This window comes from Drosophila elegans, unplaced genomic scaffold (assembly GCF_018152505.1).
Source record: "Drosophila elegans isolate 14027-0461.03 unplaced genomic scaffold, ASM1815250v1 contig_149, whole genome shotgun sequence".
NCBI classification, from domain to species: Eukaryota; Metazoa; Arthropoda; class Insecta; order Diptera; family Drosophilidae; genus Drosophila; species Drosophila elegans.
The window spans coordinates 20,070,562-20,214,740 of record NW_024545513.1 but is presented as its reverse complement, the minus strand read 5'-3'; the positions used below and the strand labels follow the sequence as shown (position 1 = coordinate 20,214,740).

The following is a 144,179-nucleotide window of genomic DNA, read 5'->3' as shown; positions in this document are numbered from 1 at the left end:
ATTTGGAAATCCTTTATTATAATTGCCAAATAGAAAATAGTTAACTTTTGCATTTGTATTACGGAATTAAGAACTAAGTGCACGATTGCGGTTTAACGATTAAAGTTGACTTATTGTGAATACAAATACAATTTTCCATTTTATATATATTATATAAAATATATTTCTTTTCATAGCCATTTAAAATTTTAAAGTAAACGATACCTTTTGACAAATCGAAGAAACCAAATCTATGAAATGATTTAGGCTGAATGAAATACAGTCTGTCCAAAGAAAAAACCCATTTTCAAATGGAAGCCGCAGGAATGCATCCCTCCCGCAATTTTCCACCCACTACCCACAAAAAAAAAAAAAAAATAACAGACAAAAAATGAAAACCCTTTAAAAAACAATACACGAGCTGTAACAGGGCCATTAATTTCCCAATTTACAGTCTATTCGCAAGCCGTTGCCAAAATTGTTTAAGGTTTTTAGACACACATACACATACACACACACACACACACACACATACTCATACTGATGGATGTGTGGGTGTGCGAAAGGGGTGTGAGTGTGGGCCAGTGGCCATATGTCCATTTTGGAGAGGAATTTCCAACGAGGTGTGCGGTTGTGCGTGTGTGGGTTGTCTTCAAGGACCGCCTGCGAATGGGGTGGTAAATGCTGCCCAAGGGACTTGTAGCTGGATACCAACAAAGTTTTTCAAAAAATAAACGAAACGCAGAAGAGAATGCGAAGGCAAAGCCGCCAGGAGCGCAGCCAGGACATTCGGCCAGGCTGAATCCCAAGGATACTCTTCCTTGACCAAAAGAAATGGAGATTCTTTCACTAAAAACACACTTCAATTTTGTATTTTAAAACAACATTTTCACAATAAATGAAAAGCCCTTCAATCTTGACTATCAAATAGCTTCAACATTTAAGAATAAATATACCTTTTGCTATTCTCCCCAAGAAATGAAATGCAAATGTAATAAAACTAAATTAATATACATTTTGACAGAACTATAGGGCTAAGAACTAATTTAGTTAGATAATTCCAAATCAACATAACAGAACTTTAGCTTTGTTATTTAAAAAGTTATTTTAAAATATCAACTGGAACTTCTTATGAACTTCATAATATATCTTTATAAGACATGTAAATTAAAAGAAAGTTTTAAAATTTTAAATTCCAAGTTATATTTAAGCATAAAAATGATAGAAATATATTTTCCTCTTTTTAAGTGCCAAAGCTAAATTAAATTATATTTATCCTGATATATATATATAAAGAAATGTGTTATGCTACCTAAAAATGACTTTGTAAATATAAATGTATTATTTTAAAAGCAGGGTGCTCAAAATGTCTGCCGGACTGATACGACTGGCCAAAGGCGGCTGAAACGCAAAAGAAACGCCACCACATGGTTTTATTATATTGTGAATGTGATTACCTTAAGGATATGCAATAAGCACACACACACACACACACCAACACATATGAACAAGGATCTGGGAACTGGGAATGATGTGTGGAGATAACCAGCGTCGGCGGAGCAACCCATTTCGAGGCTGGACAGGCGACGACCCATCCACCATCGCCGTTGCCATCTGCAGCCCATCCGGATCCCCATCCATCCCGGGTCCATCCTTCACATCCTTCACGTCCCCCATTTCCCTGGTATCCTTTTTGCCATCCTGGCCCATTGCATGCCCAGCAGTCAGTCGTAAAAGCCAGCCAACAGTGGCGGTGGCGGTGGGTGGGGCTCGTTCTCTGAATGGAAAGCCGGAGCCACAAAGATACGCGCGATACGGATGCAGAAAAAGTATCTCACAGATACAGATACCGCGCTGCGCGCTGCATGAGCATTTTCAATTAGTGCAGACAACGCGGAGGCCGAACGAGGGCCATTTACCAATTTCTGAGAGTAAATGCATTGCATTACGTAAATTGTTCCTTAAATAAATTTTCCTCATCTTCCAGATAATTGTTTCAATATTTTGCTTTAACTTAAGATAACAAAAAATGTAAGTTAAGAACTTTTAAACTATTTCTCTGGCATTGTAGTTATTATTATGATTTTAAAAAGCTAAGTCATTTCAAATCGATTAAAACAGGAACATACAATTAAAACAAAAATCTCCATATTTTCAAATACCTGGATTTTATTACATTATGTGTATAATTAAATTTGCCTAAATTATTTAACTTATGTATGTTTCACAACACAAATAGCAATATCATCTGCAACAAAAAAAGAGTTTTAAATTAAAGCAATTACAAGTTTTACTTTTTTTGGTTCGTTGCAAGCTTATATGTTTGATAATTTTGTTTGCCTCATAATCAAATGTTTAAACAACCATTTTAATTCTATAAACTATTTCTTACTTTTGAAATTCATTTAAAGATATTAATGCCTTTAAGTGTTTAATTTTCGCTTTTCTTTTGTTGCTAAAAAAAAGGTATCAATGAACTGATTCGCAGAGCTTAATTTGGTAATGATTTTATTTACATAATATTCTGAACAATATTTGCATAATTTGCCGAACTATTCAAAATCTTTGAGCTACCCTCGCTGACGTCGAGTCATGTGCATGGAATGAGTTGCAGTTGATGCGGAATATGGAAAGAAAGGAAAAAAGGATGCGGATGTTAGGATGTGAGGATGTGAGGATATAAGGGAGATATATGCAGATGTCATGTGGACCGTGTGCAGCACGTAGCATCTGTGGACCGTGGACCACCTTGGCGAGTCCTGCGAGTCCTGTCAACCGTTTTTGCAGCCTTTCTGCACGTTCATCCTGCCAACTGCAACTGTGCGAATCTTGAAGGGGCAATGGGTATTGGGTAATGGGTAATGGGTAAAAACCGAGGCAAACCGAAAATCGAGGATAAGAACGGATAATCTAATGTCACAAGTATCCTGCCACTCACGGCGAGTCATCGGCATCGACATCGGCATCGTCATTCTCATACCCATACCAATCCCAACACACAGCCTATAAATAACTGCAAATAAATCAAAATCTATCAATGCGAACAATTCGATGTGTTACAATTGACTTCGCCGATCAAAGCCGTCCTGCCTCTGGCTCTACTGCATTTTCGTCCTTCGTCCTGTCGATTTTTTTTATGTGCCATACCTTTTGTGTGGAGTGCGCGACCAGAGAGTATCCTTTGTGTCAATATTATTAGCAGCAGTCGAAGCAAGCAATCGAAAGGATAATGGCCGAAAGGGTGACAGGGCACTGGGTTACGTAGTGCACTGGGAAAAATATATATTAAAAAATACTTATAGCCTTGGAAATGCTTAAGATATAGGGCTTACATTAAAAAAAAATAATTTCAAAATAATATTGCACAAATTGTTTTTAATATTTAATTGTTGCGATCATTTGTTTTATTATGTATTGAAAATATTAATTAAACATATAACTCGAATTCTATGCTTGTAAATAAATGTATTCCCAGAAAATTAATTTATTTTGGATAAATTAAAACAAATGCTACAAATAAGATTAAGTATTGATAAACAATATTGCGTGTACCATAAATAGAAATTCCTAAAATAACTTATTATCTTGAGAGTATTTATACATACAGAAAATTATTTTGGTTTATATTGTTCCCAAAAAAATATTTAGTCAATTATTGAAGTAGTTTATAAATGTCTGTATTAACCAACATTTTTTTTGCTGTGTTAGGCTACATGTCTGTCGGCTTTCCACCACTCCTGCCCCAGTGAGTGTGCGAAATTTTACAGTAATTTAAAAGAGAAAAAAAAGTGTTTCACCAATTTAATCAATATTACACAACCCATTCGAGAGATACACGCACACCAGGCGTATCTGATATCGATGCGCTCCTAATGGACACTGCGCTCTAATTTTATTTATGATCTAATGTGCCGAGGGAAAATCGGGAAATCGGAAAATCCGCGAGCTGAGGTGCAGGGATGCAGGATGGATTTCAGGAGGATGAGTGTGAAAGGGCATGTATCTGCGGACTGATATCCCGTTGTCTGCCGATTGAATTTACGCGCTCTGTTTGCCATTTGGCCTGTGTCCTGTGTCCTTTTCCCTTTTATCCTGTCACTGGGCGGTGGGCAATTTTTTAAAATAATTCTTTGCTTTTTTTGTTGGTTCAACTCACCGCAATACAAACGAAACTGAATCAACAGGGGCGGGGAGAAAGGGGAATGGGTTTAGACAAAAAAAAAGGTGAAGAGAAAGTGACGCTAAAATGTTTTTTTGTCTAATGGGATGATGGGTAAAATACATATAAAAAATAAACAACAGAATAAATAGGCAAACATGAAACACAAATCATAAAACACAATAAAATAAAATAAATATATAAACCTTTACCTTATTTTTATTTTCAACTTTTAAGCTTGTAAGCCTTAACAATATTTTTAAAACTTTTATAAATGGACTGTTGAATTCATAAAATTATTTAAAAAGTTTTAAAGACTGTCATTAATTAAAGGACCTTTAGAAGGTAAAAAGACTAGGAGCTTTATTATCAAAAAAAAAAAAATAAAATATGGAAAATTGAGAACATTAAAACTATCAAAATTTTTAGACCCTATAACAATGAATTCATTTGATATTTTATAAAATTTTAATGTCCAATTAAGCTTTCATAGAAACTTTAAAACTTTAAAATATTATACAGCATTTTAAAAATTTTTATATGTTAAATTTTCTGACTTATAGAGCCAAAAAAGTATTTTATGGTACTTGCAAAACGGAATATGCTTAAAAAAAATTTAAATACAATTATTATAAGTGGCATTCCGAACCATTTTGCGATCCCATCTGCTCAAGACCCAATCCAACTAAAGTGGATAACCCTATCGAATGAATCAGCACATATCCCCCGTTGACCGGCTAGACATTCCGCAAAATCATTTTACCTCCTGTGTCCTTAATCAGGAAACCCACAGGACACGGGGTTAGGCCAAGATCTCTAACTGCCACCCGAAACCTAAGCCAAAAACCGAGAAAACCGATGGCAAGGCGAAAGAAAACCCAAAGGGGCCCCCAAGGGCCGTTTTGCACTAATTAATAACAGTAAATTCCCCCAGCGGCAGGACTCGCTCTATCGCTCTCTCGTCCTCTCGCCCTCTCCCTCTCTCACACTCCATCATTGCCGTGTTTTTCAGGACATTTAAGGACAATCCTTTGGGTTACTGTACTGACAGTTAAAAAATGTTGCATAGTTTTTTACGTCTTAACGAGTGCCAACCACCGGGAGTCAGGAACTCAGGAGCTCAAAAGTCCTGCAAGATGTGTCTGCGCATGTGTGTGTGATGTGTGCTATGTGTGTGTCCACTGGCAGATTCTCCCTTTTAGCTAAATTGGCAAAAAACATCCATGCCAAGCCATGCCACTCTATCACCCACTCTATACTCTACAACAAACTCCATGCTACGCAACTACTACATATATCTGTTTGGCCGCCTTCGCCTGCGAAACGATGCTAATTCATATTCAAATGAAAGCGAAATAAACCCCAATCGCAATTATTATGAGACATGTTAAATGGACCAAAAGTCCTGACAACCAACAACAATGCGAGCCACTCACACTCTAAAGTTTGCCAAACCCACATTTGAACACATATTTCACTACCATATATATATTCGTACGAAACTGAGTGCAAGACGCGCATGTCCTGTCTGAAATCGTCGGACCAACTAGTGGACATGTGGAGGAGTGCAGGAGTGTGAATGTCCTGAAAAACGAAGAATAATGGGGGATAGGGGGTGGAGGTGGAGGTGGAGGTGTTGTGCCGGGTCAACAAAAGAGAAGCCCCTGGAATTGTTCGTATTTCAGCTGTGAACGAGAGGTATTCATTTGCATAGTGCAGATGAACACAGGATCTGCACAGGAGCACGCTTAGAGTCCTTGCTTTTGGTCGGGGAATTATCAAAAGGTGTCAGGAGGCACTTCAATGCCATCACTTGGCTGTCTTTAAGTTAAATTGGCAAGACGAATTACTTCAAGATTTGTAATCTAATCGATTTACCATTATAAAAAATGGAACTAGTCTTTTATTTAAAAATATAAGTTTTATTTATCACCATTCACAACAGCATGTTATTTTCCTTGATATTTTAATTATTATTGCTGTAAGTTTTTGTACACCAAGTAAACAATTAAATTTATCTATTTGTTTTTTATTTATTAACAGAAGTTAGTTCACTTAAATTATGTCAAATATTTATTAAAATATTTTGCAATTTATTTTATTTTTATTTTATTTATTTTGTTAGCAAAGGTATGTGCACCATTATACAGATGCTAATGAAAAAGGCGACAGGATTCCAACCCTAAGAAAATGTAAGTAGAGTTAAATCTAAATGATGTGCTTTATATGTATTCTCTATGCAATTTTTTAGAAATAAACTTTTTAATATATTCATTAAGCCTCTTAGTCGATGCAGGCGATTAGTTCTCAACAATATGATATTTTTTTCAATGGGGATCAGCAGTTCGTATAATGTCCTTTGGACTTTAGTTGGACAATCTGGATATGGGATTTTCTCGGGGTTTGTGAGTGGGTTTTCCTGGGACGCGGCAAACAAATAAACATGCTGTCAACTGCCGTCTGACATCGCACGTCCCTGCCGCCAAAAACCACCCACCACCCACCACCCACCGCCCAGTGCCAACCCCTGACCCCCCGACACCCCCTTCATTCACCACCACTCCTATCGCAGGACACAGCCGCATTTGCATACGTGCGGCCAATGTCCCAGGACAAACACACACATGCGTCACATGTGAAAGGCCCGCTGAAAGTTTTTGGGAAAGAACTTTCATTAAACAATGCGACTCAGCCGCCGAAGGTCCAAAAACTCGGAGTCCACAGGACTCCAGGACTCCAACTCCAGCTCCCATTCATTTTCATCGTTGTTCAGCTCTCCACTGAAATATAAAAATGGTCTATACACAGATTTGCTTATAAAAATGTATGCATCATAATCTAGCACTGCTTTTTGAAGGTAAAAATCCCATTTGATCAATTCACAAAAATTTATCATATCAAATTTGTCATCTCAGCAGAGTTGCATAGATGAATTTTGTAAATTAGAGCAAAGCTTTTTAACATAACATAATGTATCTCAATAATGACAAACACGTTTTAATTCATACCTTCAAAACTCACTAAGTTAAATAAGAACTTTTATAGCTTATTAGATTTTAGATTAATTTTAAAACATCAATATCTATATTTCCGAAATTTCAAAGATTATATATTTTAATAAAGAAAAGAAACTTGAGGATACCAATTTACGATTTCACAAATTTCTTTAAGTGTTTCTAAATTCAGTGGGTGAGTGCGTGATTGTTGATTGTGCGTATATGTGTGTTATGTTTTGGTCTGTTTTGTCAGTTTTTTGGTTGGGACAAGAGGGTGATGGGGGGGGCGGTTGAGTGGGTGGAGCTTTTCCCGCGGTTAGCTTTCAGCGCCATTCAGTCTGCGCTCCCCAAAAAATAGAAAGAATGATTTTAATATTAGCTAATGGATATCGCGCCAACACAAATACAACATACACATGGGCGTTCGTCCTTAGGTCCTGTTCCTGTTAAACCGCTCCCCCTCCCCCTCCCCCCTGCTTTTCTCCTTTCCCGCATGACGGTATGATATTTCAAACGCTTAATAATAGCACTCGAAAATAAGGATATGACACAGCCATTATTTCGTTGTGCTCTTTATTTATTTTTTTTTTTATTTTTCTCCCATCCACATTTACATTCATATTCAAATTCAAATCGCTGACAGCGTCGTGCTTTTTGTGGCCCAATTATTTTGAAATTGTCTGCGAAATGCAAACGTTTAGTTTTCGCAAATGGTTGCACAGAATTTCGGTAGGGGGATTTGCAATTTTACCTCACCAGTAAACCAAATAGTAGAGGAAAAGCTATTTTTCAAATGCAAAATAGAGGAACGGGAGTTAATTTAGAGGATTATAATTAATAGTTATCCAGTATAAGCTATACAAATTGTATTGGCTCGCATAATTACTAAGAAGTTTTTTTCTGGTTGGCAAAAAAAAAGAATAGCCATATCTATAAAAGTGACTGTTTTGTGCAGCTTACGACCTAAACTATCGATTACATTGCTGTTAAATTTATATACAATTAAATATTCAGCAGGAAAGGTTATCATCTAATATTATAATCGAATTTTTGACCATACTGTAACACACACATTACCCCCAAATAAATCACTCCGCATTCTAAATTCAAATAGTGGACGCCAAACACCGAGAACCCCGGCCAAACAATGGAGATACAAATGCGAAATCCAATCGAGCGTATAAATTATGGCTAGTTAACCTCTTTGCAGGACCTGCAGGACCCAAAGTCACACTCAATCATGGTCAAATCTTGACAAAAGTATTTACTCGCATGCCCCGAATTATGTTTATCCAGCATGCATATTTCATGGATCTAATGGGCGTCCAAAAACGGGGTGGGGGGGTATGTGGTATCAGGTGAGTGGAATGCAAACAAACAGATGCCAAAGGATCCGGGGATCCGGGCCCCGAGATCCGGGACAACTTATTCCGAATGCTAAATCGTTCGAATCCTTTTTCCGGCACACTCCAGCGAGCAGGAGCTCAGGCTCAGGCTCATGCTCACGCTCAATAGCACAAGGACAAATGCAACTGGCCCTTGGCCTCCCATTTCGGCCCACCACCCATGTCCTTTTGGCCATCCATCCATTCAGCCATTGGCATTCTGGGCAAGCACCAAGCACCAAGGACCAAGGACCGAGGACCTCCCCGCCCACCGGCACATGTCCCATCCATCATCACACAATCACAAAATGAGTATCATGAGCCCAGTCCAGTCGTAACCCCCTTCCCCTCCACCCTTGGAACGCCCCCCTTCCCCGCCCCACTGAAGTCGCACACGTAGCATTCTAAGGGCATAAAGCGTACTTATCGGCTTTTCCCCGAGCTCGGCCGAAGACCGACTAAACAGGAGCTGAACTGCTCAAAATACCCAAAACCAAAATCTCGAATGTCCATTAGCATACGACGAATCCACCTATACCCAGTTTTCAGGGGCGTATTTGAAATTATTTCAACGGGGGCTTTATTTAAGAAATAAAATATTATTATATTGCATTTTAAACTTTTTGTCCTTATAAATAAACACAAAGTTAAAGCTTTTTTTAATATTACACATTTGTTTTATTGTTAGGGGGCATTATTATGGAAATATACACTTTTAATTTTATAGCGTACTTTTAATTTGCATAACAAAAATTCTTTTTAATTGTTTGAGTTCATTTATCTTTTTGGCATTTTTTTTTAAATATTTGTAAAGCTGTTTTGCAGACAAATAACTACAATGAAAAATCCAAATATAAATATATATTATTATTATTATTATTTGAAAGCTATACAAATTATTATAAGAAACAAACATTTTAAGAATTTTCATTTAAACAAAAAAAATAATTTTATAGCCACATATATCGTTCAAAAAATTATTTAACCCCACATTGCCTACGCTTCAGTCGACTTGCAACTGCCAAACGCCTTAACCCTTCGAGTTATCCTGCCCACGTTTGCAGCCTTTGGCTGGAAGTTTCTCTCGCTCCTTTTTGCCATCGAACCACTCAGCAACTTACCACCCACACAGATGGCTTTCGGTGGGGGAAGGGGAAAGGGGTAAGGGGGTTTTGGCCAGAACACACACACAGACGCACACACACACACACACACGGTCAGAGGAAAATCCACACCATCTGCCACACCTTACACCTAACCCAACAATCCAATTCCGAGGCAACAATATGCTCCGCAGCATCTTCGTATTCCGACCAGAAAGAGAGAGAGAGAGAGTGGGAGAGTGGGAGAGAGGGGGCTTTGGGGTCGAGGGTTGAGGGGTCAGGGGTCATGGGTGACGGCGGGTGGCGTGGAAAACAAGGAAAAAGGGGCTCTGGTAAGCCGAAGGGGCAGCCATATTGCAATGTATGGCCAGGGCGCTTGGAGCACGCAGCCAACGAATGTGGACGTGATGCTCGAACCTGTGGATAAACCCCTCCGCCCACCTAGTAACCACCCCCCCCCCTCCACCCTTTGGAAACCCCTTCGAGAAGCAACCCCTTCATCATTTCAAATTTAAATTTAACCTTTTGTCTTAATACGGCCAGGCGAACAACTAGCACGAGCTCCTGTCTTGGGCATCATAAAAACATCGTCAAGTCGAAGGGATAAAACCGAAGTCCGCACTCCGTGGTCCGTAGTCCGCAGTCCGCAGTCCGCAGTCCGCAGTCCGGACTCTAGAGTACGGACCAAAAAACCGGACCGAATAGAGACGTATGTGAGGTGAAGCGAGCCAGCTTAGACCCGTATTATTGGGGGAGGCAACTAATTTACGGATTTGCCACCCACACCTGACAAGCGACCTAAATGGCGGAGAATAATACGGTTGCATGGGGTCGGAAAGTGACTATTATTATGGACGGCTAAAGCATTGTCCACAAGTTGTTCCATAGTTCAGACATAGACAAACATCTGTTTAATACTTACAATTTATAGATTTTACAATTTCAAAGAACTGAACATTAAATATTCCATATACATAATTCTTCTAATTGCTTATTATATATTTTTATATATTGTTGTCTCGCCAGGAGAAATCTTGTTTACTTTTAAAAATAGGTAGAATACTTAATGGGATACATTTAGGATATACATATTATAAAAAATTAAATTAAATTACCGAAAGAACTTGTGTTCTTAAAAATGTGCAACATTTTTAAATATTCTATACAATATTAAATTAGAATTACCTGGGCAAATACCTTGTTTTATTAAGAATACATTTTATCAAAATCAATTTAATATATATAATATTGAAACATTTTTCCATTATATTATCGTTTTATTTAGAAATATATTGATGTCCAGCCAAATTAAAAATTTGAACGATTTTAAACACTTCGAATGAGATAGTAATAAGATAGTCCGAATGTAATTTAAAAACATTATTCAAAAACTTCATAAAAAGCCTTTATAATTTTTCATTTGAAATATTTCTATAATTTAGCAAAGAAAGATAATAATTATTGTATTTTTGCCCGGTTAGTATACACTTGAAGATGGTCAGTTGAGTGAGAGGGCTTAAAGTCGCCCCCCAAAGTTACCTCAATCAATGAACTGGCAACAAGGAAAAGGAGGTTCCTGTGGCGGGGTAAGATGTGGATAAGTAGGGGATTTTCGGGAGGCGTGGGAGTGCCAAAGGGGGGGAAATGGAAGGAGACGGCAAATGTCCAAAAGCGAACGCTAAGGGAAATGGCCAAAATTCAAAATGGCCACTTGAGGGGTGAGTGGAGAGCCAACGGCGAGTTCTCTTCTGTAGTGGACAACTTGTACAACACATACAAACAAAACAAGGGGTGGGGTGGTGGCAAACGAAGGGGGTGGTGCGGGAAAGGGGAAGGGGGGAGGGGGGAGGGTAAGGGCCAGAAGAGGGCGTTGGGGTGGGGGGTGGTCGAGAGGCCTGCTGCCTCGAAACGAAACGACATCAGAGTTATCAACATAAAAGTCAATCTGCTGAGGGGGTTGAATGCGAACGCAGTCCACAAAAAGGGCTAAACAGCAGGAGCGGGGATGGAGGGGGTGGAAAAGGGGTGGCGGAAGTGGGGGAGGGGGTTTGGAAAAGCTAGTGGGGCAGTCACAGTCGTTAAAGTCCCCTTATTGACCCCTTTGTTGGAGCGCCAAAACGCGAAACCAAAGACACACAGCACGAAAACTTGAAGTTGTATTTTAAATAAAATAAGTTTGACTTTTTGTTTTTTTTTAAATAAATAATTAAGTCTATTTTTTTTACACACATTTAAAACAAGACAGTTGGATTTTCTTGGAATTTAAAAAAAAAAATAACGCCTTTCTCAGAGAAATCAAACAGAAAACTTTATTAATAAAAATAAATATGCTTGTACTTTTTCTTTTATAGCAAATACTAACTTTACCTCGATCTAAGATGGATATAAATTATTATATCTAATTTTTTCTTGCCAAAATTTCTTGTATAATTCTTTACATATAACTGTTAATTATATTTTTCTTGCATAATTCTTTACATATAACTGTAAATTATATTTTTCTAGTGTACAATTACGTGTGTTTAAAAAACCTGACTAATTTATTTTTGTGAGTGAAAAACAAAATATAAATAAAAGAAGCACATCAAAGTTGGTTACATGTTAAGCTAGAACATTTTGTAATAAAAAATAATAAAACCTGAATTATAATTACATTCAAACATATTGCCTTAATCACTATTAAATATCAATAGACAATAAAATAAAATCAAAGTTTGGCAAATTCAGTAATTATCTTTTTCTATTATTTTAATTTAAACAATGTAATCCGAGTTTATTGCTAAAATTATTTGATCAATGCCCATTTTTTCTCTGCTCAAACTGGACTCTCTCTCTCTCTCTCCCCATTTTTGACCCACCACCACCCCCTCGAAGGACAAAGGACGACCAGCCCGTTGGTGTTGGTGATGGACGGCCCACGGAGCTGAAGTGGCTGCCAGTTTTGTTGTTGTTCGTGGATGTGGACTTGGACTTGGATTGAAAACGCACATATTTCACTTCACCTCTAACTGCCGTCTCGCTCTCGCCGCTTGTCCAGCCATATCCTGGACAGGTCCTGAATGTCCTGCGTTGCGTTTCGTTTCGTTAAGTTTTCGAATGAAATCGAAAAGTCCACCCCTAATGGCTAGCCTGCGACCAAAAAAGCTCGACAACTCTGGACCCCGGACATCGAACGGACCTGAAGCGGCCATTTGCCATTCAACCCTATGATGCCGGTGTCCTTGGAAAGGGACAGGCCCACACCCACCAGCCCACCATCCCACTATCCCACCACCACCAGCACCACCATCACTACCACTGCGAATTTATACAATTACATTTATAAATGCCGTGCTGCGATATCAAACACGATACGATATGGAAAAACACTCTGGAATAGGGGGAGCGAAGGCAATCGGGGGTCTCCAAGTTCCTGAAATTAAGATTGGGGGCTGTTCCATGTACCCATTCACTTCACCCCTTTCAGCTAAATGGCTACATTTTTGCCATTGGAAGTCTATAAATTGCCCATTACCAGAAGAACTTAAAGCTGCGAATCCGTCTTGGTCCTTGCCCATTAGCTTCAAGGAAATCGCTCTATATTTAACTATTCGACAACATTAAAGTCAAAAATGATGACCAAGTTTTTTGAACATAATCCATTTTTAACGTATTTCTTAGTTAGGCTCTTTGAAATGTTACCAAATATAAAGTGGCTTCAAATTAAAGTTGCATGATTTGATGAATTATTATATCTATTGAATGAAGTCTCTTCAGATATTCTTTTAAATATAACGAAAATAATTTTTATAGAAACTAAACTTTTATTCCATGAATTGTTAACTATTGGATATGACAAATTTCTCAATAATATGAGTATTTAATTAATACCACAAAAGTATTAATATAAAACTAATGTGGTTCGGTATAGAAATGAAACTAAAAAGTATATGGGTTCCATTATTTAGTTTTAAATTAATACTTTAACTTTAATATTGTCTGTAGTTTATTTTCCAGATACACTTGTTAAAATTACGTTTTAATTTTTTCTTGTGGGTATATGGATTCAATAGTTCATTGAAATGTGAAATTGAAAGATAGATTTGATTGTTTTTTTTTTTTTAATTAAAAAATCACATGAGTTGGGACAGCTACTTTTGGTTATGATGAGCAACAAATCACAATTGAAACCGGTAAGCCGCTCAAGCTCTTGAGACCTCACATTGGCCTTATCTGCCATCTTTGGCGAGGGGATCGCGCCGGTATCAAGGATTGGAATCGGAATCGGGGATCGGGGAACAATGCGAATTGGCTAATTGATGGCACTCCGGCGGACCACTTGACTTGATCGGGTTGTCCGATCGAGGCCTTCGAGGACTTCGAAAAGCGCAAATCCGATCGAGGAGCACCGATAGCGACGAGTGTCTAGCGATAATTGCCGAGTGTTGTGTGTTGAGTGTCGAGCGATAGCGCATACGTCCGATCTGAGCGGTTGTCGATCGAATTGTGAATGTGAATGTTAATGTGAATGTGCATGTGGCTGGATGACTCGCAGATTTGCCTATCCCGTTCATTTTCGAGTATCCGAGGGTTAAATGCGCTCTTGGCGCAATTTGTAGGCACTTCCCTACAACCCTACCCCCTACCCCCCCTCCCCCCACCAAAAAATAAGGGGTTGGGCCAACCCTCCCCTACCGCGAATTAGGTAGGCAAAGGAGTTTGCTTTTTACCTGGCACACAGGACACGTTATTGGGACATCTTCGGATCGCGTAACCCTTTCGGGTAAATCGCGTTAATCCCGGCCAGGTACAGGAAATTATCATTTTTCATTCGGTCCCGTGGCCTGACATCTGGCATCCGTGGGTTAAGATCCGCATCCTGAAGTGCCCACAAAAGGAAGTGCCAAAAGGGGGAGAAATGTCAGCGCAAGGACTCGCCGGAAGAAGTGGAAGTGGAAGTGGAAGTGGAAATGTCACACGGTCAGAGAAACTCTGACTTATTCAACTCTCCTAATTGAAATCACTGGTCCTTTGTTTTTCTCCTCGAACAATGAGTACGACCTGTCACATGTCAACATGGTAAAAAAAATAAATATAAAAGAAGCCAAACAATAAACCACTCAAAGTCTACTCCAAAATCAAATCGGAGCTGGATACCAAAAACACAAAAAATCGAGAAAATATATATATCAAACAGTAGTCCTTGAAATTTACACGGTCAGTCAGTGTGGTTTGTTCGGTGCTTAAAATCATAGCTCAAAAAGCAACGTAGAGGTTCAGTAACAATATTAAAAAAAAAAAAAAAATTTGTAAAAACAAAAAAAAAAACAAAGCAAAATTGTCGTTTCAATAAATTTTTTGGTAAACATTAAAGTAAATATTAATTATGTCGAAGGCAACAAAGCTGCGTTTTGCGCTGATCACCGAGGATGTTTTGGACAAACTAAGGCCCAGATCTCAATCGGAAAACTCTAGATCGAAGAACATGGATGAGATATATGCGGCCATAAGGACGACGGTCATTGAAGTTGTGGATCAGAGGTTTGAGCAACTGAACGCCACTATCAATCAGCTGGTTGAGGATAGAATAGCCAAGATATTGGATCACCAAAATAGAGGTAAGCTAGTCTCGATCTGGAAAAGGGATTCCAAGCAGAAGGTTGACAAATCCTTTAAAGTGGCAGCCCTAGCGGTCGAATCGACCAGTTTCCTGAAGAAACGAAGCCCAAAACGTCATCGTCTGCCCAAAAAGGGCCCTTCATCGCAGGAGGAGCAGTTGCACTCCAGGTCAGAGGATCAGTTACCCAAGAGAGCCCGGACCAAGGCCCAGAAAATCACCGTGATGCCCATCCATCGGGATGCCCACGTGCGCAGTACTGTCCGTACTCCCTTGAACAATCCAACTTTGGCACCACCAACACCCACACCACTCAGCATGGATCGCAATGACCTCGGTGATGATGAGGATGGTGAGGACTTTCTGGATGGCCGGGACCCCTCCATTTTGACCCTCGCCGCTCAATATCTCAAGAAACTCGAGGACGCCCGAGATCGCAAAAACCAGCAGTATCAGCATCAGCAATTACCCTAGAAATGGTTTAAATCCAGCAAACAGAAGCCCACTTTTAATTTAGTCTTTGAATGGACTACAATCCCCCGATTTCCATTTGGGCAGTGCATAAATAGTCGGGCATGGTGCAATTTAAATGAAGTGACTTACCAGGCGGGGCTCATAGACTGATAAACATTGACTCTTGAAGCTTAAGACTTCCAGTTAGTCTTGAAAAATTAGTTGAAAAATGTAAATAAATTCAGTGAATTAATAACTGTTTGCTTGTTTTTGTTTAGGAATCTAATATATCATTAATTTCATTGAAATCAAAGGCTTTAAGATTTGCTTAGGACCTTAATAAACTAAATGTACGTAGGATAAATGAGATATGACATAGTGCTTTAAAGTATCAATTTAAAAAAAATGTCTTCAAAACATTAGTAGGTAATATGGTTTTATAATCACAACAAAATCAAAAACCCTAAACTAATATGGAAAATTGCACATTGCTTAAAATTTAATTCCGCAACATTAAACTAAAGACATTCCCTATCAAAAAGTGCAAGCTTTGTTTTTATATTATGGATATTTGGCTATTAAAAATTTCAAAGCTCTTCCCGTTTAATGGGTGTAAAGTTTTGTGAAGTAAACAAGTTAATTTAGAAATTAATAATTATTCAAATATTTAAAAATGAATTTCCATTTATGTTAGTTTCAATATCCAACGCAACATCATCAGCTACATCCCCTGGCGAAAGACCACCGTTGAAGTCGTCTAATCTATGAAATATGTAAAGTGAAAAATTGAATCGCAAGCAATTGTAAAAATCAGCCTGGTTACATTTCTTTGGGAAGGGGGGGTGGGGGGTTCGGTGGGTGGTGGCTGGTGTTTGGTGTTCGGTGGACAGGGGCTGTGTGGGGTTAAGAGTCGCATAGTCTTTGCCGCTTATCAACGAACAGCAGACAAGGCCAAAGCATCAATCAAGAGTTTCCAATGAATGGCTATCGACTGAATTAGACGACCAGCTCGAGTTTTCCCAGTTCCCCATTTCTTTTTACACGGTAAGAAAATACCTTAATCTGGATATGATTAAGTATCATTTTTTTTAAAACATAAACATATTTTTGTATTCAATATCAGGAATTATTTGGAATATTTTAAAAGTAAAGGTAAAGTTACTGGACTGCTGGTAATCTACCTCATTATTTTAAATCAATACTTTAATTAAATGAACTTATAAATAAATAAATCGTAATACACATAAAATAGTACATACATTAAAAGGCTCAAATATATTTTTGATTATATATTGACTTTTGTTATTTTTTTGTATTTCCAAAACTTTAGTTATGGAATTAAAATATACAAAAAATCTGCATTTTTTAGTTATGGAATTAAAATATACAAAAAATCTGCAAATTTTTTCCCCGGTGTAGTTGCTTGGCCCCCTCTCTTTCCAGAACTTTTTGCGTCTTTTGCAAATTCTGGACCACCACCCAAAAAAAAAAAATGAAAGTGGAAAGGACAGGCAATATTTTTGCGGCTTAATATGTGTTAAAAAAATGGAAATAAATAAATGCGAACCGCTGGCGAAAAAATGTTTTTCTGCCGGATGGCTGGGTGGTGGACTGGAGGGCGGGGGAGGGAGGTGGGTTGAGGACATTGGGGGTGTGGCTGGCTTATCGCTATCCTTGTAGCCAGTGACAGGACATAACATAACCCCTGGTATCTCCAGCGAGCCATGCGTGGGCGTCTTTTTCTCTCGCTCTCTCTCTCTGGATTTTTTTTCCTTAGATGTGTGTGGTCACCCCGGAGAGGTCAAAGGGCAGGGGGTTCCCAGTACCCAGTACACAGTTCCCATCACCCATTTCCCATGTCCCATTTCACTTCTTCCAGCCAGCGAGAAAAAGGGGTAAAATTTGCTGACTAAGTACTTTGGAAAATTGCTTACATGTCTGCTATCTTCTGGCCGCTGCCCGCCTTCGTTTAGCGGTAATACATTGTCATTTATGTGCGATCCTGGGCGATGGGTGCGGGGGTATGGGGGTGTTGGGTTTCCCAATCCATTTGCCAGGCCAGTGGACAAGTGTTGGGTGCCATGTTTATGTTTTCTCGTTGTCTATCATTTGAAGAAACACCAAGCCCCCGCTTCTCCCTTAAAAAATTCCTTTTGAAGCCAAGTTCGCGTTTCAATTTTTTGCTTTTCCTCGGGAATATATAAAATCCACAAGCGCGAGAAGAACTTCACATATGACAACGGGGGACAATCGAAGGAGCAGCTCCAAAAAGGAGGAGGGGGAGGGGGCGGGGGGTTGAGGATGCGCTAAAGGAGGTGGCAAGGCGGCGAAGAAAAAGACGAAGGACGAAGGACGACTTGGCCAGAGACACACGCCGCTGCTCTGGATGTTTGTGATTTCTGAAGCGGAAAATCAAAGTTAAGCCCTGTTTATACAGGAAAACTGTATTCGAATACTATACTATAAACTAGTATGTTTTTTAAAATGAAAAAACATAAATTTAACATTTATCAATATAAAGGTTTCCAAAATTGTTGAAAATATTACAAAACTATTAATATTAGATTATATTATTAGATTATACAATTTGGGTATTTCAGTTCCAGTTATTTACATTATTTACTAAGACACTGAACAAAATACTTTAACAAATTTTGTTTTATTTCTATTAATGGACTATGGCAATTTCTACATTTATTTTATATATAGTACATTATTTGTTAAGGCGCTGTACAAATTACTTTTAAAAATTTGGTTTTATCTTTAATTATATACTCTATACTTATGTTATAAGTATAAATGAGACTGGTTTCTAAACACTGATGTTATATTATAAGAACATATTTTCTATTAATAATATTGATTAAACTCCAACAAACCATTTGAGTTTCAGCTCTTATTTTATAAAGAAATTTTTTTTATAATAAATAAGCAAATACATATCCTTTTTCAGAGTGTTAATGGTAGTGTAAACGGGACTTAAGGACACACACTGCCCCGATTTTTTTCGTTGTATGTGTGCTTCCGCTCCCCTTTTGCTGTGCGTGTGTTTGTGAGCGTTCGTTCGAGTTTCAGAAAATTGCATTTTTTCATATCATTAGGTTTTATTGGTTTCTTCCTGTTAAATATTCCCAGCTCCCCGCTAACCACTTGCCACGCTCCACGCTCCACGCTCCAATGTCCCAGGACCCTGGTCCCTGGTCCCTTGGCCATGGTCCTTGGTGTCCTGGTCCTTTTGTCTCGCCAGTTGTCAAAACAACAACACGGGCCACACGCTCCAAAAAACAACCTGAACATCACACATGAATATATGCATATGGTGTATGTATTTATATAGATATGTATATATACATATACATATGTGTATATACTGATACACATGAGGCACGCATCATATCATTCGGAAACGACGGCACCGCGAGTCCTGCGACAAGCGCCTTGGCAGACCGACAAGTCCTGCTCCTTTTTTCCCAGCTCCAAGCTCCTTTTTCACTGCCCACCCTGAACTTCCTTTTATTTCTGCCCGTGCGAGGCGACAAATGCAAGCTGGCGATTTCCCTCGGAGCCTTTGTTGTTATTGTTCCACCATCCCAATGGGATCCCAATACTGGAGAATCCCGGACAACTTTGCCCACCTGCGTGGAACAATGGCAAATCGATTGGACAAGCCCCGACGCAATTAAAGGCCATACGTGGAGCGCGATTAGGGCGACTTCCATTCAAATAAATACAAAATCATTGCTTTAATATTCAATTTAAGAATCTAAACAAGTTGAAAGCCACACCAAGTATAAATATTTTAGTATATTTTTAAAACGCTATTCCATTTACTTTTATTTCCAATATTATCTGACATGTCCTTTAAATGTTTCATTTCTTGGATAATTTTTTATTAGCATTTTAAAATTAAAATGCTTACCATATTATTCCTCAAAATGCAATACTAATTTTAGAGTAAAAGTCTTGCGTATTTTGATTTGAATATTTTTTTAAAAATTAAACTAAAGTTATATTGTATAGATTTCTTTACTTTTTTTTGAGGATAACCAAACTTCTTATCAGCCTCACAATGAATTCCCATGTGCCGCATCCCAAGCTCCCCTGAAAAATCCACATTTGCAGAAGTGTCCTGTCAGCTCATCGCATTCGAAGTTGCTCAACTCCACTCCATTGACCAACTTAAGCCACAGACTGCGCAAAATATTTGTCCAGGCAAACACATTATGGCTGGCACGCAGAAAAAGTCTGATTTCCATCCACCACGGCCCAGTGCCTATGTAAATAAAGGTGGTTACAAAGTGTACACACGCCACCATATACGTGATACATATGGGTCCCACATCAAATGTCCTGGCCACAAGGAACAACAATGCCCATGGCAGCCCACCTGCGTAAATCAGGATCTACAGTACCTCTGATTGACTGCCTGTCACATGGGTGGTAGTGAAAGAAGGAGTGGGTGGGAGGTGGGGCGGGTCCTCTGGGGGGAGGTCCTCGAAGGGATAACTGGTCAAGAGGCAAGGCGACCGCGCAGGCAAATAGAGAAGCTCCTGTGTCAGCGCAATATGCTACTAAGCCAACGAATCGAGACGGGTCCACCTTCAGTGGGTGGTAAGTGGGTGGTAAGGACATGCACTGCGAAAAATACAGTCAGTCTCAAAATTAAAAAAATATTTTCTCTTTTCAAAAGCATAAGGTTTGCAAAAATTGAAACTGAGAAAAGTTTTATGAGCAGAACTAGCATTGAAATATTAAAATCATACATTTATGGCTAAGAAAACCAAAAAATTATGTAAAGTTGTAAAAGTAAGATTATTCAAATTTAATCATGAAAATTCTTGTAAAAAGGTAGTAATTCTGTTGAAAATAGGGTCACATGTTTTTGCATTCACTTTTGTAACATTAATTTTTTTTATTCGGAGCTTAAAATATTGTTTTGTTATTATTATTTTTAGTTTTACGATACGTAATTTTAAATATATTTTTCCCTGTGTGTGCCCACTCCAGGGATCCGTTTTGGACCACTCACATGTGCGGATGTGTGGGTGCATGGGTGTGCTCCTTGTTGATGATGCGCTTCGGTGGACGCCGCCCAGCGGAAGAGGAAATGAAAAAAATATAGAGAAACAGGACGAACAGTCCGTGAGGCGTTCTATCGTCCTTGCCGATTCCGCCCGGTTGGCTTGCGAAATTTTTGAATTGGATACTCGGGCTACCCGTCCACCAATGCCACTCCCCCTACTTTCCATCCCTTTCAACGGACCTCTGTCGTCTGTCGTCCTGACCAAAAGGCATCAGTCGCCAGTGTGTGTGTGTGTGTGTGTGTGTGTGTTGTATTTGAAATTTTGCATATTAAAATATTGTCGTGCATGCAAAGGTCGCTCCTTCGAAGGGAAAAAGGAATACGGAAAAAGGAAAAAGGTGCCCGGCGCCGTGCGTCTCTGCTTGTTTCTTGTTGTGCGAACTGTGGTTCAAGTTCTGCGATTTTATGGATTTCCTAATAACTATAATTGAAGAAAAAATATATCACACTAAAACATACATACTCAGTTATAAGGTTTGTATTCACACAAAGGCAAAATTTGTTAATTATATCAATAAAACTTAATAAAAATATATCCAGACTTCAATACATTTATTATTGTGTAAGAAAGTAAATAAGATCGATGCTACCTTAGTTAATTTCTAAGCTAATTTTTTAATCTATCTAACCAACATTTACAACTACAATAAATGTTTATATTTCGATAGTTATATAGTTAATTATATAGCTTAATAAAATAATAACTATCATTTAACTTCGTTAAAGCTTTTTACTTTTTATAAAATTATTATTATAATTTATGTTGCTTCTGTGTTAAATTTTCTCTAACTAATAATTTTAGTTTTGAGCCCACTGTAAGTTGTTGTTATTAGAAACTGTGGATGTTGATGTGGATGGTGGGTGGTGTGTGGTGGATGGGGCAACATTGGGACACAGACACATCGCCTGTGGTAACACAATAACGAATTTCCGTAGCAACTTCATCGCCGAGTCCTGCTCCTGTTCGCCCCCCTCCCCCTCCTCCTCCTGCCCGCTCCTTTCCAGATCCTTGGATCCTTGGACCCGATGCCGCTGAAATGTTATCCAGTTTACATGGTCCTGCTTCATTTGGAACTTTTCTCTCTGCTTTTTCGCAATGCTTTTTTCCGCGTTGCGTTTGTACCATTTGCCGGTTAAATTCAGCAAGGACATAGCCAGTGGGTGGGGCAGGACATAAATGAAATTATACACTCTTCCGTGGCTGCACTCAGTCACACAGACAGACAACCCATATGCCAATAATAATAATAATAATAATAACGAGAATAAATACGATAAACAAACAAACTGGAAATAGGAAAAGTTGCCGAACAAACAGGATTCGCGGCGGGATGAGAAATCAAGACGAAAAACATTTTGCAACTTCTGGGATAATTTGATTTGGGATAATTTGATATTTACTCAGCATCAAATTGATAATTGAAAGTTATTGACTTAAATACGGGTTATTGTAATGTAATTCAATGTGTTACAAAATGGAAAGAAACTTATCAAAGGAAGATATATATTAAAAAAAATATTTCTCAGTGAAACAAAAATTCAATCCTATCGAAATTGTCCCTCCGACTCGTTTGGATTTCCCGACTTCGATCATAAATCCAAGTGACAGACCTGGGCAAACACTTTTGCCCATTTGTCGAACGTCAGTCGGTTTGGGTTCCCAATTTTTAGTTTGATTTTTTGCCGAGGGACTGAAAAGCCGTTACATTCCATAACAAAGACTTATTGCACAAGACATTCGCAGTTTTCCTTCGATCCGTTTTAATGGATTTCCATTTGTTAGCATCGTCAGACTCTCCTCTCCACTCCTTTTTTTTCTGGCTATTTTTTATAGATCGTGAGAAAGTTGTTAACCCCTTTGAGGCCACATCTATAATTTATAATGATTAGGTACCGTTCGAGTTAGGGAAAAGGTAACAGTTTCTGCAGCGAAAAGACGGAAGGATCCTTGCGATGGGAGGGGGGTTGATCCTTGAAAGGATAACGGAGGCTGTCGACCGCGACAGAGGCGTCATCCCTCGGCAAGGGGTCTTCAGAAGGGCCAGAAGGGACCAGGCACCCCTGAACCTCGGAGGTCCCTGGCCAGCTGTGATCCTTAATTTCGCACAGGTTCCATGGATCGCAGGATAACCAGAGTCCTGGAGCAGACAACAATGGCCTGCGGCGCATTCCCTAACGAGATGATTGATCCACAATCGGTTCGGTTCGGTTCCGTTCGGTAGGGGGTTGCCTCAAGGAGTTTCTCTTGGGGTGGCAAGTGAAGAGCTTGAGGTGAGGATTATTATAAGGATATCCACAATGTGCTTGTCGAAAATATTTATCTATCTCTGGATATCTTAAAAAAAAAATGGTTAGCTAAAACATTAAGCCATCTACTACCAAAAAAAGGTTTATATATTGTATTTAAAGAAATGATTACTCATCTTGCCTATCAAATATAACAATTAAAAAGGGTTCACCATCATTTGTCATCAATCATAACTGAAAACTTGTAACTTGAAGTACAAGGGCTGTGCCGTTGTGACTACTTTAAACTGCTTAGGGATACACCAAGTATTTGATAAGTAAAACATTTTTTGGACATATTTGTAGTCGGTCGATTTTATTGAAACTTAAACCGCAATTCCAAAAATTCCAGAAACTTCAAGAAAAATTATGTATGTCAATAAGAAATTAAGCAGGTTTCATTTCATTTTCAAAAGTGTATTTCCAATCAATTTATATTCAAGATAATATAAATAAAAAAGTAGCCAAAATCGAGGTCACCAGTTGATTGTTAATAAACCAAAGCCAATTGATTCCAATCGATAAGTGCCCTAAACTCCCCCACCAAGTGATTAACCCAGCAATGACCCTTGGTCCGCGAAGTGACCTCTTCCTCCGAGCAATTCATTAATCAAGCAATTAGTCGGGTTTAAATAGCCGCTGCCAAAACACACACACTCGCAAGGATCGAATGGAGGGGGAGTCCTTATTATACCATAAACGTATAAATATCAATTTGATCTGTCAAATATTGACACATCAAACCCTAAACAAACCAATGACAGGCTACCCCCCTGCGCCATTTAACGTCAATTTATGAGCAACAAAACACCCAAAAAAAAAGGACAAAAAATTGGTGGAAAAATAATAAATGAAAACAGTGAGAGGGGAGAAGGGATTTTTTCAGATCATTTCAAGGGTCCTTGACTTCCTGCCCGGCCACTGAGCCAATGAGGCAATGAGCCAATGAGTGATGCTGTTTCGTCCCATGAGCCGAGCAATTATGTGTATTATATAACATCATGTTTGCAGTTTAATGTCAAAAACTTTGTTTTTTACCCCAAAAAAAAATAAAAGGGAGAGAGCGAGTGAGAGTGAGAGGTTAGGGGATGCTGAACCTGGACCAGAGATCCCGAGGACCTCAATGGGAATCCTGTTTTCCCATTTTTCTGCCGCTTTCCGGGTTCAAAGTGCGTGTGAACTTGAGGCTGTGCGGATGCTGCGGTATTGTTAAAGGTGTGAAGGCACCGATTAGGGCCACAAAAGCCAAAACAGGAGCCCGTGTAATGCGATAAGGCGCCAATCCCATTGTGATCTCTCTGTCTTCCTATATTTTGGGTTGAAATAACCCAAAAAAAAAAAAAAAAAAAGGAACACACACACGAAAAACTAGGGGAAATTCCATTCGAGTTATCCTTCGAGAGCAGCAGCAATTAGTCAAGTGGTTAATGAGTTGAGCGAAATCGCAAAATCGGATCGGATAAGGTCGCACAACTGTACACTTCGTGATGGATTTGGGATTTCCCGAATTTTCCCCCTTTCCCTTTTCCGTTTTTCGTATTCCGTTTTTTTTTTATGCGCGATTTTGTGCATTTTCCGGCACATTGGCGAAACTGCAATTGCAATTGGTCTGGGTCGAGGGTCTGTGTCTCCCAGGATGGGTGGGTAAAAAAGGGTTAAGGGCTTTAGAGGGTTACAAGGGACAATGACAAAAGGCGAAAAATTAAAAAATGGCACAACAGGCAAATTTCGGCGATTTTTTTTGTTGAAGGGTTGCAAAACGACAGAAGCGGAAAGAATGCATTTTGAAAAACAGTTTTCGAATACACAAATTTAACGATGCTAATGCCCACTGCGCTGCACTGAAAGAATTTGTTTGTGAAATTTTAATTTTTATTAATATTTTAAGCATTTAGAAAATAGAGTTTTGATAGTACTCTCATGCTTTTAAAAAATCCAAATAGTTTCAAGATACTTTAGAATATTTAATTACCTCAACAAATTTATATTTACAAAATTTAAATTCAATTTAATAATGTTGAATGTAAATTTAAAATAATAGCAGTTTAAATAGTTTAAATAAAATTACTAAACAGAAAGTGAAATAATTTATTTGGACTAGTATGTTAAATTAGTCAGTAATATTATATTTTTAATAAAATTGTAATATTAATCAAGCATATTAATAGTTTACTTTTTCCACCATATTTGCGCACCAAGTATATCAAATAAGTCCACCTTCTGGCGGATTAATCAATTCAGATCAATCGAATTCCTTGCCGCCAACCCATGGATATATAATTCAAGTTCCCGCATCCTCATCCTCATCCTCATCCGATTGAATTTCGAATTTCGGCTAGCAACTGTCCGCGGATATCGATTGCCGATGTTGGCCAGGTGTTGTGTGTAAAAGCGTGTGTGTTGGGAAAACTGGGATGCGGCTTATAAGGTCCGGATTTCGAGTTCCGAATTCCGGATATTGGCACCGGCACCTACCCCGTTCCTCTTTCCCCCAGGAACCCAACCACCCAACCCTTAATACCCACATTGTATCTACATACGCGCACATTTGCATGGCCTCATTTCTTTTCATCCATAATTTCAAATTGCGAGCGAATTTCCCCCGCTGCCGTGGCATAGTTTTTCAGTTCAGTTCAGTTCGGTTCAGTTCGGTTCAGTTCAGTTTTTCCATTTTCCATTTCATACAGACACAGACTGGGAAAGGGGGAAAAGGATTATTTATTTATTACGAAATTTTCGTCATTCGATGCGCGGCTGTGGCGCGTGGAAAGGTGGAAATCAAAGGTGGAAGGACGCTGAAAGGGACGCCGCAAATGTCGAATTATTCAAATGATGATTCCAACCCCCTGTGATATGCAAAAAAAAAAAGAAAAAAAAATAGGTAGAAATAAAAAAGCAGGAAGAGCGAAATACGCACACAGGACGACAGGACATGCGAGATACTCGTCGCGTTGATTTTGTGTGCACTTTTTTTTTTTCGTACCTTGCGGCAATCTGGCGGCACACACACACACACTCACCAACACACACACACACACAAATGGCCCTCATGTTGCCGCGTTGTTGTTATTGCTCGTCCTTTGTAGTTTGCATGTCCCGTTTCGTCATATGAGATCGCGAACGTTTACAAATTTTTCATTTTATTCAAAAACAAGAAAGGTACGTCATTGCATTTCCAACACAACGGACTGTCAATACTCTAGCACTGAATTTATTTTTTTTTCAAATTTGTATTCCAATTGTAGACAAAATGATTTGAATTGTATTTGTATCATCTTCAAATATATTTTAGAAGTGGTTTTAATTCGAATTTATTAATCAACGTAACTTAAATATTCCTTTTATATTTAGAGCCACATTTTGAATCCAAATTTATATGTTTTATTTAAATTAATCTATGTAAGTATATCAGCTAAGTAAATATATATTATTTAGAAGTGGATTGTACTAAGAAACTTAAATTGGCAGGTTATAATATTGTTAAATTCTTAATGTAAGTTGATTTTGTTTCTATTTAAGTACAATTTCCATTTGCTTTTGTGTACATTTAATAATAAGTTTTAAACACAAGTTTTCAAAATAATATAAATATAATTATTAGGACTCAGAACTTTATTTTGCCTTTAATATGACATTTGTCAAAGATCCAAATAATTCAAATAGTTTTAAGTGTTAAGTTTTTAAAATAATATAAATGTATTTTTTTGGCCTCAGTAATTTTTTATGCCTTTAATATGACATTTGCAAAAGATTCAAATAATTCAAAGTGTTTCATATGATCAACATTTCGGCAGGCTATCTATATATTCTTAATAATAAATAAAATCCCAAGTACGTAGTCATCGTGCAGGCAATATACCCCTCGTCCTTATATATCACCTCCAGCCAAATGGACAGATACGAACAGGACACAGGACACAGGACTCAGGACTCGCTGAAGTGTGTGTGCGTGTGTAATATAAAAAAGTCGCTTTCAAAGACATCTGTCCCATATGGGTGCATCTCCCTTATTCGCCCAACTCCCCTTCGAAAAATAGTGGCGACCGCAGTCGAAATTTGAATTCATTTAATTTGCACCTTGTTGGGCAATTTTTATTTATTATTTGTTTTGTTATCTTCTTTTTGTGTCGGTAACTTTATATATTCTGCTGGCTAGCAACATCTGTTCTTATCGATAAAGGGAAGCGGAAAAAGGACATAGGTAAATATGCTGGTATGATCAGTATATAAATATTAAGGTGCTAAAGACTGATGATCAAATGCTTGCCTGTTAAAAATTTTGAACATGTAGGTAAGGAATATCAATTAATTAATCAAAGAAGATATTAAAAAAGAGCTAATTTCTGCTTCAAACTTATTTAAGCTCTGAGTGCTTAAGTAGCTATATTAACTCAATAACTACACAAAAATCTACACCTATTTAAATGTATGTTAGTATAACTAGTTTTAACTATTAGTTAGCATTGTATAAATAAATAAATAAATAAATATGTTAGTATATACTTTTTGATATTTGCTTGATTACCTTTCTCATACCTTTCGAATATACATACAGTCCAAATCGAATTTAAATCAAATTTGAGTAAAAGCCACCAAATAGACAAACACGCAGACCTTAACCCCCAACCGCCCTCACACACATTCCCAAGCTGGACCCATATCCTTAACCCCCCATTGCCCCACCCATTGCAAAGCCAAATGCGCAAAAAAAATGCGAAAAGTTTGCATAAATGTCCACAAACATGTGGCCCAGTCACAGTTGCCTTCATTTTTGGGGAAATACCCCTTCTGAAAACCCAAAACCTTAACCCCCAATCACCACCCCACCTCCAATCATAAGCAACTCTTTTATTTTCCTTCTTTTCTTCTTTTTCCTGGCTGCTCATTGGCGTCGTCGGCGACTTTATAAAAATGTTTGCCCTTCGGTTTGTTTGTTTGTCTATGCCTCGATTTGTTTGTCTGTCTGTGCACTGAGAAAAATGGTTAAAGTTTAAGCATACTAGTATATGTTCACTCTTGTGTAGATGTCTTAATTTGAGTAAGGATTGCTTTCTGTTTAATTTCTTGATAAATAAAGAACAACAATATTGTTTATCCATATTTTAATATGGCTACATTTTAATTTACCTGCTAGCAAAGTTTTTATAAATAGGACCGCCATATAATTGTCTTAAATTTGTTTTCGCTATGGGTATTCTTTTATTTTGAGCTTAATTTTTATCAAAACATATCTAAACATATCATATCGCTTAAATCGTCGATTGCTAGATCCAGCTAAAATTTTGTTTGTATCTCCATGTACACACATTCGTTACAAATATTGAGAATTTTAGAGGGTGCTTAAATTCTGAAAATAAATAATAATTTTTATTACTATTTTTTCTCGCAGTGCATGGGCGTGCGTGAGTGTGTGCGGGTGTGTGTGGTTGTTTGTTTGTTTGCCCGACTGCGTTTTGTGTCGTAAATTTAATGGCCAGTCGCAGTGGCAGAATCGAAAAGGAATCGAAACGAATTGAATGGCAAAATGGGAGCCATGCATAAAAAATTGCCAAAGCCAACGGGCGCGCATGGGGTTAAGGGGCTGGCAGCCAGGGGTTAACTTCGATTAGCCCGAAATGTTGTCATGGCCTGTGGTCGCACATATGTGCCGTCCTTCGGTTTTTTCGGAGGGGGTGTATGTGGTCATGGGGCCAAGGCACAAATATTAACCACCCACCGCCCCCTGATTTCCTCATCGAATTTCTACAGACGCGGCAAAAATAAATAATAAAAAAAATGGCAGGAACGAGAGAAGATGTTGGGCGCTGCTCAAGAAAGTAAAAACAGGGACGTCGGCAAAATGCTCTGTATATCCTGAAACATGATTTAATATTAATGTCATGTTTGAACTACAAATACAAATATTTCATCTTAAAAATTTTAAAGGAATGGGCATTCAAAAACTTTAACTAAATAAAATACAATACAATTTTTTCTACGCAAAACTATTAGTTTATTATTAGTATTATTATTTATATATTACTATTTATTTTTTTATAATATATAAATATAAAAAATAAAATGAAGATATTGTTATAAAGTGTGTTATTCATTTGTTTTTAATTAATGTATTATATTTTAATTATTGTTAATACTAAAATGCTTAATAATAAAATGTGAAGTGGGACAAACATTATATATAAATATATATATAATGATTTTATATCTAACTTTGAACGTTTTATTTATACTATTTACAGTTAAATGTGATTGCATGTTTTGAAATCTATTATACAGGTAGCAAAATAAATGTTCTTATGGATATGCCTATTTAAATAAACCCTATAAAATAAGTTAAAGGACAAAACGAAGCGAACTCGGTGCCCCAATGCCATAGGTGTATACCTACTTAGGAATATGGGTCCTGTGCTGCTGGTTTCTGTACCCAAGTCCCAGGTCGCAGGTCCCATGTCCTTCGTCCTTTTTTGGGTTGGCGGACAGCGTCCCCCGAAATATAGGGCCATTGATCAAAATTGCCACAATAATGGCGAAAAATCCACCCCATGTGCACGGCCCACCCACAGTTGAGAGGCCAGGGCCAGTCCGGCTTTTTCCATCCACCCCTTGCCACCCCCTGCCACCCACTTTTCCACCTCCTCACATTTCATTCCGTTTCATGGCGGAAAGGAAAGCAAATATCGCCATTGCCGTCCAACATGGCAACGGGAAAACGGACAACAGGACCTGGATGTAGACTTTCAAGGTGGAGGAGGAGGAGGGGCATGTGGAGGGGTAGGCAAGTGGGTGGTTGGGTCGGGTGGTGGCAGGATGGCAGGATGGCAGAATGGCAGGACCTCGTCTACCATTGAAAGCCCGTTTTGATGGCTGCTGTGGATGCTGGTGGAAGGTCCTGGCAAGGTAGCAGGCGGTTGCCAACGCGCCTCTGCACGGAATGTCCAAAAGGACCAAGGGACCCGCTACACTGAAAACAAAGTGCTGGCTCTACTTTGCCACCATCCAGAGCATTTTCAAACACACAAATTTATATTAGATTATACATCCCCATTTATCATTTACACAATCAAATTATTTCAAAATATATGTTACACAATAGTATGCTTATTTAAATAATTATTATTTAAACAAACTTTATTTTTTATTTGTTTATAATACGAATGCATATTGGTAAAAAATAAACGTTTCAATAAAAAAAATCAAATCACAAATTTATTTATTTTTACAATTATTAAGCAATTACAATAGTGTAGCTTTCTTCTGTTTGTAATGGAAATGCAGGTTAAGGAAAATACAAATATAAATATGTGTATAAACAGATCAGTGAAATATAATAATAAATCACAAATAAATTTAATTGTGGAGTATGATAAAAACATAATAAATTCAAATAATTTTTTCACACTACAGTGTTCTTGGTATGTACTTAAAAAAAACTATTTGTAAAGCATATAATCGTCCCTTATAGTATATTATTAATTCAATATCAAAATGAAATATAATGCTACAGATTTGGTTTAATTAAATACAATTTAGTGAGCAAAAGGACCCCCCTATTTTCTCCGTGTGCACATGTGTGTGTGTGATTTCGCGTCACATGCCTTGGCTCCGTAATGGCCACAGTTGTTGTTATGGCCAAAGTTCGTACGTGAGGGTCGAGTTGCAAATAGAGAGGGGTTACGAAAAGGGGGGAGGTGGTGGTGCCTGCTCACAGGACATCAGCCATTCGCATTTGGTCCTTTCTGGTGGCCGTTAGCTGGTCGGGTCGTTTGTACATATTGCATCAAAGAAAACTTTTGCCTGGGTAAAAATAAAGCATACCACACGCAGTCGCAATGGAAATGGGGAAAATGGGCGGCTGGGAAAATGGGCGGCAGGGAAAAAGAAAACGGCTATGGCAACAAACGGACAGAGGACAACGCCAAAGGACATGGCCAAATACGTGTGTGCAAATCCTCATATGTACATTGTACATTGTACATGCTTGTATGTTTATACACATATGTATTCAGTATGTTGTTGGGACTTCCAAGTAAACAAAATAGGCGCTAGCCACGCCCCCATTTCGTTTTTACACTCAACTTTGTTGACGTTTATCAGTCAAGGCGCGGAAATTGACACTGGCCAGGGGGAAACCCAATAAAAAAAAATGTAATAAACTCACAATCACAAACACTTTAAAAGATTTAAGGGAACTTCTTATACTTTTCATGAACGAATTCTTAATTTAAAAATTTAATCTATTGATCAAATGCACTTTCATTTATAGCCAAATAACAATTACTATTTTTTTAAGACTATTGTGTTCTTGCATTTTATTGCTTTTTCTTAATAAATAAATCTATTTAAAAATATTACCCTAAGATTTATTAAATTGATTAGAATAGATTTGTACAAAATAATTTAGGAAATAAAAAAAATTTAATAAGCATGTTTATGGCTATTTATTTGTTATTATTGAATTTAACTTTAACTTCTTTGGATTTGTGAAAACTGTTTTTATTGTATAGCCTCTGGAGACTACAAAATATTTCGGACTTTCCAGCAGGCTTAAGCAATATTAAATAGAATTTATTAAACAATTTATAAGCAAGAATTTATGTTTTTTGGAAACTGAAAGCTGACAGGTTTGAACTATGTCAGGATGATCCAATAAAAAACATATTTTACCATTATTTGGTTACTTATGTTGAATATATTTTATTTGGAACTTAGATTTAAAGTTCACACCCTACAAATTAAAATTTGTGGGGCTTAACTTTATATAAAAAAAAACAAAGTGCAGACTAAAAATAAAGTTAAATTTAAAAAAAAAAATATATATTCCTATATAGTTTGTAGCTTCAAACCACAACTCAGCTCACAGATCGCTAGGAACCAACCAAATAAAGCTCACCCCCTCTCCTCATCGCTCCAATCCCAAACCACAACCCCACCGCACACCACCCCCTTCCAGCCCCCTTTCCAGCCCCCTTTACAACCCCCGCCCCACTAAGCAGGCAATCAGAGTCCAGATTTCCATGGGCAGGCCAGCACATGAGGACCAAAGCTGATCTCTGCGACAAAATATTAGTTCTGTCAAAATAAATTTCTTTGAGTAATGTAATCCCATTTTGTGGTTTTCTGGAAACGGGGGCGGGGCAAGGGCAGGGGCGTGGGAGCGGGGAAGCGGGGGAACGGGGGAGTTGGTCTCATTTTTTTGCGGCCTCCCATTCCGCTTTTCACCCTCTTGGTCACATTTCGCATCAGGCTGAATATGAATGCGATAAATCTGTGCGTGATTGTTTTTTTTTTGGCACACACACACACACACACACACACATGTGGGTTGAGTGGGTGATGCGGAGAGGTGTCCAACAAAAAAATGGCAGTGGAATTCGCTAATCCCGGGAAAAAATAAGGGGCGGAGTTCAGTTTCATTTTCAGCCGAATGTAAATCTGAATCTGAATCTGCGGTTTCGGCGACAGCTTCAGCTGGCCTTTATTACACTATTTCCTAAGCAGTCCGCTAGGCTCAAAAAAGGCACAAGCGTACATACACTACAAAAAATTACATAATTTCGGATTATATTTTGCAGATTTTAATAGAGCTTTACTTTATTTATTTAAATTAAGTTATAAACATGGTAAAGAGGTTTAAAAAATTAGTTCATTTACTTTGCACTTGGATGACTTAATTTAATTGCGATTTTTGGATTTAGTCATTGCCATATACATGCATCTGCTTCAAGATACTGTTTTAAAAAAATTAAACAATTTAGGTACTCAAATACAAATTATAATCAAGACGATCAAGCAAATTTTTTTCTTTACTTGTATAAAAATATAAGCAAATATTAAGACTTAAATACAAATTGTTCTTAAGTCGATTAAATAATTTTTATATCAGATAACTTTAGACAAAATAAGTTATAGTTTGTATTGTACATATAACATTGGGCTAAGAACTTTATAGGCTCTTAAATTTATTTTATTTTATTTTATTTTATTTTATTTTATTTTATTTTATTTTATTTTATTTTATTTCGCAATAAGAATCAATAAAATAATAACAATATAGTTCCAATTTGATTTAAAAAACAATTTTAAATGATCATAGTTACGTAATGGAAATAAATGAAGAGGATCTACTTTAGAATTATACAAAATTGATTTATTGGAAAGCAATTTGTCTTCGAATTTTATTTAATGTCTAATTTAATCATATTTTTTCGAGTGTATCCCGTGCTTACGAGCTCAGTCGATTACGGACACATGTATGGTCGTTTCACGCACATGAGGACGTGACCAGGTGGGTGGATGCCCCTCCCCCTCCTGGGTGGCTGCGTCCTTTTCGAGGGGTGCGGCTCTTGACTTGGTCGCTGGATGATGACAATGTCTTCTGACAGCTTCTGCCGCCGCCTGTGATTGCCAAAAAACGCGACACGATGACGGCAACGAGAGATTGCAAAGCGAAAAGAAAAAAAAAAAAGAAAGCAAAAAATGAACCATAATATATATGTGCATGTATAAAAAATGGAAACCCTGAAATGTAATACACTCACACGCACTCCGATCCCCTGAGCCACAGACATTGATGAGGCCAAATTTCTGTGATTCGTCATCTAAATAGGTTTTCCCAACCCACACACACACTGCGCCGAATTGCCACGCATTACCCACACGCACGCACTCTCCGGGGAAAATTGTCCAATCTATGGGAAAAACGCTTCGCAGCTGGGCAGGTTTTCTTTTTTTTTTTTTTTTTTTTTTGAAAATGATTCGCCAGTCGAAATGCAAAATTTAATTTATTGGATACTTTTACTACTTAGTTAAAAAAGTTTTAAGAAATTTTGAAAAATAATTTTTAAAAAACCTTAAATTTGGGCGCTCTCAGTTTTAAAACTATCTGCATGAAACTTGCTATTGCAGTGAGAATATAAGTCGGAACGAGCCGGATCGGACAACTATATATTTTATAGCTCCCAAAGGAACAATCGGAAAAATAAATGAGAAAAAAATGATTACCTTGCTGTTTTTTATTTTTTTATTTGTTCTTGGAGACTCAAAATTCATTAAAATTGGAAACTAAAGCATAGATTTTAATACGGCTTCCTTTCTTGTTTATCCATATTTTATTAAGGCTACCTTTTCATTTGCCTGCTAGCAAAGTTTTTATAAATAGAACTGCAAAATAATTGTCTTACATTTTTTTTCACTTTGGTTATTCTTTTTATTGTAATAAAACTGTGGAAAATGTAGATTTTGAGCTTAGAACAATATTGTCCTAGTCTTACAATACTATAAAACTGAATAAATTAAATTATTATAATGTTTCTCGGCAACCAGACAGTGAGGGGGAATGCAATTTTCAGTTCAATTTCTCCACGATTGCTTACAGGTTACAGATTATTAGATTATACGAAAAAAATAATTAAAAATAAATTTAAAAAAATCAAACTTGTTTTTTTAATTTGTCTTAATTGCTTAAAATAAACCGGCGAAAAAAAATTAAAAATCGAAAAACGATTTTATATATGAAGTTGCCATTTGAACCATCGGATAATTGAGCTTAAAATCGTCATAGGTTCTAGATTTCAAACACAAACGCATATAAATCGAATTTTAGATGTTTTACAGAACAGTTAATCTTGGCAATAGCTTCAAGGGTATATAAACGTCGACTTGCCGAAGTTTGCGTCCTTTCTTGGTTGATTTAATTTTGGTCACTTTTCGATCCATTTCTTTGTGAAATGTTTCTAAGTTTTCGATGAATTGCAGAAAAGTGACTCAAAATTGCACTTCTAGATCCCACAATTTGTCGTTTTATTCTATATTAATCTGTTTCACAATTTGGAGCCCAAAACTACGGATACTTTAACCCGAATTAAAGGGGATACCTCTTAAAGTTTTCCATTTTACAAAACATTTCTTTCATCATTAGGGTTGGCTTTTATTTAGAATCTATTATAAACATTAGTGTTTAATGCTCCATCATTGGCGGTAGTCAAGGAGGAAAAAAAAGGACATCATGATTGTTAAACCTAAATGCATTGAATTTTATATTGCAATCGGGTCGATCGCGACAGACCAAGGCAATATCGAATACGATGCGAATGTTGCGTAACCACCAATTATTGTGATTGATGCCGATCCATGATCCGCCGATCCATGATCGTGGATGGGAGGGGATGCGAGGGTCTGGGTGGGTACTCGGTGCAGGGATGCGAGACGATGGATGTGGATGCGGATCCGGACGACGAGAAAGGTCTGCAGTCAGCTGGATCAATTTAGCTTGGAGCGCTTCTTGGCGATCGCATCCTCGACAGCGCGCAGTTGCTTCAGCAGTTCCTCGCGACGCGACTTCTTGCCATCCTTATCCTTGCCGCCATCCTTGTCCTTGTCCTTGTCCTTATCCTTGCCCTCCTTGTCTTTATCCTTGCCGTGCTCCTTCTCCTTATCCTTGCCGTTGCCGTGCTCCTTCTCCTTGTCGGAGTCGACTGAGTTGTTGGGTGAGGCCAGCGCCGAAACTCCCACCATGTTCGACGTTTTCTTAATCTCAATGGAAATGGGCGAACGCTTCTTGGTTGCTTGTTCAGCGGCTGAGGAGAAAAACATAGTAATTAATTACTCTAATTGGTTTTTGAAAAGGTATTACAATAATATATAGAAATTTTTAAATCAAATCATATATGCTAGTGGTAGATAGATAAATATTCTTGTCAAGTAAGACCTGGTACACTCTTCATTTAAACGAAATTATGGATATTTGGACTTGTCCAGCAAACTTTTGCTTTTAAATAGGTGAGCCAGCCCTCATTAAATTACTAAACTAACTAAATCTTAATTATGCTTTCAACTGTGTTCCAAATTTGTAGAGCCCCCGAAAAGGCTATAGATAACTTATAACAATAAAACGTTTTAGTCTGAATAAGTTTTCTCGAGCATTCATAATCAAAGAAGCTTAAAATTGTCAAAACTGCAAGGTATATTGTTAATAACAATATCCTAATAAATCCTTTGAACCTTAAAACCCTTAAAGTACGTGTACAGAACTAGTGATCCTTACGCTTCTTGATGAGCTTGCGCTCGTTGAGCGCCTTGTCAGTGGCTCTCACTCGCTTCTGGGGCGTGTCCCTGGATCCCGACGAGCTGTCCGACGACGAGGAGCCCGATTCCGATTCGGAGTACGAGGTATCCGATGAGTCTGCGCACGAATTAAACAGAAATTATTGCAGATCTTGGGCGTTAGCCAATGCAACAGTGCATCTCACCTGAGTCGGAAGTGCTGGAGCTGCGCCGGCGTCTCAGCTTGTCGAACTTTTTGGGTGCCTGCGACGAGAGCTTCTTTCGCTTGGAGGCGGGACTATGACCAACGCCGCGCTTGTCCACAGCGGGTCGCTTGTACGAGGGCGACAGGCTACCTTCTGTAAATACCAAAAAAAAAAAAAAAAAAGCCATTTGATTAGTGGCCGATTATTCGAGTGAATAAGGTAAACACTCACTGGAAGAGTGTCGGGGTCGTCGCGGTATCTGGCTGGGCGAGCGGGCCGCCCGAGCACCATGCCGGCGTGACGAGGCAGAGGCGGAGGCGGCCAGCTTGTGCGAACTGCCGCCGTAGCGCCGCTTGTGCTCCGACGGACTGCTCGATCGCGACGAGTCGGAACTGGAGTCGCTCTGCGAGCTGTTCGAGGTGGAGTACGACGAGTTGCTGCTGTAGCTGCGTCTGTCCCGCCGACGGCGATCGTCGCGATCGTAGGAACCGCCGCGACCCATCGACTTGGACCGCATCCAGGGATCGCTCCACTCGTCGCCCCGCCCGGCGGCCTCCACCCGCTGCACAATCACTTCGCGCGCCGGCCTCAATCGCCGGTCGTCCTCGTAGTGCGGCATCCGATGGGGCGGCAGTTCACGATACCTTGCCATCCGGCCGTAAGCGTCCACATCCTCATACTGCGGCGGCATATATTGGGCGCGACCGTAACGATCCGGCGGGGGACCGTAAACGGAGTACTGCAGGGGCAGGAGGGCTCGGGGATTGGCATGGGCAACGGCATGCGGATGCATGGACAGCGGCATGAGCGGATTGAGTGGCTGCTCGCGCACCGAGCTCGATTGTGGGGGCGGTGAACGGGCGCTGCTGCCGCCGCGGTCCTTGAGGTAGTACGAATCCTTCTCCATTTCATCGGGCGACAGTGTCAGGTTCATCTTCTTGTCCTCAAAGTCCATGTCCTGCTCCTTGCGTTTGTTGGCCTTGCGCATCATCTCCTTGGCGGTGCGCAGGCCGCGTTCCCAGGCATTCTCCACCACCACCGGGCCGTCGGGCAGCAGCGGTCGGCTGTCGTGGACAGCATGGGCACCGTATATGCTGGGCGCATGGAGGAGGGCCGGCCGATGGAGTAGCGGCGGCCGCTCGTTTCGATAGTCATGATAGTCGGCCGCCGCCGAGGCGTGCGCACTATAGGCAGCCGCTCCGGCACGAGCGGCAGCGGCCGGTGATACCGCAGCGGAACTTCCCGCTCCGGACGATCCGCCCTGCATCGGCACCGAACGCACCAGGCTCTCGAACATCGTGTAGTTGCCCTTGTCCGTGACGCCGGGATGCAGGAAGCGACAGCTCATGCCCCAGGTGCACTGGCCGCGCGTGTAGAAGCGGCACACCGGCTTCGGTTCGGTCTCCTCCGGCCGCTTTTCATCCTCGTCGGACACTTCGCCCTCCTCCAGCTCCTCCTCGTCCTTCTTGCGCTTGGCCAATGCCGCCGCCGCCGCCGCCGCCGCCGCCGCCGCCGCCGCTGCTGTCTTGTCCTTGTCCTTGACCTCTTCGCCCTCCTCTAGACTGCCATTGCCGGCGCTATCCTTCCGCTTGGCCTTGTCATCGTTGTCCTCCTCATCGCCGTCCACTTCGCCATCATCGTCGTCGTCGTCGTCGCCGTCCTTCGGCACCTTGACCGCAGTCTTGGCCTTGTTTGTTTCGTTGGCTTTGCTCTCCGACGGTGGCTCCTTCACCGGCTCTGGACACTCGCCCTCCTCCGCCTCAAAGTCCAAGGCGTCGTCGTCGTGCGCCTTCACCAGATCCTCCTCCAAAGCGGTCGCAGGCGCTCGCCCATTGGAGGCTTCGTCGGGCTGAAATAAGGACAATAATTTAATTAATTAAAGGTGTTCTTTGCTTTGATTATTCCAAAGTGTGAAAAATAATATCATTTAAATTTTAGTAAAAAAAAAATATCCATTAATTATAACAATTATCATGATTTTATAGCAGCTACATTTCAAAGGAAGTCTGAACAATATAAAATCATGTAATAATAATTAAGAATCATAACCCACTTTACATAACTTATAGAGATATTCATTTCCCTAGATTTTAAATAGACTGGAGCTCACTTTGGTATCTTTGGCGGATGCCTTCTCCTCATCCCCGCTGGCCGCCTTGCCGTTCTGCTTGGCCAGTTTCTGCTGCCCTGAGGCATCCTCCTCGCCCAGAGCGGGCAGTGAGTCGTTGGAGATGGCGCCATCCTCATCCTCGTCCGCTGGATGCAGCGAATTCTTGGACGGTGCTCGCTTCTCCTCCGCCTCGATGTCGCTGACATCGCTCAGATCCTCGTGACTGATGTTCAGATCCACGGCAGCCTGGTTGTACAGCTGGGGACTGTTGCTCTGACTGCGAACGGAGGAGAGGAACGAGCTGGGCTGCGATTTGGCGCCGGGCGAGCCAGGCTGCAGCACTTCTTCGGCAGTTGCTGCCGCAAAGGATTCGGGCTCTGGTTCAGACTCATTCTGGCGCTGCTGCTGCTGCTGCTGCTGCTGCTGCTCGGGCAATCGTTCCTGCTGCCGTTCCGGTTCCTGGTCGGGTTCGTCCTCGCTGGAAGAGCCGCTGGATGAACTGCTACCACTGCCACTGCCGCTGCTGCTGCTTGAGCTCTTCTTCTGCTTTTTGGACAGCTCACTGCGACTCGAACTAGAACTGGAGTTGGACGATGAGCTGCTGGTGGAGGCGGCTCGAACGGATCGATCCAAAGTGGCACCTCCACCGCCGCCACCGGATTCCTCCGCCTGGTCATCAGCCGGATCGGGAGCAACCTCATCCTCCTTGTCGTTGGTTGGCGAACTCGAACGCGACTCCGAGGAATTGGAGGGGGAACTGGCACGAGAATCGTCCGATTCCATGTCGAGGACCATGGGTTCGCCTTACGCCGGTGCGGGCAACTCCTTCCTATGTGTTTCTGCAGGAGATTCGATGGGATCGGAGATTAGTTGGGTTGTCATGGCTGTACCTACTCAACACCCTGGACAAATCTTAGACTTAGTAGGCCACCACGATTCAGTGGGTGGGGGAAGATAACCGCGGCAAAACTTGTGGAGCAAGTCGATCATTTGTTGAAGGTTTTTTCTAAGCTAATCAGTTAATATAGTATTTTGTTGTATATTAAAATACATATTTCAATGTGTCAAAATCGTATCTGATCAAATGTGCTGGATTTAAAAAGCAGTCAATATGTTTTTTAATCCTATTGGCTCTTTAATTTTAATTTATAATCGTATCATAATTGTATTATAATTGCCACAAGGTTTCTTGTTGATAATGATTTTAAATTAAGAAAATTTAAAAACACTGTAAATTTAAACATTTATAATAAATTGCAGTATACACAAAAGCAGACCTTTCTATTCAGTATATATAATTAGAAGTTATGTTAAAAACTACAGCATGAAATAATAGCGACTATCGATAAATTGTGATACGAGAAGGGGTCACCAAAGGGAAACAACGCCAAGGTCAAAGTCAAAAGCCTCCAACAAATGCCGATAGCTTTTTGATTGCTCCGATAACGCGAAAGGGTAATAATCGATATGGGCATTTTCTTTTTTTTTTTTGCAATGAGGGAGAAGAAAAGTTTTGATTGATACGTTTTTTTTTGTTGCTGTTAACTTTTTGTGGGGTTCTTACCTTCATTTGTTTTATTAGCATTTATCTTTTTAATTTTTGATTATATTGTGTGTGTGCTACTGCCTTTTTTATTGTATTTTATTTTTGATTAATTTTTTTTGACGCGAACGAGAGAGACAACGGAGCGAGAGAGAGAGTGAGCAATTGGGAAAATTCTTAACCACGCTCTCTCCCTCCCACACAAACAGTTAAGGACACGCACACACACAGACGCACACACAGCAGACAGTTAATTATTTGATTTTTGCGGACTTTTGCGCACTTTTCGCGACCGAAATTGGATTTACTTAACAACTTTAACCACTTTTCACTTACTGACTTTCGACTTTAACTTTATTACTTTTACATTTTAAACTTTTACTTTTTCAGTTTTTTTTTTTTTGGAGGGGAAAAATAGAATACTTGAAAATATATCAATTTGTTGGTCTGCTTTTAGCAATATGCTCAATTTGTTTTTGCTGCTTACCTATGCTTTAGTTGTGTGGGTGCGAGCGAGAGCGCCGCTGCGCTGCCTCTGCCGACGTCAGCGTTGCGCTTTCCCCCTCTTTTTTCACTTTGCTGGACTTTTTCCGTAGCCCCGGAATGGAGTACCTGTTGTCCGTTTTCCGGGCCTGCCGCTGAATTACCTGTAAGTGATGGCTAAGTGGACGGCTGGAAAAGTTTGGGCAGCGGAAAATGCGTTCGATTCAATATCTTCAGTTAAAACAAATAACCTCTGTCACGAAAAATAGAAAATATGGCGGCTGCACCGTCCAGTGTGACCGTGGGCGGCGTGTCGAAAAAATCCCGCAATCCTAAAATACCGTAATTTAGTACAGGGCTGGCAGACAGGGCTGTCACTTGGCAGGCAAGGGTGTCGCTAAGGGGTCAGGGGTGCTCAAGAGCCCCTTTTAGTACAAAATATATATAATTGAATAACTCTATTAAATTGGTCTTAAATTCGTATATTGTAATTGAAAACAGTTTTATATATATTATTGGAGACCCATTTATCGCTTGTAAATGAAAATATTACAAATAATAATATAAGAACAGAATCGAATGATTGGTTTCTGCCATATACCGTATCTTTACTTAACAATATTACTTTTGAATTACCGTATCTATACTTAACAATATAATTGTCAATTAAAAATACAAATAACGACTTGAATTTATAGAAAATTGTTAGCTTGTGGTTTAATTGTTTAATTCAAAAGTATTATACGGTTTCTTACCTTTAGTGAACAAGTAATTTTTAGGACCTAACTTTCAATAACATACAAAACAGACAATTAAAATTTTCTAAAAAGTCGTTAATATACATTGGTGCTTGAATTTTCCCAAACTCCCCTTTATTATTGTTTTGGACTACGCCCCTGTTGATTGCCTGGCACATGTACAAAACGCAAAAACTTGACTCCACTCAACAATTGGCACAATGTTTGAAATTAATAACATATGACTGGCAATTTAATTACGCAACTGCAGGAACATAACCCCCTTTCGGTCTCCCCCTCGGCCCACACCGCTGTGCGCTTAGTTTTTCCCGCCGGTGGCGTGTGTACACACTGACCACCAGATGCAGCGCTTGACGAAATCGTTACGTTCACTTACGTACTTTCCCACGGGAAAGGGAGTCCTTCCTCCTGGCACATGTCCTTGTTGGGTCCTGAAGAAGGACTACTCCTCGGAGCCCGTGGAACTGAGCTTCGATTCGTACACGGGCGAGGGAACCGACGAAACGAGGCCACCTCTGATGACCTACCATGGACTCTTCGGTTCCAAGCAGAACTGGCGGGGAATTAGCAAGGCTCTGGTGCGGAAAGTCCCCAGAAAGGTGGGTCGTTGAGTTTCTCTAGGCGATTGCCCCATATAATGAGGAGTTTTCCAACCTCCCCAGGTGTATGCCATAGATGTCCGCAATCATGGCGAGAGTCCCCATTCGAGTGTCCACAATTCCGCAGCGATGAGCGAGGATTTGCGTCTGTTTCTGGAGCAGCACAATCATCCAAGAGCCGCCTGCATGGGTCACAGCATGGGCGGTCGCTCCATGATGTACTTCGCCCGCAAATACGTGAGTGGTTCAAGGGTTTTCACTGTAGTTGAACTAGGAATGCTCCTTAACGCATACTACATGTATACAGCTAGTTTTGGTTTCCATGGGCAGAAGTAAAGGATACAACAACTAATATTTTTTGGGATCAGGACAAGATAGGTTCCCAGAAATAGAACTATGTTTTATAATAATAAGCTCCTTTAAAATGAAACCCGGAAAACCTAATGTGGCGGATCATTACTGTATATGTTTTAAAACTTATAATTAGTTTTAGTTTATTTCAAATGAAATATGCAGTTAATGTTCCAAAACTAGATAAGGCTATAACAGTTGTATCATATTGTAAATACCATATGTATATGTATATAATATGTATGTAATATGTTTGATTTATGTTCGAGTTATAGAACATGTTTAAAACACAATAGGAATCAGAGAAGATAGCAGCATATTATCCTACAATTATCAAGATAGGTTTAAAATATAAATCGGTATTGTAGTTTAGATGTTATACACAAGCACTATGAGCATTGGTGGATTGTAATTCCTTTCTGATTGATCTTATTTGTTGACTAATCATTACTATATGCACCATATTTGAATATGATTTATACATTTTTAGCCCGAAATGGTGGAGCGATTGATAGTGGTGGACATATCGCCCATTAGCGTGCCGCGTTCCACTGGCGAGATGACGCAAATCTTCGACGCGATGGTCTCTCTGGATCTCTCACCGACCTTGTCCATGGGCGAGGGCAGGAAAATCGCCAGGGAAAAACTACTGAAAGCCACCGAAGACGAGACCGTGGACTTTATCATGCTGAACCTGCGTAAAGATCCGGATTCGGGGGCGTAAGTTTGGCATTTTGGGGTCTAGTTTCGGGATGATTTAAAGGTTTAATACAATTCAGATTCTCGTGGGCCTGCAACGCCCAGGTTCTTCGAGATTTCCTTACCCGCTTCGATAACTACCAGAGCAATCTGGAGGAACTGCCTCCGTATACGGGACCCACCACTTTTATCTGCGGATCGCGATCACCCTACATGAGGTTAATTTTATTTTGTTATATGTTAATAGCTCTAAAAATCTAATATTTGTTCGATTTTAGACGCGAGCAATGGCCGCAGATTCAGGAAATGTTCCCCAATTCCGAGCTCCACTGGCTGGAGGCTGGTCATCTGGTGCATTTCGAACAGCCGCAGGAATTTTTAACACTAGTCAGCGATTTCCTAAACAGATCTGACTGAGCCATCAAATTGTTATGTTAGCCAATTGTACAAAGGAGCCAATAATAGATAGGCTTTAGCTAAATTAATTATGAATAGCGTTTTTCATTGGTTTGGGGCCATAAATTATATATATATATATATAAGTGTTTGCTCCTTTTTTACACTTAGAATCTAAGCCATCACAAAAAAGAGCAGGACAGCAACATTTTAGAAGATTCTGAATGCTAGTGATCACAAGACATATTGAATATTTGTGTCATTTAAGTCATTAGTTAACGACAAAATAAGAATATTATTCCTTATTTTTCACAAAATTAAAATCAAATCTAGAAATATTCAAGATAACCATGCTTATAAACCATGCTTAACATATATAATGCTTTTTAAACAATCCCTTAATGGACTCCCTTTCTCCTCTCCCCAAATTATACTGAAATTTAAATTACTTTTAGTCACGAAATGCACTCCAAATGACGTCAACTTTAAGCGCCCCTTCCCAAAAATGTCGACTCAACTTCAATTTGTAGTGGTGTATGTACATTTAAAATGTAATTTAATTTATCATTCTTGTTCGGCGTGTGATCGTTAGATTCTTTAGATTTTTAGATTTTCATTATAATCCGTTTTGTTTTTTTTTTCATCTGGTTTTTGTTTAAAAATATACATACACAGACACGAAAAAAATGCCATGAAGAAGCTGATCGATCTTGTATGATCGTATGCTGCATACAAAAATTGACAGCAAGTGTTTGTTTTCTTTTGTTTTTTTTTTGTTTTCCAATTATCGAAAATGTTTCAATTCGTTTTTCTTTGGTTTCGTGTGTGTGTGTATACGTATGTATGTTCCTTGTTGGGCGTGTGTAAGTGTACTTACGTATTAGGAATAAATAAATGTGTATAAATACAGATATAAATCAGGGGAAATCACATTGCACTTAAAATTATATAGTCGAAGTTTAAATCATTGATAAATGAACACATTCCGCGTGCTTCAGTGTGTGTTGTTTGTTTGTTTGTTTCTTTGTTTTTGTTTTTTCGTTTGTGTTTGTGTGTGTGTGTGTGTACAGGAGTCATTATCCTTGCTAAATACATCAAACAGGAATGGTGGGTAAAACTCTTGTGCTAAGGCTAAAATGGCTGTGATAATATTCCTCGATTCGATGTGTGGTGTTTGTGGGATTGTGAGTGTGGGTGTTGCAGTGTTTTGTGTGTGTGTGTGTGTGTGTGACAAGTCATTGATTTTGTCTCACAGCATTTGTAGTTTTTTAGTTTTTTTAGTTATTAGTTTGCTCTAGTTGTAGTTCCATTTCACTTCCATTTAAAGACTGCTTAGTTGCGTTTCTAGACTATTATGCCGCCATCGTAGGCGTAGTCGGCTTTGTTGTGCATGACTAGTCGGTTTTCCACAAAGTAAAAGCTGTCCGAGCGCGTCTCAAAGGGGCTCGATATCATCTCAGCCACTGAAAAATAGAAATAAGTCAATTAATTACCGATTTAGAACATATTTAGGGCGAAATTAATAGATTTTAATGTTTTTTAAATCGTTTTTAATGGAAGTCATGCAGTGTATAGTGGTACAACATATATATGAATTATGTTTGGCCGCAGATACCCTTTTAAGAGGTCTACAAATTTGACTTTTTACAATGAAAATAGCTTAACTTAAAACACATTCAAAAGAAAAGACTGCCTATCCTCAATAAAATTGTATTGTAGTACAAAAATTATGTTCAGTAAATATACAATAAATCTAACAAATAAAACAAAATAACAAATGCAATTAAACTTTTCTAAAGCATAAGTTAAATGTTTTGTTACTGAGCATACAATTACAATACAATTTTGTTACAGTATGAATAAACTTATCAAAGAAAGCTGACAAATAAAGACCTAAAGACATCCCCATTTCTCACAAGCTGAAATGCAAGGCGGCCTTGACCCACAAACCGCTTAAGACTTTTGGCAGCCACTTGGCTGCTGGCTGGAATTATGTAAATGGCCGCCTAACTGGGCTGGACTGCTTACCTAGGTCGGGTGGAAGATTAGGAAACTCGTAGATGTGCTCGCACGTGTTCTTCGAATATGGAATGCAGTAGCCAAACTCAAAGTCGAAGGTCTTAAGCAGGCGATCGCGGAAGAAGTGGCGCTCGATCATGCGAAAATTATTGACAGGCTGGCTGCCCACGGTGAACTCCACACTAAAGCAGAGGATAAAAGCCCATTAAAGTTAACATATAGGTATTGTTAAATACAGCATAACCTACGTGGCACCCACAGTTTTGAGGTTGAGAAATGCCGGTGTGAACTGATAGCGCACATAGCGCCCGGCATTTGGATCGGCAGTGTCCTCCAGCGACAGTTCCTCGGCTGCCGCCAGCATGGTCTCCTCCACGGACAATCCGTCCGGATATTGCTCGCTCGGCGGCTTGGCGATCTCGAAGAGGACGGCTCCGCTCTCCAGGTCGCGGATCTTGAACCGCGTAAAGTCAATCTCGAACACATTTGCATTGGCGGAGCAGAGATAGTCGTCCGTGATCTTGGTCAGATGGAGCACCTCGTCGGGACTCACGCTGGATGGCTCCGCCGATCGTTTGGAATCGTTGGAGGCGCCTAAGCCTCCCGATGCGGCTGCTCCCGCTGATCCGCCACTGCCACCGTTGGCCTCCACTCCACTGCTGGATGAAGAGGATCCTCCGCCGGCTGTAGAGGAGGATGTAGCCACGGCTGCCGCATTGGAGGATTGCACGGGATTCAGTTGCTTGCCCACCACGCTCATTTTCAGGGGGGGGACTCTGTTCTGGGAATTGGTTTCTGAAGCTGAACAGTTTCTGGTGGAGATTAAGGCTCCTGACTGGCTGTAGCAGTGGTATCCTTTGCCTTAAAGCTAATTCGCTGGCTCACTCTGCAAAATTACAAAAATTTCGATTACCAGGGGGAAGATAATAAATAAGGTAAACAAGTCTTAATAACCAAACATTTAATTTTAATATATATATTTTTTCTTAATTTTTGTAAGAAACAAAAATGTTTTAATTTTTTTATAATATTAAGAAATAGTTTAAAATTGTAATATAAAACGTAACTCACCCACACAAACACACAAGCGTAGAGTTGCCATAAATTGTGCCAGGACTTTCTGGTGGATATATAAGGCTTCCTTCCGATTTCCCAATTCGAATTGTTATTATCCTTTCGCTTTCCACTCCTCACTCTTTAGAAAAAATGCAAAAAAAGACAAATATTTATAAAGGAATACATGTAATAAGGCAAAATTAAGAAAATGCACTAAATAAAATAAAGAAAACAACTTTACTCACCCACAAAAATGCAATTTGACAGTGTTGCCATAACATTTAAGCTGTCAGCAACAACAACAACCACCAGCAGCAACAACAACAAATGCACCCACAGCACAACAAAATATGAAAAGCAAAAGGAAAATCACCAGCAACAACAACAAATGACCCAATTTCTGGAAAAGCTGCTCTCTCCTTTCTTTTTTCCCTTTGTGTTTGTTTTTCCTTTTTCCTTTCGCGTCCTTTGTACTTGGGTATATGAATATTTACGTGTGTATTTGTGAGGGATTTGTTTTTGTTGTTGCTGCGCTGCTTGAAAATCAATTACATTAACTTGACCGGCATATTAATGCTGTTGATGTTGTTGTTGTTGTTTGCAACTCCAATTAACGCATTTAAACGTTAATCATTGCACTATTTTTGCCCAATTTCTTGCATCTACTTTGCAAAACACGTCCGATCAAAGTTATCGCCGATAGGCTGGCGGTGCTGTCTATCGATTGCCAAGAGTTGCCAGACGAGGTGATAACATTTGAACTTGTTACTTTGGAATCACACTTTTGGCGCGGTGTTATCGTTATTTAAAAATGTTAAAATTTCCTTGCCCAAACTTGGGTTTAACAAAGATAAATCAATATTATTTGGTATAGAATTATAGCCATTAGTTCTTCAATTATTTATTCATTAGATATTATTATTTCTTATGCTAAAATAGAAAAATTGTGAATTCATTAAATGTTACCACTTAACAGCATAAAATGCGGTGACCCTTTTGGCGCGTTGTTAAGAAAATTTGAAAACTTTATTGTTGCCAAGTGCAGAATATTAAAAAACACCTTAAGAGTTTTATTTTTCTGTAACTTAAATTTGTGAATACAAGCACTGTTTTCCAATTTATAAAACATAATAATTATATTGTTTTAACTTTATAGAATATTTTCTTAATTTAAATAATATATATTTCGAAATACACATAATATTATTGCAATATCAAAACATTGTAAAAACCAGAGACAATTAAAATATTTTTAAAATCACTATTAACAAAGAATAATTATAGTGTAAGTTTTTAAAAGTTTTTATTTATTTGCTAAAGCCTTTTGAAATATATTTATTTGCCTTGACAAAACAAATGCATAAAAAACATATTTTAAGATACAAAGCCAATTTAATATTCGAATATCGCCTCTCACTTTTAAGAATATCATTGAGTACAGAGTAAATTCGAAAAGGAAATACTTTTGGAGCGTGCAAATGTGTTAAATGGCATGTCGAGCGCTTCCCTGCGTTTTTGTGGCCGACAATTAGTTAATATCCATGCAGTCTGCCTGCTTCTTCTTTTCTCAAGTGCTGACGAGCGCCCCTTCGAGTGGATTCCTCTAGGCTGAAGACAAACCAGGCCCAAAACTCAAGTGCCTTATCCCATATCCCATTCCGTATAGCACACCATACCGTACCCATTTCGATTTCCATATTCAGACGCACGGGCGCCAATGCCAGATCATGTTCATGCACTGCAAATAATTAATTTCAAATATTAGTTTTTAAAAGTAGATGTTATTTCAAAAAAAAATTGTTTTTTTCATATCACGAATATAGGCTTAAAAGATTCGAACAGTACTTTTCAATTCCAATGGTTATGACAAATCTTAAAGTCTATTACTTTTAAAAAAAGTTTGTTTTCCGCTTTAGTTAGTAATTAGAACTTATAATCATACTTTCTTCCTTGATTCCATTTGTGCAAGTACTTATTAAATTTTAATTTTTATGAATACATTTATTTAATTAAATTTGATTCTGATTTAAAATAATATTATGTTCCATTTTTTATACTTGCATTTGAATATTTTTTTTTATATATTTTTTTGCCTGTGTGAAAGGAACTACTTGAGTTCAATTCTAGCTCCTCTTTTCTCATTTTCTCTGCTTCTTGCCGCTGTTATTGTTGGCCTTAAGTGGGTATTTTAATATTCGCAGCCGGAGCCAAAGAAGTGTTAAGTTTCAGGGGCCACATATGCACTTATCCCCCGTCCCCCGTCCGCTGTCCTCTGCCCCCGCCCATGTGTTTTCTCCATTGGCGTCCGCGTTTCCTGTGTTATTTATTTTTTTTTTTTCATTTTTTTTGTACTTTGCTGTTTGGTGTGTTGGTGTGTATCTGTGTGGTGGCACTGGGAACGTGTTCGGCTCTATCTTTAGTACAGTTTGACTGGAGTTCTCCAAACTGACCCCCCCCTTAGGACCACACTCCCCTCACTTGATTTATTCCCAAAACTCGCAAAAAAAAAAAAAAAAAAACAACTGCAGACAGCCGGGCACCTGAGGAATATGCCATCTGACAGGCCGTAAGGGTTAAGTTGAGATCCAAGAGAACCGTGGAATTCGCGGGATAATCCAACTTTTCAATCTCTGCGAATGCCATAAGCAGGATTCGGTTTCATTTTAGTTAAAAAATGTTCAGCTCATTGGACTTAAGATTTTTGCTTGGGAGAAGTTTTAATGATTACAACAGGTGGGCATTTGTAAGTTATAAAATAAATATAGATACCTAAAACATAGATACCTTAAAACTTATTCTTGCGTTTATTTAGTATTTTAAAAATGTCTTGTATTTTTCAAATATTCATTTTAATTTATTGAATAGAAAGAAAAAAAACTTCAAAGTATAATATAAGTTGTCAGCAAACTAACTCTCTTGAAGGATCATCGACTTTATACCCACATTAATTATTAAGTTAATAACTTAACAATATAACTTATAACACTTTGGTGTAAGGGTACTTAACCCATTTTGTTTTAAATCAATTATTATAATACAAATTTTTAAAAACTTATTTTGTCGGTAGTCCATTAAGAAACAAAAAAATTTTAGAATGAGTTTCCAATCTATCAAACTTGGTAAGGAAACTTTCCAAAATTATGTCTACTTGAGACTTATCAACATCGATTTGCATTGGCATGGCAAATGAAACTTAGCATTTGATTGTTAGTTGGGAGACTTTGTTTGAGAATTATTTGCTTCAGGGGCGGGTTAAGTGGAGGGGTTTTTTTTTATAACCATAGAACTCAAGTACCCCCTGTGTATTTGAATGTGCATGTGTGTGTGTGTGCTTGGGTATCGAAAACAAACAGTAGAGGCAACAACAAAAACCGAAATCGTGGGCGATAAAATTCAAACTCGAGTAGAGGAAACAGGGGCGTTATTGAAAGGGGATCGATTGGAGATTAAAATGTTTTTGAAATATATTTGAGAAAATACTTAATAATGAACACAAATTCCATTCGATTTAAAAACATATTCAATTAAGCTGCCCATAGTTCATGATAAAATTTTATTAAAAAACAAGTATTTGTTATTTTAATCTTCCTTGTCGTTTTCATAAAAGAAAAAAATGCAATGATTATGTTTTTTTTCCAATTCATGTCTGCGTTTGCGGAAAATATTGCATACTTTCTGGCGATCCAAAAGCAAATAAACCCTTTTTAAGCACAGACTCATTTCGTTTCCTTAGTGTTCTGAACTTTAAAACTTTGTATTAAAAATTAAGAGCTTAATCATAATCATCATCTTTTTCCCAAATATTAAAAACAATTGTCAATAACAGAAAGGCGCTGCTCAAAAAGAATTCAAAATCAAAGGTCTAATATTATGATGAAGGAGTAATAAGACCTGTATTTTGCCAAAAAAAAAAGTGTAATCAAACCTCCTTTATTGGTTTTGTGTTTTTGTTGGTAACCCCCCTTGAAATGTGACGCCACTGTGACGATGACGACGACGATGACGTTATGCGCGCCGGACGGTCTGGCAATGCAATGCACACTGCACTCACACACACACTGGCACACCTCACCCACACGCAGACACTCCACATCGAGTGTTCATTTCAATGTGTGTGTGCTTCTGGGGTTCATTGCGTGTGTACCTGTGTGTGTGTAGAGTAACACCTCCCAAGCAGCGCGGTCGGTTCGTCAAAAGCGCCAACAACAACTCGAATGATACACTGCCACCAAATTTTAAGAGCATTTAAATAACACTTAAATCACAAAAAAAAACCTTTTATAGATAACTATTTTTTTACAATACTCACAATTTTCTTTTTTTTAATTAACTCACTTTTAATACATAAGTGCCTAAAGTGTGAAATTTTACAGTAATTTTAATTTTTCGGGTTAAATTTAAGCAGTTATATGTTATGAAATTCAAAGTTCTTGGAAAGTTTTTGGCATTTGATAGCACAAATTTCAGTTTCCGTTTTAAAAAAATAATAATTTGTGAAAATTTTGCAGAAAATTAGTTAAAAAATAATTGTTTAAACCTTTTTTTTAAATTTGATCTTGATTCATAGCTGCTTTAAATTTTCTACAATGATTTGTATTTCTAAAACTTTGCAAACTATATTTTCTCCAAGTGTATTCTCAACAAGACGACCAACTGCATATGATTTTTTTCTCAGTGTAACGAGAAGAAGAAGAACAAGGGTACTGAGCATAATCTAAATGGAATTTTGCTTTGCTTTGCGCTTCGCTTTTTCGAGCGATTTCTCAACCAAGATACAACAACACAGTGGACAGCGACGCCCCCTCTCCACCAACCTCCTGCCCTCCCCCTTTCGCCATCACTCGTTTCTTTCAGTGTATGTGCATGTGCGTGTGAGTGCAATGCCGCTGGTGTGAGTGCGGATTTTTCTGGCGACAGACTGTCTGGCCTGACTCTGCCAACGCCTCTGCCAGCGTCGCTGCCCGCGTCGCTCCCTCTGCCGTCGCCTCTGCCGCCTCCGTCGCCGTTTGGTTGGCCTGCCTTTATATGGTGACTGCGAGTGTGTGTGTGCGTACATCCACACCACAGTTCACGAAAATAGCACCCAAAAGATCAGGTTTGAAAATGAAACTGAAGAAAGATTGTGAGCAGCATTAACATTTATTTTACGGAACCTTTAAAAAGGTAAATTTTTTTAAGACCAAAAATAAGCTTTAGGACAAAATAAAATACATTTATTTTATAGTCTTTTTTGAGCTGAGAAAATTAAGTTGATTAAGTAGATTTTGTTTTACATTTTTATTCATTTTACGGCTGCAATCCTTTTAACGACATTTCTATATTTTAAAATTAAGATGGAGATCGATCAGTACATTTGTTGTGAATATAAAACGGTTAAACAGTTAAGATTCGGATGCTTTTTAAGTAATTTAAAACATTTTTAACAGACAAAAAAACGTTAAACATTTTTTCAGAAATAATTCCAGGCTTGATATTAAAATGATTAATAATAATATGTCAAAGTTAAATAAATAATTATGTAACTTCGAGTCATTCATACACTAATTGTCAGAAATGGAATTAGGAACCTCTAGAGAAATTAATCGCTAATTCCTTGTCCACCACTGTGTGTGCCTGTGGCTCTAGTAACGTAGGTGTGCCTGTGTATATGTCTGAACTTTCCGTCCGTTCCGTTTGTCCGTTTGTCCGATTGTCCGGGCACGAATGTTTTGTTATTGCGGCGTTTTGTTATTGTTCCTCCGTGCTGATATGGATTCTCAATGGCGTTGGTGTTGGTGAGTGCATTATTGTAGGACTGTAGGACTGTTGGACTGTTGGACTGTTTGGATTGTAGGTATCCCAAAACCGAAACCGAAACCGAAACCCAAACTAAACACTCACACTTCGAGCTTGAACTTTACCTTTGAAAGGGTTGCTCTTGCTCCCTATTGTACTTCTGATTCTGACCTTCAGGAGGAAAAGGAAACCCGGTGTTCAAGTCCCGGAGTGCTTTAATTGCCCACCACTAGGGTACTTTGCAGCGATCAGATTTTACTGTACAGTAGACCCTAGCCAACTGGGAATGGTATACAAAGGCAAGCAAAATGAGTCCTATACAAAGAAATATGTAACTCTCACTTTGAAAATTGGAATCACACAGTTAGTATATCTAACTTAGAAGCTTAGATCTTAAGAGAGGAGATTTTGTATAACAAATTTATTAAATTGTTTTTTTGTTTTTTGAACACTTGTTCCATTATCTTAACTATATTTGCCTTAAAAGTTATCCCCTCTGAAAACAATATTTTAACAGACAAAGACAGTCAATTGCAGTAACTAAAAGAAAACACACATTAACATACACAAACATTTACGTTCCATCAAAAAGCCCAAAAAGCTGCAACTGCATTTGAAAACGTAAAAAGCCACACGCATAAATTTAAACCAAAAAAAAAAAAAATATACAAACAAAAAATAGCAGGCCCACAAGACGTATGTTCGTACAAAAATATTCCGAAATAATTTATGTACATATATACATATCTTCAAAATAATGCGCACATAATGTCTGTCCGCGTTTAAGTTTATTTGTTTGTCCCCCTCCCCAAGAAATAAACTTTTAGTAACCTTTTCCCCCTCCCAACGAACGAACCACCCACTTTCCACCCACAAAATGCATGGCATTATGCTCCGTATGTGGATTGTACACGCCTTATCAGACTCCAAATATTGGATTTACATAGATAGTTGACCCCAGCCCTATAAACAAACCCCCATTCCCAAGCTCAGTTGGATGTCCCACGTACAGTAGGCACTGGAAAAGTGTGCTAAACGGGGCGGGGGCAAAAAAAACAGCAGGGGGTATGTTGTATAGAAATACCAGACAGGGCCAGAAAACGATATATTTACAATGAAACTATCCCAGGCAATACATTTTTTGATATTATATCAATTCAATTTAAACTAATTATTTATGGTGATAAATGGAACATATTAAAACCTTTTTTATTTCGAGAGATCTTTTATTGATATCGATCCACAGAATTTTACCTATTGATCAAATCAAATTAAAACTTTAGAATTTATGTTATTTTAGGTTTAGTTAAAGCATACTGAAGATTTGGTCCTGAAATAAAAAATCATACGATGATCGTAGTTGATTGAAAGCTTTGGAAACATAAGATTAAAGTTAAAGCACATTTAAAAATAAACTATTAACACTTGGGTTGCATGATTGTAAGTTAACTTCGAGACCTTAGAACAAAGTTTATAAAACCTTTAATGATTCCAATAATACAAATTGTATGAATAGATTTTAGTATAATCTTTGTTTGATCAATCAACAGTTAAGTTTTTGATAAACCACTCAAGATTCGTTTTCAGGCGGATTTAGTAAATGAATCATTATTATCTCAAGATCAAGTTGCTTAAAATTCTGATCTTTGAAACAAAAAGACAAGTACTTCCTATCGAGGGCCACAAATCAAACCGAAGATCTGGGGGTTCTTGCAAACGATCCTGACCGAAGGGTTCAACTAATGCTAAGACCCGTTGACATGGGCACATTACCATTGGGCACAAATCATTCTCGGATATTGGTATGCCAGCGATCGAACCCCTGTGATTCTTATCTCCAATCTCTGCCTTTCTCTCGGGCCCCCGAAAATGGGACTTCGGCCATAACACATAGCCACAACACCTACATATCATTCTATTATATGTACATACGTCTATGGTTCCGATGTAACGCCTGCGAACGGAATTCGAATTTTGATTTATGACGCCCCATAGATTTCATTCCCATAATTAGTATTTCGGGTGCGTTTCCCTCCTGACACACTGCCAACCAATGCTTATATTGTGTATAATGTATAATGCCATGGGTCTTTGGGTCTGAGCGATTTATGGACAGGTGGCGATGTCGGCTGGCTACTGTTCACCCGATATCCGATTGCTCATGCCACGCGCGTACATACGCAGATATAGTCTACAGACTATGGAATACATAATATGGAGGCATATAGATGGATGGATTGATAGATAGATAGATGGATGGATGGATAGGCAAACGGGGGGTGCGTATCTAATGAGGTCTCCGGCGGCTCATTTAACTTTTAAACGAGAGATACCGCCGCCTAAATTATGGCCACCTGCGATGTCCCCAGCTGAATCACCAAATATCGATGGCGATACGATATATGCATAAACATGACCACGTAACCGATAATCTTGGCAGCTACCGGATATGGATCCATTCATCATCTGAATTTCTCCGGCCGTAGGCTCATCGCTAGAGCCATCATCGTTAGACGGCGATGACAAACGACCAAAGTTGTTGGGATGACATCCAAAAGTGCCACTACAAGTGCTGTCTATGAAGGCATATAAATAATAATAAATAATAGCTATAGAAGTACATACAAATATATTATATACACAGTTTTTAAGTTGACTTGTTGAAGAACTTAAGTTTAGGGGGGATTCGAACTCAAACCCTTCTTAAAAAAAATTTCATCTCTACCGAGGCGAGATTAATTTAAAAACAAAATTTAAGAACAATTTTCATTACACAGAATATGGGATTAAATTGCATTTTCCAGGAATCATAAACCATTTATTTTAATAATTAAATTTTTTTTATTAATAAGTCCTAATCAATTTATTCTCATTTTAAATTTAAGGTATTACGAGCACTAAAATAAATACGACGTTTTTAAGATCAATTGGACAACTGTTCATTTGAATATATTATTTATTTAAGATTATTAAAAACTGTCTAATACAATTTACAAAACAATAAACATTTGCATTTGTTTACATATATTTTCAAGATTAACAGCAAAGAAGTCATGATAGGGAAACCATTGATCATCCTCATTGAATTAAATAAAGGACCGAATTAATTCCCGAAGCCTTGGACCCAATGAAAGATCGAACAGGTAGGTGGGTGGGTGAGGTTCTATACCAAAATCTCAGCAGTAATTTATGGTGCGGCCGTAAACGCAAGCCAAGTTCTTTACGGCTTCTGCGACACAAACCCTAAATGCGGATTACGCTAATATTGCCCCCTAATAAAGTGAGCTGGTCCAGGGTCGAATGTTGCGTCTGATTGGTTTTTCCCACGATTACAATTAGTTGGACTGACGGACTGACCGACTGACAGACTGACAAGCGGACTGACTGATCGACCTGCGAACTCTGACCTGAGCTGACCCGCAAAATGAGTGGGCAGTCGGAACTGAACTGAACTGAACCGAACTGAACTAAAGGAAACGAGGCAGGTCAGCGGTACGGATTGTGCACTAAGTTGCTTAATCCGACGGGAAATCCAAAACATAACCCTCGCCCGATCCTCAGTCTTCGATTTGCGATTTAAGCCAAAGTTAGAGGCGCACAGGCACACATGTGTGTGGTTGGTTTGGCCGGGAAAGCCCCATTTTAAAGCTGGTTGCTTGGTCCGGCCACCACCACATGTTAGCACCTTTGTCCCTAGTGCCTGCCACTCCGAGAACCCGGACAGGTTCACATTCCCTGGAAGGATGGACCTCTGGGAGATTCCCACAGACCGAGAGCAGGTCATGTCCCTGTGCCCGCCAAAGGGAGCCACTTGTGCCGAAAAAATCCAACGAAACTATCGATCAAGTGGCGTTTAACGATTCTCAAAACTTTCCGAATGTTGTACTATCCTAACGCCATACAATAAATATTGCTACATAACAGATGTTTTCTTAAAATAATTTAGAAAATATAATATACGGTTAGACAATTTTTGTAATTGCATTTATCACAAAGATTTAAGCCAAAATTTTAAAAATTCTGTTGGTTAAATCACATTAAGAAATCATTTATTTAGAACTCAATGAAATATTTACACCTTGCATTTCTAGTTCTAGGCTCTAGAAATGAAAATCTGCATTTATTACAAATATTTGTTGGTAAAACCCCTTAAATGTTTATGAATTCACGATTATTTAGTATCAGTTTAAAAAGTGAGTTGACATGACAGAACACCTTTAATAAATCATCAACATTTTATAAAATGCTGATTTTGTTACATTTTTCTGGAGACTAGAATTATTAATCAGCATTTATAAGAAATATTTCTAATAAATCTATTTATGATTTTACCATTTAAATGATATTGAGTTACACATTTTTGGTTTCAATAAAACAAGGTGTTTTATAATACCTTATAAAATTCCATCTTAATGGAGTACTGAGATCTTAAAAGGTTATTAAGTATTTCCTTACAGAGCATAGAAATTCAAAAGTTCAGAAGTCACAACATAAAGCATAAATACCCCTCTAGAGATCAAAAAGGTAAGTTCAGTGGAAAACGGACTCCTCAAACACCCCACAAACATCCAAGGATTACAAATAAACCCACCTCAAAAAGAGATCTATGAGTCACAGTTTGTGGTACGTACATGATCACCAACTGATCTCCCGACTCCGTAATCTCACTCCGGATTGCACAATAGTATGGCTATGGCATGAAGTTGGATGGATGGGGGTTTTATTTTTCGAATTCGAAAACGGATTCCAATCTCACTTTTCTTCTATGCCCTTCGATCTTCACTCACTGCAATTTGATCGACAATCGACAATCGACAATTGACGATCGATGGCTGTGTGAAAACAAGTTTCGTAACTATGTAAATTAACCTCAATACAGCCAGATCACGCCTCGCCAGTTACTTTTCAGATTGATCACGAAATCGCAGGGAGAAGCTCGAAATGGAGACACCGAAGATTGACCATACTCTCCACACCTTGAGGGCACTATTTCTGGTTGCATTTTATTGATCATCTGGGTGTAGTTTGTTGGCTTTTTAGTCGGTCATCTTATGAAGCAATAATATCAACACTTCAACCTATGGAAAATGAAAAAATATACATATATAAATTTATGTGATTTGCAGTCAAGTAGAATAGATCAGGGCACTACCAAAAAAAAAAACAAAGATCGTTGGCCAGGCCACCCACACGTGCTGCCAAAAAAAAAGGCAAAATTGCCTGGAAAATGCTGAAATTACCAGAAAATATTGCTGATCAAAGTGGGAAGTGAACTGGGGCCAAAAAGCGAGTGAAAGTGAAAGAACTTCTGGGGGGCGTTATACATACATACATACATACATACTATACAAACAAACATATTAAGCTAATTTTATGTTGACTGGACAGAAATTTGCAATTATGGCCGTTGCGAATACACAAATTCATTCAGAACGCACGTCTACATATGGTTACACATATATGTATGTAAAATATATGTATATATAGCCAAGTGAGTTTATGTGCAAGTTTTGGAAAATATGTATCTGCGAGACCCCAAAAGAAACTGCATAGCTAAAGGCCTTATATGGCTGTTCTTCATTTGCACTCATTTGGCAACAAAGTTCTTTCTTAATAACGAACATATTGCAGTTTATATCTTGCCATTTCGAATGTGGAATGGACTTAAAGACAAAGTGCTAAAAAAGAACAAATTTATTTGGTTAGTTGTAATGTGGTTTCAAAGCAATCCCTTCTTTTAGGATTCTTTGAAAGGTAAACATTCATAGAGAGATAATAGGTACATACAATAATTTATAGATTTGATGTATTTCAAAAATGGTTTATACAATTCATTTAATTTTTGGAACGAGCCTATAAGCAATCAAGCAGAATTTCTTATCACTGACCTGGTTATCTTAAACTTTTCGATTTGCAATTTTTTCGCAAAATAAAATGTAATTTTAAAGTTTAAACTAGTTCTTAAAGCTTTTTGTGGATCGACTCATACGTTTAGAATAAGTACCCTCTTATCCCGTAGTATGTGTAAGCTCTATGATATAAACTTTATATTATATGAAATACAATAGTCATCGAAATGGTCATACCCCTTGGATGGAAAAGTACCGGGCCACATTCCGAACTCAGTTCAGTTGGTGGTTACGTGGTGGTGCAGCAATCGATCGATCGATCAGTTCGCCAAAGTAGAGGTCGCACCACTATTTACTAATATATATACATATATATAAATTGTATGAATAAATGGGGGTATATAGGGTGGCATGTGCATGTGCGCAAATACAAAGCTTAGGGGGAACCCATAATACAGTCGAACCTCTCAGACTAATAACCAATTTCTAATCAAGCTAAAAAATTAAAATAGTTTTTAACAGGTATATGAAAAGAAAGCTGTATAATTGTAACTCATAAATAACACAGAAAAGCTAATGCAAATATTAAATATATAGTTTGACTGTTTCGAGATGAAAAATGTTCCTAGTAAAGAAGTCTATCTCAAAATAAAATATCTGCTTAAGTTTTGAAAAATATGAGTGTTTTCAAAACTTATTCTACCTTATAGATGACGAATGGCTTGTATCAAATAAAGTGGCTTATGGAAATTAAAAAAAAAAAAGTTGATTTAAGAAAAGCATTATTTTTAAAAAAATTACAAAAATTATCAATTCAAACAGCACCTAATAAAGGGAATATCGTGAGATGTTGGGGTAAGGAATCAAAATTTGTTGTGTGGACCCCGAATTAAAAGCGACTTTTGGAATTTCGCCTGTACCGAAGCGTCGACGTCGGCAGAGGCAGCGGCGGCGGCAGCGACGACAGAGTGTCTGGCGGCGTAGCAAGAACTGGCGACATTCTGTCTGGCAACGATCGCCGCAACGTTGCCAGTTTTCACTCATCGCTCGACCTCTCTCTCTCTCTCGCTCTCTTTGGGTACCTGTTTGGACACTCTCTCTCTTTCTTTATCATTTTGGAGCAGACAGGAATGAATGTGTGGCAGCTTCAGCTCCAGCCCCATCTCCATGAACCTCTTCCACTCCCTCTTCTCGTTCCTCTACCGTTCTCCCTTTCTTTCTCTCTTTTCTTTCCAACGAGAGGTTCCTGCTTTTATTCATTCTCTCTATTTAGCGTTCATCCAAACACGTACACACTTACACACTTTGGCGCTCACAGCCCACGTCCGCTTCTCCATTTGTCGTCTTGGTCTAACACCCTGTACTTCCAAGCGCAATGTGTGAATAAGAAAATAAAAATAAATTAAATAACATTAGCTTGGTACACCTTGCGATTGCCACTGTGCGGCTCTCTGTTACTCTCTCTATCTTTTTCTTTCTCTTTCTGCCGCCAACGCAGACATTGAGGCGCCTCTTTCGTTGTTGGTGCTGTAACGTGGCAAAAGCCAAGATCCTGGAAAATTATCTGCTCCTGGAATAAAAGTGAGGGATAGAATGAGAGAGAAGCTATTTCCTGTGTACAGCGAACCAGGGCTGGAGGCAAAACGAACATGGCGCCAGGGCTGGCATATTAAATTAGCCAAGCTCCCCTCTTTCCCCTTCTCGCTCTCTCCCACTCACTTTTTTTTTGCTGCCGCTCTGTCTGTCTTTCCAATTGAAAATCGACAACGGCGCAACAACAAGAACAACAACAACAAAGTGTGGCGCTGCAAAAGAGAGGGGCCGAAAGAAGACGGGGGTGAGGCAGGGGCAGCTCGACAGACGAGTTATGTCTCGCTGGCGGTGTAAAAAAAACCTGTTTGTTTAAACAACAATTTTGTACTAAAAATACACACAGATACACACACAAAAGCTGTCAAGTGGAAGAAGAAGAAGTAGAGTGGGGAGCAGTGGAAGTAGAAGGAGAGGGAGCATTGGAAGGAGTGTGATGGAAAGGGGAAGAGATGGAGAGCCAACGAGCACGAGTGCGAGAGTGAACTCGTAATCGCACACACACTCACAGACATATGGTGTGGCGCTTTATGCTGCGCTGCAAGAAGAAGAAGAGGAGCCAAGCAGCGGCAGAATGCAAAGAGTGGGAGAGAGACAGAGTGAGAGCGGGGGAAGAGGAAGAAACGCCTGCCAGTTTGTCTGCCAGAGTGCGCCACACAGTCGCTCTCCCTCTCTCTTGCCCCCTTTTATCGCATGGCCCCCCTACCCCACCCCCGCTGTGCACACAGCTGCATTCGTTCGTTGTTGCTGCGGCTGCTGGCTGAGCACGTAGGCGTCCGCTCGTCTGTCGCTGAGACTACACTCGCAGTCACAAAAATAGCACCATAATCAATGCAATTCTTTGAGAAATAGATAAATAAGAAAAATAAATATGCTTCGAGCATTTACTTATTTGGGGACTTAAGAATTTATTAATTATTCTTTATTCATTTTTAAAATGAAATTCACCCGTTTTTTATACTTATACTTTTAACACTCCCCTTAGTAACTTTGGTGAAAATATGAAACAAGAAACAAAATATGAAACAAATATTTCTTAATACTTACTAATATTCGAACAAATTTGAAAAATATGTTTAATAGAAAGGAATACCATGAATTCTATAGTTTCTTTAATCATTTTAGGCATTTCATAACTGCATGAAATTTTTATTGTATACTTTTATTTTAGTTTAATCATCTGTCTCGATTAAGTACTTAGAGCATGTGTAAATCTTCAAGATATAGGACAAAATCTATATATAAAACAAATAAAATGTGGTCAAAGGGTAAGAGAATGGGTGTATTTTAGGTGATACAGATTTTGGATAAATTGTTAAAAAATAATTGTAGACATGGCACTGACATTTTGGTAAGCTTTTGGTAAGAACTTATATAATTTTTGCTTGGACTGTGGGTTGGCTGCGTTCTGTGGTTCTATTTGAGTGTGCTTGTGTGTGTGTGTTGGCGTTGGAGGGCCCCCAATATTTTTGAGGCACAGGCCCCAGGCAGCGCCTTCTTCTGCTGCTTCTTCTTCCGTCGTTTCTTCTGCCTTCTTCTTCGGGCTATTTTTTGTTGTTGTTTTTACGTTTATATGCGCTTCGTTCACGTTCGACTGCAAAACAGAAATTGACTCAAATCGACGTCGTACCCCCTTTGAACCCCCTTTTTGAGAAGCCTCTTTAACACCTCCCCTTTTCGCAAAAGTGCAACCGCAAATCGCAACGCCTGCAGCGCAGCCAACTTCGACGTCAACGTCAGCATTTGCTAACTAGCCAAAGAAAAGTCCAAAAAAAGGATGAGAATAGAGAGAGAAGAGGTGCGAAAAGGATGAAGAACACCTGAAGCTCAAAGGCTAAGCTTTACATGTGTGTGAGTGCGAAGAGGAGAGAGCGAAAGAGAAGGAGCTGAGTAAAAGGAAGAGGAGAAGGAGGCAGCGCATTAAAAGTCAGGCGAAGCGAGGCGAAAACAGGCAACACAAGGATCCAAGAAATTCCAATTCTCGGAAAAGTTAATAAAAGTTTTGCCTTCGCGCATTGCCTTTCTCATGTGTGCACTGCTAAAACAAAATTGTGAATCCAAAAGATACGTAATATGAAACAAAATATCTTAAAACAAATCAATTTCTTCAAATATCAACTTAATTAAAAGTGATCGAAGATAAGTATCTTATCATTAATTCAAGTATATAAAATATATAAATTAAATAAATATATTTAAAAAGCGATATCATTTTATAAATGTTTTAGATATATTGTAGGCTCTACAATAGTATATTTTCAAATATTATATATTTTTTATATTTTGAAATCCTTTTAAAATAATGTATATGCATAAATTGAATGTTTTGAGTCTTACCAATAAAAGTTAGATTGCCAATATAATAAAGGATGTACATATGAGGAATGTTTTCGATGACAGTGTAGCCCTCCTTGTACATACATATATGTATACATATATTTATGTGGCGCGGTTTTTTTCCTTTGTATATGGTCAGCGTGCATTTTTATGCGCCTTCCAACCGCCAAGGCGGCCCAATGTCTGGCCCATAGGGGCCACCAGAAATGGAGGGGGCCTTGAGGGCCAAGGGAGGGTCTAGAGCGGCCAAAGGGGGGCTGGGGATACTGGGGATACTGGGGATGGGACAACGACAACGTTACTTTACCATGACGCTGGCTTTTTGGCTCGCAGCTTTGGCAGGCCGCTTTCTTTTCCGAGAAGAACTATCCATTAGGCGCCTGAGTTCGCTTCGGTTCGTAGTTACCTGGAATCGGACTTGCCAGTCGATTCTTCGAGAATCGGGAATTGGGAATCGGAAGAGGAAGAGGAGGATGGGGAATGGGGAATGGGGAATGGATGGGGGACTTGGGGTTACCAAGTAGAAACGATCGTGCTGTGAACGATCCTTAATGCTGCCATTGGAAGTCGTTAAGATTGGGCAAACACCAGAACCTTAAAGGGGGTAGGAAAAGGTTCGGGCTCGAGGAGAAGAACTGAAAATGGATATTTCACACATTCCCAGTAGCCCTGGAAATAATGAGCCAGAAAATCGGAAAATGCAGGCATCGTTCAAGAGAAAATCATAAGAGAACTCCATATCGAGAATTGCATAACCAGTTGTTACTTAACATTTACAAATTCGTATGTGCGTTTATAAGATATAATAAAATTTGAATTTTTTTTACAGATTATAATATTTTGGTAATAAAGAAATTTAATCCATAAGAACAATATATTTCGGATTTCAGATTCAAAAGCTTTTGTTAAGCCGGATGATAAAGAGCTATACGAAGGCTGGGTAAAAGCTAAACTTCACAGAGCATAGAAACTAGTCAATCAATTAAACATTTATGTATGTATGTATATATAAAAGTCATTTTAATAATATAAAAAAATAAATAACACAGGCAAGCTTATTAAACACATTGATAAGAATATATATATATATATATATAATATTTAGATGATATGGTATTTACAATAATAGTGTAAAAAACATATACTTTTTGATATAATTTAATCTACAATGTACAAGAGACGTGATACAGTCAAGTTCGCTTGGCATATCGGTGCTAGAATAAGACTGGAACCTGCAATTCGTAATAACCATTCGAGCGTACTGTATCATTTAGGCCTTCAACTGATATAATTTAGCTTACATTGTTTTCCTGGGTTTAAAAACGTGATCGACCCACGTGGATCGGTACGTTACAAGAATAACAACAAATAGGGCTTATTCGAGGGGTGACGTACCCCATAAGACCAGATACCAGAGTGGTCAGTGGCAAAGAGATTGCAGCAGGGGCCCCCAACCGATAACCCGGGGGCACTACGTGTTCAGATAGATAGAGCCGATATGAGTGTGCCGTATTTATATACACATACATACGTTTGTATATATATGGTGGGTATTCACGATTTCGATTGTGGATGCAACTATATAGTGCACTTTGTAATTGCTCGAGCAACATTCCGTCGAAAAATTGTTTACAGAATCAACCTTTATTGGCCGACAAATAGAACTTGGCACTTGAATCGCCTTTGTTTGATCTTATCGCCTGATAAGGCTTATATATACATACATACCTATATTTTTTCCTCTTATGGTTTAGTCATAGGCTAAAAGAGCGTGTCTGCCTTCATAGTTGAGGAATTTCCTGTTTTTTTTATTTGTTGGGCTCTGTAAAAAATAATATAATTTTGGTATGAGTGGTTGGCATATGCAGTTGAAAAGTATTCGATGTTGTTTTATTTATTTATTTTGCCAAACAAAACAATCATTTAACTCCTACTTAACTTATGATTAATAGTAGAAAAATAATTAAAGAACGCAATAATTATTTCATCATAAGCTATTATATATCCGGACTTGGGATAAATATTTTAAGCTTAAAAGGTTGATTTTTTATATGTGCCATCTTTTTTGTTGTTGTTTTAATGAATGAGTATTTCTTTAAGTTAGATTGTTGACTAGTTCTAAAACTTTTATTTTTTTTGATTTTATTATTTTTTTTTTTTTCTTCTCAAAAAGCTTTTAACAGGATATATTTTATTTTATTTCAATCAAAGGACCGAATCTTAAAGGTTCATAAATGGTTAAGTTCATGAGTAATATTTCTTTGTTTTATGGTTTTTTAGGTATGATCGTTTTTAGAAATATTTATTTCTTTTAAGGCTTTGAGTCCTGGAATTTGTATTTCTACTCGGAGCTCCATCTTGCGATTCTTCAAAATATTCTCCTTGTCTTTTTTTCTCCTTCTCTCCTTTTGTCCCTCTTTTAGTTTATGTTGTTTGTGTGGGCTTATTCAAACGCAGACAGCGCGGCGGCAGAGTCGTTGAAAAAAAAGTAACCTGAGGCTCTCCTCCTGCAACTCTCCCCCTTCCACTCTTCTTCCTCCTCCTCCTCCTCCTTCTTCATCTTCTCTTCCCCCTTCTCCATAAGATTGGAGATCATAAGTGCCCCAGCACGTCGTTCTCCTTCTTCCCCTCCTTTTTATGTCGGTTGCCGCGCCCTTTCCCTTTCCCATTTTTTTATACTTGTTTTTTTTTTCTCAACTTTTTAATCAATTCATGGGTGTATGACTGTATGTGTGTATAGATTTCTTCGATTTTTACGTTACCTTTTTATATTCAATTTTTATCTCTTTGCCTTCGTCTTCTTCGCTTCTTTTTTTGTTTTGTTTTTGATAAATCGATTTAGAAGCCGACGGGGTCTAAATAAAAAAAAAAGTGGAATTCTTTTGATTTTTATGTGCCGGCGTGTGTAAATGTGTGTTGCTTTTGAACTTTTTTGTCGGTTGAATTTTTTGTTGCGAGCTTGTGTGCGTTTTTTCGGCATATTTTTGGGTTGTTTGTGTCCGCTTTACTTGGAAATGCAATTCAAAAATGTATTTCTCTCGCCTTTTTTTAAGGCTTTTTTCTACATTTTTCTTCAGATTCTTTTTTCAAATTTCGGTCAATGTAAAAAAATAAAGTTTTGGCCTTATAATTTTATTTTGTAATTTTTTATGTTTAATAGATCTGATCTTTAAAGTTTGTTGAAATATATTGTGTTACATAGATGTACATTTTTTTATTTATTTTTAAAGTTTTAATACTGTATAGAATGTACACATCTTGAAATTTGATTCATTTGTTTCTTCGGTTTATTTTCAAAAATGTATTATTTGCAAGCTTAGAGAGGACATTTTTTGTATATATAAATATTGAATTAACATTTTTTAATGCAGGTGAATATTAATTCCCCGTTGTGAACTTATTTTTTTTTTATGTTTTATAACATTTTTTCAGTTTGTAAATAATTTTTTTTTTAAGAAACCTTTTTTAGCGCGTCAAACATATTATTCGTTATTTGTATTTTTTTGTGTGCAGGCGCTTCGCAGGCTCCATCATGTCTTGTCGTCCCTTTCCCGCTTCCTTGATCTTTCCAGACAGTCCGTCGTCGCTTTTTTATTGGTGGTGTGGTGAGGCGGGTGAGGAGCTTGGGATTGGGATTGGGATACAGTAAGAGTGAGGATGAGAGATCAGTGCTTTCGGATACAGTGGGGCGGGGCACCAGCGACGTGGGAATCTAGACCCCTTTGATCTATCATGTTTTTATTTATAAGCTAGCTAGGTGACTCAAAGATCTCGCGTCCCCTCTCTTTCCCACTTTATCTCAGCATATCGCACGCGCAAATTGATGCTCGACAACAATACCATATATATTCGATTTGGTTTTTTATTTCTTTTTGTTTTTTATAAATTTGCATACACTCGCATGCAAAGCAGCCCACCGTCGCACTTACACACATACGCATACAAATAGCAAAAGAGAGCGAGGTGTCTGTGTGTGTGTGTGTGTTGTTCATTCATGAATTCCAGATTTTGCCGAAGAGGAAGAAGAAGAGACAGCATTTTCGTTTGTCATTTTTATTTGCAACAAGTGCGGAAAGACTCTCTTGATTTTCCTTTTGCACCTCTTGCATGCCCTTTTTGTGTGATTTTCATTATTTTATTTTTTTGAGCTTAGACAGAACGGCGACAACGTCGACAGAAAAAAGCTTAGGCTACATATATAAATATACATATATATATATATATATATATATATGTATATAGTACATATGCACCCACGGCCACAACAACGAGTAAAATATAAAATAAACCAAGATAGTTGGAAACCACTATTTGTGTGTGTGCTTGTAAATATATATAAAAAATGCAGCAATGCATTCAACAGTTGATTCCAAGAGAGAGAGAGAGCGACTAGTGAGGGAGAATACGAGAGCACGCTCAACAAGTTCGTTCCACGATCTGTTGCTTCGTGTGTGTGTATGAAAAAGAGTGGATGGATGGGGGCGGGGGCACAGGGGTGTGGGTCAAAAGGGGTAGGGGTAGGTAAAGGGGATCGGGGAGGGAGGCATTTGGAGTGGCAGTGCCAGAATGTCTGGCAACACACGACTCTGGCGCACACACACACCATTTCAATGGGTCTCTGTTGTGTGTGTGTGAGCAACCGCAGCCGCTAACAAAAGTCGCAGCACAGTGCGCCGAAAGCTGCCAGCCACTGGATTTGGCTGAAGTTGGTTTTTGTACTCTAATTTACTTAGCTTAATAAAATTACAATCAGCCTAATGTTTAGGAAACCAATTAAGTAAGAAGATTATGAATTTTAATACTTTTTGAGTTCCTTCTGTTTTCCAATCTAATAATTCTTTTCTCGTTCGGCTATTGGTTAAATGCTGATAATAAGTCCAATTTACTCTTATTAAATATATTAATTCTATGCTAACAATTTTCGAATTGCATTTTTAAAGCTTAATACTCCTTTTTGACATATATTAATAGAAAGACACTTTTAAGTTTGTAAAGCATTTCAGTTCTTGGTTGGATCTCTGTGTGACTTCAAAGTTTTCGGATGCAGATGTCACATGGATGTCATTTAAGCTTGACTATTACTTTCAAGTTTTCTAGATTATCTTTTCTCCCCGAATAACATTATTGAGTCATGCCATTATTGTATAATCTTCAACTATCTTTACCATTTCGCCCCACTGTAGACCCATTTGTGGTGTTTTTGTCAGTTAGTCAGTCGTCCGGTGACTGTGGCAGTGGCTCCGCATTGGAAAACGGGAAGGGGGACCGAGGGGCAATTGTTGGTTTGTTCCGTCCCCTGTTGTCCATTCGGTCCCACCGTGCATACACATTGGAAAAGCAACAACACAAAAGCGCCGCAACTGCAGCAACAACAACGCCAACGCCACAACCCGTATGTGGCATCCCTTTCGCACTCGCACTCGCCCTAGCACACACACGCACACGTGCAAAGGCAGACACCTCGCGACACGAATGTCGTCAGTTTGTCTGCAATGCTCAGCGCCATGCTTGTTGTTGCTGTGGTTCTCTCTCGCTTCTTGCCCGCTCTCTCGATTTTTCACTCTCTTCTCCACGCACACTTACACCCACACGAGGGCAGCAGCGGCAGCAAAAACAACAACAGTGGCGGCAGCAGACAGGCAGGCATTCTACACTTGTATGCGTGAGTGTTTGTATCTGTGAGTGAACCCAAGCAGCGACGTCGACTGCGCGGCCGGCAGAGACGCCGGCAGAGAGCGGCAGTCTAGAACGTATCTTCGAACTAGAACGAAAAAAGGCAGAACAATTGTGTTTTGGATTCCTTGCCGTGCGGATCGCAAACGCGAGTTAATGGGAAGAGCGTATCTAACCACGTACAAATGAGCAAAAAGTAAAAAAAAACACACAAACGTTAGTGCTTTTACATTTTTTTAACTGTGTTTTCCGATATACAATATACACATATTTGAAACGGATTTTAAAGTGTTTTTATACAACAACTCCAAACGTATCTATGTGCGAGTGTTGTGTGCGTGTGTGAGTGACAGAGCTGCCAGATCGCGAGTTATGAAAGCGCAAGCGTCGCACGCAAGTAGCAACAACAGCTACAAATAAAAAAAAAAAACACCTAAAAACTAAAAACACACAGCAGCAGCCACACAAATATATATTTTTGCTACTAAAAAAAAAGAGAACTTAGATATTTTTACCACCAAAAACGTTATACAAAAGCTACCCTAAAACTAATAACCATGGATAGCAGCAGCAGCGATTCTGGAGCTTTGAACTTCAAGCGACCCAAGGATTCTTCGGAGAATTCTACAAATAACAATAATAACAATGCCACCTCGGGCGGCAGTCCCAAAATGGGCAGTCGTAGGATTTTCACGCCCCATTTTAAGCTGCAAGTTTTGGAATCGTACCGCAACGATAATGATTGCAAGGGCAATCAAAGGGCCACGGCCAGAAAATACAATATTCACCGCCGGCAAATCCAGAAGTGGTTGCAATGCGAGTCCAATTTGCGTTCGTCGGTGGCCAACAATCAGCAGCAGCAGCAGCAGCAGCAGCAGCAACAACAGCAGCAGCAGCAACAGCAACAGCAACAACAGCAACATCTCCCGCAGCAATCGGTATCGCCCACACCTGCAGTCAAGGTGTTCCATCAGCTGAGCCATCCGTTGGTGCATCAATTGCATCACCATCATGCCGCCGCAGTGCATCATCATCATGGACATGGACACCATGCTGCCGCTGCCGCCCATCATCATCACCATCACCATCATGCTGCGGCAGCAGCAGCAGCAGCGGCGGCAGCAGCAGCGGCAGCAGCGGCCCACCATCATGCCGCCCATCACTTGTTGGCCGCCAATGGCATCGTGCCACACCCCCTGGCCGCCCATCCACACCTCCATGTCCCGGTGGCCATTCATCCACAAATGCAACATCAAAAGGAGCAGCAGCAGCAGCAGCAGCAACAGCAGTTGCAGCAGGAGCAGCAACAGCAGCAGCAGCAACAGGAGAAGCTGCAGCAGCAACAGGAAGCACCAGCAACTGTTCCCACAAATGGCAGCAATCAGGGCTCTGCAAGTGTCCTTTCGGCTGCCAAAATAGCCGCTGTCGTTGCCGCCGCCATGGCCACCAGCAATGGCAACAATGGCAACAATACACCCGCAACAGCAACACCAATCCCCGCCAGCAGCAGCAACACTGTGCCCAGCAGCAACAGTAGTTGCAACAACAACAGCAGCAACAGCAATAGCAACAGCAACAGCAACAGCAACAATAACTGCAATAGCAGCAGCAAAGCCAACAACCAAGTGCCAATACAAGTGCCAATCCTGAGCGGATCCCCCGGCGGATCCTCCAGTCACATTCCACACATGCCCTACTCCTACCACCACCACCATCAGCATCAGCATCAACATCAGCATCATCCACACCAACACCCACACCCACATCCACATCCACATCATAACCATGGTTATCTGGAGAGCCGTTTGGAGGCGGTAGTTACCCCGGCACCCATGGACTTGTCCCTCGGATCCTCTGCCCGCCGTCAAATGCAACTGAACGACAAGGATCCCTCGGGTGTGGATCTCACCTTCCGCAAGCGCAAGGTCATCACCAATCCCATGCAACCGGATAAGATCAGTAAGCTGGAGGATCACATTAAGAAGGAACCCGAAACGGAGGCGGACAACGAGGATGTGGAGGTGGATGTGGATGTCGAGACGGAGCAGCCCGAGGAGCACAAGCTGCCCTCCAAGCAGGTGAAGCTCTTCAAGCCCTATCTGCTGGACGATGATGAGGATCACCAGCACCAGCACCACCACCAGGATTTGGATGAGGGCGCTGGCGAGGAGGAGCATGACGAGGATGAGGAATACCGCGATGCCGACGACGATGAGGTGGACACCAAGGAGGCGGCAGACAAGAAGCAACAGCGTCGCCTAAAGAAGAAACCAGCGGTGATCAGCGAGCAAAGGGAGCCCATCATCTGGAGCAATCATCCGTATCCTGGCGGTTGTCTATCCCCGGGCAGTTCCACCACTACCACCACCACCAGCAGCAGCAGCAGCAGCAGCTTTCACTGCCATCCAAATCCGAGCATGCAACAGCAACAACAGACATTTCCCGTCGGGAGTCCTAGCCAGCAATTTCAGGATAGCAACAAAGCCACGCCCACCACCCCACTCAGCCCCTTCTCGGCGCCCGCCCTCTCGCCCACTGGCTTCTGCTGTCCCAAGGGATCGCCCGTTTCCGGTTACGAGAGCAGCTCATCCACCTACAGCGACAGCGGCAGCAGCTACAGCCTCAATCTCCAGCTGCATGCCGTCTACAACGACAATCTGATGTACATGCAACAACAGCAGCAACAGCAACAGCAACAGCAACAGCAGCAACAGCAACAGCAGCAACAGCAGCAGCAACAGCAACAGCAGCAGCAGCAACATCAGCTGCAACATCAGCACCTGCAACGCTGGCTGGATCAGGAGTCTTTGGCCCACACAACGAGGACACCGCTGATCCTTGTGGCAGATCCCACGCCCACAAACCTGACCCTGGTGGCCTAAGAAATATCGTAGACACTAAGCAAGCAGCAATCCCACCAATCGGATGTTATACTGGCAGTCACTGGGCCTGGCCTTTTAGTTCCCTAAGCCATAATTTAGATTAAATAAAACGTTTTTTTTTAGCCCTACCAACTAGGTTTTACCTTAAAAAATGTTATATCTAAGCGAGAACATGTATCTTCCAAGCATATCAGCAAAAAAAAACCCCAACCTTAGGATTAGAATATTGATTTTTTTTTTTGATTAACTACTAAGAACAAATTAAGCTTAAGTTCAGTTCAGTTTCTATTTCTATTTCTATTTTTTTTTTTTTTTTTTGTGTATTAGCATGTGTATATAATTGTGTACAAAAACTAAAAACAAAGCGAAACATTTGGATTTGCTTAAGAATTTCAACGCTAAATTTAATTTGTAAAACGCAAAGGGGAGAGAGTATATATTAGTTATTAAAATGTAAGTGAGAAAAATGTGAAAAACGCAACTGGAAAAACTGAGAAAATTGTTAAGAGTAAAGCTTTAAAAATGAAACGAACACACACCTTTACAATACACACTTTTTTATTTGGAAATTGAAAATTGAAAATTCTTGTGATATGAACAAACAACAAAACAAAATTTTAATAAAATTGTTGAAAACTGAAGCTTAATGAATATTTAGCAATATATATATATATATATATAAATATATATTTACAAACACAAATGAGAGCAAGAAATTAAATGTATATTTAAGGAGTTACATTTTAAAGTTAATTATAACTATATACAATATACATATATACAATATATTTATATACAAACAAGAGGATAACGTTTTTTTTTTCCATTGCCAAGGGAAGTCTTTAATGCGCGTAGTTGAAAAACGAATATACATGGAGAGGTATATACCTAAATATATATATATATATATAAAAATCAGTATTTTTATATATAACATTTGACAGCAGCAACAATAATTTTGTGACCATAAAAGCAACAAACAAACAAAAAAATCAACACTAAAACGAATTGATTAAATTAACAACAGAAAACTTTAAACTTTAAATTGAACTGGTTTTCTCATTGAATTTGGGTGGGTTCTCAATTGGTTTGCTTTTTGGAGATGACTGCGAAATTACAGGAAATTTTTCAGGAACCTGTGAAGGATGCAATCCCATTTTTTTTTTGGATCAACAGTTTGTTTATTGTTGTTTTTAAGACTTACTCATAGGTATTCAATGGATTTCTGTTTTACTTGGTTTAATCACTTTTAAACTTTGAGATCACTTTGTAAGAACGGCAAAGAGCTTTATAAATTTCGGTTCTTATTAAAAATATCAGTATTATCAGTCTCTTTATATTTTTAAAAAATCCTTTTTTAAAATCAATATTAAACTTTTGAAAGGATCTTCAACAATCAACAACATAGAACGATGAAATACTAAAGCTAAGGGTTTTTAATTTTCTATTACTTAAGTTATGCTATGATATTTTATTCTAAAACAAAAAATAAGCTTTTTATCTTAGCTGTTGCTTTTATATTTTTCAAATATGCCCTAATCAATGGGCATTATATAGAAAGGTCTCCCTGATTCCCTGCTTTTCAGCTCGGCAATTCTTAGCTGGCCGATTGAGTGACTAAGTGAGGTTAGGGCCCCATTTATAGAACCGATCGCCGTTTGATCTCCGGCGATCATACGAATGTGCCATTCAAATGGATTTGTTTGTGCGTCTGTGTGTATCTGTGTATCTGTGATATTTGCGTGTTGCGTGCCTCATTGTGACAACTCATGGGTTGTCAGTCAGGGCATAGCTTAAGGCTTTGGGGTTTTCCATTTCGACAATGCCAGTGCCAGTGGCAGTGGCCGTGCCACGCCCCCCTCCGCCTTCTCCTCCATTTGGACCACCACCACCACCACCACCCGCTGTCCCTTTAACTTGGTGCTCTGCGGTTTCTGGTCAAATTCGCTTGGCACATTTCGGCGGCGGGGTATGACTAAGCCGCAAATTCTATAATGATCGTATTTTTAAAACGTTTAAAAATAAAGTGCTCTCGTTTGCCAATGTGTGCGCCAATCACGAGCCCCGAGCGGCAGCATTCAGCATCACGGCGATCCATAGTCACATTCACATTCACATTCACATTCAACAACAGCACCACCGCCATCACATCACATCACATCACATCACATCGTATCACATCGTATCACATCGTATTGTATGGTATCGTATCGTATCGTATTGGATCGGATCGGATCGGTTTGGTTTGGTGATCGGTTCTCGAGACAGAGCGGCATACTCATTGTTTTTCACTTGACGCATTGCGCTTTCCCTTCTGCAGAGCGAAGAAAAAGCAAATCCCAAAAATATCGCTGCCAAAGAATTTTTGCGACATTTGCGGACAAAACAGACGGACAGAGCGATCGCAGACCCCGTGGGATACCCTAGTCATACACAGAAGAAAAAATTATACTAGAAAAGACTCAAAACAGGTGCAGTTGTACAAATAAATAGCACTATACAAGTCATACAAGAAATCATATTATATATAATATGATATCTCTAATTGAGGGTTCCATTAGACATACAAATAAAACGAGTTTTCAATGACACTATCTTATTTACCTTTGTTATTGTATCATTCAAAATGAAATCTCTATCAAAGCAAAGTTTATTTGAAATATAATTTTTTAAAGCAACCCTTTATATAAATTTTATTTTTTAAGATGAGCATAATTTTTTTCCGTGTAAAAAAAGGGTGAGGATGGATATTGCCGGGAGATAGGAAATGTTGGCATCTATGTGCTTCGATCGTTCAGGTGATCGTTCCTACGTAGTATAATTAAACTTGAGACAGGTAAAGATAAAGGGGCAACGAACGGCTGATTAGGGAGGAATATAACTATCAAGTTCGATAGAATCTAAAAAAAAAGTTTAAAAACATTAAACACCACGTTAATACTTTGTGAAATTGATATGAATGCAATTGAAATTTAATGTTCGAGAACTGAAAACACGACTTATAAAGCTTAAAGTATAATAATGGTAATGAAACATTAGAAACAATAACTGGAAAACATAAAGCTATTACACTGATAGATAAATAAATAAATAAATAAGTTAAGGCATGCTAATATACAGGTTGTTTAAGACCGAAATAAAGAAAAAAAATTAATGAAGGCAATGTAGAAAAGAGGTTAGGAACAGTGGATATGAAACAAAGTTAGAATGACTAAAAGGCAGTGAAGGAGAATAGAGAAGAATAAAGGAACCATAGAACATAGAGCTATACCATAAAAAATAATCGAATAAGGGGGTGTAGGAGTGTAGATCTGGGGCCCCGTGACATAGGAACATACATATATTTGGAGATGGGGACCCCACAGGTACCGGGAAACTGTGGGAGGAGCGCGACCGCAGATGATTGCTAAATTTCGATTTATTTTCGTGCCGTTTCCGTCGAACCGCGTTGCCGTGTAAACTTTTGCTCGTCTTTTTTTTTTTTTTTTGTTCTACCTCTAGCTACCAAATGTGTGTGGTTTTTGTTGCTGCCTTTCATGCCACGTGACAAATTTCGATCGCTCGGACGTAACAAACAGAATAAAATATGTATATATTTTGATTTGCAGCCAGCGAAAATTTACAAAGTAAATAGGGAAATAGAATTCACCTGAGTCCCGAGTCCCGAGACTCGAAATCTCGGGTCTCGAGTGCCTTTTTTTGCAGATGGCGATCGTCTCTGGCTATATATGTATCTATATATACGCTTATATAGTTTGTTATTGATCAAGCGAGTTTTGTGCACTGTGATGATGCTGTAATCAAAGGAATGGATCTCGCGCGATCCGATCGACAATCGTGACATAATCTCTTATATGAATTCTTTTGGTACTGAACTGTACCGATCGGTTGGTTGGGCATGTCTTTTGGGTTTTTGGCTACCACATGACATAACTTGAAAGCTTGTGAGATAAATTATAAACTTGTGAAATAAGAAAAAACACATTTGTTTTTGGGAAATTAACAATGGCTAAACATAAATATTTTTAATATTTAAGTCCATTTTAAAAGAGATTTTACACCTAAGGAGACGTATTAAAAATATTATAGGGACCCTAAATCACTATATCTCAATGTAAAAATAAATTGATTAAATTATGGCGATCATATAAAAGTTCACACATATAACTTAGATTATTGGTAAATATTATTTCAAAACTTCCCCCATATTATATAGCCAAAGAACTTAAGATCCCTGATCGATCATAATCGCTGACAGAGCAGCCGACCAAGGGATCCATCAATGTTGTCGGACCAATTCGGCAGATCCATCAGATTTCCGATAATGCTAGCCCCTCCTTTTACACACATACGATTTGGGCTAATAATTCATACGAAAATTGATTTTAATTTGGCTTGGCTTGGCTTCTTTTTATCAGATTCACAGTTTATTTTTAGGACTCGCTGGGGCAAACGTGCCCAGACAAGCGATACAAATAACAATCAAATAAATCATTCTCGAGTGGGCAAAAGCGTTAACTAATTATAGATCAGGACAATGTTGTTGTTACACTATGACTATATGTTCCGCTGACAGTTGCAAATCGATGCTCTTCAAATAAAGGAAACTCACTGAAGATCGCTGATTTTGGGGTTGGCCAAAAACATATTGTGTAAGGTCCGCCCAGTTGTTGCGAGCAAATAAACAGATAGATAATAGACAGATATAGCCCTGCCAGTCCAGACCCAATTTCCAATTTCAGACCATATCTAGACAGGCGGATAAATCGCGACCGAAATTGATAACCTCGTCCCTGGTTTCGTTGCTTTTTATTGGTTTGTTAGTGCAGGGCTTGACCAGTTTCCGGCGGCTTAAAACTAACTAATGGAGGTTGATCGATGAACACTGCCAGCCACCGATCTGCCGATCCGTTCGCGACTATATACAGTCAAAATTCTATAACCTTCCAAGTAGATATTCTACACTTATTGCATATCAGCGATTTTTTTTCTGGGTAAATTCAATTGTTCGTAGTCAGCAAAACATTATTTAAATGTTATAAAAAATGAAAAATAAAGTTCAAAACAGTTCTACAAAATGATAAAAAAAGTAGCAAATAAAAATATATCAGTTATTTTTGTCATCGCTCAGCAATTGAAAACGTAAAATAAAATAAAGTTAAATTATATAAATTGTTTTTCAATATTTATAAATAAGCCGATATATTTTTAAATAAGTATAATTGAATTTTTTTAAAGTTTTGAAAGTTTTACACTTCCACCTACAACATTATAATTGATTTTACAAATATAAAATTGAACATACCCTTAAAAAAAAACCAGCGGAATTTTCTTTTTTTATAACTTTCGTATATATATTTTTGATTAAGTCAATACAAAATTAATTTCATTAATCATTAATGTGGCGTGATGTTATTTCAGTGTGCTAAAAAGTAATACGACTTAAATATAGGAAAAGGAAAATAATAATTTGATCATAAAACTATAAAAACTGTATTTTAATTTGAAATAAATTTTTGTTGCGCAGCGTAAACTTGCAGATAGTGCTTCGAAACAAATAAGTTCGAGTGTATAAAGTTATATATGTTGATAAAATAATTTGTTAGTGGGTTGTTGCAGTAATCGTTTGGTTTGCGCTGCTCGCTTCATTTAAATGCTGGCATATATATATATATCATAAATATTACATACAGATTAGCTTAACTAGACGTATATTTCTATATATACATGTAGGCGCATATATGACTGTAAATCGATCGCTGAGGATCGCCCTGGGATTTGCTGGAATCGAAAAATAGAACGAACATCACACACTCGCACAAACACACACAAGAACACACACACAGGCAAACACACCCGCACATACTCGCACGCGGACTGGGCAAAACATCGAGTATATATATATATATATATATATATATATACATTAAGATTTATGGCTAAACATCCTTGAAGTCCACCGATAAATGCAGAAAGTTGTCGGGATAGCTCAGGTGCTCGGACATCCATTGCAGTTGGGTCTCCTCGTGAAGATCGATTCCGTGGGTGCGACAGCCAACTGGAAATAAATATATTGGTTAATGATATCAGATCAAGAACATACAAAATAAGAAATCCTAAAAACAATCCCCACAAATTTCAGACCTTTACCTTCCGTAATTCAAAGCCTTAAATAAAACCTTTGTATTTAATTTATTTTTCTAAGGATCATATCGCTAAATTGTTAATTTTAAACTAATGGGGTTAATTTAGTTTATAAATTGCCTTAGTATTTCTATTTTCGTTTACAGTTTAAAAAAGTCGCTATTGCTAACCCACACTTAATCCAACTATCGATCATTTCTAAGACTGCAAAAGTATTATAACAAACATACATACATACATACATACATAATCGATATTCATAAAAGTTTATCAGATCATTTAAAGTTCAAAGGAGTTATGCCGTCCTATATATGTATGTGTATAGCTTGGCTAGATTTTGTTGTTAAAAGTCTGTTATAACTATAAACCCATGCCTTTAACCTTCATGGACTTCTACTTGGATTGAACATTTAATGCACCTTTAAGTATAAGAAATAAAAACCTTATGTTAAGTATCAATTAAAAGCTTACTAAACCATTATATAAAAGATCGCCAATCAATATTTCATTAATGAGCGACAGCTCTATGTGATTTTAAGCCCACTTAAACGAGTAGCTATAGTATAATGAATGAGATCAGCTAGCGATTACTTCAGACTGATAAGCCTCTATCTCGGTCGCTTCTAGGTATGTATGTATATATATATATATGCCATATAAGGCAGCGGTTCTGATCATGATCAATTTGGCGAGCTATAAAGATTGTGGGACCCCAAAAGACGTACAGGAGGTGGGCTCTTCAAAAATTGGACTCGCTTGAAAATCAGAGTTTAGCGCCTTATCTGCAAGCGTGTGTGCTTTCTATTCATATTTTTTCCTTCTTTTTTTCGGGTTACCAATCGTGAACAATTTCGTCATTTTCAATTTTAGCATATGGATTGTAATTATAGATTGCCGATCGGCAATTTTCGATGCCGTGCGATTGCCAATCGCCCGGTGGTTATGGCGAGCGTCCCGATCGGGGCTTTATAACGCCAGTCAGTCGGTTCCACATATATAAATATATATATATGGTATTATACACGGACAGGGAATGTGTGCGAGTGGATGGTCTGATAATGGCTGATTGCAGGCGGTGCGAGGTGGTGCTGATGGTGGTGGTGGTGGTGGTGCTGATGGTGGTGGTATAGGTGGCGATAAGATTTGTGCAACGGGGCGCGAGTTCAAGTAGAACGCATACGCATAGCTCTCTATGGAACCCATAGATCTCTTTAGACCCCGCGATACTATACTATACTATACTATACTATACTATATTATATTATACAATACGACACACCGTTCCATTCCATATCGATCCGTTGCGGTTGGCCAAAGTCACGAGTTTAATGACCAAGCTAATGGCGCTACCCCAAAAATAATAAATGAACGGAATTCAATTGCGATACAGGTGGCATCGGGTTATAAATGTATAATTGGAAATAGATGTTTTATAAAGAAAACGGATTATACTGCTGAACAATAAAGTAATATATTATAATGGCAATCAATAACACCTTATAATAATAATAATACAATAGTATCTCTACGCTCTTTATTTAGCTTCAAAGTTAATAAATCTCAAATATGTAATTAGAAACTAAAAAACAGATAAGCTGAACAAGCAGGTATTACTTAAAAGTAATAAACCAAAGCTATAAATTGTAATCGCTTAAAGTTAAAAGGGAAGTTCAAATCTATTCGATTGTTCCAAAGTTCGCTTGCTGACCGAGTGTTAAATTGTAAATGAGTGATTACATTGCATCAATCATTTTATAATAAAAATGTTTAGTGGCTGTGGTCACAACATGGTAACATAATAAAACGAAACCATATAATACAGTCACTGGTGTTTAGAGCTTTTATAAGAAATGAAATATAATTAAAACGATGATTAAGAAGTAAAGGGACTAAATGAATTTAAACGTAGTACTATAAACATTGGAATCCATTAATTGTAGAATTAGCACTAACAATTTTTATAAAACCAGAAATTCATCTAGATCCAATCCACGTAACCATTTTATACTCAAATATAAAGATGTAGTTTTATAGAACCGAAAAATAAAAGCGTAAAGCAATTAAACTTAATATCTCCCAAGGTGTTCAATCGGCGATATAGGTATGTACATATGTATCTATGCATATCCAGCAATTTGTGAGAAAACCATAAAAACAAAGACACCTACAAAGCGCCAAAGAGATCATAAATCTTGCATAGGAAACCGACCCGAACGATATAAAATAAACTATTAAATGGGGGACAAACCCGCAGACAAGCCATATATATACACGTATATACATATATATATGTACTTCTGATCTCGATGATGTGTGTGTGTGTGTGTGTTGTGTGTGTTGTGTGTGGCCCCCCACAACGGAAAGAGACGGCGACAAACGAGTGAACGAGAGGGAGCGAGAGCAAGCGAGTGGCGCCAAACAGTCTGAAAATTTATTGATCCCATTTTTATTATCGTCAACGTGGAAAGAATGAGGGAACGGTGAAAAAACGTACGACATCGCATTGCTCATGTCTAAAAATAACATCGCCGAATCGCCGATCTGATAAGGCGCCCCAATCATTATAATCACTTAATAGATTGTGTTCCATAAAGCTATTAAATAAAAGTATGAGCGAGCAGCAACAAAAACAAAAAAAAAAAGGCCATATCTCTGTTTCATAGTTCCAAACGTTCCACACGTTCCAGCCTTTCCAACGCGCTTGCACTTGGAAAACTCAATTTTTGCAGTTCAGTGACGCCATTTAAAAGAGTGCGAAATCGAAAAGTGCTAATCAATTGTTTTGTTGCTGCTTTTTTTGTTTGTCTTTTCGGTTGTCTTTTTTCGCTTCGTTCGGGGCCCCATAATTTCAATTTTAATTTCGGTTTATTTTCATCCAGCTACAAAGTAGGGGAATTACGATCAAAAAAAAAAACGAAAAAAAAATTGGGGGCGGAGCAGGGGTTGCGGATGTTTAGCGAAAGAAATAAAATCGAATTTACGAATTTCGTTGACGGTGCAGTTGAATTGTGAATTGAAGATTGCACCCGATGATTATGGCCGATCAGCCAGACAAAAAAACAAACAAACAAGAAAGTGGAAAATTAAGTGGGTGCCCAGAGGTGGGGGCGTGGCAGGAAGTGAAAGAATCGAAGGCTTTTTAAGTGGTTTCTAATTGGGAATGACAAAACAATCGAAACAACAACGAGTCGATAAGTAATATCGATCATTATCATTATGTAAGCATTCTTATTTTGTAATTTTTTAATCATATTATACTGAAAAAATACGCGTTCGAAACCCATATTATCGATAAATCTTTCGACAACTTTTTTGTTGTCCTTTTTTAATGTTTATTTCTATAAAAAGACCTTTTAGATTTGAAAAATATATGGGCGTCAATATTTGTTAAATCGCGGATCATTTAAATTAAGTATTTTGGTTAAAAAGTGTACGATCTCTTATATTTTCAGAGGATGCCTTTTCGAACCAATTTGAAATCTTTTAAATGAGGTGTGATTGATGATCACCTGGTGTTAAAAAGGTAAATTAAAATAATGATGCTGCGAGGGCAAACACACATACATACACACATTCCGCAGCCCACCCAAAAAGCGGGGCGTGGCACCGCCAATTGTCACACAAACACAGATACGCACATGCACACACCTGCTCACACACAGATCCACCACACCCATACATGGGCAATGTCCAGGTTGCATTTTGCAGGTTGGCATTTGTATTTGTATTTGTATTTGTATTGTTTGTCTGATTGACGAAATGCAAACGAAAATGTGTCGAAATGGGACTAAGCAAATGCGCCGATGAAAAAGCAAGGGAGAGGGAGAGCAAAAAATGGGATGGTGGAGGGGGAGGGGGAGGTTAAGGAGTAAAAGAGAGAGAGACAAAAGTGATAAACATTGAGGTGCGATTTCCGTGCGCCGCCGTTTTCTCCGAAGTTTTGTTGGAGTGCAGCGAAAAAAAGAAGAAAATATCAGACAAAAAAAATAAAGCAGTGGGGGAGGAGAAACAGAGGAGGAGTAAAAAAAGATGAGGGGCAGGGGGGCGAGGTGCCGGCAAAGGTGTAAATACAAATAAGCGGAGGTGATATCTCAGAACTTCCTTTTCACACATTCGAGAGCACCCTACACAAATACAAATACAAACACAGTCAGCAGAGCAGGCAGTTAAAGCTGTTTTCAAGCCAAATCTAGCTATTTATGCTCAATACACCTAGAATACACTGCAAAAAAACATAGTACATTTCCATTTGTATAATATTGTCTGATGTCTAACAAGTATTAAAATGATGTAAATTCTTTATTTAAGGAAATCACAATCTGCGACTCTTAGCGAATGCTAATGCTAAACTTTCCACCACTAACCTTTTAATTTTTATTGTATTTTAAAAACCGACACCCTCAAAGATCTAAGTGATGATCAATCAATATAAGAATACTGATTAAAAACTTTAGCGGGAGAAGCATAATTAAATTGATAAAACGGTAGCTTGTTACTGATAATTAATAACAAAAAACAATGAAGAAAATAACACCAGTCACACCTTTCAGACCAGCCTCCGATTTTAATTGTATATATATTTTTAGCGAAGAAAAAATTGTTTTTTTGTAAACTTTTAAAATCCTGGCAACACTGAAAGCCACTTGCATTTATGGTTGCTGCTTTCCGGCCAGGGCAGCGCAGTTAGCGTCGCAGTCGGCGTCGCTGCTGGCGGCAAATCATGAAAGCAGCAACAACAAATGAAGCGAATGCCAATGCAGCAGGAGCAGAACGAGAGCGAAAGAGACAGGCGGCAGAGGGGAGCGAACGAGATGGAGAGAGCAGGAGCCAAAGGCAAAGCCAAAAGAAATGCGTTTCTTTTATTTTTGACGCGTCTTAGATTCTTCCTCTGCCGCCGCTTTGCTTCTTTTTTTTTTGTATTTTTTTGTGTTTTTTTTTTTTTTTTTTTTTTGATTTCTTGGAATCGCATCTACTTTGAACCTTCCACGTTCCGACTGAAAACTCAGAGACCCGGGGCTGCATTGTATATTTGAATTTCATTTCAATTTAAATACGATTTTCTATGAAAATGCACGCACCACAAATACGTGCAATCGTTATCCAAACCATCGCTCCCCCCTCCTCTTTATCACACTCTTCTTTCCCGCCGCCGTCCTTCGTTTTTCTTCCCCCCCTCTCCATCCATATACCCCATATAATGCCATCCAAGATTCATGAAAAAAAAAAATCAAAACCGGGGAAACAAATTGATCATGTTTTGAATGCATTTCTGTTTGATTTCAATTCGGATTTGTGTACTCCAAAAATGCGAAAGATTCTTTGGTTGGGAATGGGGAAAAAGCGGAGGGAGTTAAATGGGCAAGATGAAGGGATGGGAATGGGAATGGGGATGGGGAAAATGAGATGGTATTGGGGGGTCCATGTTTAATACCCCATTGCGAATAATGTATCCATTTAATATGATTAGTTATTCCACTCAGTAATAATATAACAATATGGAAATATAAGCAGGAAGATGTGGAAATAATTCAGGTGTTGCCACTAATGTATCTTTAACTCTGAATTTGCTCGGTAAAGTTATTCAATTAGGCTTTAGGTTCAGATTCTGCATTATAATAATAATAATAATATATAATTGTAGTTTTAGTTCAAAAACAAGAAGCGGTACGTTCAATTAATACTACAAGTGAAGTAATGGAATAACAAAAAAAAACTTAAAAGATTAACAAATTTAGAATTGTTTTGGAATTACTATTAATGCTTCAATTAGTTTAATTATTATTTTGTACGTATTGTAATGCTTAAATGTAAGCTTTTATGTTAGGTGTTAAACACATAACTATGAGAACCATAGCCCGAAATTTGTATTTAATAAAAGATATTTTCTCCATAAAATTGTTTTATAATTTCCAGAAAATTGTTTTAACAGTAAGCATGGAACATAACAACATTTTGGGTATTATATGGTAGTTATTACCCTAAAGATAGGAGCCTATCGTGATACGTTTTTTCTGGTATCCCTCAAGTGCCATAATTAGGAACCCTAACCTGTTTAAGTTGCCCACCCAAAATCCCGCCAAAAACACGCAATATTCGGTACTGATCCTTAAAAATCCTCCTTATGGAACGCAGAAAATGTCAGCGGATTGCCTTAGATAGCCCACTTAAGCCAGGCGTGCGGCAAAAAAGAGCCGAGGAATGCTTGCCACATCCGAATGCCAGACCAAATCCTCCGCCAAGGACAACACACAGGACCGAATGACCTTTGGGAAAATACGTGTGTTGATCGACGTCCATTGGCAATTGTTTAGGATCGTCGGAAATCTCTCACCTTTCGAATGGGAAATTCCTTGGGATCATATCGAGTGTGCAAGCGTTAATGTAAACGAAAGAAGGCCGTCCATAAGCATGCAAATAAAGATTTCACACCTTGGCCAGCACACTAGGGTGCAGGGTGCACTGAGTACCGAGCATCGAACACCGAGCACCGAGAAAGGAAGCAAAGGACATGAAACGCAAGAGCGATCGGGAGGACACCTGGGAAATACCCAACCTGCCCGAAACATATGGACGCACAGACGCACAGGAGGGATGGCATAGGATATCTCTCTGAATGGAGGGAGATGAAGAAGAGTCCAGAGCTCTGTAGCACACTAGCTATCCATCCAAGTGGTTCCCGAAAAAAAACCCTCACCTCACAATATAATTCGTAAATCCCAGCCGCAGGTATTTAGTTCCGCCTTTTGTCCGTCTTTGGAATTCCCAATGCTATTATTGCACCTAAGCCACTGGAGTGGGAGGTTGCAAGTTGCTGCCGGCCAGCAACACATCGCTCTCTTCCTGTCTCACTCGCTCGTTGTCTTTCTCTTTTCTCTCTTTCGCTCTTTCTTTCGCTTTGTATATGCTGTATGCTGTCCCGCTCTGGTTCGTGCTATTCTTGTCGCCGGCGCCGCAGGTCAACAGCAATGTGTGGCACCTTCAATTGCTGCCTCCAACCAAAAGTTGTTGCACGTTGCTGGTGTATTTTAGCTGCAGGTTCTATGCCTCTTGCTGGGAGTTTACGTTGATGTTGCAACTACTATTGGTTATGTTGCTGTTGCACTATCTATTGGCAATGTTGCTGTTGCAAGTTACAAGTCTGATATTGATAGTTTTTTTTTTTAGTTTTGTTCCAGGGTGTTTCCGTTGATGTTGCAGGTGCTTTTGCCGATATTGCATCCCTTCCAACAAATGGAATTGTTGGTATTGCACGTTACGACTATTGCTTATTGATGTTGCAAGTTTCCTAGACTATTATTATACCTCTTTGTATAAATTATAGTTATGTTACTTCGCTAAAAAATACACTTGTTGCTGTTTCAAATGTAGCTAGCGTTTCTTTTGAGGTTGCGGGTTGAGCAGTTGCTTATGTTGCATTTCTATTGATGTTGCTGTTGTTACTGTTAAGATTTTTGATATTGTGGCACTTCTATTGTCGATATTTTAAGACACTTTGAATTTAAATATAATTTTTTACCATTTAAAGTTCAATTGTTTTGTTCAATATTTAATTGTGTTAGCTCTAAAATTATTGAGTTTTCTCTGTAACATGTAATTGCTTATATTTTATGGTAATATTTGATATTTATAAAGCCATTGCCATTTTAAGGTTGCTTTTATTAGTTTTACAACCACTGATATTTTAAATATTATTGCTGAATATGTATATAATTATTGCGGTTATTTATTTTTATGGCTTCTTAGCTACTTTTGGGGAAAAAAATTTGTTTTTAATATATATCTGATTTCTAAAAATTATTTTTTTTTACAAATATTAGGTTTTTTTGTAGTATTTTTTTTTTTTGTTTTGGTTTAAACTTCTGTATAATTTTGTGTAAAGTAAGTAATGATGTTTTTGTGAAAATCGTTCATGGTTTTTCGGATATTATTTCTTCTTCAACTGTTGCTGATTTTGTTGCATTTGCTACTTGCCTAGCTGTTGTTGCAGCAAACAGCAGTAGTTTTAGTTGTTGCCCCGAAAATCCACACGCACTTTTCATTGTCAACAAATTTCCAGCCGGCAGACAATGAATTTTTCATTCGTTTGTGTTCCACGCACTCTCGCTTTGAATGGGCCAAGCAAAATTCTGTCGAGCGAGAGGGAAACAGGGCACATCTCGGATTTTTGGCCATGTTTTTCAGGGGGGGCAAGCGAGATGGCCAAAAAAAGACCTGCGATCCGTACCGATCCGATCCGCTCCGGGTCGCTTTTCCACCCCGGGGGCATTGTTTTCCAGCTCGAGAGAATCGAAGAATCTCCTTTTCTATCTTCTATTCTGTTTTCCTTTTTTTTTTTTTTTTTTTCGTTTTCAGGTTTTTGTTCAGATGGGACATTGATGAATTGAAGAATGATTGCCGGAGAGTGCCGACGCTCAGGGCGGATTTTTCGGATCAGGTCGGATCGGATCGGCTCGGCTCGTTTGTGTTATTCAATAGAAAAATAAATAAGTCAGACGGGTCAGCAGGGAGATAGACATGCACTTGGCCATGCCAGACTGACTGGCACCTTTTCCCTAATTTCCAAGAGACGCTGCGTCTGCGCAGACAATGGGTTTTTCTCGTTTTCATTTTTCTCTCCAGGGTTTGGAGTTTTTTTTTCCAATTTCTTTTTTTTTTTTTGTTAGAGTGCCTGTGGTAATTGATAGCCGGGGCTAAAGGCTAAAATTGAAAATAGAAAATCCCCGGTGCCAAACTCACCCGCTTTGCGCACAGGTGTCGATAATTCGGCCATCAAGTCGGCCAGACTCTTCTTTTGTCCGCCCTCGCTGATCGGCGAAATCAGTTTCTGGGTGTACGTAAAGTCCTATCAATAATGAAGACAAAAAAAAAAAAAAAAAGAAAGACGAATGTCCATCAATTTGAGGTGAGCTGAACTGAACTGATCTGATCTGATCTGGTCGCGGGTTTGCCACTCACATCGTCCGTGTAGATTCGCAGGGGAATGTTCCTGAAGGACTCCTGATCGCTGTACGGTTCCATCAGCCGCCGATTGACCGCCCAGAACTGATCGAACTTGTCGTTGACCAATCCCAGCCACAGTTGATTGTGATCCTTCTTCTGCATCGCGGATATCACCAGTCCGCGGTGCTTCAGCACGTCCGCCTCCTTCAGGCAGGACATGTAGTGCGATTCCAGCAGCTCCCTGAAAAACATGTTTTATCAGTATATTTTTAAAATTATTTTTATCCACTCTTTTGGCTTTCTATCTGTTTCGATTTATAAATGATAGATATAGACACTAATCTGCATTTGAGGTAAAATTAGACTTTTTGTAACTACTCAAGAAAATGTCTGCTAAATTACCATATTTTTTACTATACTAGAAAGGTTTTAAGAAAATATTAGGTTGCAAATCAAAACATAGCTATTTTACTAGTAAATATATTGGCATATTATAGACTATTGTTCCTGCAACTTTATTTAAATTAGAAAACTTTACCTATCTAATTCCGATCTAAAATAGGAATACCTTGTTGGCTTACTAGTATATTATAAATCTCTAATAATTATCTAATTGAATTATCGGATTTTAATTAATGTTGAGTTCCCTAAAAATCTTCATTGGGCATTTTTGCTTTACAACTGGCAAATTTGTAACCCACTATGCTTTCCTACTTTTTTAAAGTTCCTCAAGACTTGCAGAGAGGTAACCCAAAACTGCACTTTTAGAGCTCATAACTTGGCCAATTGGGTTCCGATTTTAAATATTTGTGGCTAAATTCCCTAATATCTGATTTACTCTATTTTATTTTAATTCAAGCCAAGATATTTTTCAAATTTTTTTACACAAATTCAAGATATTTATGTGTCTTTATGAAACGAGGGCTTTTTGAGTAAATTTAATTAAACTTATTTTAAAAGTTATGAATTAATTACAATTGTTTGTATAAGTTTGGCCAAATATTAAGTTTTGTGTTTTAGTTTCCTTTGTTTTATCAATTAATATTGGACTACACAAAAGGAAATACTAACATTTTTGTTTTCAGATAAATCAGACATGTGTATATCATCCAGAGGACTATTTCTTGGGATTTCGGTTAAAATGAGATTTCGTTCAAGAGATTTCAGAGCAAGTTTTTAATACTAAGCTAACGTGCATCTAAGATAGATAGATCTTTTAACAAAAAAAAATATCAAAAAATGCGAAAGTTCGAATATTTTAAAATACAACCCAAATGACTCGTTATGATGTGTGGAAGTAGCGTATTGGAAACTCCGATTTGGCAATTAATGGCTCCTAATAGGTGTTGTATTCATTTGCCATTTACTTGGTACCTACTTGGAGTTGAGCTTGACGAGTGTGTCCTCGGGGAACTTGGAGAAGTGGATGGTGAGGCACCAGGGCGTGCTGTCCTCCTCCGGATGCAGCAGATCGTAGAGGACTCCTGGTCGTGTGTGAAATAAGAGAAGAAATTAGTGAACAATAGGAAACCAGTGAGATGTCAGCCCGTGAGTCCCACCAATTGGATAATGAAGGCGCAGGGGCGTTCCATTGAAGTCGAACCACACAGCTCCGTCCTGATGTTCGGCGGCTATGTAGCGGGAGAAGTACTTGCGCACCTGCAAACACACATATGCAAATTATCAGAATTGCACTGTATAGTCCCGGAGTTGTATTTTATGGAACCATTGTTTACTTTACCTTGTCGGTGACCAGGGGCAAGTAACTCAGTCGCGATATCATCAAATAAAAGGGCTCTGGCTTTATACCCACGATCTCGTCGCGATCCGCCTGGAAGCATATGCCTATTTGGCCCTCCCAAATCATTCGCAGCACCTCGCGGTCGTGGGCCATGCTCCTTATTTCGCTTTTGTTTTGCCTAAATTGTATTGCCTATTATTTTTTGCACAATACGACTTGATAATACCACTTGCGCCGACGAGCTGGCAACGCTGCGCTATCGATAGACGGCCATGGAAGCGTTGCCAGATTGACTGATTTTATTTGAATTATAGCTAGATTTTATTAGCTATTTTTTTTATCATATAAGAATAATTTCTTGAATTTCGTTTAATTTAAAGCTAGTTCTTTATTTGTGATTTCCGGATTATTTCGAGAAGAATTTATTTATAAATTGTTCATATTTGGCAAACAACTTGTACCTTCCTTTATACATTTTTTATTACTCAATAAAGAACTTGATGATATTTTGAAATGTAATATTTGATTATATATATATATTGTCACAAAAACTTTTCCGTTTAGCGGTTTTATTATTTGTGTACATGGAAACGAAAAATGGCATTTCCCATGGTGATTATATTAAAAATCTTTAAAATTAATAAAACTGAGAAAATAGTTTTTTTTTTTGGGATTAAGGTCAATTGATAGCTGGAATTTGTCGATGTCCATTGCAATATCGGCATGCAACGATAGTCCGAACCATCGACCGTATCGATAGTGTCTTCGATAATTTAACTTCTCTGGTTTCAGTGATGTTTTATCGAAGTTTGAAATAAGACTCTCACGAAGATGCAGGGACGCAAATAAATTTCTAACAAAGGTTTGTTGTATCTCCAGAACTGTTCTCGAGCACAAACCCGATGTCCATAGCCCAAGATCAGATTTGTTCAAAGTTTGAAATTCAAAATCGTCGTTCTTCTAACAAAAATGTTAAACTATCGTTTGATGAGAGAGGAGAGATCGTTTCAATCGACTAAAATGTAGTGGTGGAAGACATCGATGATCACAGCCAAACATCGATAAGGCCGATGTTTTAACAACATCGATGACATCGATGTTGAGATCGATGTATCTCCACCTCTAGCGCATAAATAAATAAAGTCGACTTGCCTCTGATCGCGTTTTTTGATGTTAATTTTTTTGTGCTGCGGCTGCGCTTTTCGAATCTTCGTATTGCCGTGCGATGTGATTTTAAATATGAAGTGACAAAATCCGAGCGCGAAACGATCGAATAACCCTGAAAATCGGATAAAATACGGGAAAACTCCAGAAATCGCATAGCATAGCCAACTCCAACAACAATTCGGCACCGAATCGACCAAGAGGAGTGACAGAGAGAGGGTGAGGGCAAGAGAGAAGGAGACGAAGGAGAGTGGGAAGAAGGAGAGGAGAGGAGGAGGAGTGGTGCACAGAATGGATGTTGAAATACCTGTTTTGGCTGGATATCTTAATGTGCCGACCCAAACTGGATTTTCGCTAAATCGCATCTCAAAAAAGGTATGGAAAACCGTCGTATTCCCCTTTTATAGAGTTCCTCCCATACGTTTATATCCATCAAGAATTACAAAGATCTCGAAATCGCAACGATCTTTTCCAATTTTCCTCCAAGTGCGTAGTTTTTCAATAAACCAAACAGGACTTACGTGGGCCCATGTGTGTGTGAGTCTGCATACTTGTTGCATACAAATGAGGCCCACTGTGCGAGTGGGAGTGAGAGAGCGAATGCAGGAGTGAGGGAGAAAGCGAGAGAGTGGCCCACAACATACAATTATGGCCAAAACAATGATGCTTTTAATTTTAAAAATTTAAAAAGTTTATTCGAATTTCATTTTAATATTTTGAAGTCCTTAATTTCTATATTCAAATCATTCCTTCAATTGAACTTATTAAATAGAATAATAACAAATTAAAATAAAATTTGTTGACCGAATTGTTTTTAAGCCCATAGAAAACCTTTAGTATTTGAAAACTTAATTTCATTTTAATGCATTTGTAATTTAGCTTTGAAAGTTAATTTATTTGAAAATAAATTAAATTTGTTATTTAATAAGACTTAACATATACATATGTATATTTCGATATAACTTGGAATATAAAAAAAAAATGAAATAAATAATATGAAACACAACTTAATGCAACTTGATTGCTAATAGTCTGGCCGCCAATGTTTGGAGTTTCAGATGGCACACACAGCTGGGCGATTCATGCGATTTCATGGTATTTGTGTTTATGTGCGACAGGAAATTCTTGAGCCAGAAAACTGAGTAAAAGAGGGGAAAAAAGGTTGGCGCAAAGGAGGGGAAGTGGGAATTGGGAGTTGGGAAGTGGGAAGTGGGGGACCGAGGAGTACTCCAGGGCCGAGACCATTATGTAAGCCAGAATCTCTGCTATAAACTCATGCATAGGACTTAAACCGCCATATGATCTGCAAAACACCACTTATCGATAAATACATAGTTTAAAAAAAATTATCATTATTCATTCCTATATATATACATATTATATATACCCAAAGATAAAAAGTATACAAATTTGTATAGCTCAGAACTCTTTAAAAAAGGTCCCATAATCTCAAAGTGTGAATTTGAAAATAAATATTCACCCAAAACGATCTACAACTAAACAGATATCTTTTGCAAAAAGTAGTATTCAAAAATACTATAGCCTTGTTTCTCAACTATTCTCCTACGATATTAACGAATAAATTTAAAAAGAAAAACAAAATATTAAAGACAATATTACTATTTCATATACTTAAATATACCAAAACCGATATAATAATGTTCCGAAATCCTTTGCAGAAGGCATGCAGTCGCTACTGTTTGCTATTCAAGGCCAGTCGCCATGGAATCGCCCGACTGGAGATGTGCGAGAGCAAGGAGGATCGCAACCCGAAGATGTTCACGCTCGAGAACTGTGTAAAGATCACGCAGGAGCCTCCACCAGAACGTCTCATCCACATTGTCAAGCGGCACGGAACACTCACATTGAGCACAAGTAGCGAGGAGGAGCTCAAGGACTGGATCACCGCCCTGCAAACGGTGGCCTTTTGCGACACCTCGCCATCGGGCGGTATCGGGGCCATCGAGGAGGACAACGACCTCTACTGCAGCTCCTTTGTGAGTGATCACCTCTTTATGCGTTGTACAAAGTTGCTGGGGTGTGTCGATTTTATTTAAAGCATACTAAATCGATGGGGGCTTTCATTTCTGGACATTAAGTCCTAGGCTTCTTTGCCCTCCAATGAGTATTTTCGGATTCCACGATGGTTCATATTACTTTCCGTTTTATTTATTGGTTTGTAATGTTTTGAGGTATCAATCAACTTTGGTTTCTTATTTTTGTTTACGTTTGCTTTACACTATTTTTTTCCTGTTATATACAGAAATAAGTACTTTTGCAAACCCTTAAAAATCTCTTCTTTCAATTGTACAAAGGGTTCATTATTTATATCTCAATTATATAAAATATAATTATTATATACAAAATAGTTATATTTCTCTCAAATTTTACAATCGAAATCTACATGTTTTTATAAAGACCACTTTGTGCATACAATATATACTTTATAAATATCCAATTAGGATTTTTTTAGACATTGCTAACGAATTTCATTTTTATAGCACCCAAAAGTTCTCCGATAAGAAAGTTTTTCTGCTCTCAGATAACTGTATGCCGCATTGCTTGCAATTAAATTTAGTTAGTCTTAGTTTTGAGTCACTAGAATGTATATTCCCAAGATTACAAAACGATTTGCTGCAGCATTTCACTTTGGATCAAGCGGTCAGCAGCCACTTCACCGCAACGGTGATTTGAGGCTAAAGTTTGGGATGGGATACCCTCATTGATCTAATACTGATCTCAAAAACCGCAGAACTTACATGCCTATGATAGCTTTGAGTACCCGCTTGCGGATTATCGGATCACCGGATACTAAACGAAGAACTGTGCGGACCATCCAATTTTCTAAACTCAGACATAAGGAAATACAAAAGGCATAAGATCGAAGAGTACGGATTCCATGATATTCAAGGCATGGCAATTGCGTTAGGGCCACTTGTAATCCGGCCAAAGGTTTTCTGCCAGAAATTCGGACATGGTTCTTCTTTAATGTCTTAGATTTTACGATGGATTTGGATAAATTGTATGAAAAGTTATAGTTCACTGTTAAAAAATTGTAGCAAAGAAAATTGTAAATATGGTTTTCGATGGAATTTGAGAAGCCAACTTTTATGTTTATTAAAAAAAAACATAAAACCTCGAACCAGGGACTGCAAATAACAATTGTTATTTGCTAATTAGTTTGTTTACTGTAAAAACTATTAAATATGTTAATTTTTATTTAGTGGTAAAAATATAACCTGTATTTAAATGTATAAATACACAAAGAAACCCATGTGAAATATCAAATTATGGTTTTCATTAATGAAGAGAACACTCAATAATAAAGATTTTTTTGTATACGCTTGCAGGATGGATTGTTCATCATCACGCTGATTCCTTCGGAGGCCTCCATTCGCTGCTGCATCGAACCCAAGACGTATATGCTCCAGATGACGCCCACAGAGCTGCAGCTGAAATCCGAGGACATGGGTGCCACAATCGCCATGTGGCCATATCGATTCATCAGGAAGTATGGCTATCGCGATGGAAAGTTCACCTTCGAGGCGGGCAGAAAGTGCACCACCGGCGAGGGGGTTTTCACCCTGGATCACACCAATCCGCAGGAGGTATTCCGCTGCATGTCCGCCAAGATGAAGTCGATGAAGAAACTGATTAGTGGCGACAGTCTGAGCACTCTGGAGTGCGGCGAGAATCAATTTAGTGCGGCTGCCGGCATGGAACCCGGTTCGAGGAGTCCCCTGCCACCGTCTCCATCGAACAATCCCCATGGCGGCGAGTTCGAGATCAATTCGACCCAAAGTTGCATTTCCCTGAGGGGTTTCATAAGCTCCAACGATTCGCTAAATAACTTTTCGGCGGCCAGCGGTGGCAGTGGAGCAGCGCCCGTCGGAGGAGGTGTTGGTGGTGTAGGTGGTGGTGGTGGTGGTGGTGGTGTTAATCCCGTCACCGGAGGAGGAGGAGGAGGAGGAGGAATCACTTTATCCGTACCCGCAAATACCAACAGCAAGCACATTCCCAACAAACCGCCACGCAAACCGGGCGGAGTCAGCCCAACAACCCATTGTGATAAATACAGGAACATTGTGAAATATGAGCCTGTGGCCATAACGACGATATCCTCGCCATCCGCCACCTCCGATGTGAACAGTTCGGTGATACTGAAACCCCTGGAAACTCCGGGTGGCGGTGAATCGATAGCCCTGCCGGATATCACACCCGATTTACCGCCCGACTTGCCGCTGCGAAATGAGAGCGCCTCGAAGGGACCGCCACCGGAGCGGGATTACGAGTGCATCGAGAATATCACAGAGGCGTGGCGCACAAGGGGCGTCGGCGATGTGAGACACTGCGAACGTATGCCCATACTATGCGATACCTCGGAATTTGTACGCCAGCGATCCGTTACAAAGTCCTCGGGTGGTCAGAGTGCCACGCCCAAGATCATAGACATCGATATTGGCGAGGGCGGTTGCACTGGAACAGCCACATCAATGTCCGAATCCAATTACGATCGCCTGGACTTTCTATCGCCGAACAACAAGACATCGAGTGGCTACAAGACCATCGTGAATGTCACCGGCAATCGCAACCGTTGCAGTTTTTCGCCCAATGAATACGAATTGATCGCTAGTCCCGACACGGAAAGTTTTCGCAAGGCCGACGATAGTCATCTGGGATATGGGGTGCTGCGCAAGGCCAGCAGCACTACGAACAACAATAATCTAGGAATCTCCAACAGCAACATCAGCGGCAATAGCAATAGCAGTGTCAATAACTCGACGACCAACAAGGGCAACCTCGAGGCGGCTGCCATCGATCATCGCAGCTACAATGGCCTGAACTACACGATCGTCAGCAAACCGAAGCGAGTGTGAAAGGATCCGGGGATCCTTGTATCCAGGTATCGAACCGGGTGCAGTGGGGTTGGGGTGGATCAGGAAGAGAAAATCAAGGTTTTTAAATGTCCCACAACGGTTACTGTTTCCAATTTAAATCAGCATACTAGTTGCCATTTTAAGGTGATATACACGTTACACCTTTCGATAAAGAATTAACAAGGCCAGTAATTAACTAACTTTACATGATATAATAAGTTTGAGTTTCTTAAAAGTATATACACACCTTGTTTTCCGTACATTTCTCCTAATTATGATTTGATGTAAAACATTAAAACCCATTTTCTCTAGTTTTTCATGTTAAACTAAATGTAGATTTTAAACTAGAAGATTTCATATATATTTTTAGTTTAACGTTTTCCTTATGCCCTTACTATGATTGTTCAAAACGCATTCTATTAAGTTTCCATTAAGGTTAAATTTATTCAAAACTGGTAAAATTAAATTGTCTACAAATTGGAAACAGTAACAGACCTATAACTTTCTGTATATTTTTATTAATTGCATTTTGAGTTTAAGTGAAAAAAGAAGAGACTGCCGAGTGCCTTACAGATTTACAAAAAAAAAAAAAAAAAAAAAAAAAAAAGGCTTCAAATTGAAGGAAGGGAGTGCTCCGAATCTCCAAATCCCCGAATCTGCCCTTCCTTCGCCGTGCCAAAAACCATTCGAATCGTTCAATTTTTTTTGTATTTGTTTTTCGTTAATTATGTTAAATTCGTAATCTGTGATTGTATTGTTAATTGTGAAACTGTTAAATTTTAGCAAGCACACTGCACGCCACTTGATTGCACTCGAAGAAATTACCCTGCCCTGACTTAAAATCTAAAATGAAATTGTAATTGTAATATTGAAACACTAAATCGAATTCTGGACGTAACGAAATTTTACAAAATGTGTATGCAATTTGTGCTAAATATATGTGTTTTTGTATATTTAAAGAAAATAGATTTTAAATACACTGCAATTGTAATTGTTTCCGTTTAACCGTCCGTCACTCAAGGTTTTGCTGCCATAATCGGTTATAGAAATCCCTCGAATTGTTATTCCTATTCGTTTTTGTATGATGAATCATATAGCTGCCATAGGAACAAACGGTGTAATGCCATAATCCCCGAAATCTCCCACAATAGTTGGCTCTTTTTTATTCAATCTTAGACTGTAAATATAGATTACGTAAGTGTTGTTTCAATTGCACTTCTTCCTCTCATACCCCTAAAAAAATAAAACACCCATAAACCTCCACCCATGCACATTCGAGTTCTCAAGCCAGGATCGTTGTAAACGAACATTTTTGAGTATTATGCAAAGGTCACAAAAAAAAAATAAAATAAAATCAAATCAAACAAAACGAAACGAAAGCGAACACAAAAAAAGTACCAAAAGAAAAGTGACGTACATTTTACTTAAAAAAAAACATGATTTTTTTTACTTACTTTACGTTATCGATTATGACTATTGTAATTATTATTTTTTGTGTCTGCAAACTATTATTGTGTAAATAAAGACCAACAAAATCAACCAATCGAATTAAATGAGTTTGATTTTTTTTCGAAAAATCTTAGTTACATTTTTGGTTTTCCAGTATGCCAGGATTAAAACCTCACAATCGTTTTGGCTTCTCAAGCGATATCATCTGAAAATCGGAGCTAAATTCAGCTCTCCGTACAATCTACTCTAATTAAGTGTTTTAGCGACTACACAACCCAATTAAATAACGAAAAACCAAAAAAAAATAAAGATGCTCTTACTGCGACGTTGTCCTAAATTAAAACTGCGCCCTTGGGTTCGTCTTTGCTCTGCCGAATTGATCCATAAGGTAATACCTCCCGATATTTCCTTAAGTTAAGAGCTTAATTCTTTGTTCTCTGTTTCCAGGATGGATTTATCGAGAAGTTGCGCCACAGCTTCGACGAGGATGAGCGCAGCAATCTGGTGGTGCCCACTTTCAAGAAGGCCATGCTCTATCCGGATGAGATCGCCATTAAGGACATTACCGGGGAGTACACCTATTTCCAGTTGTATCTGGCCGCCAAACGTCTGGCCATTCAGATCTCGAATATATGCGGTAAGTACGGGTTCAAATTCTTTATTTAACGCCTGAATATTAAAATTGACAATCACACATAGTTGTTTAGTTAATATTAAATATTATATATACCTCACCACCAGATATCCTATCTATATCAGTCGGATAAGCATTAGCACTTTTAAAAATATATAGTCTTAAATATTATAAGTTTTAGCCCAGTTAGTCTTTTATAATTGGGTATGATAGTTTACTAGGTTTATTTATTTGAATTCTCTCACTTAAATTTAGTTATAATAATTTCTATTCAAGATAATAATTTGTAAATATGTTATGATCAATTATTAGGCTTACATCTAACTATATCCCAGAATTCATATCAATCGCTATATTAACATGGTCATTTTCACCGCTTTGCAGGCAGTAGCTCGCTGTCGAATGTGACGTACTTGTGCTCGAACAATGCCTTGTGGGTCGCCATCCAGTGGAGCTGTTGGATCTCCGGCCAGGTGGCGGTGCCATTGGAGTCCGGTCAGGCGATGGATCAACTGCGTCTCCAAGCGTCCAACTGCAAGACCAAGCTGCTAATAGCCACTCCGGAGTTCGAGAATCTTGCCCACGAGTTGTCGCAGGGCCTGAAATCGGCCACAATCGTGCTGGATCACGCATTTGTGCCGACGGCCGAGAGTGTGTCCTCCACATCGATGTATGCCAAACAGCTGGTGAGCACCCAAGGAGCCATCCTCACGGAGAGCACCATTCCGGGTGACTTTTATGCCAAGGCGCCGGCCATGCTGATCTACACGCCCAATGCGGTGAACAGTCCCAAGCCGGTGCTATTGACCCACCGCAATATCGATGCTCAGGTGCGTTGTTTGATCGCCAGTTGGCGTTTGGGGCCCACGGACAGTATGCTACCCATACTATCCATGAATCGGATGCATGCCGCCTTGGGTGCCGTACTAAATGTGGGCGGCAATGTGGTGCTGCAGCAAAAGTTTAATGGGCATAATGCGTGGAGTGCTCTGTTGGGCATTAATAGTCCGTCCAAGCAGCGGGTCACCCTCTTTTTGGCCATGCCCATTGTCTACAAGAGACTGATTGCGGAGTATGAGAAGATGTTCGCCAAGGATTCGCGAATGGTCGATTATATTGCGAATCATTGCCGGCAAAAGATCCGTTTGATGGCCACCGCTTTTGCTCTGCTACCGGACTCGGTCTTCTACAGATGGCGCGAGATTACGGGTCAGAATATATACGAATACTATGGAATGATGGAGACGGGTCTGGTCTTGGGTCATACACTGGCTGAGCCCCATCGTGATCCCACAAATACTTCAGCAGGATCAGGATCTCCGGGTCCAAGTAATGTCGGCAATGCGCTCAACGATTATCGTCCTGGTACTTTGGGTGCTCCTCTAAAAGGTGTTACAGCCCGATTGATCGGCAACAATGGTAATGAGTTGATAACCTGCAAGAACGAACTCGGCGGAACTGTGGACCATGGTCTTATACAGGTGGAGGATATCGGTGGAGATGCATCGTTGGCCCAAACCGTAATTGGTGAACTCCAGATTGCCGGTTCGCATCTGGTGTCCAGCTCCTTGGCCAGCAATAATCAGCCAATCGAACAGGAACAGAATGTCCAAGATGGTTTCTTCAAGACCGGCGACATTTGCGCCTATCGAAATGGGCATTTTTATTTCCTCAGCAAAGCCAGTGATGTCTTCACCGTCGGCGGTTACAAGGTTTACGGATCGGAGATCAAAAAGGTCTTAATCTCCCATCCAAATATCAACGATGTGGCTGTCCTGGGTATACCCAATAAGTTGTGGGGCCATCGTCTGGGTGTTATATGCATTGTTTCGCCGGATGCGGATATAGATTTGGATGCAATCAAGACGTATTGCTATCGCCACTTGCCGGCCCACAAGTGTCCCACCGTTTTCAAGACCCTGGTATCCAAATAGTAATGTAATTTAATTGGCTTAAAACTAGTCTTAAGTCCCATAACCACTCTCGCGTTTCAAGCTACAAATTCATGTGATTTTTGCGCTGTTATCCAAAATATCTTTCTTTGTAATACAAATAATAATACTTTAAAATAATTTCAATTCAAACGATCGCCTTTTATTTTTAAGCTAAATATGTACATAAAGTATTATTACTAGTACCATGTTTATGCTACCAAAACTCCCTGATTTCTGTTTATGGGATATTATTGCCAATTGTGCAATCATTAATGTATTTTTATGTAAATTCTTATCTACCAATTCATTCAAATTGTCCAAGAGAGCCTTGTATTGCCGTCTTTTTCTTAATGGAAAATACAAAAAGTATTTCATTATTTTTTTTATCATACGTCTGTCGTGTGTTTTGGTATAGTAAACAAGTTGTACAATTACAGATAATATTATTTAGAATGTTGACTAATTTAGGCCATATATTTTGTGGGGTTCATTTAATTGATAAACGTACAATTTCTTCAAAAAACAACATTTAATTTAGGCACACAGTGGTGGATACAGCGAGCTCAATCCCTTGGGACACTCACTGCCTGCTTCTGGGCATACGCTATAGACACTATGACCGATGACATTCGTATAAGCGTAATTACAGGCCATATTGTATCTGTTATATTCCTCCGCCTCGTAGTTAACTATGGCACAACCCACAGCGTAACTTTTCTCGTTAATCAAAACGGTTAAGTGACCAACCACACTGTTCAGAAATAAAGAGAAGCATTAACTGCAGGTGATATAAATCTTAACTAAAAATACTTACGCCGGACTGTTTTCGGGATATGCCTTTAGATTATCGGCTGTGACGTCCCTTTCTTCGCCTGCCCACATCTGAACAGCTATTTCGAAAAGATCCTTTGTTGTCATCGACATATCTTTACCGTTAGACTGCCAAAATCCAGCGTTAAACAGATTCTGCCCGGATAGTCGAAACTTTGCAGTATTGTGGCATTCATCGTGCTTCATAATGCAGCCTTTGGCATTGAGTACAGCCAACTTAGCCAAGTCTTCGTCCCATTCTACTGAGGCCATTCTGCAGGCCTTATTCGGAAACTTTGCCTTGCCACTGGCCCATTTTTGTCTTACCAAATTATGAGCTTTGATCACTGTATTAATGTCATCCTGATTGATTTGAACTACGCTGGCATTTTTGGAACAGGCGTCGCCAAAGGATTCGTTTAAAGGCTACATATGGGATAACAAAAGTATTAGATTTAAATTATATAATAATTTTAATAATTTTTTATAAAATAATCAAATTAAGTTTCTGTACTGTTGATTTATAAATAAATCACTCACACACGCAATATGGGTGGTCCCGAAAAAACAAAGGTTCTTCTCACAGTAATCCTCACCCAGACACTGGATCACAAGATATAAGACTAGGACTGAAACCTTATAGATGCAGCCTAACATTTTGCAATTTTTTTAGAAATTTTAAAATGGCAAACTGCTTTTATAAGCAGCGAATGGTTATCTCTGAAAAATTTGCACGACAAAAGGCGACAGTCGCCTGCTGCAATTAATAAGTTATCACCCATTTACATTTAAGGAAAACTAATTGTCTAGAGTGACAACAACGTGGAAAAGTAGTAAAAGATAAACAGAAATAATTATTTATTAGAGCATTTTTAAACCTATTTAAAATGTTGAGGTTATCATTTATATAATTTATTAAAAATGGCTTAAGTGCACAATCCGTAACAAGCAAATTTTAAGTAAAATATTTTGTTTAAATTTGTTTAAAATTAAATATAGGGGTGATTAAAAATTGTAAAATTTATAAAAACAAAATATTAGAAATACATAGTTACAAAAATTAGGAAAATATAATTTTAAATATTTTAAGCATAAATTTAATCGATTACCCAGTCGAATACTATCGATAGCTGGCAATACTGCTAGATAACTTCTTCACAACATTTTATGGCGGGCACTTTAAAACTAAACAAGAATTAACTAACCTACTTTTGTTTGACTAATTAATCGTTACATAAACGGTTAGCTATAACAGAATATTAATACAATGTTTATCAAAAAAACTCCTCGACACTCTATCACTGCTTATAATTTTTGTGTTAAGTTTGCGATAAGTTTGTTGATGTTGATGGCTTGTTGTTGTTTACTAGTTTTTTTTTTACAATTTTGTTTACGCACAACTTTTTGTGCTAACGTGCCGGTGGCAACGTCCACTTTACAAAATTACCCTTTTTTCATTCTTCTTCTTTTTAAAAGTCAGATAAAGCAAAAAAAAATCTATTTGGCAGCTAAAAATAGCAGGCGGCCGCAAAACAAAAACCAATTTACAATTATGCTGAATGGGAGTTGTTATTGCTTTTGCTGCGCCGAAAAAAATTGTGTTTCAATTATAAAAATAAATTAAAATTAACGAACTTTTCTATAAAGGGCAAAAGAAAAATTACTGATTTCCAAAATGATCTAAAAATACAAAAGACATTTCCTTTGATTTTCTTTCTTTAGATATTTTAGTTTTTTCATTTTTATAAACTTTGTTTCGATATTTGCACAAGAAACCCGGGCTTGACTTAAAATGCAAAATTGTATTTATTTTTAAATTGTAAATATTTATGAGAAAATATCTGAAAAACAATTTACATAAAAATATAAGTCGACATAATGAAAATTCTTATATTTAAAGAATCAATATCAACTTCACATTAAATAGGTGAGAAAATTAGACCTTATAAGATATTGAATATTTTTGCATATATTTATTTGATATTGAAACCCATTAAATCTTATTTTTTACTGTGTGATGGATCTCCACTTGGCACTTAAGGAGCTTTCAATCGGCCCGACATCAGGGTTATATGTTATATGCCGGTGTGGATTACACCAAAAAAACTCACATGCCTCTTGTGTTTGTTTAGATTTTTCACATGTTTTTGTTTTGGTTTCTTCTTTTTTTTGTTTTCTGGGCCACGTTGTTGTTTTTTGTTTTCTTTCCCTTTTTCAGAATGCTGTTTGTGGTCGAAGGTCAATTGCACAAGCCCTTAAAGTTTGTTTATTGGCCATAAATAAAAGATTAATTTAATTAATTTATCATTACCGCCGAAGGCAAATACGAGCGGCATAAATCTTTCAATTTTATAATTCACAAAACCAAATTATTGACCTATTTTAATTGATTTAAGAAAGAAATTGTCAATTTTAGGAATATCTTTAAGATAAACTATCTTTCTTTTATAAATTTATTCATTGCACCTTATCAAAGATAGTTTTTTAATTAAATTTGCGACGCTTAAATAAAAATTTATTGAAGATTAACTTATAAAATTATCTTATTAATGATTTTATTCAACGTTACACCATTTTGAGTTATAGAACAATACATTAAAATTCAATAATTTTTACAAATTCAATTTGCAACACTTGTTACAATAAACTCATTAATAAGTTAAAAAAAAAATACAATTACAAGCTTATGTACCTACTTATAAAACAATTGTTTACCAAAGGTATAAATATTTATTTATTCTATATCGTTCAAAGCAAAACCCTTTACCGTAAGTGGCTCTCAAACTGTAACCAGATTTCAATGGTCTTGTTTACCCGCCGAATTTTTGACGCCCTTTATTTACCAAACATTTTCGAAAAGCAATTCCCAGTTTCCAAATCTATTTGGTGTTTGCCTTTTTCATTTTCATTTCGTATTTGCGTTTTGGCCTAATCTTTACTCTAAAGTTGGGCTGGCTTTTATCTCTCGCTTTTGGGTTTTGTAACCCACGATGGTCAGAAAGTCATGTGTTGTTATTTTATTTTTCGGTGTTGCTATTGTTTTTGGGGATTTTATCAGCCATTATAAGCAGGTCACTGATAAGGCGACCGTCAGCTGTAATTTAATTTAGTACACGGAAAAAAAAATTGTTTTTTTATATAAATAAAGGAAAATAACAAAATTCTAAAACATATTTACAAGATATTAACTTTTTATTATTAACACATTATTGGTTTTAGATTATTTACTATTATTACTAATTAAGTTCATATTTATGTGCCCACACCATATTTATTAAAAAGTGTGTAATAAAAAAAGTATTATGATTTAAATCTAAGATAAATTATATCAAATTCATATTTGAACTTACAACAACGATAAATTGAAAAAATAAGACTATTAAGTAAACCAATCCTTTATGGTATAGTTTGTATTGGTTTTAAAAGGATAATATTTTTTTCAGTGCATCCGATTTTTCAAGAGTCTTCAAGAGTTTCATAGTTTTTCCACTTAAAATTTACATTTAAAATTTGGTAAATTGAAAAGCCAGAAGAAAACCTACGACAACATTGTGAAAAAGGATGCGTTGCAAGTGGCACGTAGTCGCTGTTTTTTTCTGGTTTTTTTTTTTGTTTTTCTGGTGGTGCAGGCAACTGAAAAACTCACACGCACACACACCAATGCACGCGACGCTATTAAATTTTATGTCATTTTATGTAAAGACGCAGCACGACTTCTCTGCCGACGTCGCTGCCGAAGTCGCTGCCTCTGTCGCCGGTGTGTCGACGTGCCAAAATCCGCATACTGAAAAAAAAAACTAGTCAACTCAAAACAAAAAAACAACCCTTCCTTTTCTTTGTGGGATTCGGCACTATAAAGTACCAAACTTGAACCTGAAAGTGCCAGCTATACTCTTTCTGTTAAAAGACCCAAAAAAATCTCAAAAATAATATGAAAGAAAAATTGTAGTTTATAGTTAATTTATATATTAAATTCAAATTAAAAATTGCATAAAAACTTGTTTTTCACCAAACACACTTTTTATTAATTGCCAAACAAACAATTTGATTTTAAGTTCCTTTTAGGCTAGTGGCTGAAACTATTATACTATTATACAATTCATACAAATCACAAATGATTTTGATTTTTAAAGTATTTTTCTATGTTTATAGTTTATCCCTCCAAATATATAAAATGAGCAAAAATTATAAATAATTAATTAAAAAAGAGAATGTGCCGTAGAAATAGCTAGAAATCCTAAATTAAGAAAAGATACATGTACATTGAATCATGTTTAGATAGTAAACATTTCAAGGGGTTAAAACAGCATGCAACATCAATAAAAATAAAGTTGCTCACATGTTGCTGCTCTCATTTTTTCTTTTTTATTTTTCCTTTCTTCTTTATTTTTGTTTTATAACTTTTTTTTTGAGCCGGCGTTGGGGCGCAACACGTACGCCAAAAACTGAAAAGCAGGGAAAACAACAACAGCAGAATCTCTCGCACACACGCACATCGATTTAAATGGCGTTGCGGAAATCTGAAATGGCATTAAAACTGTGGAAGTGCGGACCTTGAAAAGCGCGACAAGAAATACTAGAAACGTAGAAGCTGAACTCATGAAAAAAAAAAAAATCTGAAAAAAAATCGAAAAGCATGGAGCACAAGGCTTCCCTTTTCGAGACGAGACGATCTTGTCCAATATTCTCGAGCACTTCGCATCGCACACGTGTGTGTGTCAACAATGAGCCCCCCATTCCGATTAGATCCCCGGCACACGCCCAAAAAACATGTATAAAACAACAGCAGAAACTTGGGAGCGGACTTACAATTATAATACGGTGGGCCCTGCCTAAGTAGAAAGCCAAGCAGTAGTTATTAAGTACAAAAATATATTATTTTTAAGCAACGCATTGATTTATAAGTAAATGTTATGGAAAGCTATATTAATGGAGCTTATTGAATAATCTAAATGTTAAAATGATTTATGTAAAAACGAGTTTTAAAACATAACTATGACACTAACTTCCAGAACATATAATGCATTTTTAGGCAACCATTTAAGAAAGTAAAACAAATAAAATAATAATCCTCATAATAATAAATAAGTAATCAACTAATCAATTAACTATAATACAATAATATTTCTACATAAATATTTTAGGAATGGTAAAACTGTTTTCAGATCGTAGTTTCTACAAATATCAATTGTGCCCCTGTAATATTTTTAAAAATTTAATTAATGTTATATTTTCCAATTACTGTTAAAGAAAGGATAAAACTATTTAGTATTTTTTCTTAATGTCGACTGTGCTTTTGCACCTTTTATTCACGCGTGCATGCTTATTACGCATTTTAATTTTAGGCAATTAGAAATTTTTGGGGCTACTTATTTGGTTGCTGTCATGTGGATCGTGGGTGTAATGTTAATAACACGCTGTGACGTCATTGGACAGGTCGTGTGGCTCCAATTTGTTGTTTATTTTTCTCTAATTTTCACCCTCTCTGTTTGCATTTGCAGGTGCAGCAGCAAACAGATTATAATTTATGTATTTGTAGCGGGTGCATGCTAAACTGCACACACTCAATTACATGCATACATATACATATACTATATGGTTTAGCATTCGACTGAGACCCTGTTTTGGTGGTCATATGCTTGCAGTTGTTTTGTGTTGCTTTTGTTGTCCCTGGACCTGGCGTTACGTGACGGTCGGAAAGTCAGCAGTCAGCCGATGCGCCGGTTGTTCTCGCACACGTCCACCCCAAAAAGAAGTGACGTTTATGCGGGCCTAGGGCATATCATGATCAGTAGATACATATGTATATTATTATTAAGATATCATCTTCAACAGTTGTAATGGTTCGGCAATTGTGATTCATGCAAAACTTGTTAAATCTAATAGTTTATAAAAGTCCCGAATATAAAATATTCTTAAGTAACATGTTCCCCATAGCTATTATTTATCACCAAATAATTAGATAATAATATCCTCATAAATCCTTTTAACTAATAGTACAAGAAGGAGTAATGTTTATTTTCGGCTTAAGGAATATCTATATATGTATATAATGAAATTATGATGATTCGACAAGTGTGACTTCTAGAATACCTTATAATAACGTACCAGTAGGTTTCTAATAAATTTGAGCAGTCTTGCTTATAAAGCTTTTTCAAAGAACAACATTTTCTTACTTCGAAGGCAGGTAAATATGTATGTACTTAATACATAAATCCACATTTACATACATGACAACTAGGTTTCTTCTTAGGGGTTACTTTTCAAAGGCCAACAATTATAATGGTAGTAGCACCCGAGTTATCTAGATCAGTTATTTCATAATCTGATTAACCTGATTTGGTTGAAGAAATTACGATTTAAGCTCCGCATAAACCGCTTTAGAAACTTCCCGGCCAGCTCACATGTTTCGTTTTTCTGCCTGTATTTTCAAGTTTTTGCCTCCGCAGAGTGCAGTGCACTCGCTGCCGCATTCAAAACGGTGAAGTGGGGGGGGCCTTCGATTTTTATTTTGTACATCAAATGTTGCGCTTCTTGGCGGGACCAGTGCTCTTCAAACTGTTGGTGGAGGGGGCGGGGGAGGCCCACAGTTTTATGGAAAGCATTGATCTGGATGGCCAGTGAAATACGATTACAACTACCAATATGATTGGGCATTAGTGAGTTGCAATCTTGATAGTTCTCTTTAATTTTTACCGGCCACTGATATCCATTTAAATCATTCCTGCTCATTATTTTTTTTTTTCGTTCTTGTTTTGTTTTTGTTTTCGATGCAATGTTTTTGGGTCCAAGTCCACAAGCGCTCTATTTGATTAAGACTATTATACAATCTCACACGTACACCTATGTAACAAGTGTGTGTGGGTGTCTACAGTTGAGTTAACAAGAATAGGGCTTCTAAAGCTTTTTTTTGAAATGAATTTTTATTTTGAAAACTTCTTGGATATAAATAATAAAAAAAACAAAATTTATATGTTCTAAAGTACTTTAAGACAAAGCATTAAAGATTTTTTTTTCAATTTTTTATTAGAGTAACAATCTACCCTAATTTTGGATTTATTAAAGTTAATTTCTGCCTTACTTACCTCAGATATTGTAAAAATTAATTATAAAATAACAGAGCTAAAATGATATACAGACTTATTTTTATGTTGGGAAATACAACTTGTAATCGAACTATATTTTCACCTCAATTGTGGGTGTAAACATGCGTTTTCTGTGGGGCTATGAAGTAGAACAGAAACAGACAAACCGAGAACCAAAAGTCGCTCACTATTTGTGCGTGTGTACCATATGTATGTATGTGTGTGCGTAGGGAGGTGAGGGGTCCCTTTTTGGAGTGTGCAGGGGGGTGAAGGGTGACATGGGGCATATTGTATTGGACCGACAGTTTGTCACACGCAGCGACCTAAATACGCACATTTAATGATAGTTTGTTTTTTTTTAATTTTTGTTTCTGCTTCATTCGTTTACATTATCAATGGATATTTGGTGTGCCTATGGATGTGCATGGGAATCCGTGTTTATGTAATGCATTTTCCATATGAAAATGAATAGAAATTCTCCATTTAAGCTAGGTTTGACAGTCACTGGAATTTGAGTTTGTTTGTTTTTGCTTCTGCCTGTGCTCCTTCTTTCTCTTCTTTTTCCTCTTCTCTTTTTCAACCGGCTTACATGGTCTGCTTGTGTGTGTATGTGTACTTACATACAGCGAAGGTCACAATAATAGTAATGACTTCATTTTCGAAGTTTGGTTTTTAGCAGTGTTCTGAAATCAAAAAATGGGAATTATTTACCTTTATTGTTTAAAAAGTGATTTTGTGATGTTTACTTAAAATAACTCCCTTAAAATAACTGATATATTTGTTACAAAATTAATCGAGCTATAAAGCTACATGGCTAGTAAATTTTTAACTATTACGATTCTGTCAAATTGTTTCAAAATATATATGTATGTATATTGTTTATTATATTAATAATATAAACTTGCTACTATTATTTTGTCGGTCATCGTAGGTGTATTGTCTGCTTCTGGCAACAATTTCCAAGTAGCAGTTTGTGCTGTGTCCCCGCACCCTTCTTATGCTACCCTCCCTCACACACACACAACCGCACACCCGCTCACACACACCATGAAATACCGCTCTGCTTTTACAGGTTACACAGTTTGTGCTGTGTCCCCGCACCCTTCTTATGCTACCCTCCCTCACACACACACAACCGCACACCCGCTCACACACACCATGAAATACCGCTCTGCTTTTACAGGCGTCGACGTCGACTTCTTTTCTTTGCGCAGCGATGGTATTCAAAACGAATTCGAACGCTTAAGCGAACGGTTGTGTTTCCTCTCAAGCAAACAAAATTATTCCAAAAACAAAAAAAAACTGAAAACCCAGAGAAATCGAAACGAAGTTTATGAACAAAATAGTGAAATAAAATAAAGCGGTACAAATTAAAGGAAAACATTTTTTTGTGGTGCATCCCAAAAACCGGTTGTTAAATGCGCGTTGCAATAAAAACAACAAGAGACAAACAACTATAACAATAAAAGAAGCAACGTTGCACATTTTCTGGAGTGCAGCTCAAACTGTGAAAATAAGAAGCGAAAATTGAAGAAAAATTAAAGACAATAGAACGAATATCTGAGCGAAAAACAAGATGGCATTCTCGATTGTGAGCCGCGGTATTTTGCGCACTTCGAGAGAAATTCTGGAACGCAACATGGCCGCAACTGTCGGCGCTTTTCAACAAACCGCCTCCCCGCCCCCGAACACGCCCATTTCGCACAGCGACTGTCATGTAAGTGCATCTTTTTTTTTTTTTATTGTGTATGCGAGTTTTAAGTGACGCTAATTCAATTACCAGAAGAGCTCCAAAAAAAACGGGGTTTCAAAACAACTGATTTCAAAAAAAGAATCTCAAAGGTAGGGTCTTAAAACAGAGACTTTAAATTAGATTCCCAAAAAATGTTTTAAATCAAAAAAAAATTCTTTGAAATTATTATGTTTTGAAAAAAAAAACAGGGCCTGAGTTTTTTAAAATGCCAAAAAAGTAATTTAAACTAAATGTTTAAAACATGAACACATTCCTCTAGAGCAGTTTCCCCAAGAAGTAAACTAAAAACAAAACGGAGAAAAGAGTCGCAATTTGGAAAACAGTCAAAGGGGAGTAGAAAAGTAGACGGAGAGAAGAAGGGGAAACGGAAAATAAAAATTGGGAGAGGGATGTTTACGAAACGAGACCAGTGCCAAATAAACTGTAACAGTTGCTCACAAACTGTAAGAACTCCAAAGTAAAACTAACATTTTTAATTGGATATATCTTGACGTATTGTCATTGAATCTAAACCGCTATTTTACCGAATGAAGGATGATAAATCTCTCCTTTTACAATCTCTTAGAACATACAAACATATATTCTCATAATTGATAAGTCGATTTTGCCGACACACTTAAATTGCTGTGTTTTTAGCTTATGGCCTCAATAATTTAGCATTTTGATATGTTTTGATGATTGAGGAAAAATGGCAAATGGTTTTACGATCAATCATTAAAGGGCGCAGCTTTTTAATCAATCAATAATAAACTAAGAAAGAGGCGCCGAAAGACGCATTTTCTCCAATGAAACAAATAAAACAACACACCGTAATGCAAACAAAAGGAAATTACACAGAAAAAAATATGCAAGAAATATAACATTTAAATTAAATCAAGTCGAAAGGTATTTATTTTTTTGATGGCTTAAGATAACATAATTATATTAAAAAACTTTGTATTTATTTTTTTGCGTTTACCAGTCGTGTTATTTTGACTACTTTTTTGACTACTTTTTTGCCTTGTTTATTCATTTTTTCTCATTTCTAATATTTTGTTAACTAATGACAATGCTACCAATGTTTGTAAACTACATATATTTGCATTAGTTTATAGGTTTCGAAACCAATATTGTTATATTATGTTGATGTTGTTTACTTAATATAAATTGTAACCAGCTATGCCAACATCATATTTGTTAGTATTCAGGTGAAAGTTGGGTTTCCTCACCAACAACAACCCCCTCATTTTGAAAGTCGGAAAACTGCGCAAATTCTGTGGCAGGAAAATCATGCGCAAAAGAATTGGAAATATAAACAAAGAAGGGACTTCCTCTCCTTTTTCTCACTCTCCCCCGAAAAGGAAGTTTGAGAGTCACAGGAAATGATTTCAGTGTTGGATTCCGCTTGGTTTTTATTCGCGATTTTTTCTTTTGCTGCTTATTAACATTGACCTGTTGCTCGATTTTGATTTTATTTTGCTGCTTCTCTGCATCTTCTCCATAAATCATTGGCATTGTTTTTTTGTTTTATTCTCTTATGGTCGAAACGTGTTTTCTTTTTTGTTGTTTTCGAGACGCGCAGACATTTAATTGAAAGGAGGCCCGTTTTTCGCATTCATTAATTCGTATTTTGGAGAAACTTGTTTACGAAAAAAAAAACAATTCAAAGTTCGTTTAACCAAGCGAAGCAACTGGAACCGAAAAAGGTTCCAAAACAGACCAACAATAAGTGTGCGGGTCTTTATGATAATGGTGTATGTGGTATGATATCATCGTCGTCGGTGGCTGCCAACATCTGTATTTGGATTCTTTCTTATCGAGCCATTGAAATTCAAACCGTTTACAAGAGTTTTCGGTTTCTTGTAATTAAAAAAGAGCAAACTCTTTATCTTTTTCTAATGGCATTGACAGAAGCTGTCGAACAGATGATGGAAAAAACCATTTCTCCGAACTGGTTTTCGGCATCTATATTTATCTTTTTTAATTTTCAATGTTTTCAATGTTTAAATGTATTTAACATTAACAGAAAGATATGTTATAGTATTTATTAAGACATATTTTCTTCTGTTTCAAATTAGAAAATGTATTGGTTTAGTATCTTAAAATGTATTGGTTATTTATATTAAAATCATTTCAAAATGTTAAATTATTTTGATTTTGCTCTTTCCTTTAGTTTCTTATAACTCAACAATTTGTAACAATGATTTCGAAACTGGTTTCTTATTTACTGTATTTATTTTGTTATATGATTCCCACGTGGTTTTTTCACTACTGAGTGACTCTCAAACTGTAAAATGAGTTCAAAGCATAAATGTGACAGTCATTCTCGCCACATTTTTGTGGCATACAAAACTTTGAAAAACTCGTAAAAACGGATAACAAATAGGGTTTAAAATTGTTTCGTGAGTAAACAGAACTGACCTTAACAATTGGAAAATAACAACCAAAACAAAAATAAAAGAGAAAAACAGCAGTGCGCTGAGTTGTAATAAAAAACATAATGATATAGGCCGAAGGTCTTTCAGCCACCATATCAACAACAACGAGAGCATTCAGCATGGTGCTTTAACTAAAATTGGCTAATAGTCTACTTGTAGAGTAACATTTTATATTAATACTATTTTATATTATAGAAGTATACAACAAAGAAATTTTTGAAAAGTATATTTTAAAATATATATAACATAGTTTTATAAATAATTTATTTTGAAAATTTAAGATGTTAAAAATTAATATTACTTTTCATGGAGAATTTATTAGAAAGAGGCTTACGAACATTTAATTTAAATTTTAATAAATGTGCAAATAACTAAAAGGACTTTAAATTGTGCCTTAACTAAAATAAATAAGAATTGTATACTTAACATAAATTTTAATTTCACTTAATTAAGTCCCTTTTTTTAATTTTATATATTTATTTGTCTTTACTATCTACCAATTTCAGCGCCTTTTCCTGGCAACTGGTGGCAATGTCTGTGTACATGGAGCACACTCACTGCTGTGGCATCAGATGCCAACTGCCGTGGTCCAGGCCGTCCGTCAATATTCAAAGAAATCCGCCGGAGCGGCCAAATTGCGACGTGAGGTGGAAAGTGATAGCGACTCCGATTCGGACGATGAGTTCGAGCGTCGTCGCCAGAAAACGGATTCCAAGCGCAGCGAACGGGTGAGTGAACTGCTTGAAAAACGCATAAATATATAGTATTTCTCGAATATACATATAACCCATAAAAGAGGCCGAAAAAAAACAGACACACCTCCACGTGTCTGAGATATTTCAATTGTGTTCGCTTAGCAAGCCAAGAAACGTGTTTCGAAATTTGGCTATCGCTCTCAATGTCGTTTTTTGAACCTGCTCTGTGGTATTAACAAAAATATCTAACATTGTAACCTGGTTAACAGAGGGAACCGATTTTAAAGTTGGGCCTATTTTAAGATCAAAGCTTGCGGACGCACTTATAAATACCAAGTAACAACTTTAATTTACAAAAATTTGACTTTATTTAAATACAAGCTGAAAGCAGTTCATTAAGGACAGTGGAGCTCATTCAAACAAAATTGCACTCTAAAAGTCCTTAAAGCAGTTCAGTAAAAGTTGTGGGGAGGTTTGTAAGTTTCGAGTGTAAGCAGTGTTCCTTAAATGAGCTTTTTCGTGAAATAAAAATATCACTGTGTCCTGTGATATTTCCTTAAAAGCAGTTTAAGGGGAACAAGCAGCTTAGCCAGGTTTCCATACGCTTTAAAGCTTTAGTTTTTCGTCTTTAAAGCAGTTCAGTAAAAGTTGTGGGGACGTTTGTAGCTTTTGAGTGTAAGCAGTGTTCCTCAAATGAGCTTTTTCGTGAAATAAAACAAAGCACACAAGCAGTATAACTGTGTCCTGTGATATTTCCTTAAAAGCAGTTTAAGGGGAACAAGCAGCTTAGCCAGGTTTCCATAAGCTTTAAAGCTTTAGTTTTTCGTGCTTTCCAAGCAGTATTCAAAGAGCAACAAAGCTCAGGAGCAATATGAAAAGGCAGTTTAAAGTTTTAATAAAAAGCTTTCTAGGAGTTGTGTTTTTTTATTTTAATTAATCATAATTTTCATTCAATAAAAGGCGGAAAATTAATTAAATATAATTTATATTTCATTCTTTAGGGCGACTCTGCCTTCTGGCGCCGCAAGATGCGTACCCTCCACCGCATTTTGGACGTGAATCACGACGGCGTCGTATCCTTTGATGACTTTAGTTTGCTGGCCAAACGCTTCAACGATCTGGGCCATTTGACCCCAGAGGTCGCCGCCGAATTCAACGATGTGATCAAACATACGTGGGAGGAGCTGTTCGGGGAGATTACCCCCTACAATCTAGTGACTGCCGAGCAGTTTCTCACCGATCTGCACCATCGTCTCAACGACAAGAAGATGGCCAAACGGATTGGTCGCTTCCTGCCCTTTTTGTTTAAGGTTGGTATACTAACATACATTAAGGAAAAAAATAATAAATTACTGATTTAAAGAAAAAAAAATTTATCGATGAATATTTAAAAAATATAGTTATCTATACCACAAATCTTTTAAATTTAAACGCAATTTGTTCAGAACTAGTTTTTTAAATTTCATGGATAAATAATTGTGTTTTACATCCTAAATTTTACTTTTACAAATAATAATGCTTTGGGTAAGCCACATACGAAATTAGTCTAGACACGAATTCTTCAGCATTGTTTATTCAAATCTCATTCATAAAATTTGATTTTTCGAGCTATAAAAGCTAATTTTCTTTAATTTATCGCTTGTTTTCAGGCTGTGGACTTCGATCACACTGGCCATTTGGATCTCGAACAATACAAGCTCTTCTTCCGCTGTCTGGGACTGACCGAAGACGACGCTGCAGTTTCATTCGCTGTGATAGACAAGAATGGCGACGGCCAATTGTCGCTCAAGGAGTTTGTGCATTTGGGCCGCCAGTTCTTCTTAACCGAGGACGACTCGAAGATATCGAAAATGTTTTGGGGACCGCTGGTGGCCGATCATTGACGGGGTGCAGTCACTGCTGTAGATCATAATTCAATCACAATAATACCAGAAAATCCGTTCAACAATCTAGACTATCCAAATCAACGATTGCAAAACCATGAAAACGTCCGATGCCACAACATCGGCAACAATAACACCAAACAGCCAATGCTACATACATTAAAAACGACAACGAAGGTGGTCAAAAATAAACATCATGATGATAATGATGATGCAGAAATGAAGATAAATATAACCCAAATGGCCCATTCGTTGCCAACTCGCGTGCAGGCGGCAGGCGGCAGTTGGCTAAATCTACAGCATGTGGCGCCGCATAAATCGGGACCAATGATAAACATGATGACCAACACCAGCACCACGATCGTTATAAGGAACATGAGCATTTACGACTATTTACGGCAAAATTTGTGCAGGTCAAAGCGTCAGCGCTCGACCTTTGAACCCCATCCATCACCCCAATGTCCGGCCTCCAAATTGCGCAAGCATAACTTTAGCAATTACCAAAGGGAACGGGAACGGGAACGTGAACGTGAGCGTGAAAGGGAAAACAATCATAAAGATCACCGATCCGGGGGCAGACCATCGATGGATGACTACGATATAAGATTCTTTTTCTACCTTAACTCGCTAATTTTATTCACCATGTCGTGCAGTCGTCAGTCGGCCGCCGAGGGCGATGACCTCAAGCATTTTATTTGCGACCGGATCCGGAAGTTCGATCGTCTACGGCGAAAGGCCCGAAAGCGCCGGAAGCGAAGGCCCAAGCAGCTGACCGATAATCAAATGCACCTCTAAAAACTCTTTGAAAGTGGAGCTATTACATACTACACCATGCGCAACCCTATTTACCATATTCATAATCGATTATTTTTTTGCCTAGTTAAGAGTTACGTTTAACTGATATATTACACAATACAGCAAGCATGATATAATGGAATAAAACTGATTTTAAAATGTACGATTAATAATACGAAAACGAGTTTTTAAATCATTTGGGGAGTAAAATATTTTGGACATTTGTACTTAAGTACTTCGTAAATAGGTATGAACAAATGTTTATTGTTTCGAATATTTTACAAATGCTATTTGTTGACCTTAACGTTTAATATTTATTTACTAGTTACAAAATGACATGATTAAATAAATCATTAAAGTACTTGTGCACTGCAAATGCAATCGAAGGAAACCCTTGTACACATTTTGCGCAGATTGCATGCAAATGCAAAAAGGCAAGCAGACGGTACTTCCTTACATTTTTTTTAGAGTTTTATTTATTTTTTTTTCATTTTTCCCTCACTTGGCATCTGCGGCCACATATCATTATGTAAGCGCCAGCGAAAAGGATTTGCGATATCAACTGAAAAGTGTTTAGCTGGATGTTGCGACTTTAGAAAAAAACGATTTTAAGGAGAAGGATTAAGCAGAGTTTCTAATGCTCTAAAACATCAATATAATTTTAAAGCGCGTTTAATTTATTTTAAGACTTAACAAAAAAAATTTAAAATACATGTTATTGATAAAATTAAATGGAATACTCAATATTGAGATTGAAGGTAAAACTCAATATAAATCTAGGTTTTAATCCTAACTCTAAAAGTAAATATAGCATATAAGATATATGATTGTATGGAAAATAAAAGTCTAGAAATATTGCAATATAACGACATGATAAGGTTACATAGCTATTGTTAAAAAAACTAACACAACCAAAAAAAAATAGAATTTTTTTTTATTTCCAAGATAACAAAAAACTATTATATTTTAATATATTTTTTTAACCAAAACTAGAGAACCCGCTTGATTAAGATAGTAAGATTTGTTTCACAGGGTCGCCGAATTCCCAAAACTCCATTGATAGGGCATGAAAAAGAATTCCGTTGTGGAAAAGGGCAAGAAAAACTTGTCGCGCGTAAATCTCTGTGATGGCAACCTCCCACGGCCGTCTAGGCTGGCTGACCAGAGCTCATTATGCGCATTTGTTGCTGGGCGGTATAAAAAAAAAATGGGGGCTTTTGGGGGTTTCAAGGATATGCTACGCCCATTTCTTTCCTCTACTTCTAGTCCTTCTCACACATTTTTTTGCAGCCCCGCAGCCTCATTTTCCCGCTCCCATGCTCGTTTTTTATTCATTTGTAGCTAATAATTTTAATGCTATTCAAAATTATGTTGCAAAAAAAAATGCGGAGACAGAGAAAAATGGGGGAGAGGGTTGAGTGGGTGATGGAAGCCATGTGAAAGCATTTTTCGGGACCCCTCACACACACGAGCTCGGCGCTTATAAATTGCATTTGTATCTAAAAGGACATTAATTTTGGTTGCACAATAAGAAAACGTGCTAACCTTTAATTTTAATCAATGCAGCAATGTAGCTTGAAATATTTTAATTTTAAATTATGACTAGCAAATTTTAAAGCTAATTTTAATGGAAAAGGAGGAAATTCTATATTTACAGCAAATAAAATATAACGATATAAAAAAAGAACGAATCTGCTTACTGGTGGCTTATAAAATTTAAAAATGTTTTGAATGACTTTAAGATATATAGTAATTATTCAAAATGTAAATGATATTTAAGTATTTTTTCTAGTGCATTTGTGGGTGAGTTTGTGTGGTGCAAGCAGTGCTGTCGCCTTTCTGTCCCTTTTGCGCATTTCTTACTCGCTTCAATATTTTATAATTTAATTTTTTTCCTTCCCCCTATTTTTTTATATTTTTTTTTTGGTTGTGCCACGCACATGACGACCATCGCTAATCCTTTTGCCTCACATATACTCTAAAAAAAATCACACACACTTGCTCTGCTACATCTTTCATTATGTAAATGCACGCTTTACACATTTTTTTCAGATGCACTGTCCACTCTGGGCAACCCCCCATCTCACAAGCCCCATTTTTTAGCATATTTTTTATTTCCCAACTTGGGATTTTCTCGTGTGTGGGTTTGTATGTCTATATGAATAAAATATATACTCTACACACATACACACACACACCACACACACAAATGTAACTGGTTAAGTACATATGTAACTTGCTTTCGCCGTCTCTTCTACTAATTTTCATCTTCTACTCCTCTTGGCTTGATTTTTTTATGGTTCCACCCACTCCGTCCTCTATTTGCCATTTCAACGTGTTTTATCGCGTTTTAAGAGCAGTTTTTAAAAATTAAAAGCACGTCCTTAGTCCACATTTGGTCAACAGCTGCTGTCCAAGATGGAAAACCCATTCACCCACAGCCTTCCTTAGTACTTCTCTTTTTTTCCACTGGATTTCCATACGAATAACCGTCTACTGAAGCTGGATTGTATCTATATATTTACGGAAACTATTAAGATTGAATACATCAGGGCTTTAGGTTTAGTAAGTAAATGTAAATAACTGAACCTGGATGTTTTGAAAACTCAAATAATTATATTTAATAACATTTTAAGCTAAACATTTTACCAAATCAAGCATTTTGAAATTATAAAATATTATAGTTCAATATAAATATGTTTTACTTGATAGCCCACTTAGATTTTCAGCATTGAATACAATATATAAGGATTTAGGGCTTAACAACTTTACAAAACATAATCAAATTCCTTAAGATAACATATATGTTTTGCAAATTCAAATACAATTGTTTAGACAAACTTTTTAACTTACTATTTTGCCAAATCGAGGACTAATATCTGTTTATATATGCAATTATTGAATATTTAGCTTCATTATTTTGCAGGATAGTCAAGCTTATTCATCAGCATCGAAGTTTAAGATTTTGTTAATAAGTGGGTAAAGTTAACTGAAATAATTGTCCTTCCAGAGTGTTTTGCCAATTAAAATACATATTAAAGGGGAAATTTTCCGAATTAAGGGCAAATATTGTTTTCGATTAGAAACTTATGATCAAATGTTTAATTGGTAGCATGTCCTGATCATCAGCATTGCTGATCTATCCATCGATTGCCATTTATAAATTTAATTTTATTCATTTTTCAGAATTTTAAAATGTGTACGTTTGGCTTTTTAATTTAGGTAACGTTTTCGCAACGAAGATTGTTCTAGCAGATAAATAGGCACTGCAGTTATTGCTGTTTTAACTGCCTGCCACAAAATGCCTTTGCGGCTGGCATAAATTTAGCAGCTAATCATAGAAAAAAGAGACTCAACTTACTTATCCAGCGAAGGCCATAAAAGTGCGCTAATGTTAACCCGTTGCGTTGGCTCCTGTTTGAATTACAACACCCCCACTCACATGCGAGGGGTTAAGGCGGCGTTATGCTGTTGGCATGATAATTTAATTACAGCTCTGGGATTGGGTTTTGCGGCAAAGGCGGCATCAATCTGGAGCTTAGACAACACAATCTTCCACATGTGTATATGGCATCTTCATCTTAACACCTTTTGGCCAACCTTCGGAGTCAGATAAAAAGGTGTACAAGCGAAACCTTGGAAATCACTCCCGAAGTGGGCGTCAAGGAGTTTACTACGGATGACTATTGAATGCTCTGGGTTGATAGATATATCTAGAATTTAAACTAGATTTTAGTAAGCAAAAAATACATTTAACAACCATAGCCATTTGATTTAAGTTTTTGGTGTTGTAAAATGGCCTTAAAACATTTCTCATACCACATGTATGCCAATTATACAAAATTTCTATAATGTCAACAGTACGTATGAGTGATATACAGACCCTAAAATGCATTCGTTTTTACAAAATTGTAACGGGAACCAAAAAGCGGAAAGCAGAGTACTTGATAATATCTAAAAAAGTTTGGTTTTTGAGTATGAATTATTTGTAAATGCAAAGAATCTACATAAGAAGTTTGAGAATCGCATAGAAAGCCTCTGTTAAAGGAACATCATTAGAACATTGAAAATTGCATAGAGAGGCTATTACTATAATATGTTACATTTAAAAAATCGGTTTTTAACAAAACGAAAATCAAATTATTTTCACAAGATTTTAAAATAAGCTTTAGTATTTATTAGAACTGGATGGATACCCTTACAGCACCTTAAATAGCCCATATCTTCTGTGGGAGTCTTCCTGCGTTGTCAGGGTATAATTATATATTAAATTAAGCCATTTGCATGCGCGTATTTTTGGGCGCCCCCTTCTTTTTGTGGCCGGGCTGTGTTGTAGATTATTAAAAATTATGTCTCACAGTAGGACATGCAATGCTGGCAACCCTTCCCCCACATGCCACATAGGCCACATTAACGTGCCTGAGATAAGGAGCAGGCAGCAGTTGCAAAAATTGTTTCATTTTTTTTCTCTTTTTTTTTGGTGGGGGGTTTGAAACCCCCTGACATTTATTACTGTTGCTGTTGTTGTTCTTGTTGTTGTTGGGCCAACGCAAATCCACGCAAAAATTATATTTTGACGTTTGTCAGCGGTTGGCGGCGGGGAAATAAAGAGGTGGGATATGCGAGCCAGAGAAGCCTACATGGCAAAAAGATAAAGAAGCAGAACAAGAAAATGCAGAAAGCGAAGGGGTGTTTGGGGGCACAAGGGCAGTGGAGGGTTAACCCTAACCCTAAAACGAACGAAATGCACTTTGGGGGTCTGGGGGTCGAAAGCTTTGCCAATGCCCTACAGTCGTGATATTTTTAGTTTTCAAGGGTTATCAAAACAATTGAAAAATTGTTGAATAGAAACTTATTAGTTTGCTTAAAAATTTGATAAATTTAAAAGATTTGAGATAGTCAGAAAGAAACTATAGGCAATTTTTTGCAACACAATTTTTATATTTGGTATACTAAAATTGTATTTATTTTGACTTAATTTTTAGAAATTATACTAAGATACTTGTTAAAACTAAAATGTCTTAAGAATGTATTATAATGAATTATATCATTGAGCTCTTAGTCCACTTCGTTCTATCTAACTATAAAGTTTATAAATTAAACTAAACTCTATAAGTTATGTTATTAAAAGTGAGGCACATCAGGTGCTCTATTTCCGTGCAGGGCAGTTTCACCGTCCAGAAAACTCATACATGACGGTGGCAACTCTGGCTGCACTCGTACCTTGGGGAGGTCGCCTCGTCCGAGATTTGTTTAACTAAATTTATATTCTAAATGCCGTCTGTCCTGTGGTTCTGCCGGGCTTTTTAGCCCCTTTGTTTTGTCTCTGTCTCTCTTTCTCTCTTTCTGTGACATAAGCCGCGCTGCTTAGTTTTAAAAACTTATTTTAATGTTGGAATTTAATTTTTTTGTTGCGCTTTTTGCCATTGTTGTTGTTCCAGTTTGCAGCGTCGGCCTTTTGCGATTTGGGCCCGGCCAGATGTCCCAACTCCACTCTTAATACATTTAAATTGCTCGCCGTGTGGAATGGTGTCCAAAGCCCTGGTAAATATAACGCCATAGTGTTGGATGGTTGTGTAACAAAGTGAATAGTACAAACCAAATTGTAAAAATCAAGAGCTTTAGTAATTGTAAGGGTATTCAAATCTGTATTTTTAATTAATTTAAATAAATAAACCATTTTTGAGTTCATATATAAAACATCTTCGGAGCACAGTCAATACACATGTTTTTCATGGGATTTTCATGGGATTACAACCATTTGTGGAACCTAAAATCGAACACACTTGCAGTTTTTATTTAAGGACTTTACAAGTGGACGAGAGTAGTAGTCGCAGTATAGATATGACTTGGTTGCACCAGTCTATTATCGCTATTATCGTATTTAAAAATGTGAACTAGGCCCGTTTCTTCAGGAGTCGCAAGGCTCGTTGCCAGAACTTCGGAATCGCCAGTCTTTGTCGAAGGTCCTGCAGAATCTCACCCATATTCTGGGCTTTGTTGTGCGGCGGCATTGGCAGCATGGCATCATCGGGGGCGATTTGAGGACCCCGATAGGATTCGACGACAGCCCGACGGACTCGTAGAGTTGATGACGACATGTGCGGCACCGGCGAAATGGGTTCGACCATCCTACCCACATACTGCTGGGCGAAGTTAGTTTTGATCTGGTTCTGGTTTTGGTTCATCTTCAACGCCATAATGCAGTTGCTTGCAAATTTGATCGAAGAAAATATATACAAAGAAATTTATTGTTGATTTTTTTTTTTTTTTTTGTTTTATTTCCTGCCTATCGTTTGCCGAGCCAGCTGTAACTGAACTATATTCAAAAGATCAAAACTTAAGAGCTTGACAGGTAACTTAAGTAAATCGCAATGGTTTCTACGTTTACTCCGAGTATTAAAAACTTTTAGCTAGATAAAGTGTTTGAGGATCACATAGAATAGTTCACTAAAGAGTGTGAAAGTTTTTTTATATGAAGTATGTTCTTAGCAAATAATAATTAATGGTTAAAGCTGAATACATTTTACAATTTATTCTCAGTTCCTATCATGTTTTATTATAACAATGCTATTCCTGGCCTTTTTGATTTCATTACGCTATAGTTTGTTAGATTTTTATAGTTTTGACCTAAACAAATAGGCCAACAACGTAAAAATCGTTCAAACAAAAGGACGATGGTTGGGGGGGTGCGGTTGAGTGGTTGAATGGGTTAGCATGGCATTCGGGTTCATAAATTTCAAGCACAGGACGCTGTTTGTCCGCTGTTTGCTGTGGATGCGGTAGTAAAATCGCAGCGGCGTTGTTGTTGGGTTATTTGCTAATCGTTGGCGGATTTTGAGGTCGCTTTGCACTAAACGATTTGATTTCTTAAAAGGGAAAAGATTTGGCTTCGGCTATGATGATATTCCTCTGAAAAACTCTAAGAGTTTTCAGCTAATTTAGGACATAATTTGTTCTTAATTCTGTCATAGACGTAAAGATATTACAAATTCTTTAAATATTTCGGTAAATGTTTGAGGGTAATACTTATATTATTATTTTATATTTTTGTAAAAAAATATTTTGTGTGTGCAGGGTAAGGCTTCTAAAAATGGAGTCTAAAAAAATGCTATACAAATATAACCTTTTTAAACAGAATTTTTGTCCATCAATTTTGTCTTACTTTGATCGGCTTTTTAGTGATTTCAATCTTCTGGACTAAAAAAGGTTTTGTCAGTATTATATTTTAATTTTTACAACTCTTGTATATTCCAATATTTTGAATGTTGGATCGTGCAGTGGGGCCAAAAGTCTGCTGGCATTAGCTAAGCCTGCATTTCTTTTACTTCCATTCTTTTGGCGGTGCGTGTGTTTTTGATTTTTGCAGGCGGTTCACGGCAAACGGCAGAACGGAAGCGAAACAGCAACGACACCTTTGAGTGAAATAAATGATAATGGCCTCAATGATTATGCATCGGCACGTTTCTCATCGCGACAACACATACAGATACACACTCACACAATCAAAAAGCTGGGGGAAAGGACCCAGGATCCAGGCGCTCGCTGGTTTACCGTTTACCCGTTAGCTGTTTTCAGCTTTGTGGCTTTTCTTGTTGCTGTTGCTATATTGGGGCACTGAGAAAAATAAAGACCATTTAATTGTTTTTAATTTTCAAAATATATGAGCCTATGAGGAAGCTTAAATATTTTAAAGATTTAATTTGGTGAAATAATACTGATGTTACCTTTTTGTTTAAATATTAAAAGCATATAAAATAAAAAAATTTGATTAAAAAATTATTAATATTAATTTTGAAATTTATTTTTATAAAGTTTCTGTAAATGTTCATATTTATGTATACTATATAATCTTTCATATTAATATAGCTACATTATTTTAATCTATGTATATTAAAGTTCTTAACGATGTTGCTGCTTTATTTAAATATATTAAATGGCGAACAATTTTCAATTTTTCTTCGTGTTTCTGCGCTTTTACCACCATTCGCGCGATTTGCCAAACAAATTACAAATTGGGTTTAACTATTATTTTTTCGCTTGTTTTTGTTTGTGTATGTGCGAGTGTGCTGTTGTTGTTGTTGTTGTCGTTTTTTTCTGCTACCATCGCAATTTCCCTGGTCCAGTTTTGTTGTTGTTGTTGCTACCTTTCTGCGGTTTTCCCCTTTATTTTTTATTGTTGTTTGATTTTCGCGGTCGCGCGTTTGGCTTTTCATTTCATTTAACACGCCCGCCAATGTTTTTGCGGCGTTGGCTGTGTCAACAAATCGCAAAGGCCCCCTTTTTTGGCCCCGCCCCCTTCCATCCACCTTAAACCCATGTTAGAAATGCATTAGAGTCTGTTTGGCAGGTGGGTTGATATTTTTTTTGGGGGGTCTTGTTTTCGGGTCCGTAAAATATCAGCGGTCTAGTTAAAAAAAAAAAAAGGTTTAGAAAAAAAAGGTGGAAAAATAAGCCCTTGTTTGTTGATATTATTCGAGACTTTGACTGGTTAAAATAAATGGCAGGAAGTCAACGTTTAAATGGGGTAAAATAAATGTATGCCTGGGCAGTAATGATAAAGTTGTCTTTAAATATAAATAAAATTTAAAGATGTCTTAGCTAATTACATAGATCTGCAAAACCTGACATAGTTTTAAAGATATAATATTGAAAAAATGTTTTTTTTTATTTATTTTAATTTATTAATTAACACAGAAACTCCGAAAATAATATATAATAATTTACCAAAGTAAACTCTCAATGGTAAAAATGTCCCTTTAAAATTCTAGTAACAAATTATAATGTTGTATAGCTTAAGATATATTATGTCTAATTTGCCATGTTCCTCGAGAAAACATCAGCTAAAACCGCACATCTACTACTATTAATCTCCAGTTTCAGCGAACTGAAGTCAAATTTTTAAAAAAATGCAAACAAATATATAAAAAGTATAGTAATTTGCGCATTTAATTAAAACTATGATAAAAGCATGCAAAATATTTCACAAACTGGCAGACCAAGTGCTGTATAGCACTTACGTACTTACATATCAGATGGAACATATAGGGCAAAATATAAAAAAAAAGCAAACGAAGCGAGGAAAATAAATGAGTGGGGTAATGGAGAAAAAAAGCGGGGGAAGAAATTAAAATAAAAATTGCTCATAGCGAAAATCTTGCGCTGTAATTACATCATTTATGCAGGACGAATATGTCGTTTTGTTCCTCGCCTTCAGGACAACAAAAAAAAGAAAACAAAGCCACATAGATGTGTGTCCTGCGCGCTTGCATGTGTGTTGGTGGCTGGCGGCAAATGCCTTTCAAATAAATACGAAACGGTCAGCGGAATAATAATCAGCAGTCGGGTCTCAGTGTCTCAGATATATATGGGAGATATATCGCAGTGACAGGGCGACACGTACCGCCAACCAAAGGGGAAAATAGTGCTAAATGGGGGGAAAATGGGGGCAAAGAATACCAAAGTTCCACGAGAATAAAACGGAGAGATCAGCATTTTGTTAACTACAACCAGGAAACGGATATGTGCATGAAAATAAGGGATTTAAGAGGCAAAAGAAATGCGGCATACAAAAGCCGAAGGCAGATATTTAAACTGAAGGATAAATATTTTATTATATTAATCAGTTTCCAAGTTCCAAATGTATTATATATAATATATTTCTTACCAATTGAAAAACACAATGCAAATATAAGAATTCTACAACCCCTTAAAACATCTATTCATTAAATAAAATGTTTTTGAAAAATATAGTGCCTTGAATCAACTGCTTGTCATGTTTGCATAGTTTTCCTGGTACTGCTTGCACTCAGGACCTAGACTGCTTGCGTCCGGATGCCAACGCTGACCGTTGGGGGGCGCTACACTCATTATTAACTGCTGGTACCACGCCCACCCACCGCCTTCTTTTCGGTCGGCACACATTTAATATGAGAAAATGGTTTCAATTTTTTATACGCTCACTTTTCTATGCTTTGCTAAACACACAAAAAACGCATAATGCTCAAGAGTGTCCAGTGCATCGCGGGTTGGGGGCAACTAGGGGTTAAGGCGGGGGTCTATTCGTGCTGATGTCGCTGCGATACTTCCGCCAAAGTGGCACACAGTTTCAGAAAAAATATATTATATTATATATCAGCGTTGCGATTGCTGTCCGGTTGTCCGCAGTTCCTTCTCATTTATTTTTTTAAAATTTTTTTTTTGTTTTTTGGTAACGTGTACAACCGAAAATAATGTACGAGTATTATGGAAAAAATGGTATATATCAGAAATAGATGCATGTGTGCATACATATATAGCCCGTCGCATATGAATGTAAAAGAGCACTAATTTTGTAAGGACACGCGCTCCCTTGGACGGACAACGGACAACTCACGTAGCAAGCCGGAGAACGCAAGGTGCACTGCGAAAAGTTGCGGTATAAAATAATTGTTCTACGCCTTCGATCGCCTTGAACTTAAAAATAATTTGTTGGTGCCACCGAACCGGTTTTTCAGGATATCATAGCAGGGCACACGCCAGATGGATAATCGGATATTAATCCTTAAATCTGAATACACAATTATTGAGAGTTTTGTATAACATTTTAAATTGAAAAACAAAAAGTAACCCGAACGTAAAAATTATAAATAAATTATAAATTATATACCACAAACTTTAAAAGAATGCCAAGAGATCTGATTTAAATTGCCAAAGTCACCCTTACCATCCATTTTTTTTTCCAAGTGCAAAGCGAAGCATGTGGCACATAAGTAGACGTCGACTAGGACGATGACATAAAAACGCCGGTCTAAAAAAAAGGAGCACCAGGCGCACTCACATTCAGTTGCGTATGCTAAATGGCCAGCGGCCCTGGGTTTGGTCATCGTCATCTCTCTCGGTGGCGTACAAATGACGGCTTCCGCTTGTGCATATTAAGCGTGAAGGATAATAATTTTACACACACCACCCACAGTCCACACAGAAAGTAAACCCCGCCCCCCTCCCCCCTCAATTTTTTTTCGGTTAACAAAAATGGGTATTAATATTACTTATGGTTAAATATACGCGAGCGCTTCGCGACGTCTGTCTGCGGTCCTTGCGGAACAGGAAGAGACTTTGCTGAGGAAGATAAGTGGGATGTCGGGAAGAAGTATGCAAATAGATAGTAACTCCCCATAAAAAATGGGTACTCTTCATTTGAGTCCAATCATTTGAATATGCTAACAGTTTTCACTGAATTAATATATTAAGACAGATAATCCCACAGGAACTTCTAGTTTTTTAAAATCATGCATAAATGTATCTAAAACTTTGCAGCAAAAAAATAATTTTCGTATTTCGTAATAAAACCATCGGACTTTCGGATTCAAAATATATTGCTGTACACTTTTAGACACATTTATAAGTTTATTTATAAAACCCTAATGAATTTCAAACTCTCTATGCCATACAATTCATTTTGGGATCGTATTTATAGTTCTATATATCTTAATAATAAATAACTAAGACTTTTTATATTACGAACTGCAAGAAAAAAAATAAAAATTAAACTACGAAGACTTTGTCACCACTGATTGTTCTGTTAAATACTGTACAATTATTATTATCACTAGTAAGAACTTGGTTAAAGTTTTTTATACAATTTGAAATCAAATAACCAAAAATTTCAATTAACTGGGATGGGAATATTTTATCGCCAGGTACAGTTGTGTCTGAAAATATCAAGGACTGTCTTGGCCAAAATTCCGTCAAGTGGAAATCAAGCCTTCCTCCTGTTGCTGCTGTTTAACCAATTCGAAAATGCTGCAGCTAATCACATACAATTCAATTCGTTTTAAAATTTCAACTAATTTCCATTTCAATTAACTTGCTAAAATGTAATTTAGCAGGACCAGCAGGCCAGGACGAACCCATCTAGTATCCAGGTGGTGAGCTGGCCGAAAACCGCGTGCAAACCGTTCGGAAGGAGCATGACCGACTGAGGACGAGAAGTCAGGACGAAAAGGACCTTGTTGCAGCGCTGACAGACGGTTACATGCACAGAAACACATGTGCTCAAAATAATAGTTTTTTTTAGCAAAAGCACTAAAATTTACATTTTTGAAAATTAAATTTCAACCACGTTCTAAAATGATACTCACAAAAGTTAGCATTTGATATGAAATTTTACTTTGGAATTTCAAAATATTCTCAATATTATAAATATACCATTAAGAATTTTAAAACTCCTTTTGAATTCACTAATGATTCTATTGTTTAAAATACAAACATATTTTTGAATCACCTATTTTTAATTTTAACTTGGTTTCTCTAGATATCAAAGTATATATTTTGTTAGTTTCTTTTATTGAGTTTTGCAGTTTTTTAATGACGAGTTTATATACGGTATACGATGTGATACAAATGAAATACTTTTTTCGATAATAAGGAATTTATTTTTGAAGCAGTCCTAAAGAATATGACATTTTTTAATTTTTAAGTCTAAATACTATTATTTTGACCACAACGAAAGTATACACATAGCTGAAGGCAGAAATCTGTGCGGTTGGTATGCGCTCAAAATCGTAATTGGACTACAACTGTAAAATCAAACAACTGACTCGACGGACAGCCTGAGTGGGTGGTTCTAGTGGGTGCTGCGAGTGGGTGGTTGTAGTGGGTGGAATGGGTGGTGGCTACTTGTTCGGACGGACAGGTGCAGCAAACTGCCGCTACCACATTTCTCCCGCTTTCTCCCACTGATTTCACTGCTGCTCACTGACGAACCTGACAAAGGCATAAACGAATCATGCACATGGCTGAATTTTTGCCACAGCCGACCAAGAAATATACTGATCGACCCTCGAATGTCCTCGAGATTAGAAAATATAATCAAGAAATTCCTTAATATAAATAAAATTCATTTATGCTAAAAGCAGCAGTATAAATAAAACTGTAAATACTTGTTATTAATAATACGACTACAATTGTAAAGTCAAGAAAATGAATCGTGATTATTTAATAATGAATATTATTGAATTTAACGAAAATCAAGGCTTAGATTATAAGCCTATTTATTTTAAATGTTAATAATTAAAAAAAAAAAATAATTACGAAATATAGGAATGTATTTTGAGCATATCAAAATCTCTTCTAAATAGATATACCCGAAACGACATGAAAAAAACGGATTTTGAAATCTGAAATTCATTTTATTTTACCTGTAGTTTTATTTTCAGACTTCTCCGGCGCAACAGTTTGAAAATTGGTATTTAGTTGCGAACTCAGTGTTTTCCACTGATCAACAAGCAGTTTAAGGCTCGAGTAAGCAGTCCAGACAGGATAATTCCCACAGTTTCGAATGGCAAAGCAGGGCAATTTCAATAAATCAACAAAATTTTGCAAATAATTCAAAAATTTGTCTTCAACTCATTTGCGAGCACATTAAAATGCACATTTCACAATTACGAAATTTATGAATCCTTTGTGTGTGTCTGTCTGCCCTTCTCCTATCCCTTTCGCGCTTATGTATATTTATGCCAGAAATTCACAAAATAAAAAAGAGATAGAAGCTGAGGGAATGGGGGCCAAAAGTTTATTTAAGCGTTAAAATGAGCAAAGCAAAGTCTTGTGCAGGTGAAATTTTACGTGTAATAAATTTTTTGGCTTTGCCCAGAATGTTACCACGAAAATTGGCGGGCGTTTTGAGGGGTAAAAAGGACATGGGGGAAGGATAGTCCCAGACGCAACAACGGATGCGAACGTCCGCCAAAGTTTCGAACGACAAATTTGAATGCGGCTTGGCTCAAGAAGCGAAAATAAATGTCGAATGGTGACCTCAACAAAAAATGCAGGGTTTTTTCAGAATCTTAATATTTATGAAATTAAACTTCACCTTAACCAAAAACTGGAATTGAAAATAAACTACACACAGAATTAAAGTATACTAATTAATTAAATACTAAATTATATAACCCCTATATTTTAATATTTCAATTCTATACCGAAGAGTCTAAAACTGTAGTCTTAGGACTAAATTTTAAACCACATAAATTTTATTTTGATACTTCCCTGGTATTAATTTTTCATACTTATTCGTTTAAAATTCATTTAATAAAAGTTTAGTTCCTTTGAAAATTTTTTCTCGAAACCCTAACCCTGGTTTTTTCTGGTGCCAAATGTTAGCCTCGACACAAAAACCTGGTTTTTAATTTACCTTAAACCATTTTTAATACCAATTCGTAATCTAACAATTACTCTCTTATTTTATTATATTTTAGGTAACTCAAATACAAATACACAAATTTAAGGCTTAACTTATATACCTTAATACATAGCTCCTTTACTTTAAATGTTTAGGATTTAAAGACACAAGATGGCTTTTAAGTTTTAAATATATATATATATACAAGTCTTGGGATTCAAATTTATTGCTATTTTTACCATAAGAGTTCTTAGGTGTTTAATCAACTTTTTTGGAACACGAGGTCACCACTTTGTAGCACAGGTACAGTTGTCACCATTCGGTGTTTTTGAGTTGGCTGCCTTGTCTTTGGCTCTCCCAAAGAAATATGAAAAGTCAAAGTTTCCACGGCGCTGGCAACGACAACACCAGCAAGCAATGACAATGTTTCCGCTGCGAATAACTTTTGCCCAAGGATTTATACATAGTACATAGTTGAGCGAGTGGGAGAAGAAGGGAGCAGGCTGGCCAGGATCTCCTGTTGGAGCTGGGCTAAAACCGAGTTGTCATAGAGACCCGGCAAAAGGAGTTGAGTGGGGGGATGGTGATACAGATCCAGATCCAGGATCCAGCGGACTACGTGTGCCCGCCTCGAAAGCCATTTGTGCTTAATTGCGTGTAGGGCAACTAATGAGCGGAGTTATATACCCAACCAGGAGTCGTAACTGGCGGCAAGGACACCCGGAGACACCCGGGGACACCCGACTGTTTATAATTTTTACGAAGTGAAGGAAGCACACGGCGGCTCGCACTCCTGCGCCTCGAAAATTTATTTGTAGCGCTGCGAAAATATTTATATTTTCTCTTCTTCAAATAAAATGTAACATTAATTTGCAAACGAGCGAGGGTATGGTAGTATGAGGCGACGTTTTCTGAACTTTGTGCCGTTTGAATTATGCGTGCCAAAGGGTTTGCCAGCTTACCGGCTTGCCAGCCATTGCCAGTGAGTCTGCTGAGAGGCCATTAAGCGCGAATTATATTGGCCGAAAAAGTGCTGTAAATTGCCAGACAAATGACTCGCCAAGGTGTTAATATTGATCACGATTAGGGGTTCGTTTCAAGCCCCTAAGAATTGTCAAACCTTAAAGGGCATTACAACTTATGACTGTTTTTAAAATGAAACGAAACGAGGTAAATCGTGACGATCGCACCTTTGACAAACAAAATATCTGATATCATTGTTTGTGATTCGACTAAATAAAAACACTTTTTAAATTTTTCCATTCGGATATTAAAGCCTCACTACATGTACTGCCATCCATAATGATATAGTTAGATTTAAAACAAATTCAAGTACATACAGATCTAAATAAAAACAATTTAAAATGCTAAAAAAATGTTATGTGTTTTGTTATTAGTCTGTTAAACCGAATCACTAGAAAAACCTCGTCATTATGAATTTATCATAAAATTTCCAATCGACTGGCTTTATAAAATGCAACCAAAATTCATTGGACATCCGGATTTTAATATATATATAGTGGCAGTTAGCCAGATAGTTAAGACAACTTTATCATATATTTGAAAACCGAAGCGATGTACGTACGTTTTCGCCCAAATATATGGAAACTAGTTAACAGCGAGCATGACTGTACCAAAAATGGCGACGATAGGAGCAAAAAACAAACCAATGTACCCGCCCAGATCCCAAAACTTGCGGTCACTGATTCATGTGACCCCCATCCCGATCCGGGACTCGAAAAAAATACTGGCTACACGCATAATGACCGAGGATGGGGGCTTAAGCAGCTGCTGCCAACTGGAACCTTCTTACGAATGTAATTTTTATTTACACAATTTTAAGCTAATATAACGTTCGAGCCACGCCCCAGAATATCCGAGCCGGAATACAAGAAAAAACAGAAGCTGAAGCCTGAAAAAGAACAAGAGGAACAGGACGGCGACAAACAAAACGCAAGCCCGGAAAAAAAAAAAAATAAACGACAGAGAATTTGTCCCAAAAAAGGATTAATGAAATAAAATTATCTCTTTTTCGGCGTAACGTGTGCCACTGGCAAAGGGGAAGTGCGGGGGTGTAGAGACTTGTAATTCGCCACCCTCTTTCTTTTTTATTATAATGCCTATTTTGTCACAGGAAAAAATTTGTATTAAATTATAACAATTTCAATCATACTAGTTATAAATATATTAGTTAAACTTTATTTCCAGAAATTTACTCTTGAAGAAAAGTGTGTATTTAAAGATAGAACAGACTTCACACTTCTAAATATTTTATAAAATATTTAAAGACACTGACTTAAAAAGTTGTGTAAAGGTAAACAATGAAAAATAATTAAAACGGACTTCGGAACATAAAATGTTTTAGCGCAGAAAAATATTGTTTTCTAAAATTGATGAATAAATCAAATTTATAGATGCTTAAAATACTGTATAAAAATCTCCTTTAAAATACGAAAAACTTACGAATAATTGAACAGAGATATCCTTAAAAAATCGAATAAAAACTAATTATAAGAGCATTTTTTCAGTGTTTAAATTCTGTCTATTTCTTTTTCCATCGCCCTTATCCGTCCCGAACTCTTTTTCCTTAGCTGCGTGTGTTTTTTTAAGCCGAATTTTTTCGCGTAGTATTTGTCAGGGGTGTGGGGTTGATAAAGATGAGTTTTGGCGGAAGGAGGGGGGTTCTGGCCTCATCAAGTGGGAACACGTACAAATCTTTTGTGTACCGAGGCCTGCCCGAACTATATGGCCATCTCCCTCGCTTAAGTTTAACGTTCAAAGTGCGTGTCTCTGTAGATAAATTCGGCCTGCTCTTTTACTTTTTTTTTTGCCTTGCCCTGGTAATTCTCATATTTTAACATTTTTAAATGCATTCAAATTAAGCAGAGAGTGGAGGTTGAGCCTCAAAAGGGTTGCACACACAGAAAGCGAAGAAAAGGCGAAAGAAGATGGTTAAATTGCATATAAATAACAGGGGAGAAAAAATAACTTCTATTATCCAGCGCATTCCATTCCAGATGTTCCATGGATCGACGTTAATTTGTTGGCTTGGGGATTCTTTTTTGGGATAATAGAACAGCTGCTATTTAAGGTCACATACCTATTTAATTGGTTGGGCGGTGTAGTCATTTATATCTGGACCAATTCAATAAATTGAGTTTGGCTTCTGGCATTAGTAAACATTCTAATAAAAAGGATATCGTTTACTGGTTATTTTTCAATAATTCTTTTTAAATTCAGCAGTTTTTTCTTCCATCTACCTTGAGTTTTAAGCTATTATAATTAAGAATCTTTATGTTTATCCGAAATCCTTTCAAAGCCACCTCCAACCATTTCAATTCCCAGCCACGTCACCGAAAAATGTCTGAATTCCATTTTGGAATTAATTCAATTATGCACAAATGTCAAGATGAAAATGTGGTTGGATTGAAATTTTCGCTGACACATAATGGGTTAATGGCACGACGAATTCACCTGACCTCATCCTTATTTGGGGGCCCACTCACTCCGCACTCATTTGTCCAAAAATCTCGGAGGAGCTCCGACAAGAGTTGATCAAACAAAGGGCATAAAGATTTGAAAAACTCGCGCATCATTTCAGGCCACCAAATGGCCTCCAACCCCTTGTTACCACCTTACCTGCTCCATTTCATGACCTTTCCACCTTCCTATGAAACAGTGATGCTCATTTTAAACTCAAACAGATGTAAAAATGGAAAAAAAAACTATTTATAAGTATATATATATTTACAAAACTATTTGAATACATTTTGAAATCACCTATAAAGATTTCTTCTAATATATTATGGAACAACAATTTATTTTTGACCTAAATTTGCAATCAATGTTCTAATTTTCATTGCCTTAAGTTTTCTGTGCCATTAGATGTATTGGTAAGCAAATATAACGTTAAAACCATTTCAAAGTTAAGAGATACAAACGCGAATTCTTTAGCATAAGGTGACGTTTGGCATCCCTGATATCATCCGATCTTTCCTACCACCTTACGTTTCCCCTATCCACCCCCTTTGTGCTCCCCAATTCAGCTTCTTAAGTCGAGTCCTTGGCTCTGGCTAAATGAAATACATAAATGTCATTCATTCATTTATGCAAAACTTGTAATAATGACAATCGTCTTAGCCAGCGACACGATGGAAACTCAGGGATAAAGAAGTAAAGATGTAGCTCTACGAAGTCGCCCTTAACCCCCTAAAAAGCCACACCCTTTCGCTGACGAGGACCAAAAATCCACGCAAAATATAATGTAACACAAAGACACAAAAACAAAAAAAAAGAAAACAAAAGCAAAAACGCAAAAACCAATGAAAATGAACCAAAATGAAAATGAAAATGAAAATTTTCTGTTGACACCGAAAGATTTTCATGGCAAATGGCTGTCAAAAATTTTGTGTGTACGCGCGCGAAAAATTTTTCTGCCAAGGTGCGATGGTTTTCCACAGGCCCTTCGTTACCCCCTACTCAGCCCCTTACTCAGCCGCTTACCCAGCCCCTTACCCCTTGAAAGACTCATTCCTTACCCCTTCCTCAGCACCTTACCACGTTGTTGTTGGGCGGTAATAAAATTCTTAATGTGCCATTAAATCCTTCCACTGGCAACGTCATCAGCGCGTCATGACTTTTGTCGTCGCCAAAAGACCAAAGAAGGTAGAAGGCGGGGAGTCCGGAGGAATTGGAATATGGCAGGGGGTACTTGGACCTCCTCCGACTGAAGTTGCCTTGGAATTCCGCCAGGCGAATGGGGAAAATCTAACGAAAATGTTCGCTACGAAATGGCACGTAAATAAATTGCAAAGATTTGTCGTACTCTCTTCTTTTCGGCAGTAGAAAAACCCCCACGATTTCCACCTGCCTGTCTGTGTGGTTTTCTTGGTTGTCAGCGAGCCAACTGAAAAAGGACAACAAATGAGTTAACATTTTTGGTGGATAACAATTTTCATCACCACCGCCCGCCCACTGTCATTATGATTATTGTCATTTGGTTGAGGTGATTCAATGCATTTAGATTACATAATTAAGTTATATTCACCAAGAAAATGTTCCCTTTTGAAATGCCTGGTCAAAGATCAATGAAAGTTCTAGAAAGGGTTAGTCTTGTGCCAAAAATAATGTGATATAAGATGTCCATTTTTATTATTTTATTTTATGAGGAAATTTCTTTTTAATTCCATTGCTGACATATTGTTGTTATTTCTTAAAAAGGAACATTTTGAAAGCATGTTTGCAATTATCTTTATGGTTGTAAAACAAACCGCTTCTCGCTTTTAATATAATTAACATGAATTTTTATTTTAAATCATATCCCTTAAAAAAACGTTAGAAAATGTTTCATTTTCAATTGAATTAAACACATTTTTTTCGTGTACAACTGTAACTGCAAGGTCCTCAACCTCCTTTTTTGAACATATGTACCATTTTAAATTTTTATTCTTTTCTGCCTCGAGAATTTCGATTGTTGGTGGCCGCCACGAGTGTTTAATATTTCCCCACAACAAAAGCGCCAGTTGGATGGCCACTTGTCGATATTTAACATAATTGTGCCATTGTTCAGCGCCCATGCACATATGCGAAATCAAAAAGAGTTCAAGTGTCAACGTTTAAGTCGAAGCAGGGTGGCTCCAAAGTACCGACTCAGGCAGTTAATGGTCGCCAGTAGTGCCCATGATTCGGTTGGGATTTTTCCAGGCGGATGTACCGCCACAAAATTGCATTTTCTTCAAGACCTGCTCCCTATAATTATACTCACATGCATGGGAAAATGCATATAAATAATCATTGCTTTGTTGTGGACTTGAGAACAAGTCAGTGTTCGTTGTTCACAAGGTTCTTGGTCCACAGAAAAATTAATAAAATTGTTTTGCACCAGAATGGTATTTAAAATGAAATTTAAAATGTTAATATTTAAATAATGTTAAGCTGAAGTTATATTAAAATTAAAAGTAAAACAATAAATATGTACATTGAGTTATTTTAAATACAACAAGAAAGCAAGTAAACATCGGCAAGCCGAAGTTCATATACCCTTGCAGATATTTCAAAAACTTAATACTCTTGAAAACGTTATAATTATGATTTACTTGTGTGTATGTTTAAAAACATTGAAGCTATAATGATTTGCAGCTTAATTATTCGATAGTTCCTATGGCGGCTATACGATTGTTCCTATGGGAGCTATATGCTATAGTCGTCCGATTTTAATGAAATTTAAACCGTAATTCTGAAATATTTAACCATTACTATATCTCGAAGAACTTACAAAAAAATAAAAAAACACCAAAGTTATAATTTTTTAAAATTTATTTTTCCGATTGTTCCTATGGGAGCTATATGCTATAGTCGTCCGATCCGGCTCGTTCCGACTTATATACTACCTGCAATAGAAAGACAACTTTTGGGAAAGTTTCATGCAGATAGCTTTAAAACTGAGAGACAAGTTTGCGTAGAAACGGACGAACAGACGGACAGACGGACATGGCTAGATCGACACGCCTAGTGATGCTGATCAAGAATATATATACTTTATAGGGTCGGAGATGATTCCTTCACTGCTTTGCAAACTTCTGACTGAAATTATAATACCCTCTGCAAGGGTATAATTATATAAAACAAATAATCTTTAAACTCCATTGATCGTTTTTTGAGCACTCCATTGACAAGTCAACCATTTATTTATTTCACCTTTTGTGTAGCCATTATATGTAAATAAAGTAAATAAATCTCAAAGGGGCGTTCTTAAGCTCCAGCAAACCAGCGACTTACTCTTAATTGCAGCTAGTTGTTGTGATTATTATAGTGGGTATCTGGAAATAAGCTGGGTATGCACAATTAGTTTGTGTTGCGCTAGAAATTTACTTCCCATTTTGTATTTAAATTATGATTTTTAAGTCGAAAGACTAATTTCAAGTGTATTCCCGGTATATCCCGGATTTTAAATGAAGACCATAGACAAGTTTTCTTTTTTGCCAAGTGTATTTTTGTAAGTGTCTTTGTGTTTACAAATAATTGTGCCGGACACGAAGAGCAGGGACAAGATCCTACAGAATTGTGGAGGGTGGGATGGCTTAAGTTTTAGTGGTGCAGCTCAGTAGTTGACTCCAGTATTCTCCTTGTTGGACATCTGTTTTTTGAACTTTCAAGTGCTTGCCATCTGGAATACAAAATATATAAATGTAAAGTATTTTAATAAATAATTGCTTGGTTACTACTCACCATTTGTCCAGTCGATAATTGATTGAGAACTGAACTGCACTGCAAGATACGGTTGATCCTCCATTCAACTTGTTTGCCATTCGGTTTAAGTGTTTAACAGGGAATTTGAAGTCTACGTTCTCGAGCCAGAAGAAAATATCAATATCATTCAGTCAGCAAGCTTTGAAATTTAATTCATATATTTAACATAGCAAGAAAAAGTTGCGTTAATATTATTTACTTACTCTATTGTTAACCACGTGTTTTGTCCAATCTCGTTTTATGTTTATTTGTTTGTTGGGTTTTGTTTATTAAGAAAGTGTTTTTCAAAAATGTTATTTAACACTTTATGCTTAAAACTAAATTTGGTTTTTTTTGTATTGTTCAGAAGGCAATTTCCTGTGTGTTATTTCCCCGACATGGTTGTGTATACTGAACTCTGTAGGGACTGATGGGTGTAAGTAGAACTCGAAATTAAAAGCATAGATAGTTTGATCAAGAAAAAAGGAACAAATTTGAAATTTTCAGAAAATGAAAAGCCGATTGGATCAGAATATGATGAGGACATGATAAGTCCATGTGGAATTTTCGAAGTCCTTTTATATGAAACCCATATCAATAAATACACTTAATTTGCTTTCACATAACTATAAAACAAGAAAGGGAACAGGCTTAAAATGCGATTCTGAAACTTCTTCAAACTCTATGGTATCTCCTAGTCGAGTCTACCCAACTCCCAAGGATAGCAACCTGTTGCTGCTGACTGGATGATATTGTTGTAATACTGGGCAGAGCCCCGGGGCAGTCTTTATTTTCTTGGGTTTCGCCTCTTGTTTTCCCGCTCTCTGGTTGAGGCTGCCACTCAATTTATTTGTCACCGAAATTTTAACCGTAATTCTGAAATACTTAATCATTACTATATGTCGAAGAACTAATAGAAAAATCTAAAAACAGCAAAGTTATAATATTTTTTGTATTTGTTTTGCGATTGTTCCTATGGGAGTTATATGATATAGTCGTCCGATTTTGATGAAATTTAAATTTATGTCGAAGAACTAAAAAAAAAAAATTAAAAAACAGCAAAGTTATAATTTTTTTTTTATTTATTTTTTTGATTGTTCTATATGTTATAGTCGTCCGATCCGGCTCGTTCCGACCTATGTACGTCTTGCAATAGAAAGACAACTTTTGGGAAAGTTTCATGCAGATAGCTTTAAAACTGAGAGACTAGTTTGCATACAAACGGACGGACAGACGGACAGACGGACATGGCTAGATCGACACGCCTAGTGATGCTGATCAAGAATATATATATTTTATAGGGTCGGAGATGTCTCCTTCACTGCGTGGCAAACTTCTGACTGAAATTATAATACCCTCTGCAAGGGTATAAAAAGGGTTATCTACAAGTATTAATTTCTAATAAACGATGTCTTTTGATAAGTAGGGCACCGAAAGAAATGGTTCCATTGCTTTTTAAAAAGGGCTATACTAAGAAAGAACACCAATTTTAAATTGTGAATCTAGTATGATATGAGATTGTTTTCATGGCTACACTTTCCTATCGTTGACTCTGGCTGGCTTTGATATTAGTGTTAGTTTGTCTTTTAAGTCGTTCGGTTGGGGCCCTGGATTTTTCTCATTCTACGCTAGGAATTTCCACCGGCAACATTAGAGCCAAAATCTTATAGTAAAATCTTTCCCTTAAATTCAAAATTTAACAATTTGACAATAAACCGTAGCTGATTTTAAAAAGCAAATACGAAATGTGTCTTAAAAGGTGAGTTTTTTTGCTGTGATTTTAAAGGACATGCAGCAAGATGGCAACATTGTATGCACATGGTCATTGCAGGGTAGCCATTATTTGTCAAAGTGGCAATACTGTGACAGAAAGTGGCAAATGTGGCCATTTGTGAAAAAAGTGGAATTTGTCTTACTGTCAATTTTGATAATAAAATTGAATTTTTTTGTTGCCCACAGAATCATGCAGCGTTCGCTTCGCCCTCAAGTGGCCGGGCACATTGTGCAACCGCGTTTCCACGGTATTATTGACGGCGCTTTTCGGACCAAATCCTCCAGTTCGTGGGGCCATGATGATGGGGGCCGCCCAAAGATGCCCAGGAGCGGTACACCGCAGGCCAGTGCCACATCGACGGTGAGGAGCGATGCGGGTTCATATTCGCGTGGTGCGAACGCAAGTGCTCTGGCGCGTCGCATCAATCGCGAGGATAATATGTGGCGTGATAGCAGCTACATCGATACGAAATGGCTACATCCCCACGATCCCTCGGCGTTTAGGCCGAATTTCAGTCAAACTGAGCCAACGTCACTGCGAAAGCAATTCATGCGCAGTCCCGATGAAATTTCCCGCGAGGTGATGGGTCGCGATTGGGAGGAAACCGTGAAGAACTATAAGCGCAGCAGTGTCATTGCCAGGGGCGGCAATCGAAACGAGTCGTGGCAGGCCAAAGACACCACTCGCAATCGTCAGCAACACTTGCATGTGATGCACATGCAACAGCAACAGGAGCAGCAGCAACAGCAGCAGCAGCAGCTGCAGCAGCTGCAGCAGCAGCAAAAGCAACAGCAGCAAAAGAACCAAATGCAACAGAAAAATTATTGGGGCAAGAACAATTATCCCAAGAATCAATAATCTCAACTCCGAAGTAAGCAAATAACATGTCAAACGAACTATGAATCTCTTCCTATATTAGGTTTACAAGTATATCTATATCTATACCCAGCCAAGCAGAATCGAAATAGTTCAAGCGATCCAGTATTCCGGTTCCTTCACAATTAAAATTTGTTCAATTCGTTCAGATGTCGAATAACAAAATATGTGATTCATCGCATATCATTATTTTTTTTTGCGCAAATCGATCATGTAAATCAAATCAGATTATAGAAGGAATATTAAGACGGTTTTTGGAAATGACATATATGCAGATCATAATAATATAGAAGTAAATAAAAATTAAGTATGTGAAAAACGAGTTGGTGGTTGAGTTTTTTATAGAAAGGCGGTGACTTTCCAATTATGGTGATATTAAACAACTATCTTAAAATGGCAAATGTGGACTTCATTATAACAAATACAGAAAATAGGTTACTGGTTGTTTGTCATTTCCAAAATAGCTTACCATGTAAATTTCCTACTCAATTTTCAATTTTCGTACTTACAAAAGGTTGCCGTATAGGTGACTTTATACCCAGGATAATCCCTCTGTGCTGAGTAAACCAATCATCCCCTTAATGCTCCACCAGGTGGATTACCTATGAAACAACAGCAGAAACAGAAGCAACATCATCATCATCATCATCATCATCATCATCGTCATCGTCATCGTCATCAGGCACGTCCGCTTCGGTACGCCCATTCGGTTATATTAAAACCATTTTTCGCTTATTACCAAAAAATTTAAATATTTTGAAAATAATAAACTGCGGGTGAGTTACTAAGTGGCAGCAGCGACGCCCACAAAAAAGCAAACAACGTCCCATTCCAAAGGCAAATGCTATTTGGATTGGGTTGAGGTGGGTTGGTGGAATGGTGGAATGGTATCGTCATCAGCATTTGGTATCATCAAAATGATGCCAAGCACGAGCTGCTCCTCTGCCCACCTTTAGCCCACACAGTTCTGGCCATTACTAATCCTCCAGCCCAACGGAACCGAACCCGAATCCGCCCGAAATCCACCCAAGCCACCCGAAATCCAGCCAAGCCACCCAAACCACCCACCGCTGCCTCGTGTTGATTGTCGCGCATTGCCATCAATGGCCACCCCTTCCAGCCCCCGTCACTGGATTTTCTTTGCCCCTTTTCGTAGCCCCTGCACCCCCTCCCTCTCATTCCAATGAGCATCATGCGTTCATCATGATGACGATAATGATAATGGTCAGTGGCTCGCAAAGGAAAAGGGGGATTTAGGTGCCGAAAATAGTTTAACCCTAAAATTGATATTGATATCATTTATTTTACATCTAAAAGAATATGGAAAAATAGATAAACAATTTCTTTAAATAGTGATGTACGAGATTAGCATACATAACTTTTTTATGGTTATACAAATGTTGCAAATCGTTTGAGACATCTAATTTATTTTCGATCTAAAATTGTTTCTTTTAAACATTAAATATTTACAACAATTTCTTAAAAATAGAATATGTGCTACAAAATGATATTCAGAATTCAACTGCAATATCATACTACTACTAGTACTCAAATAAATCCAAAAATTAAAAATGTAAGTAATTAAGAAGCATCTTATTTAGATACTGTTGTTACTAATACTTATACCAAGAAGTATTCTAAATATGGTAGGTATATTTTTGAAAAAATCGGCTGCTAGTGATAATACTAATGTGTTAAATTTCTTTAAAGTCGGACCTTTGTAAACGTAATATCTTCTGTTAGATTTGTATACAAACTTCCTAAATCCTTACCCCTTTCTTCCGCAGCCTCTGTGAAAAATGATAATGCTGATGGCCACGGCGGCGTTGCCGTCTCATAGTGTCATATTTTTATGATTTTTATGTTAATTCATAACCAGCGACGACGTCGCGGTTGCCAGTACTCCAGAAAACACCCGCCACCCATCGCCATCCTTTGGCAGACTCCTTCTTTTCGCCAAATGCTTTTTAATCCTTTTAATGAAAATTAGTTCCTCTCAATAACATTTAATATATTTTCCTTTGCTTTCGGCGACTCCTTGTTTCTATCTCCCGTGCTCGTTGTTTTCACAGGCATTATCATAATTTCTGTTTGCAACCCTAAATCAACACTGCCGACCCACACCAAGCCAACCAACTCTCGATGAAGGGTTACTGGTCCTCTGTCCATTTTCTCGGTGGTTCACTGGATTTGGATTTGGAGTTTCGGGCTTGAGGGGGATGGATGCGGATGGCACAAGATGATGCTGCAGACACACACAGGGAGATTCTCCATTTTTGGCATATATCACAAGGTGATAACCTAAAAACACCCACCCACCAAACCCATAACACCATAACCCCATAGACGCCATTCCCTTTGACCTTTCGCGTTTGATTTTCTATGCAGCGTTAAATGGCATTCTGGTCCACGTGGCTTTTTCGCGAGCTCGGGAAAATTGAAAACCCAAAAGCAGTAAAAATTAATGGGCGTAGCGAAGGTGTTTGCCATCTCACAGCACCACTCCGTTATCAATAATGTATCGCCGGTATACTTTGGAGTGCTAAGAGATTGGATTATCACGGTAGTTATATTTAAATTTAATTTAAGTGCATCTATAATGTTCTAATAACTTCGATTAAGCCACAACTAAAACAAATTGTTGTACAATCATTATAACATCAAATTAACTCAACAGGTTTAAAAAGTTAACGATGCATCCGCTAAGGCAAGTAACTCCTAATATTTTACTTACTTAAATTCAATATCATTACATCACCTTTCCTGGGCAGTTTAAATTTTCAATGATAAATCCAATACTATAGCAATGGATAGAATTCAAATATTTATTTCTTAAAAAAAAGTAAAAAATCATCAATTAAAAAAAGGTATCATGACATATTCTGTTCATTAAAAAAAAATGTCTTTAAAACAATACAATAATTTGCGTTTTAATAGGTACTCAACCCATTCCAATATTTAGTATTGTAAAGACATTTCCTTCTCAAATGTAGGGAGCATTTGTAGGTGATTAATATTTTTATTAATTTGTGTCTTAGAACACATATAACTCAAGCCAATATTTAATATTAAAAAGGCAGATTTATTTATTTGATTTGTTTTTGCATAAAAAGATCGTTTGCATTTTATTGTTAGTTCCTGGCCACTTTTTAAATTCTAGTATTGAATTTTGCACAATTTCGCTGGCATTTTCGAGACAAATTCGTTAAATTTGCCTGGAACCGGGCAAACTGGGCGCCATAGACACTCCGCATTAGCTATGCGAATGATGCAGCCATAAAGAAGTTCATTAGATGCCAAAACAGCGGGGAAGTGGAGCTTTGCGGAGTCTATGGTTCGATAGACAAAGGACGGCATCTCCGGGAATATTTTGTTCATGCATTATAATCATTATCATTATTAGCATTATTGTCAGGCAGGATGGCGAGCGGAGTACACCAGACTCCGCTGAATTATGCAATGCAGTCCGGGGGGAAATGGGTTTATCATTTTCATTTTCATTCTCGCGATGGCAATGGCGATGGCGATGGCAATGGTGAGAGTGGCGAGAAAAAGCCAACTCGTTCATTTCGTTTTCGTTGTCAAATGCAAAAATCGTGAGCCGAAAGGCAACGCTTCCTTTTCCTTTTTCCTCTGTGCTGAAAATTTTCCAAAAATTCTATTATTATTAATAGAGGCTAGAGAAAGAGAGAGGAAAGCGAGGCGACCATGACGACTGCCTTGGCTTTGGGTTTTTGGTCCTTGTATTTGGCTCCTTGTTCCATGTTCCTTGCTGCCGGTATGCGTTTGTCTTTTCGCCCGAAAGCCGACTACAATAACCCCGAAAAATGCACACAGTTTGCATTATAATGCGAAATTTTCGATTGCTCATTTGTGGCATTTACTTTTTACTATAAAAGTTTTATAGCCAGCCAGTGAAGGCAGCCGCGGCCAGTACACGTTAGAAAACATTTAAGAAATTTGAAAAACAGAAACTAAAAAACACAAAAAACTAAACAACAATGAATAAAAAAACAAACTATCTGTTGTCTTTTTATAATTAAAGAATATCAATTAGTAAATATTGTACTAACTGCTTAAATGTATTAACTTTAAATTTAATTTAAGAATATTGACTGCATTTGCAAAATGATACAATTTAGAAAAAAAACGCGAGTTCTTCAGCAAATGCTTATTGTACACTTTTTAAATTACTTTTAAAAATATTTGCTGATGTAAGTGATTGGGTAAATTTTTAAAATGTATTAAAGAGTTTTGCAAACAATTTTTCCAAGTGCATTAGCAGCAGCAGCAGCAACATCAACGACAACGGCAACACGAAGCGACGACAGCAGCAACAAAATTTTACACAATGTCATCAACGGTGGCTGACAATGTTGGATGTGGATTGGGGATGTGGGTTCTGCTGTGGGATGTGACTGGGAGGAAGAAGGAGGAAGGACACTGAGACTCTCTGACAATTGTGTGCAATTTTCGGGCACTAAACTTAAAGGATTACTTTTGGCTAATTTCGCACTGCTTTTGCCAATGGCCGAGGGCCGGTGGAAAGCCTCGAGAACTAAGAATTCTCTTGTTTAGGCCGCTCGACAGCATCTTTGATGTAGCTCTGCTCTGGCTCAAAGGCAGCGATTCTTTGTCTCCAACGAAAATGAGGGGGCTATACTTCCAAACCATCCGAATAACAGATGAAATGGTGTGGGTAATTCTGGACTATGCTCTTTTGTGGCAGCAAAATCATTTACATTTTCAGACTTTTCTAAGAATTCATTGGCAATTTTCTTGGTTACATTTTATGGTACCCGTTTATAGGAAATTGTCATAAAAAACATAATATAAATTACATTTTGCATAAAAATAACCAATTTGTACTACCTTCCCTTAAAGATCTTGTTTCATTTAAAGTTTATTCTAAGATGTATGTACTTATAAAAATCAGACTTTTAAACCATAGTGAATTTTTAGTGATTGAAAAGAAAACAATATTTTGAAATAATATATTAAAATATATGAAAACTATTTCCAAGTCCTGTTATTTTTTTTTTTTTGCAAGCCATATCAACGCAGAGCAATGTTTTGGAAATGGAAATTACTCTGTCTGGGAAACTTTTCACCAAGTCGAGGAGAGTTTTTCCGCCCAACAGCTGTGGAACTCCACCTGACCCCATTCCCCCGCCTCTTGGCCACTTCGGTGTCTGTTCATAAGCCATAAAAATGCCAAAAACTCATTGACTTATGAGGCATTAGCTGGGCTGTACCCCCAAAATAAATTGGCGGAGTTAGGCTAAATTCAAATTGGATTCCTCGGAGAACACATATATACAGCGATATATATATTACTTATTACAATATATATATATATATATAAACGTGAGAGTACATCTATCTATATATAAATTAGCATTTCTGGACGGACGACGGTCGCCTTGGAATGGTTTATTAATGGCAAATTAAAAGCAATAAAAAACAGATGTGCTTAACGTGGCACATTTCGAAAAAGTGGGTGGGATGTACTATATTTTTGGGGGGATGGGCTCCCGTTTCGTTTTTTTTTTTTTCTTGCCTTGGACTGGGTTGCAGCTCATCAGGAGATTTGGCTGTGCGCACCTTTTGCCAAGTTCGGCGACTTTGTTGTTGTCGTTATGAAAATTACTTTGCTCTTTGCTGCCGCTGCGGCATTTATGGAAAAGAAGGAGGAGGGGGCGTGGCTCTTCTTACACACGACGGATGGAAAAAAAGAAAGTTTTGCATTTGAAATTCTGGTTCGTTCGTCTGCTGTTGTGCTGCCGTTCTTACCTTATGCAGTTTATCATTTTTGCAACGCGCCCCATTATCCCCCAACCAAACCCCTCTAACCATTCAGGTGGGTAATTTTAATTTTAAGCTTGAGTAATGACAATATTTACTTCCACTTCACCGTTATAGTCAAGCGGTACACGCTTTAATGGCATTTTGATTTGAGATTTTCCACTTTGGCCCCGACCTTCCTCCTTCTCGACTTCTCGTCCTTTTCCTTTCCATAGTTGGCTCCAGCTGTTGTCATATTCCCTTCTCCTGTCGATTTTTTGCATGAGGAAAACCTCAGAATTTTGGGGAATTTGCAAAAATAAAACATTTTGCATCTACATAGGTGGGGGCTTAAAAGTCTGTAAATTTTTATATGGAGCCATACTGTACCATTTATCTTAAACTTTACTCCAAATTATGATTTAAACTTATACACAAAAATAATATATATTATATAAATACATAAATATGATTTAATTATTTTGACTATACATAAAAAGGCACATTTCGGTAAATGAATTAATGGGGACTATACAAAGACTGTTAAAAAAGTATTCTCTGGCTTATATTTTTATTATTGTTATAAACGCAATTTTACATCTACCCTGAAGCATTTATATTCATAACATTTTTTAAAATTTAAAAAAAGGCTTACTATTAAAACAGGCCAAACATCACTCAAGTTAATTAACATTTTAAAAAATACAATCCCATAAATAAGTAGCCACCAAATCACACATTCGCGATTGCAGTTAAGCACACAATAAAGGAAATTCTTTTTATGGCCAAGCATAAGATATATCCTCCAATCTCGAAAAGTTGTTATGTCAACTTTTCGCCGTCTCAAACAATAAGATGCATCCGTTTATGCAACAACTGATGGGGATTGTGGAACATAAACATGGCCCCGGCCACACCCACACCCACACCCACACCCACACCCATACCCGCTAACCCTTTTGAGAAGTGCCCTGGCTGCCAAGATCAACAGAAAGTCATAAAAAATATAGATATAAGAATGTGCACACATATTCGTATATATTCGGAGCTGGAACACAGGACACTCGAAAAACGTCGACATTGTCTATAGAAATTTTTGTGTCTAACAGAAAGATGAGAAAAATTTTCTGCGCTTGTTAACAATGCAAACATATATACACATATATGAGTATAACCTTGCCTCCACAACAATTACACATCACACGGGCTAAAGGGTGGGGGGACTTGGAAGGGGGTGAAGGGATGGGGAAAAGTTCAAGGCAAGTAAAAAACAAAAGCAATTGACGCCCAACTCCTTCGCCTTGGCCATGTTTTTGAGTCGTATCTTAGTCAAGTCTTCTTGTCTAGTAGAAATGTCGGGTGCGGGCTGGCAAAATAGGGTGGGTTAAGATGGGTGGAGAGGGCTGATTGAGGTGGCTGATTTGAGCCAGGACTAACTCTTCTCTTAAATAAAAAATGTTAGCAAACAAAACCCCTATTTTTTCTAAGGACAACTCGTGACACAACATGATTAAAACGCGATTTTTGTGAAAAGCAAGAGTAAAATCCCTTTTTTGTTAATTTTAAATAAATAAAACAAAAATTAAAACAAATCAGACTAGACATTTTTTCAATAATGAGTTATTA

General features: G+C 37.8%; 12 protein-coding genes and 1 long non-coding RNA gene across 14 annotated transcripts; 7 read left to right on the top strand and 6 right to left on the bottom strand.

The window, feature by feature from the left end:
• Positions 1–14,756: 14,756 nt before the first annotated feature.
• On the top strand, positions 14,757–15,920 carry LOC108138462. Its single transcript, XM_017260666.2, has 2 exons — positions 14,757–15,219; positions 15,280–15,920. The coding sequence occupies exons 1-2, from the start codon at positions 14,988–14,990 to the stop codon at positions 15,690–15,692; spliced, it is 645 nt and encodes a 214-aa protein (XP_017116155.1). The 5' UTR covers positions 14,757–14,987; the 3' UTR covers positions 15,693–15,920.
• Positions 15,921–34,945: 19,025 nt separating this feature from the next.
• Positions 34,946–40,729, bottom strand: LOC108138548 (zinc finger CCCH domain-containing protein 18). 2 transcript variants are annotated; one of them, XM_017260818.2, is made up of 6 exons: positions 40,428–40,729; positions 38,398–39,236; positions 36,519–38,136; positions 36,288–36,440; positions 36,083–36,220; positions 34,946–35,615 (listed from the first exon to the last, which is right to left on the bottom strand). In XM_017260818.2, exons 2-6 carry the CDS (start codon positions 39,190–39,192, stop codon positions 35,299–35,301), a joined length of 3,021 nt encoding a protein of 1,006 aa, XP_017116307.1. In that variant the 5' UTR covers positions 39,193–39,236; positions 40,428–40,729; the 3' UTR covers positions 34,946–35,298. The 2 variants fall into 2 exon arrangements, with proteins under 2 accessions (XP_017116307.1, XP_017116308.1); XM_017260819.2 differs by lacking the exon at positions 40,428–40,729 and adding an exon at positions 39,962–40,317.
• Positions 40,730–41,318: 589 nt separating this feature from the next.
• On the top strand, positions 41,319–43,322 carry LOC108138571 (abhydrolase domain-containing protein C22H12.03). Its single transcript, XM_017260851.2, has 5 exons — positions 41,319–41,780; positions 41,844–42,017; positions 42,622–42,851; positions 42,911–43,048; positions 43,109–43,322. Exons 1-5 carry the CDS (start codon positions 41,523–41,525, stop codon positions 43,245–43,247), a joined length of 939 nt encoding a protein of 312 aa, XP_017116340.1. The 5' UTR covers positions 41,319–41,522; the 3' UTR covers positions 43,248–43,322.
• A 427-nt stretch (positions 43,323–43,749) lies between these two features.
• On the bottom strand, positions 43,750–47,004 carry LOC108138572 (protein unc-119 homolog). The gene is made up of 5 exons (XM_017260853.2): positions 46,547–47,004; positions 46,317–46,440; positions 45,494–46,131; positions 45,255–45,427; positions 43,750–44,689 (listed from the first exon to the last, which is right to left on the bottom strand). The coding sequence occupies exons 3-5, from the start codon at positions 46,003–46,005 to the stop codon at positions 44,571–44,573; spliced, it is 804 nt and encodes a 267-aa protein (XP_017116342.1). The 5' UTR covers positions 46,006–46,131; positions 46,317–46,440; positions 46,547–47,004; the 3' UTR covers positions 43,750–44,570.
• Positions 47,005–67,634: 20,630 nt separating this feature from the next.
• LOC108138596 (alpha-protein kinase 1) lies at positions 67,635–71,105 on the top strand. Its single transcript, XM_017260886.2, has one exon. The coding sequence runs from the start codon at positions 68,083–68,085 to the stop codon at positions 70,405–70,407; it is 2,325 nt and encodes a 774-aa protein (XP_017116375.1). The 5' UTR covers positions 67,635–68,082; the 3' UTR covers positions 70,408–71,105.
• Positions 71,106–75,734: 4,629 nt separating this feature from the next.
• Positions 75,735–87,483, bottom strand: LOC108138556 (autophagy protein 5). The gene is made up of 6 exons (XM_017260827.2): positions 87,233–87,483; positions 87,051–87,150; positions 86,870–86,975; positions 85,507–85,732; positions 85,288–85,393; positions 75,735–76,465 (listed from the first exon to the last, which is right to left on the bottom strand). The coding sequence occupies exons 1-6, from the start codon at positions 87,383–87,385 to the stop codon at positions 76,347–76,349; spliced, it is 810 nt and encodes a 269-aa protein (XP_017116316.1). The 5' UTR covers positions 87,386–87,483; the 3' UTR covers positions 75,735–76,346.
• An 873-nt stretch (positions 87,484–88,356) lies between these two features.
• On the top strand, positions 88,357–94,821 carry LOC108138553. Its single transcript, XM_017260823.2, has 3 exons — positions 88,357–88,771; positions 90,076–90,393; positions 91,747–94,821. Exons 1-3 carry the CDS (start codon positions 88,688–88,690, stop codon positions 93,271–93,273), a joined length of 1,929 nt encoding a protein of 642 aa, XP_017116312.1. The 5' UTR covers positions 88,357–88,687; the 3' UTR covers positions 93,274–94,821.
• Positions 94,822–94,900: 79 nt separating this feature from the next.
• On the top strand, positions 94,901–97,440 carry LOC108138554 (malonate--CoA ligase ACSF3, mitochondrial). Its single transcript, XM_017260824.2, has 3 exons — positions 94,901–95,110; positions 95,170–95,359; positions 95,741–97,440. Exons 1-3 carry the CDS (start codon positions 95,033–95,035, stop codon positions 97,288–97,290), a joined length of 1,818 nt encoding a protein of 605 aa, XP_017116313.1. The 5' UTR covers positions 94,901–95,032; the 3' UTR covers positions 97,291–97,440.
• Positions 97,441–97,733: 293 nt separating this feature from the next.
• LOC108138555 (antigen 5 like allergen Cul n 1) lies at positions 97,734–98,779 on the bottom strand. Its single transcript, XM_017260825.2, has 3 exons — positions 98,641–98,779; positions 98,105–98,526; positions 97,734–98,041 (listed from the first exon to the last, which is right to left on the bottom strand). Exons 1-3 carry the CDS (start codon positions 98,755–98,757, stop codon positions 97,825–97,827), a joined length of 756 nt encoding a protein of 251 aa, XP_017116314.1. The 5' UTR covers positions 98,758–98,779; the 3' UTR covers positions 97,734–97,824.
• A 7,634-nt stretch (positions 98,780–106,413) lies between these two features.
• Positions 106,414–112,901, top strand: LOC108138575. Its single transcript, XM_017260857.2, is given in 4 exon segments — positions 106,414–106,902; positions 109,862–110,083; positions 111,052–111,360; positions 111,700–112,901. Coding segments are annotated over 4 exon segments (1,701 nt in total). The 5' UTR covers positions 106,414–106,761; the 3' UTR covers positions 112,729–112,901.
• A 5,455-nt stretch (positions 112,902–118,356) lies between these two features.
• Positions 118,357–119,041, bottom strand: LOC108138471. Its single transcript, XM_017260680.2, has one exon. The coding sequence runs from the start codon at positions 118,926–118,928 to the stop codon at positions 118,626–118,628; it is 303 nt and encodes a 100-aa protein (XP_017116169.1). The 5' UTR covers positions 118,929–119,041; the 3' UTR covers positions 118,357–118,625.
• A 14,620-nt stretch (positions 119,042–133,661) lies between these two features.
• Positions 133,662–134,530, bottom strand: LOC108138482. The gene is made up of 3 exons (XR_001774126.2): positions 134,344–134,530; positions 134,120–134,279; positions 133,662–134,057 (listed from the first exon to the last, which is right to left on the bottom strand). It is a non-coding gene; the product is annotated as an uncharacterized LOC108138482 (long non-coding RNA).
• Positions 134,531–135,700: 1,170 nt separating this feature from the next.
• Positions 135,701–137,091, top strand: LOC108138458 (ras-interacting protein RIP3). Its single transcript, XM_017260661.1, has 2 exons — positions 135,701–135,878; positions 136,079–137,091. Exons 1-2 carry the CDS (start codon positions 135,865–135,867, stop codon positions 136,749–136,751), a joined length of 687 nt encoding a protein of 228 aa, XP_017116150.1. The 5' UTR covers positions 135,701–135,864; the 3' UTR covers positions 136,752–137,091.
• The last annotated feature ends 7,088 nt before the right edge of the window (positions 137,092–144,179 follow it).

Bases quoted from the DNA above. Each gene is read 5' to 3' on its own strand.
- LOC108138571 (XM_017260851.2), top strand. From the start codon at position 41,523: ATGCAGCGCTTGACGAAATCGTTACGTTCACTTACGTACTTTCCCACG. The intron at 42,018-42,621 runs GTGAGTGGTTCA...ATACATTTTTAG, and splicing joins TGTACTTCGCCCGCAAATAC to CCCGAAATGGTGGAGCGATT. The intron at 42,852-42,910 runs GTAAGTTTGGCA...AATACAATTCAG, and splicing joins AAAGATCCGGATTCGGGGGC to ATTCTCGTGGGCCTGCAACG.
- LOC108138548 (XM_017260818.2), bottom strand. From the start codon at position 39,192: ATGGTCCTCGACATGGAATCGGACGATTCTCGTGCCAGTTCCCCCTCC. The intron at 36,221-36,287 runs GTGAGATGCACT...ATTCGTGCGCAG, and splicing joins CTCCAGCACTTCCGACTCAG to ACTCATCGGATACCTCGTAC. The intron at 35,616-36,082 runs GTAAGGATCACT...TTTTCTCCTCAG, and splicing joins GCGCAAGCTCATCAAGAAGC to CCGCTGAACAAGCAACCAAG.
- LOC108138596 (XM_017260886.2), top strand. From the start codon at position 68,083: ATGGATAGCAGCAGCAGCGATTCTGGAGCTTTGAACTTCAAGCGACCC.
- LOC108138572 (XM_017260853.2), bottom strand. From the start codon at position 46,005: ATGAGCGTGGTGGGCAAGCAACTGAATCCCGTGCAATCCTCCAATGCG. The intron at 45,428-45,493 runs GTAGGTTATGCT...CCTCTGCTTTAG, and splicing joins CTCAAAACTGTGGGTGCCAC to TGTGGAGTTCACCGTGGGCA. The intron at 44,690-45,254 runs GTAAGCAGTCCA...TCTATTTTTCAG, and splicing joins TAATCTTCCACCCGACCTAG to TGGCTGAGATGATATCGAGC.
- LOC108138553 (XM_017260823.2), top strand. From the start codon at position 88,688: ATGGATGTTGAAATACCTGTTTTGGCTGGATATCTTAATGTGCCGACC. The intron at 88,772-90,075 runs GTATGGAAAACC...AATCCTTTGCAG, and splicing joins TAAATCGCATCTCAAAAAAG to AAGGCATGCAGTCGCTACTG. The intron at 90,394-91,746 runs GTGAGTGATCAC...ATACGCTTGCAG, and splicing joins ACCTCTACTGCAGCTCCTTT to GATGGATTGTTCATCATCAC.
- LOC108138471 (XM_017260680.2), bottom strand. From the start codon at position 118,928: ATGGCGTTGAAGATGAACCAAAACCAGAACCAGATCAAAACTAACTTC.
- LOC108138554 (XM_017260824.2), top strand. From the start codon at position 95,033: ATGCTCTTACTGCGACGTTGTCCTAAATTAAAACTGCGCCCTTGGGTT. The intron at 95,111-95,169 runs GTAATACCTCCC...CTCTGTTTCCAG, and splicing joins CTGCCGAATTGATCCATAAG to GATGGATTTATCGAGAAGTT. The intron at 95,360-95,740 runs GTAAGTACGGGT...ACCGCTTTGCAG, and splicing joins TCAGATCTCGAATATATGCG to GCAGTAGCTCGCTGTCGAAT.
- LOC108138462 (XM_017260666.2), top strand. From the start codon at position 14,988: ATGTCGAAGGCAACAAAGCTGCGTTTTGCGCTGATCACCGAGGATGTT. The intron at 15,220-15,279 runs GTAAGCTAGTCT...AATCCTTTAAAG, and splicing joins ATTGGATCACCAAAATAGAG to TGGCAGCCCTAGCGGTCGAA.
- LOC108138556 (XM_017260827.2), bottom strand. From the start codon at position 87,385: ATGGCCCACGACCGCGAGGTGCTGCGAATGATTTGGGAGGGCCAAATA. The intron at 85,733-86,869 runs GTAGGTACCAAG...CATGTTTTTCAG, and splicing joins CTCGTCAAGCTCAACTCCAA to GGAGCTGCTGGAATCGCACT. The intron at 85,394-85,506 runs GTGAGTGGCAAA...CATTATTGATAG, and splicing joins TGCGAATCTACACGGACGAT to GACTTTACGTACACCCAGAA.
- LOC108138555 (XM_017260825.2), bottom strand. From the start codon at position 98,757: ATGTTAGGCTGCATCTATAAGGTTTCAGTCCTAGTCTTATATCTTGTG. The intron at 98,527-98,640 runs GTGAGTGATTTA...TCCCATATGTAG, and splicing joins GGACCACCCATATTGCGTGT to CCTTTAAACGAATCCTTTGG. The intron at 98,042-98,104 runs GTAAGTATTTTT...ATTTCTGAACAG, and splicing joins TATCCCGAAAACAGTCCGGC to TGTGGTTGGTCACTTAACCG.